The sequence below is a fragment of the Pongo abelii genome, chromosome 10 (assembly GCF_028885655.2).
Source record: "Pongo abelii isolate AG06213 chromosome 10, NHGRI_mPonAbe1-v2.0_pri, whole genome shotgun sequence".
NCBI classification, from domain to species: domain Eukaryota; kingdom Metazoa; phylum Chordata; class Mammalia; order Primates; family Hominidae; genus Pongo; species Pongo abelii.
The window spans coordinates 115,881,178-115,983,340 of record NC_071995.2 but is presented as its reverse complement, the minus strand read 5'-3'; the positions used below and the strand labels follow the sequence as shown (position 1 = coordinate 115,983,340).

General features: G+C 50.0%; 1 protein-coding gene and 2 long non-coding RNA genes across 13 annotated transcripts; 1 reads left to right on the top strand and 2 right to left on the bottom strand.

The window, feature by feature from the left end:
* Positions 1 to 699: 699 nt before the first annotated feature.
* Positions 700 to 12,341, bottom strand: LOC103892141 (uncharacterized). Of its 2 annotated transcripts, XR_010135835.1 has the most exons (4): positions 11,920 to 12,341; positions 2,319 to 3,080; positions 1,235 to 1,369; positions 700 to 1,014 (listed from the first exon to the last, which is right to left on the bottom strand). It is a non-coding gene; the product is annotated as an uncharacterized LOC103892141 (long non-coding RNA). The 2 variants fall into 2 exon arrangements; XR_008512176.1 differs by having other exon boundaries at positions 700 to 1,369.
* A 27,694-nt stretch (positions 12,342 to 40,035) lies between these two features.
* TESC (tescalcin) lies at positions 40,036 to 100,538 on the top strand. Of its 10 annotated transcripts, none has more exons than XM_002823824.4 (8): positions 40,144 to 40,407; positions 63,772 to 63,841; positions 82,523 to 82,603; positions 90,339 to 90,478; positions 92,633 to 92,694; positions 92,803 to 92,910; positions 97,443 to 97,490; positions 100,248 to 100,538. In XM_002823824.4, the coding sequence occupies exons 1-8, from the start codon at positions 40,350 to 40,352 to the stop codon at positions 100,323 to 100,325; spliced, it is 645 nt and encodes a 214-aa protein (XP_002823870.1). In that variant the 5' UTR covers positions 40,144 to 40,349; the 3' UTR covers positions 100,326 to 100,538. The 10 variants fall into 10 exon arrangements, with proteins under 10 accessions (XP_002823871.1, XP_002823870.1, XP_054383644.1 ...); XM_054527668.1 differs by lacking the exon at positions 40,144 to 40,407 and adding an exon at positions 48,024 to 48,189; XM_054527670.1 differs by lacking the exon at positions 40,144 to 40,407 and adding an exon at positions 59,473 to 59,627.
* LOC129049243 (uncharacterized) lies at positions 41,901 to 46,111 on the bottom strand. The gene is made up of 4 exons (XR_008512177.1): positions 45,957 to 46,111; positions 45,605 to 45,787; positions 44,967 to 45,132; positions 41,901 to 43,326 (listed from the first exon to the last, which is right to left on the bottom strand). It is a non-coding gene; the product is annotated as an uncharacterized LOC129049243 (long non-coding RNA).
* Positions 100,539 to 102,163: the final 1,625 nt, after the last annotated feature.

The following is a 102,163-nucleotide window of genomic DNA, read 5'->3' as shown; positions in this document are numbered from 1 at the left end:
CGAAAAGTGTCTGTACCATGATGATCAAGATGCAGCTCTTCATGTTTTTATTTTGTCTTTTTTTTTTTTTTTTGGAGGGAAGGAGAGACATCAACTAGACAAAATGCAAAATTTGGATGTGGGACAATTGCTTTTTGGAGACGTGAATAGCTGTACTGTATGTATTATTTTGTGTGGCATGCTAACTTTGAGCCAGGCACTGGCCTAATAAAGTCTTTGTAATCCTCCCAGCAATCCTATAAGGCAGACGCAGATAGTAAAGAGTTTAGGCTTTACAGGCCGCGTACAGACTGTCACATGTTCTCTGTTTTTAAAAGTGTCAACAACATTCTTAGCTCAAGGGCTGTACAAAAACAGGCTGCAGGCGGGATGATGCCCACAGGCCATAGTTGGCTGACCCCAGCTAGGGTGTAGGCACTTAGCATTCCACTGGATAAAGGGGAAACCCAGGTCATACTGTGTGTGCATGGGTGGGAGGCCGGATGTGGAATACAGGTGGTCCCTGAGTCGCCAGGAACCACTGAGCTCCAGCTGTTCACACCCACACTCTCCGGCGCAAGCAACTACCTCGCCATGGTTTAGCCTTGGTCTAGCAGCAACTTTAACCTTGAATGTTGCATTTCTGAAAAATTCAGAATCTTGAAAGTAAAGGACATCCCTTCGGTGAATAAAATTATGTGCAATTATAGAATACATGTATTATGGCCACGTAGCAATGACTGTATTAGGGCTATGCTAGTTCTGTAATAAATAGACCCGAGCAACAATGGCTCAAACACCATAGAACGTTTTTGCTTCCATAATATTGGGCAGGGGAATGGGCTGGCAGGGCAGCCCTCATGCAGGCATCAGAGACAGAGCACCCTGAGCCGTCCGTCTCCATCCAGCCTGAAGTAGCGGGGAGCATGGAGGGCCGAGACCATCTGGGAGCTTCCATGAGCTAGGTGTGGAAGTGGCACCCCTGATGTCCACTCTCATTTTGCACGGAGGTGGGAAACGTCGTCCAGTTGTGTTCTAGGAAAGGAGATAGAACACAGTGTGGGTGGAAGCTCTGGTCCACTGCACGGGCCACTCCAGTGTGCTCCTCCACGGCAGGAGGCAGCCACGGACAGCTAAGCCAGGCTGTCCGTGAAGACGGACACATTTCTCCAGTCTCCGGCTCAGTCGCCCCTGCCTCAGTAGCACATAGAGGCAGCGGAGTTCCCTTCAGATGGCACTGCCTGTGTACACTCACGGTCTCCATCGCAGATGGCTGCAGCAGCGGGGAGCAGACCTCACTGCGTGGGTCACGTGCACTACCTCTGCCTCAACAGCCAGATCTCAAGTGCCCCGCCATGCCTTCGTTCCAGAGGAGGTGCCAAATGGTTTCCTGTGGGCCCGAAAGGAAGAGAAAAGGTTTGGTGGCCACCGACTTGTGTGTGCCTCACCCCCAGAGCCCTCCGCGGTCCCTGCATCCTACTCAGCCCAGTTTCCCTGGGTCGTGCAAGTTCCCTCCATCAGCCCAGCGTGGCGCCTCCGGGATCCCCCACCCCCAATTCCCATTAAGAGGTGAAGCAGGGACGGCAGCTGCAATAAGAACTCCCATTTAGGAAAAAGAAAGAATGAAACAGAAGTTGCCAGTCTCTAGCAGGGATGAAATCCCACTCGCGGGGGACCTTATTAAGACCCCTGCCTTTGTCATGGCCGGGGGTGACGTTTCTTGCATAAGCCCTGACTCTGCTGTCCGGGAGGAACTCCCTGCCCTCTGGGAAGTTCTTCCTCAAATCCCATCCTCTGGTCTCCTCAGAAGTGGGTGTCGGGTGCATCCTGCCGGGGTGCTGGCCAACTTTCTCACTCTACTTCCTGCCGGGTGCAGCTTTAGGGGCCTGTCCAAGACTTTTATTTACTTATTTGTACAACAAGCTTGCAATTCCTCTGGCAATGATTCCCTCTAAAGCTTAGCAGGCCATTAACCTATTGGTGCCAGTAATCGTAGCCAGCTTTATCACCTCTTGGCTCTCCCTTCCCCCGACTTAACGTGGCTTAATGTGGCTGCCTTCATCTGATATTAACCAAAGGTGAGGCTCGCTGCTTAAGTGAAAAATTTTTGTTGTTATTTTTTGGGACAGAGTTTCGCTCTTGCTTGCCCAGGCTGGAGTGTAGTGGCGCAATCTCAGCCCACTGCAACCTCTGTCTCCTGGGTTCAAGCGATTCTCCTGCCTCAGCCACCCAAGGAGCTGGGATTACAGGCACGTGCCACCACCATCGGCTAATTTTGTATTTTTAGTGGAGATGGGGTTTCACCATGTCAATCATCAGGCTGGTCTCAATCTCCTTACCTCAAGTGATCCACCTGCCTCACCTTCCCAAAGTGCTGATTACAGGCATTTAACGGGCCTTTGTTGTTCGGTGATTTTCTTTGAGACGGAGTCTCGCTCTGTCACCCAGGCTGGAGTGCAGCGGCACAACCTTGGACTCCCAGGTTCGATCGATTCTCCTGCCTCAGCCTCCCGAAAAGCTGGGATTATAGGCATGTGCCACCACGCCCAGCTAATTTTAGTAGAGACGGGGTTTCATCATATTGTCCAGGATGGTCTCGATCTCATGACCTTGTGATCCACCATAGCCTCCCAAAGTGCTAGGATTACAGGTGTGAGCCACGCACCTGGCTTTTTTTTTTTTTTAGACGGAGTCTTGCTCTGTCGCCCAAGCTGGAGTGCAGTGACGTGATCTCGGTTCACTGCAACCTCCGCCTCCTGGCTTCAATTGATTCTTGTGCCTCAGCCTCCCGAGTGGCTGGGATTACAGGAGTGCACCACCACTCCCAGCTAATTTTTGTATATTTAGTAAAGACGGGGTTTCGCCATGTTGGCCAGGCTGGTCTCAAACTCCTGGCCTCAAGTGATTCACCTGCTTCGGCCTCCCAAAATGCTAGGATTACAGGCGTGAGCTACCGGCGTGGCCAATTTTCATTCTCCTCTCTTGTTGGTGTGTAGAAGCAGTGGCCTTTTCCACATAGGACACCTGGGATTTCAGTCTCTTTTCCATTTTAGTTCTCAAACCAGGAGATTTTTGCTTCACTCCTGTTTTTCTTGTCTTCCCTGGTGATAAACAACAAAGAGCAATCTACACACTGTATTCCTTGTCTCTTTTGGCTACTTTCTCTAGACTGGCTGCAGGGCCAGTGGTTCCACCTTGCAAACCGAAAGCAACAATTCTACCAAGTGTGACCCCCAAACAGCTCTCCAGCCTTCCGGCCTCCCCGGGAGATGTTTCCTTGCCACTTGACTGCTAGGCTAACACCATAGAGTTTAGGGGTTTTATACAGTGGTGCCCCTCTCAATGGTTTTGTTTGTTATTATCATTAAGTTTAAAGTGGGCTAATATTTCCATAGGAAGTTCTACTTCCTATTTGGCTGTGCAATTAAGAAAAAAAAAAAACTGAGAACAATGATTCAAGTCTTTGGGAGTGGGAAGAGCTACACGTCGTTTAGTAAATGGAGGGAAGGAAGTTGCAAAGAATACAGAAAGGAGAAATTTTGGGAGAATGAACTAGGTAGTCTCATTGTAGAATCCTTGCATGGTTAGAATTTCCAGCTGGGCACAGTGGCTTGTATAATCCCAACACTTTGGGAGGCCAAGGTGGGAGGATCGCTTGAGGCTAGGAGTTTGAGATCAGCCTGAGCAATATAGCAAGACCCCCATCTCTGCAAAAAATTTAGAAATTAGCCGGGCGTGATAGCTTGCGCCTATAGTCCCAGCTACCCGGGAGGCTGAGGCAGGAAGATTGTTTGAGGTCGAGGCTGCAGTGAGCTGTGATGGTGCCACTGCACTCCAGCCTGGGTGACAGAGCAAGACTATCTCAAAAGAGAAAAAAGAAAAAGAGAAAAAAAGAATTTCCACCTACTTTTTTTTTTTTTTCTTGGATACAGAGTCTCACTCTGTCACCCAGTCTGGAATGCAGTGGTACAATCTTGGCTCACTACAGCCTCCGCCTCCTGGTCTCTTGTGTCTCAGCCTCCCGAGTAGCTGGGGCTACAGGCATGTAGCGCCACACCTGACTAATTTTTGTATTTTTAGTAGAGACACGGTTTCGTCATGTTGCCCAGGCTGGTCTCGAACTCCTGACCCCAAGTGATCTGCCTGCCTCGGCCTCCCAAAGTGCTGGGATTACAGGCCTGAGCCACCGTGCCCGGCTCTCCACCTACTTTTTAAATGAAAGAATTCTTATAGAAATGTTCATATTCAAGTTACTGAATTTGGGAGAAAGTCATACTTTGAATGAAAGTTATGGTTTTCCTGTTTCTAAACCATTATAATCTCGCCAACCTAGAATTCTTTAACAATCTACCAGTTTTTGTAGGACGATTTTGTCAGTTGTGTCTGTTACTATGCAGAGGGCTCTGTGCCCAATATCTGTGCTGTCCTTCACCCCAAGGTTTCTCAACCTTTTTTCCAGTATTGCCTGCTCCAGGAGCCTTTTTAGGCTATTTTTTTCCTAATCCCCCCCCGCCCTGAAATTGTTTTGACTTTTTTTAATGGAGATGACATTCATCTAATATGAAATTAACCATATCACTGGTATTTACTTCATGCACAGTGTTGTCAGCCTCCACCTCTAGTTCCAAAACATTTTCATCACCCTAAAGTAAAACCCCCATGCCCATTAGGCAGTCACTCCCCATTCTTTCCTTCCCCAGCCCGTGGCACCCACCAGTCTGCTTTCTGTCTCTGGATTTGCTTGTTCTGTGCATTTCATATACATGGAATCACACACGAGGTGGCCTTCTGTGCCTGGTTTCTTTCACTCAGCATCACGCTTTCAAGGTTCATCCTCTTGGTAAGATGTATTGGCGCTTCATTCCTTTTAATGGCTAAATATTTATGGACACACCACATTGTTTTGTTTTTATTCTTTTTATTTATTTATTTATTTATTTTGGAGACAGAGCCTTGCTCTGTCGCCCAGACTGGAGTGCAGTGGTGCGATCTCGGCTCACTGCAACCACTGCCTCCTGGGCTCAGGTGATTCTTCTGCCTCAGCCTCCCGAATAGCGGGGACTACAGTCACACACCACCATGCCCAGCTAATTTTTTGAATTTTTAGTAGAGACGGGGTTTCACTATGTTGCCCAGGGTGATCTAGAACTCCTGAGCTCAGGTGATCTGCCTGCCTTGGCCTCCCAAAGTGCTGGGATTACAAGTGTGAGCCACCACACCCGGTCTATTTTATTTTTTGAAATAAAAATTGTGGCCCAGGCTGGAGTGCAGTGGCACGGTCATGGCTGACTGCAGCCTCTGCCTCACTTCAACCTCCGCCTCCCGGGCTCAGGTGATCTCCCACGTCAGCCTCCCAAGTAGCTGGGACCACTGGTGTGCACCACCATGCCCGGCTAATTTTGTTTTGGTGTTTTATTTGTTTGTTTGTTGGCTTGTTTTGTAGAGATGGGGTTTCTTTATGTTGCCTGGGCTGATCTGGAACTCCTGGGCCCAAGCAATCTGCCTGCCTCAGCCCACATTTTGTTTATCCATTAAGTTACTGATGGACATTAGAGCTATTTCCACTTTTTAGCTATTGTGAATAGTGCTGCTGTGAGTCCTCCATGAAATGATTTTTTAAAATTTATTTTATTTTATTATTTTTTTCAGATGGATTCTCGCACTGTTGCCCAGGCTAGAGTGCCGTGGCACAGTCTTGGCTCACTGCAGCCTCCGTTTTCTGGGTTCATTTGACTCTCTTACCTCAGCCTCCTGAGTAGCTGGGATTACAGGTGTGCACCACCACGCCTAACTAATTTTTCTTTTCCTTTTTTTTTTTTTGAGATGGAGTCTTGCTCTGTCGCCCAGGCTGGAGTGCAGTGGCACGATCTTGGCTCATTGCAACCTCCGCCTCCTGGGTTCAAGCGATTCTCCTGTCTCAGCTTCCTGAGTAGCTGGGATTACAGGCACACACCACTACACCTGGCTAATTTTTGTATTTGTAGTAGAGACGGGGTTTCGCCATGTTGGCCAGACTGGTCTCGAACTCCTGACCTCAGGTGATCCACCCGACTCGGCCTCCCAAAGTGTGCTAGGTTACAGGCGTGAGCCACGCGCCTGGCCTAATTTTTCTACTTTTAGTAAAGACGGGGTTTCGCTATGTTGGCCGAGCTGGTCTCGAACTCCTGACCTCAAGTGATCCACCCACCTCGGCCCAAAGTGCTGGGATTACAGGCTTGAGCCACTGTGCACAGCTCCATGAAACGTTAATGCCAAAGATAAACTACAACTGCTTATGTTCTATATATGTGTGTGTATATATATATATGCTTTAGACATTAAAAGCATAAATACACATACTTTTTTTCACTCCCCCAAGAACAAATTTTTGTCCCTTGGGGGCGATATTGCCCCTTTGAAAACGCAGGCGCCACCTGGGCGGTAGTATTGGGAACAGCTGCTCTCTGTTCTTGCTCACTGGTTGACCATTGGTATCTTATCTTTGAGTGCCTTTTAATGTACCCAACTTTCTTGGTGCCAGGAGCTGTAGTAAATGCAGAAGTACATTTCTGTCGCTTATAAGGGCTAAAATGTATGTTCCAAAGACTTTTTTTGATATGTAATCTTTACTTATTATATTGACTTGACCCACCCCAGATCTCCTAAAATCTGTTACTAAAAATAAGGCCGGGTACGGTTGCTCACGCCTGTAATCTCAGCACTTTGGGAAGCCGAGGCGGGCAGATCGCCTGAGGTCAGGAGTTCGAGACCAGCCTGGCCAACATGGTGAAACCCCCGTCTCTAGTAAAAATACAAAAAATTAGCCAGGCGTGGTGGCAGGTGCCTGTAATCCCAGCTACTGGGGAGGGTGAGGCAAGAAGAATCGCTTGAACCCAGGAGGCAGAGGTTGCAGTGAGCCAAGATCGTGCCATTGCACTCCAGCCTGGGAGACAAAGTGAGACTCCATCTCAAAAAAAAAAAAAAAAAAAAAAAAAAGTGCAGTTACAAGACATCCTAGGTAATGACTACTTTTTTTGTTTCTTTGTTTCTTTGTTTGTTTTGAGACACAGTCTCGCCCTGTCACCCAGGCTGGAGTGCAGTGACATGATCTCGGCTAACTGCAACCTCCACCTCCCGGGTTCAAGTGATACTCCTGCCTCAGCCTCCCGAGTAGCTGGGATTACAGGCGTGTGCCACCATGCCAGGCTAATTTTTGCATTTTTAGTAGAGATGTGGTTTCACCATGTTGGCCAGGCTGGTCTTGAAGTCCTCACCTCATGTGATTCACCTGCCTCAGCCTCCCAAAGTGCTGGGATTATAGGCGTGAGCCACCGCGCCCGGCAGTAATGACTACCTTTGTATGGAACTATTTACTCAATAGTTGCCACAAAATTAGAGAATTGGGCCAGGCATGGTGGCTCACACCTGTAGCTCCAGTGCTGTGGGAGGCTGAGGCGAGTGGTTCACTTGAGGCCAGGAGTTTGAGACCAGCGTGGGCAATATAGTGAGACCCCCATCTCTACAAAAAAAAATTTAAAAATTAGGCAGGTGTGGTGGCGGCTGCCTGTAATCCCAGCTATTCAGGAGCAGAGGCAGGAGGGAGGATCGCTCGAGCCCAGGAGTTTGAGGCACAGTGAGCCATGGTCATACCACTGCACTCCAGCCTAGGTGGCAGAGCGAGACAAAAGATTAGAGAATTTGAAAGCCCCTTAACAATCAACTGCTAGAGCATCCATTCCTGATATGTTACATATACAAGTAAGAAGGCCCAGAGAGGTTAAGTGACTTGATTGGCCAATGTCTGAGACCTGGGTCCCAGCCTGGGCCTTTGGCTTTGACCACAGGGGTGTTTCTGTTGCCCCAGATTGCTTTCTCTGTAGGGTTTTCTTGTCCTACAGAAAATGTCTTGCTGACAATATCATCCTTTAATGATTCAAAACCTGTTCTTTTATTATTTATTTCATTTTATTTTTATTTTTATTTATTTATTTATTATTTTCAGACAGGGTGTTGCTCTGTCACACCGGCAGGAGTGCAGTGGCACCGTCAAGGCTCACTGAAGCCTCAAACTCCTGGGTTGAAGTGATCCTCCTGCCTCATCCTCCTGAGGAGCTGGGACCACAGGCATGTGCCACCATGCCCAGCTACTTTAAAAATTTTTTTTGTAAACGTGGGGTTTCGCCATGTTTCCCAGGCTGGTCTCAAACTCCTGGGCTCACGTGATTCACCGGCCTCAGCCTCCCAAAGTGCTAGGATTACAGACGTGAGCCACCATGCCCTGCCAAGCCTTGTTACTTCTTTCTCACTAACTGCACATGGCAGTCTCCTGGCCAGTTACAGCCTCTCTCTCGTCACTCACATTTACTTTGTAGAAGGAAAACGAGGAAGTGTTATCCTTCACCATCTCAGTAACGTGTGCTCTTGAAGTTTGGGGAAAACCTATTCTAAGCCTACAAAGACTTCTAAAGGAAGTTGCTTCTGAAAATACGATTTCCTCTGAAGCCGGGGTTGGCACACTTTTTCTGTAAAGGGCCAGACAGTGCGTATTTTGGGCTTTGCGGGCCATATGGTTTCTGTTGCAGTGACTCAGCTCTGCCATTGTAGCTGGAAAGCAGCCACAGGCAATACGAGTGAGTTTGGCCTTGTTCCTTAAACCTTTATGTCCAGAGCCAGGCCGTGGACTGGGTTAGGCTCTCAGGCTGTAGTGTCCTCAAAGTTCATTTAAACAGTGCTCTTTGAATAGACGTCTAAGCAACACCAAAACATTGAAAAAAAAAATAGTGTAATGGAAACCAAGATACCCACCAAGACTCAGCAGTTGTTCTGTTTTATCTCCCTCTTAACTGTATGTGTGCTTTTTCCCTGAACCATTCGAAAGTGTCTCAAGCAGCTTGAAACTTCTTCCTAAATATTTCAGCATTCATCTCCTAAGAACAGGGGCACTTCCCTACCTAAGCACAGTATCAATCATACCTAAGAAAATAGTGATGCAAAAAGTGCATCCTAAATAAGACGAAATTGGATGTTGAGGATCAACTAGTTTTATCATAGAAACTTACAGCACTTCAATTTTCTGAATACCCCCCTGTTCATAGCTGAAATCAATAGGGTAGAAGCTGTCAAAGAAAGAGGCAGGTAAGGCCGGGCGCAGTGGCTCATGCCTGTAATCCCAGCACTTTGGGAGACCGATGCAGGTGGATCACCTGAGGTCAGGAGTTCGACACCAGCCTGACTGACATGGTGAAACCCCGCCTCTACTAAAAATACAAAATTAGCCAGGTGTGGTGCCGCATGCCTGTAATCCCCAGCTACTTGGGAGGTTGAGGCAGGAGAATCACTTGAACCCGGGAGGCAGAGGTTGCAGTGAACCGAGATTGTACCATTGCACTCCAGCCTGGGCAACGAGCAAAACTCTGTCTCAAAAAAAAAAAAAAAAAAGAAAGAAAGAAAAGAAAAGAAAAGAAAAAAGGAAAAGACAGCTAAAAATCACTCAACACTAAATCCATTTGCCCAAGGCAAACCCTGCAACTGCCTGACAAAATATCTGCTGTGGCAGGTAAGCTGGGGTTCCAAAATGTTCTCTTGCTACAGATACAAAATTCGGTAGAAACAATTTTTTGTTTGTTTGTTTAATTTGAGATAGGGTCTTGTTCTCTTGCCCAGGTTGGAGTGTGGTGATGCAATCTCAGCTCATTGCAGCCTTGACTTCCCTGAGCTCAGGTGATTCTCCCATCTCAGCCTCCCAAGTAGCTGAGACTACTGGCGCGCACCACCATGCCCGCTAATTTTTTGTATTTTTAGTAGAGATGGAGTTTCGCCATGTTGCCCAGGCTAGTCTCAAACTCCTGGGCTCAAGCGGTCCTCCTGCCTTGGCCTCCCAAAGTGCTGGGATTACAGGCGTGAGCCCCTGCGCCCAGCTGGAAACAATGTCTTTAAATCCTTTGCTTTAACAGGGAGTGGCATCATCCTTTTTAATCAAAGTTCAGTGGGAGCCCGCGGAATCAGCGTTTCTTCCCTGTCTTCCTTAGGGTCAGTACTGGCTCCTTTATCCTCTACCCTCACAGAGTTGGGCAGACTAGGGGGATGGCAGAGTACACTTATAAAGGCCTATACACAATCTTGCGGTTTCCTTACTTTATTTTTCTTTAAGAGACAGAGTCGGCCGGGCGCAGTGGCTCATGCCTGTAATCCCAGCACTCTGGGAGGCGGAGGCGGGCAGATCACGAGGTCAGGAGATCGAGACCATCCTGGCTAACATGGTGAAACCCCATCTCTACTAAAAAATACAAAAAAAAAAAAAAAAATTAGCTGGGCGTGGTGGCGGGCACCTGTAGTCCCAGCTACTCGGGAGGCTGAAGCAGGAGAATGGCGTGAACCCGGGAGGCGGAGCTTGCAGTGAGCCGAGATCGCGCCACTTGACTCCAGCCTGGGAGACAGAGCAAGACTCCGTCTCAAAAAAAAAAAAAAAAAAAAAAAAAAAAAAAAGACACAGAGAGACAGAGTCTCACTCTGTTGCCCAGGCTGGTGGCATGATCATAGCTCATTACAACCTTGAACTCCGGGGCTGCAGTGATCCTTCCGCTTCAGCCTGCCAAGTACCTGGGACTACAGGTGCCTGCCACCTCGCTTAAGCTAATTTTTATTTATTTATTATAGAGACAAGATCTTTCTATGTTGCCCAGGCTGGTCTCAAATTCCTGGGCTCAAGCAATCCTCTCACCTTAGCCTCCCAAAATGCTGGGATTACAGGCATGAGCCAGCATGCTGGGGCTTACTTTTTAAATTAGTGGTATCTAAGACCTTGACTCAACGTACTGCAATGGCTAAGAGAAATGATTTGGGCTGAGGTATAAAAGTAGTCCATCGGCTGGGTGTGGTGGCTCACACCTGTAATCCCAGCACTTTGGGAAGTCGAGGCAGGCGGGTCACCTGAGGTCAGGAGTTCAAGACCAGCTTGGCCAACATGGTGAAACCCCATCTCTACTAAAAAAAATACAAAAATTAGCCGGGTGTGGTAGCACGCGCCTGTAATCTCAGCTACCCAGGAGGCTGAGGCAGGAGAATCGCTGGAACCTGGGAGGCAGAGGCTGCAGTGAGCTGAGATCGCACCTCTGCACTCCAGCCTGAGCGACAGTGAGACTCTGTCTCAAAAAAAAAAAAAAAGAAAAGAAAAAAGGAAAAAAAAAAGCCCCTCTAAGTTTGCTCTGGGGGCTGTGATTTATTTCTGTATGGGACAGGATTGTACTCAGCAACATCATCTGCAAAGAACATAACGGTCTCTCTTCTGCGCCTGCCTCATGGTGTGAATGAGCCAGTGCTGTACTAATGCATTGAAATGTCCATGCTCTCACCCCTAAGCCTCCTTTAAGCTTCTGCCCCTCTCAGCCCACTGAGGATGTGTAGCCATTGGTATGAGTGCCAACAGCTATTTCTTATAAGGAGCAAGCCAAGGCCAGGTGCGGTGGCTCATGCCTGTAATCCACCCACTTTGAGTGGATCTTTTTGAGCTCAGGAGTTTAAGACCAGCCTAGGCAACATGGCAAAACCCCATCTCTACAAAAAAATCCAAAAATTAGCTGGGTGTGGTGGCAGGCGCCTTGTGGTCCCAGCTACTCGGGAGGCTGAGGCTGGATAATCGCTTGAACCCAGGAAGTGGAGGTTGTAGTGAGCCGAGATCGTGCCACTGCCCTCCAGCCTGAGTGACAGAGTGAGACTCTGTCTCGGAAAAAAAAAAAAAGAGAGAAAAGAAAGCCAGCCAGCTATGTCTCTTGTAATGCCCTGTTGAATGCTGTTGAACACCCACTTCTGGACTCAAGGAGCTTTGTTTTTTCTGAGCACTGGATAACAGAAACAGAGACATCACACTCCTCCAAGAGCCTCCAGATTATAGAGACTTTAAGGCATCTGTCTTGAGAGATCAGAGTCTTATAAGGGCTGGAGATACTGTGTGCTGGGGCTTACCTGAGACTGTTCCTGAAAACTTCAGCTTAGCTCATTCGCATTTGACTCCAGTTGGGCCAGTGGTCTCTCGGCTTGTGTGGCTGGCTCAGCTTGGGGCCACAGGTCTCTACAATGGTGTGTCTGCCCTGCCTTCAGGACCCGTATCCCAAAATGTGGAAAACACCATCGGCAGCTTCAGAACCAAATGTAACTCTCCTCTCAAGTGTGAAATAATCCCATTCAGGTGGTGGGTGACTTGGAATCTAGGTGGCAAAGTTGTCATGGAGTAGCCATTTAGACCACAGCAGCTCGGGGGAACAAGGAGCTCATCCAACCCCATTTGCTTGGGTCTGTCATTCCAATGAGGCTTCTGCTGTAGGGAAGGCCTTGCTCTTCTTTCCCACAGACCTCAGAGACATGTCAGTCACCACCTCCCAAGGTCAGCATTCATACCCTGCTCCTGCCTGAGCTGGAGCCGCTAACATAATCGGCATAAACCCTTCTGGAATGTTAGATGAAGTCACCTTTACCTTCCTGTGACAGGACACCCTTTGCCAAGAAGCACAAACATTCCACTCTGTGTAAAGCTCATGCTGTTCTGACCCCTTCTTTTGTGCCAGCCGCATATACCTGGAATTCTCCACTTTACAGCTGAGGAAACCAGGGCCCAGAGAAGTTGAGTAACTTGCCCAAGGCAGCACAGCTTAACATGATGAAACCCCATCTCTACTAAAAATACAAAAATTAGCCAGGCGTGGTGGTGTGTACCTGTAATCCCAGCTACTCAGGAGGCTAAGGCAGGAGAATTGCTTGGACCCAGGAGGCGGAGGTTGCAGTGAGCTGAGATTGTGCCCTGCACTCAAGCCTGGGCAACACAGCGAGACTCCATCTCAAAAACAAAACAAAAGACAGCACAGCTACTGAATAACAAGGCCCAGATCACAACTCAGCTCAGCCTGACTCCAAAACCCAAGCTGCTTTTTGCAACTCCCCTGGTTGAGTTTGCTTTAATCCTCATCTCCCTGGAAACAGCTAGAAGAAGGCAGTCCTCCCCTGTAGAGATGTCTATGGTTTTCAGTGATCTTGCTTATGACAGAGTTGCAGCAGGAAGAGTTTGGTTGAGTTGTGAAACTCAGAGGGGTAAGCTCAGGGCAAACTTTGTGCCATTGTGTGAGCATGGTTTATTCGTGTGAATACTATCATTTTGCCTTTGAAGGAATTAGAAGCTGACAGGCAAAAATCTTCAGAGGATCACCTGTTGAATTCTTGGTTTCTAAGATGGTGACTCATATATATATGTGTGTTTATATTTATCAACAGCTAACATAGATGTGTGACACATAACATTTATATGTAACATATATCATGTATATATTATATATATGTATATACATATACATGTGTAACAATAGAATGTATATGTTGTGTAACATACATGTTATGCACGTGACATGTTGTACATGCAATGTGTAAAATATAGCATTATATATGTTGTACATAGCATGTATATATAACATTGTACATATATAAAATGTGCATGTAACATCACACATTACATATATGTTGTAACATTAAACATGTGTCATCCATATGTTACATATGTTGTGTGTCACATTACAGAAATGTGCACATAGCATTTATATTACATACGTATGATATGTCACATGTTCTACACACATTACATATTGCATGTCATAACAAACATACATGTATTATGTTCTGCATATACACTGCACATGTTCTGTGTAATATGTATCTAACACATGTATGTAACATGTATATTACAAATGTTCTGCATGTAACATCACATATATTATATATATGTTGTGCATGTACCATATAGCCTATGTTGTGCATATGACATGTGTGTATGCATATGATTCTGAAAGGCATAACATGCATATGACATGCAGCATGTCATCTTGACACATTGTTCATGTCACTTCTGCAACATGACATGTTTGTGATATAGGTGCTCTGTGACATGTTTATGACATGCATGTTGTGCTTTATGACCCACATGTGACTTTCAACGTGATGTGAGATACATGACCTACATGACATGCTTGCAACATGTGACATGCAAAATGCATGCAACATATATGACACACTTGCAATATACTAGTGACGTCCATGTGCCATTTAATACTTATGACATGCTAATGATGTGACGTGCCAGTGACATGCTTAGTACAGGAGGCATTCTTGTGCATTGTGCCAAGCTAACATGCTAGCTACATGTAGCATTCTTGCAAAATGTGACAGGACAGAACAGGTGACAGATTAGACAGGTGACGTGAGAGTGATGGGTAACAACAGGTGACATGTCACAGGTGACAGGTTGACAATGACAGGTGACATTGACATGTAACAGGTGACAATGACAGGTGGCATGAGTCAGGTGACAGGTTGACAGTGACAGATGAGTGACATGATGTGACAGGTGACAGGTGACTAACTTGACAGGTGATGACATGACTGACAGGTGACAGTGACATGGCAGGTGATGTGACAGCAGGTGATGTGACAGGTGATATGTGACAGAAATGTGACAGGTGATGTGACAGGTGACATGTGACAGTGAAATATGACATGTAACAGTGACATGTGATGTGACAGTGACATAAGTGACATGGCAGTGACAGGTGGCAGGTGATGTGACAGGTGATGGGTGATATGTAACAGGTGATGGGGACAGTGGTGATGTGGCAGGTGATGTGACAGTGGCATGTGATGTGACATGACAGTGACAGTGATGTGACTGGTGACAGTGACAGGTAACATAACCATAACGTGAATGGTGACAGGTAACACATGACAGTGGTGGCAGTGACAGGTGACAGTGTGTGACTGGTGACAGGTCCAGTGACAGGTGACAGTAACAGGTAACGTGACATGCTAAGATGTGTGCCACATGTCCATTACATGCCATAGTCATTCCTATTACATGTCACTGACATACAGAGAAATGACTTGTATGCCCATCACATGCTATGGCCATGCCTGTTACATGCCACTGACCTGCAAAGATATTGTATACCTATTACATGCTATGTTTCATGCATGTTACATACCACTGACATGCCTATTGCATGCTAATAACATGAAGGTATAACTATTGGCATGCCTATGTCTTTTATATGCCACTAACATGCTAATGTATGGCTATTAGTGCCATGCTCATGCCTTTTACATACCAGGGATATGTGAAGACATGCCTATTACATGCGATTATCATGCATATTTACGTGCCACTGACGTGATGATATGCCTATCACGTGCCAGTGACAGGCTATCATTTATGTTACCGCTGCTGACAGAAAATATATATGTCACATGCTTATCACACACTATGGCCATGCCTGTTTTCTTATCACACACTATGGCCATGCCTGTTTTATGTGATGATCATACCCACTACATGCTAAAGACAGGCTTGTTGCATGCTACTGACATGCCAGGACATGCTGATTACATACCCATTGCATCCTATGGTCATGCCTATTACATGTCACTGACATGGCTATTGCATGCTAGCTACATTTGAAGATATGCCTTGTATGCTAGGGACATTTGAAGACATGTCTACTGCATGCTATGGTCATGCCTATTACATGTCAAGGATGTGGCACCACTGTGCTAAGGCATGCTTCACAATGCCACAGGCATGCTTTTTACATGCCAGTTACATACCAAGGACATGTGAGAGCGCACTTATTGCATGTTATGGTCACGCTTATTTACATGACGCTAGCATGCACATTACATGCCACTCACGTTAAGGCATGCCTATCATGTGGCAATTACATGCCCTTGTCATGCATATTACATGGTAGTAGCATTCTCATACATGTGTGTTACATGCTTTTATATAGTATTGTCAGGCTTATTTTTACTATGATCGTACCTATTACATACTAAGGGCATGCTTGTTATGTGCTACTGACATGATAGGACATGCCAATTACATGCCCATTGCATCCTATGGTCATGCCTACACACCACTGACATGCTACATTTTTATTATGTGCTTATAACATTGTCATGCCTGTTACATATTTATTATACACCAAGCACATGTGTGACATACTAAGGATTTCTGACGTGTGCATGCCAAGTACATGTGACATGAATGTGCCTATTTGAACATGCCTGTGATGTGATGTGCAAAGGACATGCCTATTACATGCTGATATGCTTATTGCATGCTGAAAATATGATAAGGAAATGCTAAGGATATGGCAGAGTGATAGGTGACAGTGACATGTGACAGTTACAGATGACAGTGATAGGAGACAGTGACAGACGATAGCAACATTACATGTGACAGTGACTGGTGACCATATGACAGGTCACATGTGACATTTAACAGGTGACTTGTGACAGTGACATGTGACAGTGCAGGAGACAGTTACATGTGACAGTGACATTACATGTGACAGTGACTCTGGACAGTGCTATGTGACAGTGACAAGTCACATGTGACATTTGACAGGTGACTGACATGACAGTAACATGACAGTGCCATTACATGTGACAGGTGACATAGGTGACAGTGCCATTTGACAGGTGACATCCTAAAACATGTTAAGGACATGCTTACTGCATGCCAAGGACAGAACGTTGCAAGAACATACACATTACATGCTAAGGGCATGTACATCACATGCTAAGGACATACCCCTTACATAGTAAGGATGTCTCTTACATGTCAGGAACATGTGGCATGCTTATGTGTTGAAGCCATGGCAATGGCATGCTGATGGCCTGCTTTTTACATGTTAAAGATGTGCTTACTACATGGCCATGCCAATGACGTGACATACCAATGACATGACATGCTTGTTGCATGCCAATGACATGCAAATGACCTGTGACGTTAGTGATGTGACAGGTGACAGGTGTCAGGACAGATGAGTGATGTGACATGATAGGCGACATGACAGTGACTTGACAACAGGTGATGATTCAGGTAATAGGTGACATGCAACAGGTGGCAGTGACAGGCAACAGGTGACAGTGACACGTGACATGACAATGACAGGTGACATGTGACAGGTGACAGTGATGTGACAGTTTATAACAATGTCATATATCAGTACCTAATATTTCCTCTGCAGCTAGGTCTCCCATCTTCTGTCTCTTAATTACTCATTGAAATCGTTGAGCACCATTTACCATTTGTTAATCACTTTTAATTCGCGCCCCAGCTTGGAGCTGGGGGTGGACATGTTGCTGCTGAACAGAAGGGCTGGTTCCGGGTCTTAGATGTGTAGGTTTGTAATGTGTGGAGTGGCAGCCCTGAAGTGAGCCATGACAGTACTGTGTACCCAGTAATAGAGACAAACAGATGGCCCAGGGTGAGGGACAGCAAGGGAACAACATTTTGTAGTTTAGTAGTGAGAGATGCTGCGAATTGTCACTGTCTAGGCAGGATATATTCGGCATGAGTCACCCTCAGTCTAGGCTGCACAGCAACCCCAGGCGAATAGCATCTCTAATCTTAAAAGCTCATTAAGCTCTGGCTGTCTGCGCCCTGCCTGGAAAAGCCTCTGTTGAACAGGGAGCACCAAGAGAGCGAGGAAGGAGCCAGTGGCTGCACGAGATGGCCCAGGTATCCCGCCAGCAGGTCGCACACCCAGGCTCTTCCCCACCAAGGAAGAGCACCTGTTCCTATTTGGGGAAGAGAGAGAGGAGAGTGGTAATTTTCCATTTTCCTTTCCTAAGTGAGTCATACGAAAGCAAAATGTGTTCCCAGCTTGTGTTACTACTTCTGTCATTGCTGGGCTGCACAGATCAAAGGCTGGGGGAGATGTGTCTCCCCTCCCAACCCCTTGATCTATTCTTTTCAAGATTCACTTCCCTCTCCCCACTTCAGAAGCCTCTATCTGTCTGGAGCCCACTGGTTTGCCTGGAGATTGTCTGCTGTCCTTTCATTTTAAATTAGAATGCTCCTGCCTCTTGGTGGCCCAGTGAGGTGTGGGGGTTCAGGATGGGATATGCGGTGTTTGGCCATGTCTTACTGCCTTGGTGGAATGTGCCAGCAATCCACAAGAACACAGCAGGCTGGGAGAGGGGCCATGGCTTCAGAAATACTGCCTTGGGGCTATTGTTTGTAGACCAAACCTGGACTCTCCTCCTGCTGCCCATGGATCAGGACCAGCTATGCCCACGTAGGCCTAGAACCATCCAGGTTGCGAACAACTTGCCATTTCTACATTGGTAGCTGTTTCTAACACCCGAGGAGGTTGACTCACTGAGTAGACTGGCAGGGTCTTAGGAAGGAAATCAGTTATTTGGCCTCATACTCTGGCAAATGCCCTAAGGGAGTCCGTTGAGTTCCTGAATGCAGATAAAACTCTTTCTCGTTCATCAAAATGAGCCCTGGGTCTCACCCCTTCTCTCACCCTTCAAGGTTCATCCATCACCTTGTCCTGCTCTAGGGACCACACTGGACCTCTGTGCCTCCCCGCCGCCGCCACCATCCTGGTCCAAGCCACCACTGTCTCTTACCTTGGCAAGTTCACCTGCCTCCTACCTGGTTTTTCTAAAATCTGTATCTCTTGGAATGACTCCCTTGCTTGATGGCTTCCTGTTGCCCTTAGAACAAAGCCCAAACTTTTAAGCACAGTGTATTACCCTCCTGCACACAGACTCTGCCTCTGCCACAAGTTAGAGGCTCCCTGACTTCCCTACACCCTCCTGCCTCTGGGCCATTGCACAGGCTGTTTCCTTTGCCTGGAACTCACTCTACCTACATTCATATTTTTTGAGCTCCTACCATGTGCATAGCAGTATGCTAGGTGCATGGAACATATAAAAGACACCCAGGCTATGTAGCCATGTTGGGCATGTAACAGTAATGGAGTCATATTATATTAGTCCATTTCATGCTGCTAATAAAGACATACCTGAGACTGGGTAACTTGGAAAGAGGTTTAATGGACTCACAGTTCCATATGGCTGGGGAGGCCTCACAATCATGGCGGAAGACAAAGGAAGAGCAAAGGGACGTCTTACATGGCAGCAGGAAAGAGAGCTTGTACAGGGGAACTCCCATTTATAAAACCATCAGATCTCATGAGACTTATTCACTATCACGACAGCAGTATGGGGGAACTGCCTTCATGATTCAATTATCTCCACCCAGCCCTGCACTCGACACAAGGATTATTACAATTCAAGGTGAGATTTCGGTGGGGACACAGCCAAACCATATCACATATTTACCACATACAGTGAGCCCAGCACGTGCCAGGCACTTCACATACATATCTCTCATCCTCCCAGCAGCCCTACAGGGTAAGTGCTACTATGTTATTCTCACGTTAGAGATAGGGGAATTAAGGCCCAAAGAAAGGCAGCTCAGATAACGGAGAATGGTGGTGGAAACACATGACCTCTCTGCGTTTAGCACAGTGCTTCTCAAAGTCTCTTCCTAGACCAACTGCAATCACCTGAGAACTTGTCAGGAGTGCAGATTTCTGAAGCCAGCCCCACGGGATCAGAAGCTCCGGTGCTGGAGCTCAGTGACATGTATTTTAATAAGTCCTCCAAGGGCTTCTGAGAGACACACTCAAGTCTGGGGAACCACTCAGTCATGAGGTATTTTATATACAAATGGTTTGATTTGTCAGCATGGGGTACTGGTGGCCTTAACGGCTTTCCATTAAAAAAAAATTTTTTTTAAACCAACTATAGTGCTGATGAGATTATAGTGAGATCGTAAACCCTAATTATAGTGAGATTTCAAGGCCCCTTTCCCCTCCACGTAGGGTGGTATTCTCAAAGCCCAGATTCCCTGGGTCTGATGACAGGGACACTGTGTTGCCCAGGGTGGCCTCCTGGGCTCAGATGATCCTCCTGCCTCAGTCTCAGGAGTAGCTGGGACTACAGGCGAGCACCACCACACTTGGCTGTCAAAGCCTTTTGTGAAAGATTATTCAGAGAATACCTCATAGTTTTTAAAAAATTATTTATTTATTTGTTTTTTATTTTATTTTTGAGATGGAGTCTCACTCTGTCGCCCAGGCTGGAATGCAGTGGTGTGATCTCGGCTCACTGCAACCTCCACCTCCTGGGTTCAAGCAGTTCTCCTGCCTCAGCCTCCTGAGTAGCTGGGACTACAGGCATCCACCACCAGGCCCAGCTAATTTTTGTATTTTTAGTAGAGACGGGGTTTCACCATATTGGACAGGCTGGTCTCGAACTCCTGACCTCAGGTGATCCACCCACCTCGGCCTCCCAAAGTGCTGGGATTACAGGCGTGAGCCACTGCGCCTGGCCTTTTTTTAAAAAAAATTATTTTTAAATTAATATTCTATTTGTTACAAATATAAATTCGAAACACCAATTCTTCCCTAATACTTTGTGCTGAATTTATGAATATCCCTATTTTCTTTATAAATAGACTGTAGTTTACAATCATTTTAAAGGGTTTTTTAAAGCCACTTCAATAAATTCCCTTAAATACTTTAAGTACACTAATGAATTTAATATATTTGATTTCTTCTTAAGCACTTTTCAGAACCTTCCTAAGTACTTCATTATGAATTTTTATACATCTAATAAATTGAACTTTAAATATGCAAATTTTAAGTTCTCTTAAAGAGTAGCGTTCTGTTTACAAACTTAATATTAAGTTCTCATATAACTTCCAGCTTAAAATCTGGCTGACACAACAATGTGAATATACTTAGTACCACCGAACTGCACACTTGAAAATGGTTAAGATGGTCAATTTTATGTTATGTATATTTTACCACAATTTACAAAAATATCTGGCCATAACTGATTACTCAATTCATTTGAAATTGGAATCACAAGGCCTTTCTGTTAGATGATGCCAAATTCTCTTAAACATTTCAAACCCTTAAAATAGAAAGTATGCCAATATACACAGATTACTTTTCAATATAATACAGGACCAAAAAAAAAAAAAAAAGGAAGCTATGACTTTGCATTACTTCATCCTTTCTGCACTTAATGCTAAACCTTCTGGATTTAAAAGATTCTGACTAAGGAAAACACAGTACCATCCTGAGAAACTTGGTGTGCCCACCAAGTACACAACGCTGCAAATCGCTACTTGGCCAAGGAAGGAAGAATGGATTTTTTTTCAAGGACCTCAGCTGAGCCCTAATTATAGTCACTGTGCTGATGGCAGATATCAAGGCCCTTTCTCCCTCCATGTGGGGCAGTACTCTCAAAGTCCAGATTCCCTGGGTCTGATGACAGAAATCCTAATGCTTCCCCATTGTGAATCTCAGGCCTCCCTTTTCCTCTTAGCCTTACCAGTGAATGTGCCAGCTGCCTTTACTGCTTCCTTCTCTCCTGAATTCTTCCCCCACCACCTCCGCCAAGGACATGACCCATAGATACATTGTTCCATAGCACCCGCTGATCCTGCAGCCCGCAGCTTCCTGTTACTCTTACTCTTGTAGCATTTCAGAGAAGGAAAAGGCTGCTGTGAGTTGAGGACACTGGGAGATTTCCAAAAACGAGAACTTAAAAACTGGCCTTTGCAGGATGCGCCAACAGGAGAGGGGGGGAAAAGTGAGGTGAAGGGAATTCATTCTAGTCTGATGAGTAAATTACTAGCCGAGGCATACTGTTTGCTTTCCCCTGCCTTTTCCCCCACTTTTTGAGACGGAGTCTTGGTCTGTCCCCCAGGCTGGAGTGCAGTGGCGCTATCTTGGTTCACTGCAAACTCCGCCTCCCGGGTTCAAGCCATTCTCCTGTCTCAGCCTTTCGAGTAGGTGGGATTACAAGTGCCCACCACCATGCCTGGCAAGTTTTTATATTTTTAGTAGAGACGGGGTTTCACCATGTTAGCCAGGCTGGTCTCGAACTCCTGACCTCAAGTGATCCACCTGCCTTGGTCTCCCGAAGTGCTGGGATTATAGGCGTGAGCCACCGCGCCCAGCCTCCCCTGCCTTCTGAGCAGGCTGCACCCCTCTGTTGATTGCATCACATTGGAGCGCCTCCTCTTACATTGTGTGGTAGGGGCCTGGCAAGGAAGTGTTAACACGAGAAAGGGAGATCTCCTATTCCTGACTCCCTCCTGGAACCAGCACGTCACTCCAGGCCCCCAGAGGCATTGGCCCTCCTGTGAATTCAACCAAGCGTGGTGTCCCATAGCAAATATGGAAAATGCCTGGAAAAAGCCACCAGATGGTGCTTCTCCATGCCAAGTGAGTGGCTCCACAATGACTAGGGGTGGGTGGGTGGTGAGGGGGAGGAGGAGAAACATCAGGTTCGGCAGTCACCCTACTGGAACACCTGCTTGGGGGAGGACATCAGAAGAACCCTAACATCCATCAGTGGGGTAAGGGGACATTTATGCACATAAACAACCAGCTCAAGTCACCAGAGAATCTGTGCCAAAGATGAAGTTTTGAGAAGTCCCCAAGGTGACCTGGAGGGAGATGTGAGCGACCCCAGCCCTGGCACATCTTGGAGAGATCAGCTGGTCTTGGAGGGGGCCTGCCTTATCCAGGAAGCTGATGGGACTCACCCCAATGTGGCCAGAGAAAAAATGGGAGAGGGTGCCTTTATAAAAGCTCACGTCCTTTTTTTTTTTTTTTTTTTTTTTTGAGACAGAGTCTCGCTGTGTGGCCCAGGCTGGAGTGCAGTGGTGCGATCTCAGCTCACTGCAGCCTCTGCCTCTCGGGTTCAGCTATTCTCATGCCCCAGCCTCCTGAATAGCTGGGATTACAGGCACATGCTACCACACCCAGCTACATTTTGTATTTTTAGTAGAGATAGGGTCTCTATGTTGCCTAGGCTGGTCTTGAACTCCTGGCCTCAAGTGATCCACTTGCGTCTGCCTCCCAAAGTCTGGGATTACAGGCGTGAGCCACTGCGGCCAACCTAAAAGCTCATGTCCTTTAATTGTCATACTACTCTGCAGGGTAGATGCCGTTACTATAAACCCATTTTATTGATGAAGAAACTGAGGCTCAGTGAGGGGGCACTGAGCTGCCCAAGGTCTCAAGATGTTGGAGGAGGATGGTGGAGGAGGGTGGCTCCCCCAGCAGGGTCCAGGGAGTGATTTTCCTGCTGGTCACAGGTTCCCACAGGTGAGAAGCCCCGCTAGTCTTGATTGTGCCTGATCCCTCCTCATGCTCTAGGGGGCAGCAGAGTTTTATAATTTACCGTGCGATTCCCAGCGGAGTAGACTAGGGTTCAAGTCTGGCTTTGGCTACTAACAGGGCGGGTGAATGAGGCCAGTCATTTAACGTGGGGGCAGGAGTCTCTGTTTCCTGTGGATAAAATGGAGATAAAGGTCTCTCCTGGACTGGAGATAAAGGTCTCTCCTGGACGAGTGCTTCCTAAGGACATCAGTAGCAACAGTAAGATAGTGGCAGACATCCAGACGGCTGCTGGCTTGTGCTGTTCTAAGCACTTTGTGTGTTTCAGTTCTTTTCTTCTTTGCCACAGCCCAGGGCTGTCGCAACTCTCACTGCCCTGGTTTTGTAGATGCAGTCAAAGAGGCAAAGAGAAGCAAAGCGACTTTCCCAAGCTCACATGGTTAGGAAGTGGCAGAGCCAGGATTTGAATCCAGGTCGTCCAGCTGCTCTGGAACTGCCTGTGAAACTGCTTGGTGCTTAGTTAGCGCACAGCTGGGCCAGCAGCACCCATGGATGGAAGGGTCCGTTCCTGAGATCATTACATTTACAGGGCTCCCCGGGAGGGAGGTGTGCCCACCACTGAGGCCCTTGGAACATCTTGCATAAAAGAAAGAAGTTCTTAGCAAGCAGCCCTGCACACTATCAGTTTCTAAGTTATTTATAAAGAGCCTGTTGAAGTCGAGAGACTTCTAACAGGCGGAGGTGTGTTCTTGAGACTAAGAATAGTGGCTGAGGCCTGACAGGAGGCGCTTTCTGGTGACATCAGAGCATCCCAGCCTTGCTTCCAGCCAGCAGCAGCAGCTTGGAGGGACTGTGAGTTTTCTCCCGGCTCAGCCACAGCTGCCGGTTCACCCCGGTTCACCAAGGTGGCCCACCCTGGTTCCTCCAGAGAGGGCGGCACTCAGCCTGGGCGCTGAGGCAGGTGTGGGACAGGGATGGGTGACCCCCAATGAGCAGGCTTTAGCTGGAGTCTAGAGGTCTCTCATCTGCCACTTCCCTCTCCCACTATTTGCTGAAGGGTGGCCATCTGGCCTTAACAATAGGATGGGGACAAAGAGCAGAGGCCCACAGGGGAGGGGCTGCGAAGTCCTTGGGCGGCCCTTGGATTTAGATCCCTTTCCCAGCAGTGGGGGGCAGAGTATTTTGCCATCCTGCTCACCCCAACCTCACCATCACCTGGGGGTTTCTAACAGGTACTGACCCCAAAGTCCCCAACCCTTCCTGCGACACCAGAGGCCCCAAGGGAATGTTATGCACATCACAGTTTTAGAACTCTAGAACTCTTTGTTTTTTTTTTTTTTTTTTTAGATGAAGTTTCACTCTTGACGCCCAGGCTAGAGTGCAGTAGTGCGATCTCGGCTCATTGCAACCTCCTCCTCCTGGGTTCAAGTGATTCCCCTGCCTCAGCCTACTGAGTAGCTGGGATTACAGGCATGTGCCACCACATCCAGCTAATTGTATTTTTAGCAGAGACGGGGTTTCACCATGTTGGCCAGGCTGGTCTCAAACTCCTGACCTCAGGTGATCCACGCGCCTTGGCCTCCCAAAGTGCTGGGATTACAGGCGTGGGCCTCCGCGCCCGGCCTAGAACTCTTGTAATCTACAAGAAGGAGAATTTCAACCCAGAACTTGCCCAAAACCCCAACAGGTTACCATTGGCTTTCTTCTGGATTGGAAATAAATTATGGGGATAGAGTGCAAAGATTAAGTCAAGCCAAGGTTAAATCGTGGTCCCTACCAGGAGCTGTGAGCTTTTAGTGGCGATATTAGAGAGATGTGGGGTGGGGGGTGAGGGAAGAAGGAAAGGGTAACAGTTTAAATGGGTAACTTAAAATGCTGTTTCAAATTTGTATAGCCATTGCGGAAAACAATGTGGAGGTTCCTCAAAAAATTAAAAATAGTACCATCATAGGATCCAGCAATTCCACTTCTGGGTATCTACCCAAAGGAAATGAAATCAGTTTCTTGAATGGATATCTACACTTCCATGTTGATTGCAACATCATTCATAGTAGCCAAGATAAACAACCTAAGTGTCCATCGACAGATGAATAGATAAAGAAAATGTGAAACACACACACGGGAATATCATTCAGCCTTCAAAAAGAGGGAGATCCTTGGCCAGGTACAGTGGACACGCCTGTAATCCCAGCACTTTGGGAGGCTGAGGCAGGTGGATCACCTGTGGTCAGGAGTTGGAGACCAGCCTGGCCAACAGGGCAAAACCCCGTCCCTACTAAAAATACAAAAATTAGCTGGGCATGGTGGCACATGCCTGTAGTCCCAGCTACTCGGGAGGCTGAGGCAGGAGAATTGCTTGAACCTGGGAGGCAGAGGTGGCAGTGAGCCGAGACTGTGCTACTGCACTCCAGCCTGGGGGATAGAGTGAGACTCTGTCTCAAAAAAAAGAGGGAGATCCTGCCATTTTCAAAACCGTGGCTGAACCTGGAGGATATTGTTCTAACTGAAATCAGGCAGACATAGAAACACAAATACTGCATGACCTCACTTATGTGTGGAATCTAAGAAAGTCCAACTCATGGACGCAGAGAGTAGAATGTTGGTTACCAGGGGCTGGGGCAGGGGGAGAGGAGAGATATTGGTCAAAGGATACAAACCTTCAGCATAATATTAATAAGTACTGGAGACCTAGTGACCACAGTAGCATGGCGGAAGTGTGTTCTTGAGACTAAGAATAGTGGCTGAGGCCTGTATTAGTGACTGTAATTAGTAATAATGTACACCTGAAATATGCTAAGAGAATAGAGCTCAAGTGTTCTTACCACACACACAAATAGCATATAAGGGAATAGATATGTTAATTATCTTGAAATGGATATACTAATGGATATGTTAATTATCATAGAAATAATTATCTATTATAATCATTTCACTTACAGACATATATTTAAATATCAAAATATACGCCCTAAATATATGCAATTTTTGTCAATTATAAATCAATAAAACTGGAAAAATAAATGTCATATAAAGTCAATAAAAAATACGGGTTTAGGCCAGGCCTGGTTGCTCATGCCTGTAATCCCAATGTTTTGGGAGGCCAAGGCAGGAGGATTGCTTGAGGCCTGGAGTTTGAGACCAGCCTGGGCAATATGGCTAGACCCCATCTCTACAAAACATTAAAAAAAAAAAAAAACTGGGCAATGTGGTGCGGGCCTGTAGTCCCAGCTATTCAGGAGGCTGAGGTGGGAAGATCACTTGAACCTGGGAGGTGGAGACTGCATTGAGACACGATGGCACCACTGCACTCCAGCCTGGGCAACAGAGGGAGACCCTGTCTCTTAAAAAACCACAAAAATACTGTTTCAGATTATTACTTGCCATAGGCAGGCTCTTATGCACAGTACATTCCTGGGCATTTGACCACCCATAGTACACATAATTTCCTGTACCTGGTTAGGCACATAAAGCTCTGAGTGCCATACTCTGTGGTCACCATAGGAGATTTTCAAGGGGTGTCATGGCTGCCCATGATTTTGACATTGCACCCTGGCTCCACTAACCTTTGCTCCATAAGCCTCAATTTCCCTCTTTCTGCAGTGGGGTTTTGCCTTCTTACACCACATAGAAGCTTGATAAGACATTTTGTATTCTTTAGACAGGGTCTTGCTCCAGGCTGGAGTGCAGTGGCACCATCACGGCTTACTGCAGCCTTGACCTCCCAGGTTAAGCGATCCTCCCACCTCAGCCTCTTGAATAGCTGGGACTACAGGCCCACATCACCTTGCCCAGCTGATTTTTTTTTTTTGGTATACATGGAGGTCTTGCTATGTTACCCAGGCTGGTCTCGAACTCCTGGCCTCAAGCAGTCCTCCCAAAGTGCTGGGATTCCAGGTGTGAGCACCGCATCTGTGGATAGGTCATCTTTTAAAAATTCATCACAGCTGACTTTCAGAGAGCCCAGTACGCTTACTCACATGCATTGTGACAAGAGGACAAGAGGAGATTCGTCTTTTTTCTTCTTTAAAGAAAGGAAGCACAGGCCAGGCATGGTAGCTCACATCTGTAATCCCAGCACTTTGGGAGGCTGAGGCAGGCAGATCACTTGAGGTCAGGAGTTCGAGACCAGCCTGGCCAACATGCTGAAACCCCATCTCTACTAAAAATACAAAAAATTAGCCGGACGTGGTGGCACACGCCTGTAGTCCAAGCTACTCGGGAGGCTGAGGCAGGAGGATCACTTGAGCCCGGGGAGGCAGAGGTTGCAGTGAGCTGAGGTTACACCATTGCACTCCTGCCTGGGTGAGAGAGTGAGACTCCATCTCAAAAAATAATAATAAAATAAAAATAAATGGCTGGGCACAGTGGCTAACACCTGTAATCCCAGCACTTTGGGAGGCTGAGGCAGGTGGGTCACCTGAGGTCAGGAGTTCGAGACCAGCCTGGATAACATGGTGAAACCCTGTCTCTACTAAAAATACAAAAAATTAGCCAGGCGTGGTGGCGTGTGCCTGTAATCCCAGCTATTTGGGAGGCTGAGGCAGGAGAATCGCTTGAACCCGGGAGGCAGAGGTTGCAGTGAGCCGAGATTGTGCCACTGCACTCCAGCCTGGGCAACAAGAGTGAAACTACATCTAAAATAATAAAATAAATAAATAAATAAATAAATAAATAAATAAATGAAGTGCTACAGAGAAGTGACTTGCCCAGGGCCACGCTACATTCACTCAAATTCCTAAGGTTTCCTTTACCAGTATTGTCCCCAAAGAGCAGCTGCAGACTGATTTACTGAGAAAAGGAAACGTTTCTTCCCTGTGAGGCTCTAAATGCGACCTGAGTTGAAAGAGGCAGAGATGGGCAAGTGACAGGCAGCCTCGGAGGAGCCGTTGCGCAGGTGCCACCTGTGAGCCGCTCCTGGCTAATGCGCCACTCTCGTCCCTGGGTTATGGGGGTTAATGAGCTACGGCTTCAGCACAGCTGCCAAGTGCCTGATCTCAGCCCAAGGTCACACACCAGGACTCTCCGAGAACACACTGTCGCACATACACACTCAGACACACACCATGCCAGGTGGTGCAGAATCACACCACTGGGTTGATTCGATTTGTGATTCTCTATATCCTGTACATACCCTTTAAAGACACCACCACCTGGGCCCCTTCTACCCACCTCCCCAAAGATTCTAATTTCATCTGCCTGGGATTAGAGCTCTCCAGGTTGGTCTCTTTTGCAGCTGGGGTAGAGACAATGGTCTGTCGTCAAATTTGACAGCATTTTGGAATCACCTGGGGGATTTAAAAACAGCACTGGCCAGGCGTGGTGGCTCCCACCTGTAATCCCAGCACTTTGGGAGGCCGAGGCAGGTGGATCACTTAAGGTCAGGAGTTTGAGACCAGCCTGGCCAACATGGTGAAACCCCACCTCTATTAAAAATACAACAACAACAAAAAAAAGCTGGGCATGGTGGCACACACCTGTAATCCCAGCTGCTTAGGAGGCTGAGGCAGGAGAATCACTTGAGCCCAGGAGACAGAGGTTGCAGTGAGCCAAGATCATGCCACTACACTCCAGCCTGGGCGACAGAGTAAAACTCCATCTCAAAAAAAAAAAAAATTAAAAACATTAAAAAATAATAACAATAAAAACAAAAACAGCACTGATGCTGCCCTTCCCACCCCTCAGCCTTCATTCACATGGGGTCTGGGTGTGGCCTGAGCATCAGGCGTTCTACATACTCCCGAGGTGGTTCTAATGTGAGGCCAGGCTCAAGAACAGCCGCTCTGGTTCATTCTGCACCTGGGCTCTCTCCATACCGCAGCAGACAGAGGGCTCTCACTTCCTGAGTTCTCCAGAAAGAGACTTTAGCCTCATGTTGCTGCTTCTAAACATATATGCATCTCAAAAAAATTCTATTCTCCTTGACTTCTGAAGGTCAAGGCTGATCCAAAGCCATGGGCCTTCTGTCTGCGTCCTCCTGGATAGGAAATGAAGCCTCAGTGTGAGTGGCGTGAAGGTATCCCCCGTTCCGCCATGCTCTGTGGACAGAGACAGAGGGAAGGAGAACTTTGCAGTAATCCCATCTGTCCTCAGTTCTGCCCCTGCACCTCTGACTGAGGTCCTGGGAAGGATGCCTCCTGCAGGCGCCCCTGCTCCTGGGACCCTCCCCACCTCCTGCTGACCTACCCACAGGGGTGCCTAAGTGCTGAGTTCATGCCTATCCACACCCACCTTCCTCCACCTAGAAATGGACAGGCCCGCTCTTCACCCTGTGGTATCTGTGGCTGGGGTTGAGCCCCAGGCTTCATAAATATTCAGGCCTGTCTATGCTTCTTCCTTCTGAGGAGCTGGGACCTGCCCCCAGGGGACAGGCACCAAATTGTCCTCCTCATCTCCTGCAGCACACAAGCTGAGAACAACTTATCTCTGCGGACCCTCTGCCCCATGCACGTCAGCTTGTGCAGGGAGCCTCCTGAGAGGCCATTGTTCCCCACTGAGTCCCGGCCAGGCCCAGCAACTGCACCTGGAGCAGTAGGCCCTGAGCCGGCCGATGATCAGGGTCACACCTGTCTGTTACTGAGCACCTTCCATTTGGCAGCACTTCATGTAAAATCTGTGTGCCCATTTCACAGGCCGCAGACGGGAACCAAGGATTGGAGGGGTGAAGTCACTTGCCTAAGTCCAAAGACAGGACTTGACCCCAGATCTGTCTAGGTCTCTAGAGCAGAGGCTCTCAGATTTGAATGTACAGAGGAGCCAGCTCAGTAGTTCTCTCAATAGGTTCCAGGAACCTCCCTTTTTTTTTTTTTTTTTTTTTGAGATGGAGTTTTGCTCTTCGCCCAGGCTGGAATGCAGTGGCGTGATCTCGGCTCGCTGCAACCTCTGCCTCCTGGGTTCAGGCGATTCTCCTGCCTCAGCCTCCCAAGTAGCTGAGATTACAGGTGCCCACCACCATGCCCAACTAATTTTTGTATTTTTAATAGAGACGGGGGTTTCACCATGTTCCCCAGGCTGGTCTTGAACTCCTGACCTCAGGTAATCTGCCTGCCTCAGCCTCCTAAAGTGCTGGGATTAAAGGCGTGAGCCACCACGCCCAGCCAGGAACTTGCCTTTTCATACCAGAATGCTGGAGAACCTGACCGAATCCACCCTTGCAGAGTCCCCCTGTGCCCCTGTCTGAGTCTCAGGACCTGATCTAGATCCAGCCAATTATATCCTTGCTGGATGACCATATGAGCTTCTGTTTCTTCCTCTGTGAAAATGAGAGTATGTGCCAGGCATGATGGCTCACGTCTGTAATCCCAGTGCTTTGCCAAGGTGGGTGGATCCCCTGAGGTCAGGAGTTTGAGACCTGCATGGCTAACATGGTGAAACCCCATCTCTACTAAAAATACAAAAATTAGCCAGGCATGGTGGTGCACGTCTGCAATCCCAGCTACTTGGGAGGCTGAAGCCAGAGAATTGCTTGAACCTGGGAGGCGGAGGTTGCCGTGAGCTGAGATCCCACCACTGCAGTCCAGTCTGGGTGACACAGTGAGACTCTGTCAAAAAAAAAAAAAAAAAAAAAAGGAAGGGAAACGAGAGGGTAGAACTAGCCAATTCCGAGGGGCTTGTCAGCCCTGCCTTGAGCTCCCCAACTTCAGTAGAAGTTCAGCTGTTCAGCTCCTACGGAAAGGAGGGAGGGAGAGAGAACTCTCCAGGTTTTCTCCCCCGGAAGGGTCCTATATCAGGTCAGAACAATGAACCTGGTGCAGGACTTTCACCTGCCTGTGCAGGCAGCTGGGACCCAGAAACCCTCAAAGCATTTTTCTCCCCTACCCACGAACCACATGGTCTCCTTGGCACAGGTGAAGCTTCTACTTAAAGGGCAGCTGGGAAGCCCCCCGCCTTTTGTTCACATCCCACTCCTTGTTTTCCTGCATGAAGGTAAGAAGCCAGGTGTGATTCCCGCATCTGCTCTCCGCAGCCCTCCTGGGAGGGTTTGAAGAGATAGCTGAGAGCGGCCAGCTGGGAAGAGCACGCTTGCCTTGTCAGCGGAGAGTGTGTTCTGAGCTCTGCTGAGTCAGTGTGGCCAGGCAGGGCTGGGGGGCCTCAGGGCTCCGGGCCCCACCTCTTACCTCTACAGTCTCCCACCCTGGCTGCCTGCTCCAGCTGGTCAAAATGGTAGGTGCCTGCTGCCTGCTTTCCCAAGTAAGCCCCAAATTATCAACTGCACCAACTGTGAACCCCAACATATATTTATCATCCCTGCCTCCCAGGCACTCAGCCGGGTCTCATTGGTAATTGCAGTCATCTCAGGAGGAAAGTGGGGGAGGGAGGAGATGGCTGGGCCTGGGCCTTCCTGGCTGGGGAGGTGCCAGGGTGAATGAGGTGCTGAGATTGGCTTGCAGCTCCACAGCCAGCTGCATCGCCCCGTGGGGCAGCTCATGGTCCCCAAAGGCGGCCAACTCAGCATTGAGTTCCAGCCCTGTCACTTACTAGCACACTGGAGGTGTGGGCCTGCCTGGAGGCCAGACAGCCAAGGGGACAACTAAGTCATAGCTTTTCCTCCTGGCCTGTGCCCTTTTGTGATCACAGAGGTGGCCCTTTGGGAAGGATCCCCCTCCTTGCACCTGAGTGTGGAGTCTGTTCCTGCAGGTGTCCAGGGACAGTGAGGCCATGAGAAGCTAGCGTCTTAGTCCGAGGAGGCTCTTAAACATCCCTTTCCCAGTGCAGTCCTTGTTTGTTTTTTGAGACAGAGTCTCACTCTGTCGCCCAGGCTGGAGTGCAGTGTCGTGACCTTGGTTCACTGCAACCTCTGCCTCCTGGGTTGGACCAATTCTCCTGCTTCAGCCTCCCAAGTAGCTGGGATTACAGGTGTGCACCACCACGCCCAGCTAATTTTTGTATTTTTAGTAGAGATAGGGTTTCACCATGTTGGCCAGGCTGGTCTTGAACTCCTGACCTCAGGTGATCCACCCACCTCAGCCTCCCAGAGTGCTGGGATTACAGGCGTGAGCCGCCGCGCCCGGCCAATCCTTGTTAAAACGCAGGTTCCTACACAAGGAATCCTACGGCACAAAACCATTTGAGAACCAATGTGGCAGCCTGGGGTCGCTTTGCCAAGCCTCAGTTCCTTGTGCTCATAACAGAGATGTGAAGAATGCACATTCTGTAGTGTTGTCTTAGGAGGCAGCAAGGTTCATAGAATCTAGAAAGTGCTTAGTACTCCGCAAAGGGGAATTCCTCGGTCATTACTCGGAGCTAAATTGTGGCCATCTGATTCAGCAGACGGAAGAAATGGATTTTGCACTTTCTTCCTGTTTTGCCAGCCAGGTAACCCCCAGTGGAGACAGGCACCTGTGAGAAGTATCACTGCTTTGTGGGTCAGGGGCTTGGACCCACCAGGGCTGTGTCATCTGCGGACCATGTGAACTCAAGTAAGTGATTTGAGCTTCCATGAGTCTCTGTTTCCACATTGGCAACACAGTGTGATTAATTGCCCAAGCCTCTATCTTTGGCCATGACAGTTACAATGCAGTTACATGAGATACTTTGAAGTTAGCTGTACGTATAGACCCTCCTCATCCAGTGATTCCCTGTACTCACTCCCCTTGTGCCTGCTCTGGAAGTGATGCATTACAGAAAGGAGAATGACTCCCCAGCCACTGTGTCCATGGGTGTCAAAATGAGGTTGTCACAGGGACTCAAACAGACCCTTGTACTCTAGTGTTCACAGCAGTGCTATTTATAAGAGCCAAAAGGTGGAATCAACCCAAGTGTTCATCAACCCGTGAATGGATAAACAAAATGTGGTTTATCTGTGGAATATTACTTAGTCATGAAAAGGAATGAAGCATTGACAGGTGCTACAACGTGGATGAACCTTGAAGACCTTATGCTGAGTGAAAGAAGCCAGACACAGACAGCCACATATCGTATTATTCCGTTTATATGTAATGTCCAGAATAGGCAAATCCTCAGAGACAGAAGAGATTAGTGGTTGCCAGAACCCGGAGAGGATGGGGGAATTGAGGGGTGACAGGGAGTATGGGGTTTCTTTTGGGGCTGACAAAAATGTTCTAAAATTGATTTTAGTGATGGCTGCACAACTCCGAAGATACGAAAAATCATTGAATTGTGCACTTTAAATGGCGGCGGCGTATGTGGATAATACCTCAAAGCCATTACAACACACACAAGACCATCTCCATCAAAATCACCTGGAGTTCTCATTTAAAATGCACTCCTAGCTGGGCACAGTGACTCACACCTGTAATCCTAACACTTTGGGAGGCCAAGGCAGGAGGATTGCTTGAGCCCAGGAGTTCAAGCAGCCCGGGCAGCATAGTGAGCTTTCGTCTCTACACATAATTACAAAACTAGCCAGGCGTGGTGGTGTGCTTCTAGTGCTAGTTGTTCAGGAGGTTGGGGTTGCAGTGAGCCATGTTTGTGCCACTGCACTCCAGCCTGGGCAACAGAGTGAGATCGCATCTAAAAAAAAAAAAAAAAAAAGCCGGGCTCGGTGGCTCACGCCTGTAATACTAGCACTTTGAAATGAGAGGCCGCGGCAGGCGGATCACCTGAGGTCAGGGGTTTGAATCCAGCCTGGCAAACATGGAGAAACCCTGTCTCTACTAAAAATACAGACACATGGTGGCACGCGCCTGTAATCCCAGCTACTCAGGAGGCTGAGGCGGGAGAATCGTTTGAACCCGGGAGGTGGAGGTTGCTGTGAGCCGAGATCACACGAGCATGGGCAACAGAGTGAGACTCTGTCTCAAAAAAAATAAAAGCATTCCTGTAATGGGTCCAGAATTACAGTTAGATAGAAGCAATAAGTTCTAGTATTTGATAGTAGGGAATCTGATAGTAAGTAGGGAATTATAATTACAGTTAACAGTAATTTATATTTCAAAATAGCTAGAAGAGAAAAATTGTTCCCAGTACAAAGAAAAAATGAGGTGACGCATATCCCAATTAACTTCATTGATCATGACACATTGTATACATATATCAAAATATCACATGCCCCCAAAATATTTGCTACTATGATATATCAATAAAAATACAAGAAGTAAAAAATGCATTGCTGGGCCTCCTGAGATAGAACACCTGGACCTCAGAATCTGAATTTAAATAAGAACCAAGGTGATTGTATGCACACAGAACTTAAATCATCCTTTTAGGGCTGGGCCAATGGCTCATGCCTGTAATCCCAGCACTTTGGGAGGCTGAGGCAGACTGCTTGAGACCAGGAGTTCAAAACCAGCCTGGGCAACATAGCGAGGCCCTGTCTCTACAAAATATTTAAAACTTAGCCAGGCTTGGTGGTGTGTGCCTGTAATCCCAGCTACTCAGGAGGCTGGGGCAGGAGGATCGCTTGAGCCCAGGAGTTTGAGGCTGCAGGGAGCTATGATCATGCCACTGCACTCCAGCCAGGGCAACAGAGCGAGACCCTGTCTCAAGAAAAAAAAAAAAATCATCCCTGTAGGAAGACAGTCTGGTCAACGCTGTCTCCTTGGCACTGTATTTTTCCAAGTGCAAACCCAGTGTGTGTATTCATTTCCTGTTGCTGCTGCAACAAATTATTATACCAACTCAGTGGCTTATATAAACAAAAGCTCACGCCTGTAATCTCAGCACTTTGGGAGGCCGAGGCGGGTGGATCACCTGAGGTCAGGAGTTCAAGACCAGCCTGGGCAACATGGTGAAACCCTGTCTCTACTAAAAATACAAAAATTAGCTGGGCACGGTGGCACCTGCCTGTAATCCCGCTACTCGGGAGGCTGAGGCAGGAGAATCGCTTGAGCCTGGGAGGCAGAGGTTGCAGCGAGCCAAGATTGTACCATTGCGCTCCAGCCTGGGGGACAACGAGATTCCGTCTCAAAAAAAAAAAATGGGTCCAAATGGTCCTTGTGCATCGAGTCCACTTCTGGGCGGGGTCCCCAGGACTGGCTGAGCCAAGAGTTGAAGGTCTGGGTGGGGCCATCCGGCCATCAGAAATGCAGGTAAAGACATCTCAAAAGGCCAATCTTAGGTTCCACAATAGTGAATTGGGACAGTTGCAAATCTTGTATCCTCTGGAATAATGACTGGTTGTCATTTAACTATGACTGCGTCTTAGTGAAATTTAGGCCCCTCTCGTCCTCCTAACCTGGTGGTCTTTCTTTTCTTTTCATTTTTTTTTAAGAGACAGGTTCTTACTCTGTCCCCCAGGCAGGAATGCAGTGGTGTGATCGTGGCTCACTGCAGCTTAAAACTCCTGGGCTCAAGTGATCCTCCCACTTCAGCCTCCTGAGTAGCTGGGACCAAAGGCACATGCCATCATGCACTGCTAATTTTTTTTTTTTTTTTTTTTTTTAAATAGAGGCAGGGTCTCACTAAGTTACCCAGGCTAGTCTTGAACTCCTGGCTCAAACGATCCTCCCACCCCAGTCTCTCAAAGTGTTGGGATTACAAGCTTAAGCCACTGTGCCCGGCCACCTGGTAGCCTTTCATTAGTTTTATGAAGGCGGCTTAGTTTTGGGGAAGGGCTATTCTCCTTTAAACTATAAATTAAATTTCTCCCAAAGTTAGCTTGGCTCAAGCCCAGGAATGACCAAGGGCATTTTGAAAGTTAGAGGCAAGATGAAGGTTGGTGAGATCAGATCGCTCTCGGTGTCATAACTTTCTGTTATAATTTTTGCAAAGGCGGTCTCAATGGTACTTGGAGTCCCCATAAATCTCTTGGTCAGTGGCCCAAATGCTAAGAAAAATGTCGTGTTACTCCTAGAACATTACCATGCCTTGGGAGTTACCCCAAGCTAAACCATTAGAAGGGGCAGGTGAATTACAGAAACTGCTATTCAGACACCTTCAAGTCTATGCTCTGATTCTGGTTTACAGTCCTTTGGGAATATCTTGGTTTTTCTATCAATAAAATGCGGATGTGCTGGGTGCCTCTCCTCCAGGCCCCTGCAGTGACTGGTACGGGCTAGCATACCATGGTGTTCTGTTCACATCTCTTTCCTTGCAGACTTTGGGATCCCTGAGGTCAGGGACTGTCTCCTTCACTGTAGTGTCCAAACTCCTGGCACTCAATAGTGAATGCATGAACAAATAAACGAACATATGACAGTCAACTGGGTAGTCGTTTCCTGGTATTGACTGGCTTGCAAGAGCAAATGGTTAAATATTCAGGGATTTTAAGCCAGGCATGGTGGCGCATGCCTGTATTCGCAGCTACCTGGAAAGCTGAGGCAGGAGGATCCTCTGAGCCCAGGAGTTCGATGCTAGCCTGAGCAACATAGTGAGATCCCATATCTAAAAAACAAAATTCAGGGATTTTGCAAGCCTATTGTTAAATTATCAGTAACTTGAAATTGACTATGGTAGGAGTATTTACACACAGAAATTGGCAACTGCTACAGATTAGGACTTCTGCCCCTCCTGCCCTTTTCAGAGAACTTGTTTACCAGCTCACCACTGGCTAGCACTTACGGTGTCAGGCAGTTTTAAGCACCTTCTGTATATGAATCTGCATTTAACCCTTACAATGTTACATATATGAATCTGCATTTAACCTTCACAATCACCTTACATGTATGAATCACCTTACATATATGAATCTGCATTTAACCCTCACAATGTTATTGGCACTTTGCAGATGGGGAAACTGAGGATGAGAGAGGTTAACTTGCCCAAGTATGGTTTCATAGCCCTCCATGACGGGAAGGTGGGAGAGCCAAGTGAAGACCGTCCTGGCCATCTCTGGGCTCAGCTGCTCTTTGTGGCTTCACAGGGACCAGCTATATGAATTGCGGCCACCACTTTTAATCAGCTCCTCCGGGAGGAGGTCCTCTGGGAGAAAAGACGCAGTTGCCTGGTGACTAAAGTGTTTCCCAGTCCTCCAAAAGTCATGCTGTGTTATTGGGGGGGGATAAAGCTTGCCCCCCAACGGGGTGCCCCTCTTCCAGGGCTCTAGACAAAAAAATCCAATGAGCCCTGGCCAGACCCCATGCAAAGCTGCAGACCTCATTCTTGCTTCTTGCTTTGTTGACGCCTGCAGAGCCATTGGTAGGTTTGAATGAAAGCCATGACGTCCCGGAACAGGCAGCGGCTGGCTTTGCGTGGAGGGTGCCCTGAGGTGTGTGCATCATTGCCAGAGGAGGGCAGAGTCCGGGCAGATGGTGGGTGCCACTGCAGGGGCCCACACAGAGACATCTGTCCACCAAGAATTTGGCTTTGCTGTATCCCTTCGGGACCACAGTTGGGGACAGTCCTGGACTTCCTGAAGCTCAGCTTTAGGGATGACAGAGTCTCTCCAGGGGCCCATTCTGGTTTGAACGTTCCATCTCTCTGTCGGCTCCATCACATCAGCCCTTGTTTACCCATCTGCTTTGTCACTGCCCGTGTGTCTGTCTCCTCACTCCACCAGGAGTTCCTCAGGAGTGAAGGTGGCATCTTATTCCTGGCTGTGGCTCCAGGACCCAGCAAGAGCCCTGAACATAGTAGGTGCTCAATAAATGTGCAATGAATAAATGATTGAACGGATGCATAAATTGTGCCTTGGTTTTTTCTGCCTTCGTGCTGCTCCAAGGATCTCCTGATTACTTCTCCAAGCCCTGCAATTAGGAATAAATCCTCCTCTGTCATCCTACACAAGACTTCCTCCCTCCCAGCTCCCTGCTGACTGGTGGTGGTGGCTTGTTTGGCTGTGGACCCAGGAGAGGGGATGAGGACTCTGAGAAGGCCTCCCTGAGGATGTGAGTTCCCACTGAGGTCTGAAGAGGAAGCGGGAGTGGAAGAGAGTTTCAGGCAAAAGGAACAAGTACAAGTGCTTGTCTAGTAGCTAACAGCGGTCAGTGGGTCAGGGTAGACAGGTGATTGGGTAGGACAGACTCCCTTCATCCTAGATACCAGGGGCTTCCTCGAGATCGCCAAAGGACAGTGTGAAGCCATGTGCCCTTCTCCTTGTCCCAGGGCTTTTGTCCCCACCGGAGCAACGGTGCCAAGCAGGAGGGGCTGATGTCCAGAGAATGCCACTTCCTATCCCCCACAGCAGACAGCTCCATCATTTAATCCTTGACTAGTTTAATATAATAAAATTCCAGGAACTGACATTTTAAGTTGGAATAAAATTGCTCCCAGCAGCTGTATGTAATGGGCTGGCTCAGAGGCTCAGAACTTCCAGGGGTAGTGGGGATCCTTTTCCTGATCCCAGAGGCCTGCCTGTTTCCAGAATCCTTCTAACCCGAAATGCAGTCCCTAGGTCAGCTGTCCTGCCGGCTCAGACCAGCTGATGACCCACAGCCAACATCTTTCCACCTTGATCAGGTCTTGCACTGCCCTCTGGAGAGTGCTTTAAAATGCAGATTGCAAGTGCTGCCTTAGCTCTACGAGTGCAGACAGGCAGTGTAAGAGGAAGCTGGATTTTCCATTTTAGAGACAGGGTCTTGCTCTGTCGCCTGGGCTGGAGTTCGGTGGTGTAATCATAGCTCACTGTAGCCTCTAACTCCTGGGCTCAAGCAATCCTCCTGCCTCATCCTCCCAAGTAGCTGGGACTTCAGGCACACACCATTGTGCCTAGCTCATTTTTTAAAAGTTTTAATTTTTGGTGGAGCTGGGGTCTTGCTATGTTGCCCAGGCTGGTTTCAAACTCCTGGGCTCAATCCTCCTGTCTCAGCCTCCCAAAGTGGTGAGATTACAGACATGAGTCACTGCACCTGGCCAAAAGCTGGATTTGCAACCAGGAAGGGTCTGATTCTGCTGCTCTAGGAGGTTTTAGGACCAACTCCCACCCTCTACATCGGGCTCTGAAAGTCACCTCCTGCCCCTGGAAAGGGCTGTGACCCTTGGCTTGAGCCTGTAGTCTGCAGGAATGAATAGCAGTTCTCAGCAGCCCCCTTCCCAGCAGCCTGTGAAACTGATGGAGGTAGGTCCACCCAAGTCCCCTCTGTGGGCACCGAAAAACTCCTGCCCCCTACCCTGTCCCCTTTTCCCCCCCAACATTTATCATCGAGTCTAACGTTCAGAACAGACCTGATACCTGACGGTCATTGATAGCGGTGTCACTAAGCACTGCAGAGCCCTCAGGAGAGGCTTGACCTTGATGTTCTGCCCTGGCTGTGTGCCTCTCCAGGGGACAAGATTCCATAGTGCCCACCAGCCTCTGTGGCCATGTGCTGTGTCCATGCCAGGCCCTCTGGTGGACATCTCATTAACTTATCCTTATTTTAAGGAGGAGGAATCACATTACACAGGCAACAGCATCGGCCCCAGTCACCCCAGCTGGATGGAGAGCCAACCCCTTAAGCCATCTTAAACCAGAACTTCCCTAATGGGCATGGGGACCACCGGCATTGCCTTCTCTCCAGCAGTTTGTCCCAAATGCAGCCTCCTGGGCCCGCTTCTGCAGTTGTTTTTTGTTTGTTTTTTGAGACAAAGTCTTGCTCTGTCACCCAGGCTGGAGTGCAGTGGCAAGATCTCAGCTCACTGCAACCTCTGCCTCCCAGGTGCAAGTGATTCTCCTGCCTCAGCCTCCGGAGTAGCTGGGATTACAGGCATGTGCCACCGCGCACAGCTAATTTTTGTGTTTTTAGTAGAGACGGGGTTTCACCATGTTGGCCAGGCTGGTCTCGAACTCATGAGCTCAAGTGATCCGCCCGCCTTGGCCTCCCAAAGTGCTGGGATTACAGGCGTGAGCCACCGCGCCCAGCCCGCTCCTGCAGTTTGAGGTGCCCCTCAGCCACCGGGCTGTGCAGGGCCCACACGGGCCGCCACGTGGGTGTGTTCACCTCAGAAGGTGCTGGGCTTTCCTGGAATAAACTAAAGCGCATGGTGCATTTTCAAATAGGATTATTATTACTGTTGTTCTCCATAGAGCTAATTCATGCTCGCTGACTTCCTTGACTATCTCAGTGGAGTTTCTCTTCTAAGATCTGGAGGATGTGAGGTGGGATGGGTTGGGAGTGGGCATAGCACCTCCCAAAGGTCCCACCCCTCCTACCCACGCCCCCAAATTTGCTCACACCTGCTTCCTTCCAGATCCAGCAGGGGTGCGGAAGGGACGAGGTACGTGGCCACTGCTGCACGGACTGGGAACCCAGAGCGGTGGGCTCCGGGATCCCTTTCCCGGCGGTTTCCGGGCCGGGGCGGGGCGCTACCCCAGCCGCGCAGTGCGCGAAACCGGCGTGCGCTAGGACCGCGGCGCGCCGCCCTCCGCCGTTATATGAGGCCCCGCTCCGGCCCCACGCGGAACCCGCGGCTGCGAGCTTTCGCTGGCGCCCGACCCGAGGCCGGACTCGAGGCCAGCCCCGAGGCCAGTCCCGCCGCTGCGCAGCCGAAGCCAGTGCGGGGCCTGAGAGGGACGCGCGCCCCGGGGCCCCCGCCGCGGGCACCATGGGCGCTGCCCACTCCGCGTCTGAGGAGGTGCGGGAGCTCGAGGGCAAGACCGGCTGTGAGTACCCGCGGGGGGCGGCGCGGGGACCGGGGCGGGACCTCCGAACGGCCACTGTTGGGGGCCTCGGCCCGCCGCCGCGCTGTGTGACCTTGGGCCAGTGGCGGGCCCTCTCTGCGCCTCAGTCTCCTCCTCTTTCAAATGGGTCCCCGCCGGCCACCTCGCGGGCTGCGGCGAGGAGCTCCGCGGCGATGCTCAGTGCGGCAGCCGCTCAGCCTCAGACTGGCCTGGGAACTCCCTGGCCGGGGGACTGCGGACCGGGGAGGGAGCGGGGCCCAGGCTTCCCAAGCGCAGGGCAGGTGCCTCGGGCCGGGCGGGCAAGTCCCTCAGGCAGCCCCGCTGGCGCGCGCGCCCCGCACCTGAGAGTCGTTTGCATTCGTGAGCGCAAGAGCGGAAAGTTTTGAAGTCGGCGGACCTGAGTGGGAACCGGTCTCCGACGCTCCCCGGCCGGGTGACCTTAGTCGGGAGAGCCGGCGCCCCGCGCCTGCTTTCGTCCTCGCATCTGTAAAATGGGTTCAGGCAGCCTCATCCCCGCGGGTGGCTGGGAGACTTTAGCGAGGCAGCGGCCGCAGAGCACTTTGTCCGGAGCCCAGCGTCCTGCCCTGAGTTCGCTTAGTCTCCCGGGACCAGCAAAGGCTGCGCGTTCCTCATCGGCCCGGAGGCGGGGCACCCTGGGAGGCCGGGCGCCTTGGGAGGCCGGGCCAAGCTGCCCGCAGGGAAATGGCGGAGAAAGCACTTGTCTGCCCGAGTTCAGCCGGGCTGGGGACTTGGCCCTGGGTCCTAAACTCGGCATGGCCAGTTCTGCCTCCGGCTGTGGACCAGGGTGCGGACTGGAGACCGCGGGGGCCGGGTGTGTGGGCAAACCAGCTTTGGCGAGGGACAGACCGGCTGTGAACCCTGCCAGTTCCACTTCCTGGCTGTGTGACCTTGGTCTAGTCACTTTACCTCTCTGATTCTCAGCTTTCCTTCTCTGTTGTAAGAGTTCTGCTACTACCTGGTAGACGCTCAGGAAATGGGAGCTGCAGATATTTTGGGAAAGAGCTAGCTCCTGGCACCTGCTTCAAGTGCAGAGAACCAGCGTCCAGTATTGATCACCAAGAGAGGGTGGCCCAGCTGTTTGTGTGTCAGCTGAAAAGCAACCCCTCTTGACCCCCAATCTAAATACCCCTTTCCAGGAGAACTGGATGAAAATTGCAGAAAACCATTAATAACTGGTGTGTGTATGCACGCACTTATACATCTATATCTGTATCTCTGTGTGTGTGGAGATATAGAATTATATTCAACTAGAGAAGTAAAAGGTGTGGCTCAGCATATATAATATGGTACCCTTTTTTCTGTTTTTTAAAAAAGGATCCTTTGAGCTGGAGCTGCAAAGTAAAAAGAAATAGAAAATGTAAAAGGAGGGGAAAATAAGAGTATACATTTGTAATTGCTATATTTGCAGACTGGAAGAATCCACCAGAAAGTACGAATGGATGCTTGGTGGCGGTTGTGGGGGGAGTGGAAGGAATGAAGGGAGAGTGAGCTTTTTCTCTGTAAACGTTTTTATATGTTCATTTTGAACTATGTTGAATATTTTACTTGCTCAAAAAGTTTCATGCACTTCAATCTGAAGACTAATATGAGAGAGAAAGGAGGGATTCCTCTAGCTCTTACTTGCTTGGGTCTCCCCTGGTTTTGTTATTTCTCACGTGCCCTCTCCTCGCCTCCCACTGCTTTGAATCTGGATGAGTGTCGATGGGCATTCTCTGTGGCTGGGATCCCCGCTGGAAGGGTGGGCTCTCCGGAATTCCTCCTGGTTGTCGGTTTGACAGGGAGGAGGGGCTGCAGAGCATGCTGGGAGTCTTGTCAGTTTCCTGGGTCCAGCCTCCCACGGGGATGACAGATGCTGTGTTCCTGCTCTGTAACCTTCCTAGATGTAGCTGCAGCGGCTTCCCTTCTTGCTTCCCAGAGCTCAGATTTCATAATCCAAGGGAGATGGAGAGGGTTGGAGAGGAGGTTCTGAGGTTAGACCGGAGTAGGCAGGTGGAACTTCAGGTAGGTGGAAAGTTGCCCCCAGTCCTCCGAAAGGGACTGCGTAATTTGGTCACTTTTACCCACTTAGCAAATATTTATAGACCAGGGACTGGGGATTTATAGATGGCTCGGAGAGGCTGCTCTTCCTGGAGGGGGACACACAGTAAACAAAACGCCCCATAGGTGTTAAACTGTGAACGAGGCATAGCAGGGTGGCATGAGAATGGAGCTTTAGGATGGATCCGGAGGGCCTCCCTGAAGAGGTGATAATGGAACAGAAATCCAAGTAAGAATGAGCCAGGGGTGTGCAAATCAGTGGAAAGGGCATCTCAGGCCGAGGGGACGTCGAATGCAGAGGCCCTGTGGCAGGGACAAGCCAGCAACAGTAAATGAGAATGCATGAGATGAGGACACAGCTGTCGTCAGGGCTCAGGCTGTGGCAGGAGCCTGGCTTCAGGGGCCTTGCCAGGTACCTTGGGCAAGTCACTTATGCTCTCTGAGCATCAGTTTTATCTACTAGAGAATGGGCACACTCATAGTACCTCCCTTGAAGTTGTTGCAAAGGATTGAGTTAATATACATGAAGTAGTTAGACCAGACACATATACATGTTTGTTGTTGACCATGCTTTAAACACTCTTGTATGTCCTGGTCACTCCGAGCCACAGCTGAGAGTTGAGTCTTGGTCCCACCTCTCTGAGCTGCATGACCTTGGGCAAGTCATCTTACCTCTCTGAGCCTCAGTACCCCCACCTGGATCCTGAAGTCATTGTGTGGATTCAATAAGGTTACATACATATGTATGCGAGGCGATTGGCTTGGCATGGGAACGGCAGCTCCCAGAGACCCAGTGGGTCAGGCAGGGCCCTTCCTCCAAGGCCATTCCCTTGAGAATCTTCCCTGAGAAAAAGGGAGAAGAGCCTCAGGGTAAGGTGGCCAGAGGACAGACTGAGCCCACAGGGCTGCTGACTCCCCCGCCTCCCTGAGGACCAAGATGACCCCTGACTTCCTGGGGAGGAATCAGCTTGGTCCCTTTCTGAGAACACCATCCAGAAAGGACCAGAAGGTCAGGCTGAGGCTGGTGATAATGAACATAATTCCCCAAGCACCTGCTGAGCATCAGGCTCCATGCTGCTGCTCTCTGCATAACACTCTTTTTATAGTAATGATCCCCCAGGAGGGCAGTGTTAGGGCCATTTTACAGGTGAGGAAACTGAGGCTTAGAGAGGTAAACCAGCTTGCCTGCAGTCCCACAGCTGCTAAGTGAGGAATTGGAGATCATAGGATCCCCAAGTCTACTTTCTTTTTTTACAATTTTTTTTAGTTTTTAGTTTTTGAGGCAGGGTCTTGCGCTCTCACCCAGGCTGGAGTGCAAGGGGCATGATCAAGCTCACCGCAACCTCAAACTCCTGGGCTCCAGCAATCCTCCCACCTCAGCCTTCCCAGTAGCTACGACTGCAGGTGTGCGCCACCACACCAGCTAATTTTAAATTTTTTTGTAGAGACAGGGGTCTTGCCATGTTGATCAGACTAGTCTCAAATTCCTGGCCTCAAAGTGATCCTCCCACTTCAGCCTCTTGAAAGCGCTGGAGTTACAGGCATGAGCCACCATGCCTGGCCCCGAGACTGCTTTCTTACTGCCAGCATGCTTTCACTGTGTGTAGCTGCCACATGAATTTCTAGAAACCAAGAAGGGGTAGGAAAAGACTGCCTGTATTTTTTCTCACCTTCAGGCCTTTGCACAAAAGCTGTTCCTGTGCCTGGAGCACTGTTTTCATTTGAGGTGCACAATTAGGTGTTTACTTATGGGAGCCTTTCTCTGTCTCCACCCAGGGTAAGGTCTAGGCCAGGCGCGGTGGCTCACGCCTATAATCCCAGCACTTTGGGAGGCCGAGGCAGGTGGATCATGAGGTAAGGAGTTCAAGACCAGCCTGGTCAAGATAGTGAAACCCTGTCTCTATTAAAACTACAAAAATTAGCTGTGCGCGGTGGCAGACGCCTGTAATCCCAGCTACTCGGGAGGCTGAGGTAGGAGAATCGCTTGAACCTGGGTGGCGGAGGTTGCGGTGAGCTGAGATCATGCCACTGTACTCCAGCCTGGGCAACAGAGTGAACTCCGTCTCACAAAAAACAAAAACAAGAAAAAACAAACTCAAACCTTTCCTCTTAACCTGTCTCTCTCTCCCTCTCTCTCTTTTTTTTTTTGAGGTGAAGTTTCACTCTTGTTGCCCAAGCTGGAGTGCAGTGGTGCGATCTCAGCTCACTGAAACCTCTGCCTCCTGGGTTCAAGTAATTCTCCTGCCTCAGCCTCGTGAGTAGCTGGGATTACAGGTGCCCGCCACCATGCCTGGCTAATTTTTGTATTTTTAATAGAGACAGGGTTTCACCATGTTGGCCAGGCCGGTCTGAAACTCCTAACCTTAAGTGATCCGCCTGCCTCTGCCTCCCAAAGTGCTGGGATTACAAGTGTGAGCCACCGCACACAGCTTTAACCCTGTCTCTTTATGAAACAAATGCTCATTATTCAGGGGTTGGCTTACCTGCTGCTCCCATCCAGAAAGCCATCTCTCCATCCACCCTTTAATGGTTAAACACCCATCCTCAGGGCTCCTGGAGCTCCTTCCTTCTCTCCCGCAATAGCAGGCATCACACCATGTTATACTTGTCAACTCCGTCACCTGCCACCCCTCCGAAACTTGGAACTCCCTAGAGCAGAAAGAACGTGTCTTGTCCACCTCTGTGTGCACTTGGCGGTTCAGTGAGAACACAAGAGGCTCACCTTAAAGGGGCGCAGTCCCTGGGGACTTTAAACTCACGGTGTATTATTGTTGAGGAACAGGCAGCTACTGGAAAACCCGGTGCCACCCTCACCAGCTGTCCTCGGCTGCCAGCCCTCCCAGCATCTCCAGTTCCCTCCCTTCGCGATGAACTCTTTTGGCATCAGCACTGAGCCAGCCCCACCAAAAATACGCCTGAGCAGCAGCTCGCCACACAGGGCATCGTCAGGTCTGCGTGCCCACCTTCCTTCTCCCTGCCTGTTAGAGTCTCACTGATTGATTTAAACCAGAAACGAGTATTCCCAGGAATCTTTTCTGAGCCAAGAAAGCTCACATCTAGATTGTTAAGATTCATATGAAAAGCCCGAGCGAAGGCGTCCCAGGGGTGTGTTTGAGCTCACCTTCCCCACGCACCCTTGGTGACAGGAGCCGAGTGGTGTCTGGTGTGTGGACCAAGGTACAAAGGGGGCCCTGACCGAGAGAAGGGCTTCTTGGGAATTATTCACCTGAGTCAGTTGTCCTTCACCACCTTGAACTGGCCTGGAGGTGGCCCCACTTCCTGTCCGCCCCATTCGTGTCTGCTCCTGGAGTTGGAAAGGAAATAATAAGACAGAGGATTCTGGGAAAGGTGGAGGGTCTGTTTTTTCCTTCAGGCTCCAAAACAGCTCTTCAGGCATGTCTGTGTTGACGCCAAGAAGCTGCCAGAAGGAAAAGGAAAGAAAAAAAAAAAATCTCCAGACCTAGAGTTCAGACCTCATGATGGTAAGAGCTAATGTTTCTTGGGCGCGTGGCGTCTGCCAAATGTTCAGCTGAGCCAGGCAGCGTATCCGCAGTAGCTGATGGAATCCTCCCAGGAACACAGTTGGTTTCCCATTTTACAGATGCAGACATTGAGGCTCAAGAGAGGAGGTGACTGCCCAAGGCCACAGGCATCATAATGAGAAGTAGAGTCGCAGGCTGGTGCAGTGGCTCATGCTTGTAATCCCAGCACTTTGGGAGGCCAAGGCAGGAGGTTCACCTGAGCCCAGGAGTTGGTGCCACTGCACTCCAGCTTGGGTGACAGTGTGAGACTGTCTCCAAAAAAAAAAAAAGTAGAGTCGGATTCCATTCCTGGTCTAATCTCATTTGGAGAAGGAACTAGAGATGGCAGGGAGGACTGGTGTGGCCAAGTGTGGCTGGTGGAGGTGGCGCTGGTTTTTCCACTGCGTTCTCACCCCTGGGCAATACTTCTTGGTTCTAAAGTCTTTAAGTGGCCCCAGACCGTGGCCTTGGCTCATTCACCATTTGCCATATTCTGCTACCAGGGTGGACCAGATGCTGTCCCTGCCCTCCAGAAGCTCAGGGGTTCGAGGGGGGACAGGGGAGCACCCCAACAACTGTAGCGTAGCGGGAGGAAGGGTCTGATGGGCCAGGGTGGATCAGCCAGCTCCACACTGTTCTGTCGTCCACCAAAGCTTGGTAAGCTGAACAGCCAACCAGCCAAAGTCACCCGTGCCTTTTCTCTTCCTCTGGGCTAGGTTGTGGCTTTTCCCCTGGGATCTTCAGGGAGTCCATGAACCCCATGAAATAGGATATGGAATTGTCTGAGTGCCTCTGGGGAGGGCCCTCTGCCCTTATCAGAGTCTCTAAACAGTGAAGTGTTTTCTACTGTATGCAAATCATGCCTCAGTAAGAAAATGATTCAAACAATTACTTTTATTGATTGTTTAAAATTAATTTGTTTTTGAGATGGCCCTGCTCTGTTGCCCAGGCTGGAGCATAGTGGTGCAATCACAGTTCACTGCGGCCTCTAACTCCCAGGCTCAAGTGATCCTCCCACCTCAGGCTCCCTCCTCAGACAGTGGCTCCTCAGCAGAGCAGGAATGAATGTGTCCGTGAAACCGGGGGTTGGGGGGTGGGGGAGGACCAGTCCTGTATGCTGAGCTCTGGGGCAGGGGCAGTGGGGGGACCCTGGCCCGGAGTCATCCACAGAGTGGTCCAGATCATGGGACCCCCAGCCTCTGGAACCCTTTCTGCCTTGATTGGGTGGGGGCTTCCAGGCCTCCCCTGCCCTCCTCTCTGGGGGCTCACAGGGGAAACTTGCAGGAGAAGGCCCGCTGTGGAAGCTTCTCAAAGGGCTGGGGATCAGCCAAAGGCACCTGCCTGCTCTAGCCCATGCTGGTATTTTTCATTCTGTTCACCTGGGCCCCATCATCTCACCGTTTGCAGCAGCCACAGAGCGGGACCCTGGAGGCTGGCATTCCATGTGCACTGAGCTCGGCGCTGGAGCCGTCCTGTGCCACTTTGCTCAGATGTCTCATCCAGGCTGTGTCCTCTGAGCCACCAGTCTGGCTCCTTAAAAAACGCAGCCAGCTGTGAATGAGGCGACAGCTGCTCTTTCTTGAGCACTTGTCAATCATCTGATCTGCTGAAAAGCCCTTTGAGGGTGGGACTATTGCTGCCAATTTACAGATGGGCAAACTGAGGTTTGGACACAGGAAATGACTGCCCAAGGTCACTTAGTTGCCGAGTAGGGAACCCAGACTCAAAACCAGACCTTCTAGTGGGATTTGCAAGTGCCGGGAGAAACCGCCTCTCCCGCATGCTGGGAACCCCACATGCTCTGGACTGAGACTCTGAGAGTCGGCACATCTGTATGATCTGGGGGAGGCCATGCTGTTACCCCACAACCTCCTCATTAGAGTTCCACACATTGTTTACCGAGTCGGCAAGGGGAGAACTGAACCTTGAGGCAGATAGGATTGGTTCTGGGTGATGTGGAAAGTTCTAGAATCTAGGTGGGCTGCCCCCAGGGAGAACAAGCTCAGTAGTGGGCAGTGGGAGGTGAGTGGGGACCGCGGCTGGGAGGAAGAGGCAGGAGGGTGCCGCCCCCTCTGTTTCCTAGGGTCTCACTGGGTGGCTCAGGTCTGTTTCAGAAGAATTTGTGTTTTCTCTATGCAAGCCACTGGCAGTCCTCTCCAAGACGTCCTCGCTCTGCAGATTGGTGGTAATTAGATCCCCGCTGCATCTTTCTTTCTTGCCTCCCCTGCCGCCACCCTGGCAGGATATTTTTTTGTGAGTTAATGGTCTCCAGAATGCACCGTGGAAATTTAATCAACGCTCAGACACGCCATACGGCCCAGTAATACAAACAGAATAACCTGGGTGCTGATGATGCTTTTCCCTTTGCAAAGCACTTTAGGATCTGTTATCTCAAGCTGGGGGAATGAGGTGTTTTCAGCTCAGAAGGGCCCATGGTTCTGGGAAGAAAAGTCAGGGCCTCTTTTGTTCTTTTGTCCATGCTGGTGTGACTGTACAGGGTGAGGGCCTGGGCACCCCTGGTCCTGCCAGCCTTCCTGTTGCCTGCTCCAGCTTAATTATTAATTTATAAAACCAGAAGGTCGAGTGGGTGATTTCCGCTGGTGGTGGTGGCCACGGAGCACTAGGACAAAAAGGCTCTTTGTCGTCCCAGCGGTGTGACCTTTGCAGACCGGCACTCTGTCAGGAGCAAGCCTTCCGTTCTTGGCACTGCTCCCTGGCAGGTTAGTGGAGGTCTCAGGGCCCAGGTGCCTCCAGGAGGGGAGGGCAGGTGGCCAGACCGGAGACAGCAGTTCCCAAAGGGGGGCTGTAGAGGCCAGCTTGCCCCATGTGCTGAGGTTGGAAGAGGGTTCCCTAAGCCCCTCCTGAGCACCTATGCCAGGATCCCAATGATCAGAGAACCCTGAGCAAATACCCAGCACTTTGCAGGCCTTACCCACCTGGTAGTTCTAAGGTGGTCCCCTGTCTTGCCCTTGCCTGCATTCCCCCAAGGACCTCAGCCAGAGTCCCACTGTGGCACACAGGTGGCTTCTCACCACCTGTCCTTTTCCAGCAGATAGATGTGGGTTTATATCATGGTATTGCCTCTTACTGTCTAGGCAAAGCACTTTGCCTCCCTGAGCCTCAGTTTCCTCATCTGTAAAATGACAGCAAAAATAGAACCTGTGTCACCAAATGTTGCGAGGATTAAGTTAGAATTTGGGCAAAGCTCTTGACCCGTCCTCAGTGCTTGTGAGTTACTGGCAGTTACTAATCATTTCAACTGGGAACATTTCAGGAGCTGGCTATGTATCTCCTTTTAAAGGGTATGCTATAAATTTTTTTAGTAATTCATTTCATTTTTTATATGTCTGCTATCTTGGACATGCCTAAACTTAATCACCATCTCTGCCTTTGTGCTCATAATTGGGGACCTTAATGTACTTTAATTTGTATCACTCCATAGTATTTAAGAACCTACATATTCATTATTATTCAATGCAGACACTATTAATTCTTGCAACCACTCTTCCTTATGGATATAGTTTTCTTATTTAATGCATGTTTCTGTAGATTTTTCAGTGAAGCTCTGTGAGTTGTAAACTTTGAAAATATTGTTATTTTGCAGGCATGGATGAATGAACATTTGGCTGGGTGTAAAATGTAAGGTTGCTGGATATTTTGTTTTCAGCGATTCATTTTTGGTCTTGTTGCTGTTGAGAAATCAGCTGTTAGTCTAATTGACATTTCTTTGTAGAAACCTATTTTCCCTTTTCCTTGTTTTAAAATTTTTGTCATTGGTGTTTTGTACATGCTATGTCTGGGTGTGGATTTATTTTTATTTATCCTGGGAATGGTGTATGTTGTTTGATTCTAAAGAAAGTTCATATCTTCCATTATGAAAATATTGTCTCTCCCCTTTCTCTTTATCTTCTTCATTAGTAATTCCTATTAGAAAAATGTTGGTTCATCTCATTCTGTCTGCATGCCTCTTAATCTTTCTTTCATATTTTCTTTTTATTTCTCTGTGCCATATGCTGGCTCATTTCCTTAGCTCCATCTTCCAGTTCACTAATTCTCTCTTCAGCTATTAATAACCTTGCTGCCTTAACCTATTAAATTTCAAAAAATTGCAATGACTTGTAAAAAAATGTTTATAGGTGCTATATAGTTTTCAAATTCACCTCTTTTTCATAGGGTATGTTTCTTCCGTTGTTTGTAATAATTTAAAGCCTACTATATAGTCTCTTCTGTTTTGCCTTCTTGGAGTGCCATTCCTTTTGTTAATTGTGTCTGCTGATTCTCCCTTATGGTGGTTCATTTGCTTCTATGGTTTGGTTTTTGATTATAAGCTCATCTTTGGGCTTTCTCCCAACTCCCCTTGGCCCTTCCCCCTACCACCCCACAGGATTCCTGTGTGCCCTGGGTTTTAGAAGAGCCTTACACAGTGCATTTGCATTTCTTGTGCTAGGTATCTCAAGGTTTTCACCAGTCTGAAAACACTTTTCACATTAACTCCTTGGTTTGGGTCTCCTGCCCCACAGAGACTTGGATTTTTCACCAGTGTGTGGCTCAGTCTTGGAGTTTGGATTCGTTGCAGAAGCCTGCTCTTTCCCCTGCCATCTCCCTAGCAGAGATGGCTTTCTTTTTATTCTCTGGGCCAGTGGGGAACGTTTTTTCTGACGCACCTGATGTGCAGAGGCAGCCTTTTGTATTTCAGCTTTTTAGAGGGGTTTCAGCTCCAGTTCATGCAGACCCAAGGTCTCTTCTGTCACTCAGTGGACTTGAAGTCCCCACCCTTAGCTGTTGGAGCCTGAAACCATTCTAACACCTGGGCCACCTCAGCAGCATCTGTCACTAACCCTGCTGGTTCCCGGTCTCTTCCTTGCCCCTGGCACTTGGGTATTGCCCTTTCCTTCCATTTAGCTGGACATTACATTTGTTTCTTGTTTTATCCAGTGTTTGTAATGGAAGGCAGAGTCTGTATTAGCTCCGAGTAGCAGGACCTGAAATTCCTGATCTAAGTGTCCTACTGAAGTAAGCCTTGTACTTTTTTTTTTTTTTTTTTTTTTTTTTTTGAGACAGAGTCTCACTCTGTCACCCAGGCTGGGGTACAGTGGCACAATCGCGGCTCACTGCCACCTCCGCCTCCCAAGTTCAAGTGATTCTTGTGTCTCAGCCTCCTGAGTAGCTGGGATTACAGGCATGCGCCACGACGCCCGGCTAAGTTTTGCATTTTTAGTAGAGACAGGGTTTTGCCATGTTGGCCAGGCTGGTCTCAAACTCCTGGCCTCAAGTGATGCACCCGCCTCAGTCTCCCAAAGCGCTGGGATTACAGGCGTGAGCCACTGTGCCCGGCCAACCTTGTACTTTAGATAAGCCTGTTTCTGCTTGATTTGGCCTCAGGATAAATCTGGAACTGAAGATAGTTCTGGAAGGCTGTGAAAACCTGTTTCTTAGATGCTCTGAAAGACACCCACTCACCCACTCTCAAAATCTTTCCTGATTCACTGTTGCTTTTTTCCCCCTTCATCATCTTTAGTCTTTTTATTAAAATGGAGAAATTTTTCTCCAATTACATAAATGATATGTATTTATTGTTCCATCCCTCCTCAGTTTGGGCATACAGCCTAGCCAATGGCTATGCAAATAGAATCTAAAGTCATGGACCTCGGTCTAAATCCCAGTTCTGCTGCTCCTAGCTGTGTGACCTTCAGGGAGTGACTTAGCCTCTCTGAGACTCAGTTTCTTTATCTATAAAATGGGTGTGATTACCACCCTAAAAGGGAGGCACCCTAAAAGCGAGGACTGACTAAGATAATTCCAGGCATTTGGCTGAGTCCTAGCCTCTGGGTAAATGTTAACACATGGTGGTTATTATATTATTATTTATTTATTGAGACAGAGTCTCGCTCTGTCACCCAAGCTGGAGTGCAGTGGTGCGATTTCGGCTCATTGCATCCTCCACCTCCCAGGTTCAAGCGATTCTCCTGCCTCAGCCTCCCAAGTAGCTGGGATGACAGACGTGCACCAGCACGCCCAGCTAAAGCACATAGTGGTTATTATTACTGCTATAAGGCGCATGGTAAAGAACAGAGCATAGCTGTAGGAAGGGAACATAGATGAGCAAAACAGACTGTGATTTTTAAAGTCACGAGCACCCACTCTGACAGCTTTCTCAGTTGCCTTATTGCTCATGAGAGAAGAGTAGATTCTAAAGTCAATTCACTCTGTCCCAGCTTCCCCTTCAATCCTGAGAATTGGAGGATTCATTCAGGGTAGGAAAAAACCCACAGAGATCCTAACAGGACCCTTGGTATCCGAGGTTGAAATAAACACTGCTGACATGGGCCTGCGGCAGCTCTTACCAGAAATTCCTTGGCTTTCACACTTACAAAGTGGGTTGAAGTTGGCGTGAAAAGGGTATTAAGGTGCTGCATAAATGCCAGCAATTAATCTTCGAGCCTCTGCTGCTGCTGCTCTGAAGGACAGAATTGGGTTTGAGAGCTTCCTTCTCAAGGCCAAGTGCACCCAAATGCATCGTTGGTTAATTTTAACAACCGAGCAGCTAAGAGTGATCTGTGATGTATACGAGTTCAGCACATGGCATCCAAGGAAAAGGCAGGTGAAGGAGAGGAGCCGGCATCCAGCATCGCGAAGTGCCCTGCGTGTGCCGGGCATGAGAGGGTAGTCCCCTGTGGAGTGGCTCCTGCAAGGCTAAGGAGGCTGTCCCTCCCTGCCTTCCTCCCAAGGCCCAGGGTTAGTCATTGTTTTGGCTGTAGCCGCAGGAGGCATGCAAGTTGCTGTGTCCCTGGTGAGCCTGGATCCAGCTGAACAGCCATGATGGTATCACGGGATTACTTAGGGAACAATAATAACAGTCCCGGCAACCCCAGCGTCTCCTGCGTCTCCTACGTCTCCTACCAGATCCTGTGCTAAGGGTGTGCATGTTCTTTTTAAAAATTGATGCAAAATTCATGTAACATAAAATTTACCATTTTAGGTTGGGTGCTGTGGCTCACACCTGTAATCTCAGCACTTTGGGAGGCTGAGGTGGAAGGATCACTTGAGGCCAGGAGTTCGAGACCAGCCTGGGCAACATAGCAAGACCCTGTCTCTACAAAAGAAAAATTAAAAAAATTAGCTGGGTGCTATGGTGTGCACCTGTAGTCCCAGCTACTCAGGAGGCTGAGGCAGGAGGATCACTTGAGTCCAGGAGTTTGAGGCTGCTGTGAGCTGTGATCGTGCCATTGCACTCCATCTGCCTGGGTGACAGAGTGAGAGACCCTGTCTCAAAAAAAAAAGTTACATTGTAACCGTTTTATAGTATACAGTTCAGGCTAGGAGCAGTGGCTCATGCTTGTAATCCCAGCACTTTGGGAGGCCGAGGTGGGCAGATCACTTGAGGTCAGGAGTTTGAGACCAGCCTGGCCAACATGGTGAAACCCCATCCCTATTAAAAAAAATATTAAAGTGTATAATTCATTGGCATTAAGTACTTTCACAATGATATGAAAACATCACCATATCTATTTCTAGAGCATTTTCATCGCCCTCCAAAAAACCTCATACCCATTAGCAGTCACTCCCCATTTCCTCCTCTCCCAGCCCCTGGCAACCACTAATCTGCGTTCTGCCTGTGTGGATCTGCCTGTCTGGGGCATTTCATGTAAATGGCATCCTGCAGTAGGCCGGCCTTGTATATCTAGCATTATCCCTTCTTGGAGTGTGACAGGGCTGCCTCCCTTTGTATTGCTTTATAACATCTTATCACCTGGATATACCCATTTTGTTTTTGCACTCACCAGTTGTTGGACGTTGAGTAGTTGCCACATTGGTGGTTGTGATTGTGAATAGCTCGTGGTGGTTTTTCATGGTGTGAACAACCTCATGAGGGAGGACGTCCCGTTGTCACCTCTGTATCACAGAGGAGGAAGCAGCCTCATGAGTTCAGGGTGACAGCTGAGTGGGATGCATAGCAGAGACTCACAGCAGCCTCCCCCAGCAGCGCTGTCAGGAGCTCACCTTTCCATCTGGCCTGGCTCACCTCTGTATTCCGGGATTTCCCCAATGTTTAGGTTGAGTCCTGGCCTCCTGCTCCCATCCCCGTGGCCTAGAACCTCCACTGCAACCCTGGTGCCCGCTGGCCAGCTGAAGCAGCGTTTGCTGTCCTGCATCCTGGCGAGGGGATGTGCGTTTCCAGCGGAATGGGGCCGCGCTTTTTGCATCTGCTTCCCTGGCCTCTAGCAAGCACCTAGCAAACCAGAGGTGCTCAGAGGGCCATGCAAGCACAGGTGGGGCCTTAGGGTGCCCTTCAGGGCCCACACACACTCCCGGGGGCCAGCAGGGGTTGTGGGAAGAGCAGGCAGTGGTGTGCATGCCCCTCATCTGGGTCCTGGGACTACAGGCTCACAGAGTCCTGGTGCCCCAAAATGGATGGGAGCGCGTGGTGACATTCTCTTTCCTCCTGAGTCAGGGGAGGGAGGCCGGACTCCAGGATGGATTTCAGGCCTGCTCCTCTGCCCCTGGGCCCCTCCCATCCTCCCTGTTCTGGACCATTGTCCTTGACCCCCTACCCTGTGTGGCTCTCCTCCCGCTGGTGATGCCTTGCTCAGCACAGCAGGGCCACAAGCAGGTCTCCACAGCCTGATGGGGGAGGCCTGGGCCAGGCAGGCAATGCACTTAACCCAGCATTCAGAACCCTTTGCAGTCGAATGCCAGTATTTTTTAACCCAGCGGATTTCTGCCTCCTCTTAATGAAAGGGGAAAATCTGGCCTCCCATGGCAGCAACTGGCTGGAGGGAACGGTGGCAGCCCCTTCGACAGGGTGGGGCTCCAGTTCATGCCTGCACGGGCGCCTTCTCTCACTTCATGCCTTTCTGACCCTGGAGACACCGAAATTTTCAACCCCACCTTGACAGCATCTGAGGAAGGAATTGGCTTCTATTGCCCCTTCATCCCCACAGTTAAACGGTTTTTACATTGACACCTAATTCACAGCTGATGACATTTAGCATTTAAAAGTGTACAGTTCAGTGGCTTTTAGTATATTCACAAAGTTATACAAACATCACCACTGTCTAATTGTTTTTTGTTTTTGTTTTTTTTTTGAGATGGAGTCTTGCTCTGTCACCCAGGCTGGAGTTCAGTGGTGCTATCTCAGCTCACTGCAACCTCCGCCTCCTGGGTTCAAACGATTCTTCTGCCTCAGCCTCCCCAGAAGCTGGGACTACAGGTGCGTGTCAACACATTTGGCCAATTTTTGTATTTTCAGTAGAGACAGGGTCTCATGTTAGCCTAGCTGGTCTTGAACTCCTGTCCTCAAATGATCTACCCGCCTCAGCCTCCCAAAGTGCTGGGATTACAGGTGTGAGCCACAGTGCCTGGCCACCACTACCTAATTGTAGAAAAACTTATCACCCCCAAAAGGATACCCACTGGCAGTCACTTCTCATTCCCTCAACAACCTCCAGCCCCTGGCAACCATCAATCTACTTTCTTTCTCACTAGATTTGCCTGTTCAGGGCACTTCGTATAAATGGGATCATACACCGTGTGGCCTTGTATGTCTGGCTTCTTTCACATCGTGTGATTATTTCAAGGTTTATCCATGGCGTAGCATTTACCAATGCTTCATTTCTTTTTTTGCTGAATAATATTCTGTCATCTGGATGTGCCACATTTTGTTCACCCATTCCTTTGTTGATGGACGTTTGGATTGTTTCCACCTCTTGGCACTTATGAACAGTGCTGCTTTGAACATTGGTTACAGGTTTCTGGTGTGGACGAACATTTTCTTTTATCTCAGGTATAAATGGAATTGTTGGCCGGGCGCAGTGGCTCACGCCCGTAATTCCAGCACTTTGGGAGGCCGAGGTGGGTGGATCACCTCAGATCAGGAGTTCAAGGCCAGCACAGCTAAAACGGTGAAACCCCATCTCTACTAAAAATACAGAAATTAGCCAAGAGTGGTGGCACATGCCACCCAGTGCAGGGAGGCTGAGGCAGGAGAATCACTTGAACTCAGAAGGCAGAGATTGCAGTGAGCTAAGATTGCACCACTGTACTCCAGCCTGGGCGACATAGCAAGACTCTGTTTCAAAAAAAAAAAAAAAATTGTTTTGGAGTAGAATTGCTGGATTACATGGTAATTCTATATTTAATTGATTGAGGAACTACCAAACTGTTTTCCACGGTGGTTATACCATTTAAATCCTCACTAGTAATGTATGAGAGTTTCAGTTTCTCTATAGCCTCATCAACATCTATTATTTCTTTTATTTATCATTATAGTCATCATGGTTAAAAAAATTTTAACCCAAATACAATTATACAAGTAATCTCCGTAAATTGCAGAAAAGTTAAGGGGCAGATAACCAAATTTAGGATCAAAAGGAGGAGGAGAAAAATGGTCTGTAATTCCACCATCTGAAAACAACTGACTACTATTATTTTGTTGTATACCCTTTTCTATTTTTTCTTGTGCACATGTGTATATCAATATGAACTTTTGCATGTAAATGAGATCTTAGTCTGTTGGATTTTCCACTCAACAACATGCCATATGACATTTTCCGATGTCCCACAATATTTAAAAAATATTTATAAACGCTGTGTAGTATTCCGACTTCAGGATGTACCAGGACTGATCTGTCTCGTTTTCTGTGGCTCAGTATTTCCCCCAATTTCTTTTCTTTTTCCTTTTTTTTTTTATTTTTGAGACAAAGTCTCGCTCTTGTCCCCCAGGCTGGAGTGTGATGGCACGATCTCGGCTCACTGCAACCTCCGCCTCCCAGGTTCAAGCGATTCTCCTGCCTCAGCCCCCTGAATAGCTGGGATTACAGGCACCTGCCACCATGCCCGGCTAATTTTTGTATTTTTAGTAGAGATGCGGTTTTACCACGTTGGCCAGGCTGGTCTAGAACTCCTGACCTCAGGTGATCCACCCACCTCAGGTGATCCACCCGCCTCAGCTTCCCAAAATGTTGGGATTACAGGCTTGAGCCACTGCGCCCAGCCAATTTCTTTTCTTTTTGTTTTGAGACAGCCCCTCGCTCCGCTGCTCATGCTGGAGTGCGATCTTGGCTCACTGCAACCTCAACTTCCTAGGCTTAAGTGATCCTCCCACCTCAACCTCACTAGTCACGCCCAGCTAATTTTTTGAATTTTTTTTTTTTTATATAGATGGAATCTTCCTGTCTTGCCCAGGCTAGTCTTGAACTCTTGGGCGCAAGTGATCCTCCCACTTCAGCTTCCCAGAGTGCTGGGATTACAGCCAGGAGCCACCACACCTGGCCCATTTCCCCTAATTTTTTTCATTTCTTGTTTTTTTTTTTTTTGAGACAGAGTTTTTGCTCTTGTTGCCTAGGCTGGAGTGCAGTGGCACCATCTCAGCTCACTGCAACCTCTGCCTCCCAGGTTCAAGCGATTCTCCTGCCTCAGCCTCCTGAGTAGTTGGGATTATAGGCGTGCACCACCACACCCAGCTAATTTTTGTATTTTTAGTAGAGATGGGGTTTCACCATGTTGGCCAGGCTGGTCTCAAACTCCTGACCTCAGGTGATCCACCAGCCTCGGCCTCCCAAAGAGCTGGGATTAAAGGAGTGAGCCACCACACCCAGCCCCTGATTTCTTACTGTTCTAAACAGGCAACCATGATTACCCTCGTCTGTTCATCTTTATACACCTGTCTTAATTCCTCAGGATTTGTTCCTAGGGATCAAGTTCTGATTCAAAGGGTATATACCAGTGCTGCCCAACACAAATAATAATGTGAGGTGTAATCATGGTAAATTTTTTAGTAGCTGTAATGTAATTACATTATGTAATGTAATTCTAAATTTTCTCATGGCCACATTAAGACAAGTAAAGAAATTAATGGTGTGATGAATTTTAATAGTGTATTTTATTTAGCACATTATATTTAAAATATGATCATTTTTACCATATGATCAATATCAAAAGTTATTGCAGTCGTCTGTGTTCTTTTTTGTACTTAGTCTTGGCAGGCTGGTGTGTGGTTTCCACTTCAGCACATCTCAGTCTGGGCTCACCACCTTCAAGGGCTTAGCAGCCACTTGGACAGGCAGGTGTGTTCCTTCACGTTGAAGTTTTTGATACAAAGTGACAGTTCGCCTTCAACCCCAAAAGATTAGGCCAGTTAAACTCCCACCAGCTCCATGGACTGGTGTGCATTTCCCTCAGGTTGAAATCTAAAACCAGAAATAATGAGGTCCAGCTGCCAGGAACCAAAGCCCATTCTGCCCATCATCCCCATGGCAACTGTGACCTCAGGGCCCTGGAGAAGGGCTCAGAGGTGAGGACCAAGGAAACTGGAAAAGCTTCCAACCCAGGAGCCCTTGAGGAAAAGGCAGGTCTTTCCGTGGGCTTTGGGGCCCTGATGCAGGCAGACGTGCATCAGGTGCTTACGCGAGAGGCCCTGCTGGGGGCCCAGGGTCAGCCTGGGGGTGGGGGTGGGGAAGGGGTGGAGGGGCGCAGTTAGGAGGAAGCAGCTCACCAGACATGTTGGGTTAGACCAGCTCCACCTGCCAGGGCCTGGGGTATTCTGAAAGTCAGTTCCTGAGGCTTCAGAAATCATCCTTTCTCTCAGTTACTGTGCCGGAGGGGTCTTGCCTGAGCTGTGAGCAGAGCCCTTGGCTCCAGGGATTTGGGTGTCAAAAAGAGGGCCCCAGAAGTGGGAGGTTGTCTTCCTAATCCTTTGCTTTCAATCAGGCAGGACAGAGGGAGTATGTGTATGTGAATTTGCACGTGTGTGCATGTTTTTTTTTTTTCCATTACCCAGGCTGGAGTGCAGTGGTGTGATCTCGGCTCACTGCAACCTCTGCCTCCCGGGTTCAAGTGATTCTCCTGCCTCAGCCTCCCAAGTAGCTGGGATTACAGGTGTGCCCCACCACGCCTGGCTGATTTTTGCATTTTTAGTAGAGATGGGGTTTCACCATGTTGGCCGGGCAGGTCTCGAACTCCTGGCCTCCAGTGATCCGCCTACCTCAGCCTCCCAAAGTGCTGGATTACAGGCATGAGCCGCCGCGCCCAGCCTTGCATTCGCTTTGGATGCTGTTAACTGGAAACTCTTCATTAGATAAACTTGATCTAGGATGATTTATATACCTCTTCCTAGCTGTGGGATCTTGGGCACATCCCGGAGTTCTCATCTCTAGAATGGGCGTAGAATCATACCTACCTAACAGAACTAAGGAGAGGGTTGTACCAGCCCAGGCTTATCCAAGTAGTTGAACACAGGGGCCAGGAAACGGTAAATGCTCAGTTAATGTCTGCCCTTGTTGTTATGATTATGCATGTAATTTATTTTTTAAATAGCTTTCACACACCATGAGATTCACCCCCATTTAAATTGAACCCCATAGTTTTAGTATAATCACAGGGTTATGTAACCATCAAAACAATATAATTTTAGAACATTTTTATCTCTCTCCAAAAGAAACTCCAGTGCCCATTAACAGTGTCTCCCTGTTCTCCCTCTCCAGCCCTTCCCCTCCCTGGCCTCAGGCAACCACTGGTGTACTTTCTGTTCCTAAGGATTTGTCCATCTGAGCATTTCATGCAAATGGAATCATCCCATGTGTGTCCTCTCCAGTGGCCTCTTTCACACACCAGGATGCTTTCAAGGTAACGCTTTTTTTTTTTTTTTGAGATGGAGTCTCGCTCTGTCACCCAGGCTGGAGTGCAGTGGCACGATCTTGGCTCACTGCAACCTCCACCTCCCGGGTTCAAGTGATTCTCCTGCCTCAGCCTCCCGAGTAGCTGGGATTACAGGTGCCTGCCACCACTCTCAGCTAATTTTTTTATTTTTAGTAGAGATGGGGTTTCGGCATGTTGGCCAGGCTGGTTTCAAACTCCTGACCTCAAGTGATCCACCCGCCTCAGCCTCCCAAAGTGCTGGGATTACAGGCATGAGCCACCATGCCCAGCCATAACTCATCTTTAATAGTGGTTGTTTAGGTGCACTTGTTTAGCTGTAATTTCTAATCATTATTTATCATCAGATCAGTGTGTTTTGGGGGTTAAGTGATCATACAAAAGGAGACAGACAAATAAAAAAAAGAAAACAAAACACAGAACTCCACGTTTTCTGCCAGACAGACTGAGTTCAAATTGTGGGTCTGCCTCTGTCAAGGTCAGTGACCTTGAGCAAGTTACATCCCTTCTGTGCCTCAGTTTGTTCTTCTATAAAACGGAAACAGTATGTCCCTCATAGGGTCATGGAAGGAACTAAAGAAGATGATGTGTGCCTGGGACACAGTACTCAGCCAGTGAATGACTTATTAATAGTGATATTTATGAGATCTCTCAGCCATCTAGATAGGATCATGTTGTAGGCTGAAAAACTTCATCACAAGACTAATACATATACATTGTACATTAGAGAAAAATTGGAAAATATAGATGAACCAAAAGCAAAACAGTCTTTAATCCAGGTATTGAGATGAGAAATAATAATTATTATTTTGGGGAAAATAACTCTAGGATTTTTAAATTACTTAAACACATTTGTATATTTTTATGTCTTTTCCACAACACAGAGTTGTGCTCTCTCAGTAGCAAGCTGTTTTTAGGCAGTATTATGTGGAATGTATTTCTATGCAAATACACAACTTCACTATTAAAGGCAGTATACCTAAAAACAATTTTTTTTTCTCCATCTTGCACTCTAAAGGTATACTTTAAAAAAAAATTGGCTAAACATACCAAAAAGTGTTTGACCAATCTGTTTTTTTTTTTGGAGCAGAGTCTTGTTCTCTTGCCAAGGCTGGAGTGCAGTGGCGTGATTTTGGCTCACTGCAACCTCCGCCTCCCGGGCTCAAGCGATTCTCCTGCTTCAGTCTCCCAAGTAGCTGGGATTACAGGTACCTACCACCATGCCTGGCTCATCTTTGTATTTTTAGTAGAGACGGGGTTTCATCATGTTGGCCAGGTCTCAGACTCCTGACCTCAGGTGATCTGCCCACCTCAGCCTCCCAAAGTGCTGGGATTCCAGGCGTGAGCCACTGCGCCCAGCCCCAATCTGCTTTTGATGGTCACTTAGGGCAAGTCGAATTTTAAGCTATTTTAAAGAATGCAGAGTTGAACACATTTATGTATTCATGTTTTTGTACCTGTTGCGTCTATTATTTTTAGGATACATTCCTGCCAAGTGGAATTACAATTTTAAAAAATTTTTATTCATTTTTCTTTTTTCTTCCCAGATCTCCTTTAGTCAGGGAGGAATAACACATTTTTTTTTTTTTTTTAGTAAATGTTTTGTCATGATATAGTGCACATCCAGAACAGTGCATCACTCATAAGCATACACACAGCTCTTTGAGGTTTCCGAGAACACGACTATGTAAAGTGTATGGAGATCTAGAAATGGAACATTCCTAGTACCCAGAACTCCCTTTGCACTCCATTCAAATTACTCCTCCTCATCTCATCCTCCAAAAGTCATTTATAATGTTAGCGTCATCTATGATGCTTCCCTTAAGAGCAGCCACTATCTTGACCTCTAACATTGTAGTTGAGTTTTGCCTGTTTTTGAACTTTATGCAAATAGAATCATAAACTATGTACACTTTCCTGTCTGGCTGCTTTTGTCTGTGATTATCTATATTGTTCATTTTCATTGCTGTGTGCTATTCCATTGCTTGACTATACTACACATTAACACTCTACTCTGCCATTGTTGGGCATGTGGGTAGTTTCCAGTTTAGGACGATTCCAATGGCACCGCCATGACATCTTTGTACGCATGCTTGGGTGAACAGAAGTATGCATTATTTGTGTACATACCTAGGAGTGGAATTGCTAGGCCATGAAGTATGCCAGTGTCCCTGCTGACATACCTATGATATAAATGGCCATATTTTCCTGCAGAAAGGTAGAAATTGCACTTTGATGATTCACCTAACCGTCCCAAGTGTCAGTGGCTACATCTGTAACGAGAGGATACAGCCCCCTCCTAGAGTGTTGGGAGGAAGAGATGAGCTAATCATTGGAGCCGTGCCCACAGGAAGTAGGGAGCCCTCAGTCTGGGTTGGCAGCCTTAATGAGCTGCTGGAGATGCTTGAGAATACTGAGCTGTTGATTCTTGAAGAGCCTGAGGCCAAAAAACAATGAGCAGGAAGTGAGGTGACCAGTTGGCCCCAGAAATTAGCTGCCTCTGTAACAGGAGCAAAACAGTGCTTAGGGGTAGGGAATGCTGGGAGGACTGAGGTGGGAGGTCACAGCTCCGCAGCCCAGCCCGTGTTTTGGAAAGGTTTGCGTGAACTCTATATAGTCCCCAGGAACCAGACCTAAAGGCCTTGAGCACCAAAGTACTCTGGGCAGACAGGCGATATTACTTCGTGGTGAAGGCTGGCTTTGGGGTCGGTCGCACAGACTTAGAGTTCAGTCCCAGCTCTGCTTCTCTGTGTTGTGGGATCTTAAGTGCTCTCTGAGCTGCAGTTTTCAAATTATAAAACTGAGATAACGGCCGGGCGTGATGGTTCACACCTGTAATCCCAGCACTTTGGGAGGCTGCGGTGGGCGGATCACTCAAGGTCAGGAGTTCAAGACCAGCCTGGCCAGCATGGCGAAACCCCGTTTCTACTAAACATACAAAAATTAGCTGGGCATGGTGGTGCGTGCCTGTAATCCCAGCTACTTGGGAGGCTGGGGCACGAGAATCACTGGAACACGGAGGCAGAGGTGGCAATGAGCTGAGATTGCACCACTGCGTTCCAGCCTGGGTGACAGTGTGTGACTCTGTCTCAAAACAAACAAAAAACCTGAGATAATATCCACTCACTTATTGAGTTATTTTGATAATGAAGTGAGAAATGCAGATCACTGTTTAATATTGTGCATTTTTTAGAGACAGGGTCTTACCCCGTCACCCAGATTGGAGTCCTTCCATTTCTTTGCTCCACCAGATTCTCCATACATTTCTCAGTATAGGTTTCCCAGATCATGTCCAACACCAGCCTGAACCCTTATTTCCTCTCGCTACTCATCTGACTCTGAGTCTGTGACTATAAAAAGCCCCTTTCTCAGCTAGGATAAAACTCATCTTCTGGAGTGGAAGAGGAAGAGTCAGACAACCAGATGCAATTTTCTCTAGGCTGGGTGTGGTGGCTCATGCCTGCAATCTCAGCACCTTGGGAGGCCGAGGCAGGCAGACTGCTTGAGTCCAGGAGTTTGAGACCAGCCTAGGCAACATGGTGAAACCCTGTATCTCTTAAAAAAAAAAAAAAATATATATATATATATATATATATATATACACACACACACATACACAAAAATTAGCCGGGCATGGTGACACTTGCCTGTAGTTGCAGCTACCCAGGAGGCCGAGGTGGGAGGATCCCTGGAGCCCAGGAGGTGGAGGCTGCAGTGAGCCGGGATGCCAAGGTCATGCCAGTGTACTCCAACCTGAGTGATGGAAGTGAAACCCTGCCACAGAAAACAAAGTTTCTCTTTAGTGGGCTGGGGAAGGTCAGAGGCTGGGAGAATGGGCTGCTTCATGACTGCCCTGTCTCAGGAGTTATTAGTACTAGTTGTATTATTATTACTAAGGCAGTTGGAACTGATCACTGCAGAGCTGTTTCTGGGAAGAATGGGAAATCCTTTCTCTGCTGCTTCACCCAGCACTCGCTTTTGCCATAGTGGGAGATGCTTTGAGAAGGGGTGCGGCAGCCAGTGGGGATGGGGCAGACGAATATCTGCAGCCTCCCTCTGACAGTCAGTGATTTTTTTTCTGTCTTGTTTTTCTCTCTTTCCCCCCACTTCTCAGTCTCATCGGATCAGATCGAGCAGCTCCATCGGAGATTTAAGCAGCTGAGTGGAGACCAGCCTACCATTCGGTAAGATTGGCAGCGGGTTTGGGTGCTGGGTGGGGCCATGCCCTTGCGAATTTCTTGTCCTTTTTCTTTCCTTGAGTGCTGAGTGGCGGGGGTAGTTGTTTTTTATTTATTTATTTATTTTGGAGATGGAGTCTTGCTCTGTCGCCCAGGCTGGAGTGCAGTGGTGCTGTCTCGGCCCACTGCAAGCTCTGCCTCCTGGGTTCACACCATTCTTCTGCCTCAGCCTCCCCAGTAGCTAGGACTACTGGTGCCCTCCACCATGCCCGGCTAAATTTTTGTATTTTTAGTATAGAGACGGGATTTCACTGTGTTAGCCAGGATGGTCTCGATCTCCTGACCTTGTGATCCGCCCGTCTCGGCCTCCCAAAGTGCTGGGATTATAGGCGTGAGCCACCGCGCCGGGCGAACTGTAGTTGTTTTAATGCTTCTGGTCTCTTCTAAGACAAGATGTTCCCAAACAGTAAGGAAAGAACCACTTCTGTTTCTATGAGGATCACACAATTATAAATTATAACTAGCGTGGAAGCAAGGAAGGGCTCTTCAGCCACCCCCTGCCTCACCCTGACTTCCTCGGATGGAATGTGCTTGGAATCTCAGACACATATGGAGGACCTGTTAAATCCCAGGATCCTTCCAACTGCCGGGCACACAAAGATGAATCAGTTGTGGTGCAGCCCAACTTAGGGGCTTGGGCTACCATCAGGACCTCTGTCTTTTGACTCTCCTTCTTTAGGGTTAGTTCTAGCCTCAGGCAAGATGGGGGTGGCCGCCTCAAATTTCTCTTAAGGAAAATCAACCTTCTGCATTATGTTTTGTTAATCTTTTAGATACCTTCAGGTTGCTTTTTAATGAAGAGGAATGCCTTAAACTGTATTCTGGTTGAATTGTTTGTTATTTGGGTATTTTTAATTTTTTTGAGACACGGTCTCGCTCCGTCACCCAGGCTGGAGTGCAGTGTTGCAATCATAGCTCACTGCAGCCTCAACCTCTTGGGCCCAAGCGATCCTCCTGCCTCAGCCTCCCAAGCAGCTGGGACCACAGGCATGTGCCATCACACCCAGCTAATTTTTTTATTTATTTTTATTTTCGTAGAGGCAGGGTCTTGCTATGTTGCTCAGGCTGGTCGTGAACTCCTGGGCTCAGGTGATCCTCCTGCCTTAGCTTCCCAAAGTGCTGGGACTACTGGCATGCACCACCACACCAGCTAATTTTTAAAAGTTTTTGTAGAGATGGGGGTCTCACTATGTTGCCCAGGCTGGTCTCAAACTCCTGGCCTCAAGCAGTCCTCTCATTTCTACCTCCCAAAGTACTGGCACTACAGGTGTGCACCGCTGCACCAGACCTGTTAATTGTTTTGTATTTTTTTTTTTTGAGACGTGGTCTTGCTATGTTACCCAGGGTGGTCTTGAACTCCTGAGCTCAAGCAGTCCCCCCGCCTCAGCCTCCTGAGTGGCTGGGATTACAAGCGAGTGCTGCTTGAGTTACTTACAGCTAGATTAGTGAAAGGTCCTTGCCAGTGACTTGACGGTCACACAGAGTTCATGAGGAAGCTTCAAGTTGAACAAATTTCTACCATAAACTTCTAACAGATGTAGTTTCCTAAAATAAGCTTTCAGAGTCTCAAGGTTACTGCTTGTTGGAACTTTGAAACAAACCTTTTAATACTCCAGGAAAACTTCCTTCTTAGTAAACAGACTTAAATTTCCCCTAGGTTTTATGGAAACTGACATACAAATGTCCACTTTCTCTTGTGTGTCTAAACACAGGCATATTGTTAATCCAGTATATTTCATTCTTAATTTCAAGAGCTCAGATTCTGACGGTCTCATGATTCTTGTGGCCTCTGGTCTCAGTTTGATTGCATCCAAGGCTGACTTAAAGACAATTAAGATTTATACCTTTCATTCTACACATCTTGCCCACCAAGCCCAGTGGAGGAGAGAGAACCTGAGCCCAGTGGAAGAGTCACCTGGCTTCTCATTGGCTCTGATGGGGTCACGGGCCTGAGTCTGAGCCAATCGCCATGGCCAAAGACCAGACATACAAATGTTTTCCCCTAGAGCTATAAGGGCATGGGGCCTGGGGTCAGTTTCCTCCAAGGACAGGGATGGAGGTCAGGTGGTTTCAACCAGGGCAAGGTGAAACCTCCTTGGGTCATAGGCTGAGGAGTGTGTAGCATGACACAAGTCAGCCAGGCACTGAGATCTAACGGGGAGGTGGCATATATGGACACTGGATGTTGGAAAATAGAGTGTCAAGGGCATGCTTTGCTTGTTCCTTCAGAAGTTAATGAGCAGCCTGGGCAACATAGCAAGATGCTTTCTCTACAAAATATTTAAAAATTAGCCAGGTCTGGTGATGCACACATGTAGTTCTGGCTACTTGGGAAGCTGAGGCAGGAGGATCACTTGAACCCAGGGGTTCAAGACTGCAGTGGGCTATGAGTACACCACTGTACTCCAGCCTGGGCAACAGAGTGAGACCCTGTCTCTTAAAAAGTTCATGAGCATCTGCTCTGCGCCAGGTGCTTGGTCCCTACGCTGGTAGATGCAGCCGATATGGAGTTCACAGTGGAGGATGTGGGAAGGCAGAGCCCCTTTGTCCTCAAGACAGTTTTCCCAGCAAGTGGAGCCCCCAGCCCTGTAACAAACTGCCTTGGACTCATTGTTATGCATCTGATGTTAGATCCATCCAACCTTGGGTGGTTAACTTTAGGTTCATATTCTACATTCATAGAGATGCAGAGGCAAAAACCCAGGCTTTGGAGTCCAACTGTATTAGAATCCTTCATGCCATTGGCTGTGTGGCTTTGGGCTGGTCACTTCCTTTCTCTGAGCTGGTCTCCTCATCTGGAAAGTGAGCAGTCACTTGGGATTTGATTTTAGCATTAAAAATGAACAGTGGGCCGAGCACTGTGACTCAGCACACCAAGTCACAGCACTCCCAAATCTCAGCACTTTGGGAGGCCAAGGCTGGAGGATCGCTTGAGCCCAACCTGGGCAACACAGTGAGACCCCATCTCTAGGGAAAAAAAAAGCAAGTGCAAGCAGGGCAATTTAGCTCTAAGCTGGGTTCATAGGCATTTGGCAAATGGGGCTATTCTTCCACCCCTATCCTGAGGGTCTAATCTGAGTGTGGTGGGGGCCCAGGTGCTGTGTGAGGAGGAGGATATGATGCCGTTGGAGGCCCCTCCCACTTTTAGGTTCTAGGCGCTGAGCCCTGACACTGCATTGCCTAGCACCCCATCATAGGCTTACGAGGGGACGTACTAAAATGGCATTCCCTACAACAATTTTTTTCCAACTTGAGTGTGCTCGAATCACCTGGGAATCTTGCTGCCATGCAGGTTTTGCTTCTGCAGTTCTAGGGTGGGGCCTGAGACTCTGCATTTCTAAAAAGTGCCTCCGTTGCCCAGCACCGTGGACAGCACACAGTAGGTCCTCCATGGTTGAGTGGGTGGAGCGTCCTCCTCCTGCGGGAGCTGAGCTGGCGCGGCCTCTCTGTGCTGATGGCGCCAGACTCCTACCTCCCAGGCCTCACCTGCCCAGGCTCAGCTTAGAAATGTGAGCCGTTGGTCCTGCCCTGCCACCCCAAACCCTATTTGCCCCTCTCCTGCACACCCATCCCCAGGACCTCATATGTAGCGCCCTTGCACAAGCCCTCAGTGTGCCTGCCTGGCAGGGTCATTTAAAGGAGCCAGTGGGCAGCATCTGCTCAACAGCCCTCTGTGGCTACCCAGTGCCATCAAGGTCATCTTCGTGTTCTTGATGTGGGGCTCATACAGGTGTGTAGATGCTGGCTTCTGCTTTGCTGAGGCCTCAGTGTGGACCACATCTTCCAAGACATGTCTCCTGCCCCCTGAAGCCCCACAGCCTCCTCCTGGGGGTGCCCCATCCCAACATTCACAGCACAGAATTATAACTGCCTCCACATCCCCTTACCCCAGCAGACTGTGGCTTCTTGGGGGCCAGGAACTGATCGCCTTTTTCCTTGGCCAAAGTGCTGAGTCCAGGGCCTGTAACACAGTGGGTGCTGTGAGAGTGCTCAAATGAACAAGTGAAGGGATGAATGAATAAATGAATGAATGAAAGAACAAAGGAATGAGGAGTGAATATAATGACTAGCAGAGTTCTTTCCAGCACAGGAAGCATGGCCTACCTGAGGCCTGTTGTCATTAATAGTACTTCCTTGTTAGGTTGACATAATCCAGGTGAAAGAATTCAGCAGGGGTCTTGGCACGTAGAAGCAGCTCACAAATGTAAGCTCTTATTATTTGCACGTGTTTTATATGCTACACAGCAGGAGTGTGTTACTTTAATCTTTTTTTTATTTTTTGACAGAGTCTGGCTGTGTTGCTCAGGCTGATGTGCAGTGGTGTGATCTCGGCTCACTGCAGTCTTGACCTCCCAGGCTCAAGTGCTCCTCCTGCTTCAGCCTCCTGAGTAGCTGGGACTACAGGTGTGTGCCACCACACCTGGCTCATTTTTTGTATTTTTGTAGAGATGAGGTCTTACCATGTCGCCCAGGCTGACTTCAGTCCTACAGAACCTCATAGGAAGTAGAGGTAGGGATGCTCACTCTCCCCATTTTACAGGTGGGAAAGTAAGGCTAGAGAGAGAGGCCATGTACCTGGCCCTGGATCACACAGCTCATAAGTGGAGGAGCTGGGGTTTGAACCCAGTGCCAAGATCCTGCTGTAGGAAGCCAGGGACATTGCCTTGATTTGCAAGTGATCTCTGAGGACCTCAGTCTCCCTGCCCTGCTACTGGGGATGGGGGAGGTGTGTTTATAATTCCTGTCACCACCGCCCTGGTCTCAGAGCTTCAGAGTCGGCTTTGAGGTTCGTGTCAGCTGCACATAGTGACAGCCCCAGCCCAGCCTGCAGGAAGGAGGTGACTGACCACAGCTTCTTATGCAAACAGGCCTACAGGAAGGGCCTCCTTCCAGCCTCCCAGAACTGCTTTGCCTAATCCTAATCCACCCTCCAGGGCCTAGAGAAGGGAGATGAGGTAGCTTTTCAAGATTCCCTGGCCTTCTCCTGCCCCTGTTCCCCTGAGCAGCCCTGGCTTGGGAACTGGTCCCCAGTGCTGTCCCCTCTCTGCCAGGGGTTTTCTAAGTGACCCCAGGCCCGGTCTTCAACCTCTCAGATCCCTGGCACATCTTGGAAGCTGTCCAGCAGGCCCTGGGCTGTGCTGGGTTTTCAGAGCATGGACAAAATTTCTTTTCTTTCTGGGGACATTCCCCCACATGAAAATGGCATTGATTGGGGTTCCCTAGTGAAGGCTCCTGGCACCCCACTACAAGCTGCAATGGGGGAGAGGGTGCCACCTCCTTTGCCCCCTCCCGCTCAGACAGCGAAGGACCCACATACTTATGAGGATCCCACAGGAGGCTCGTGAAGACCTTGAATACAAAAGTCCCCTTAAAAATGATCATTCAGAGCCACAGGCTTTAGATGCAGATGAATAAGATTTGTAAGTTGTACTTAAAAATTTAAAGAAGAATTGGATTTCTAAATGTGTGGCTTGACAAATTGAATATAGCTTTACAAACTCTCATGAGGCAATTGATGGACCAAAATTGATTTTATTTTTAAGCCACCATTTCTTATCTGTGTTGGGCCTGGTCCCATCTCTTTCCAGAAGTCATCTCAGGACATCTGGGGGAGGGTTCGTCTTGCGGCATTGAAAGCCCCACTTCAAGGCCTTACTTTTGTGTGGGTCTTTACACAGCCCGGTACCTGATTTTTAGACATTCATATTGTTGGCCGGGCGTGGTGGCTCACTCTGTAATCCCAGCACTTTGAGAGGCTGAGGCTGGCAGATCACTTGAGGTCAGGAGTTTTAGACCAGCCTGGCCAACATGGTGAAACCCTGTCTCTACTAAAAATACAAAAATCAGTTGGGTGTGTTGGTGTGCGCTCGTAATCCCAGCTACTCGGGAGGCTGAGCAGGAGAATCGCTTGAACGTGGGAGGGGGAAGTCGCAATGAGCTGAGATCGTGCCACTGCACCCCAGCCTGGGTGACAGAGTGAGATTCTGTCTCAAAAAAAAATTCATTTTGTTATGTTCCCTTTTTAAAAGAGGGCACCCCCAAATTGTATATGCTTCAGGATCCTCAAGACCTGAATTCATCCAGACCACAAAGCACTGAATTCTGCGGCCTCTCAGCAAAATGCCTGAATAGAAAAAAAAAAAAAAAAAAAGGAATGTTTGTCTAATTCTAACACATTCATTAGCCGCCTACCATGCGGGGGGCTCTTCCCCTGTCCTCGGAAATTTTCCGTCTGGCAGAGGAGATCTCTACAGGTGAACCTGTTAAAAGGTCAGAATTTTAAATAATGAAGAAAATATAGAAATGGCTTCTTGCACTTTTTCTTTCTCTTTTTGGGCCCCTTAACTGGTAAACGTTTTAAACAGCAATTTTTAATTTCCTGATAGCACGCTGGCAGGCTTATAAATGCCAGAAATAGACGCTATGGAATACTTCAGACGTAGTGGTGCAGGCCATTAGGAGGCATGATTAGATAAAGCCACGTTACAAAAAATATTTTTAGATTCATCAAGCCATTGACTGTGGAGTAATTCCGGAGGTAAATGCAACCACAGACGTACACAGGGAAGAGGAAAAAAGGGACTCCACGCTCCATGTCGAATGCCACCAGCATGCAGCCCCATGTTCGGATAGCCCAGACAGCGGGCGCCAGCAAATGTCCTAACTCCAGGTCCTGTTTTTCTTCCTTCAGCAATGTTCCTTTTGTTTTTCTCTTTGAGACAGAGTCTCGCTCTGTCAGCCAGGCTGGAGTGCTGTGGTGCGATCTTGGCTCACTGCAACCTCCCCCTCCCAGGTTCAAGCGATTGTTCTTCCTCAGCCTCCCAGGTAGCTGGGATTATGGCACCCACCTCCACACCTGGCTAATTTTTGTATATTTAGTAGAGACAAGGTTTCACCATGTTGGCCAGGCTGGTCTTGAACTTCTGACCTCAGGTGGTCCACCCGCCTCCGCCTCCCAAAGTGCTGGGATTACAGGTGTGAGCCACCACACCCAGCCCCTCAGCAGTGTTCTTCCCACTGCTCTGTCATTTTTTGAAGTTACCACAGGGTTGGCCCAGTGCGGTAGCTCACACATGTAATCTCAGAACTTTGGGAGGCCGAGGTGGAAGGATTGCTTGAATCCAGGAGTTCGGGACCGGCCTGGGCAACATAGTGAGACTCTGTCTCTACAAAAAAAATTTAAAAATGAGCCAGGCATGGTGGCATGCACCTGTGGTCCTAGCTACTCGGGAGGCTGAGGTGGGAGGATTGTTTGAGCCTGGGAGGTTGAGGCTGCAGTAACTTGTCTCGCCACTGTACTCTAGCCTAGGTGATGAAGCGAGACTGTCTCAAAAAGAAAAAAGAGCACAGGGTTGTGAGCAGAAACGGGAGCCCAGCTGCCATCAGCAGAGTGCTAACGTGTGCCAGGCACTGGGCTCAGCGCTCACATGGTCTCAGGAACCCTCTGAGGTTGACATTATTATCCCCATTTTACAGATTAAGCAACCGAGGCTGAAGAGGTTAAAATTACACAGTAGGGCCTCGGTTCAAAAGCAAAGCTGGCTAATGCAAGAGGTGTAGCCTCAAACCACTGCAGTGATGTTGCTCTTCATCCAGAATTAAATCCCCTTTTAACCCAGTCACTTTGCTTTGTTTTTAACGTGTCTATGATATGACCACTTTTTGAGGGGATGGGAGCAAGATCTCTTTCTGTTGTCCAGACTGGGGTGCAGTGGTGCAATCATGGTTTACTGCAGCCTCCAACTCCTGGGCTCAAGCGATCATCCTGCCTCAGCCTCCTGAGCTGTAGCTGGGACCACAGGTGTGCACCACCACATCCAGCTAATTAAAAAAAATTTTTTTTTTTTTTGTAGAGATGCGAGTCTTGCTAGGTTGCCCGGGCTGGTCTCGGACTCCTGGCTCAAGCAATACTCCTGCCTCAGTCTTCGAAAGTGCTAGGATTACAGGCATGAGACACCATGCCTGGCCTCAACAGCTTTTTTTAGAAATACTATACTCATAAGGAAGTTGCCGAGGCCCTATCTAGCTCAGCAGGCTGTTCCACTATCAGAATTTAGTATATTCCAAGAGGCAGCGAGTCCTCCCTTTAAAAGCCTCAGCTAGGATGATGCACGTTCACTTAAAGAGGAAAACCTGCCACAGTAGCTGTAAAGATGCCCAGAAAAGACAGCGGGCGTGAGGCAGCTGGACTCGCACATCTGCTTAGGTGAGAGTGTTAAGGCAGACGTGAGGAGAGCCACGTGGTTTGGGTACGTGAAGGGGGTAGTTTGGTGTGAAAAGGTGCGGAGGCGTTCCCGAGGCAAAAAGCAGCTTTCTAAACGGTCCTAGTTTTATTAGCAGGTACTCGCATATAAAACTTTTATAGAGATTCTTTTCCCAGGATGGTTGATACTGACATGGTCCTTGCTTACGAGCCTGCAAATGTCCAGGGCCTTCTGTGATGAGTTTTAGAGCTGAGGATCCTACAGGGTTGAGAAGGGGAGGCTCCCCTTCCCCTCCTGGGGCGCTTCTGTTCTGATGCTTATGTGCGTGAGGGGTAGTCAGAGAGAAAGCTAGCACATCAGCCAGTTCATGCTATAACATGAGCAATATACTAAGGTTGGCTGGGCATGGTGGCTCATGCCTGAAATCCCAGCACTTTGGGAGGCCGGGGTGGGCAGATCACTTGCGGTCAGGAGTTCCAGACCAGCCTGATCAGTACAGTGAAATCCCATCTCTATTAAAAATACAAAAGTTAGGCCGGGCACGGTGGCTCATGCCTGTAATCCCAGCACTTTGGGAGGCCGAGGCAGGCGGATCACGAGGTCAGGAGATCGAGACCATCCTGGCTAACATGGTGAATCTCTACTAAAAATACAAAAAATTAGCCGGGTGTGGTGGCGGGCGCCTGTAGTCCCAGTTACTCTGGAGGCTGAGGCAGGAGAATGACGTGAACCTGGGAGGCAGAGCTTGCAGTAAGCCGAGATAGCGCCACTGCACTCCAGCCTGGGCGACACAGCAAGACTCCGTCTCAAAAAAAAAAAAAAAAAAAAAAAATTAGCCATTCGTGGTGGCGGGCGCCTGTAGTCCCAGCTACTTAGAAGGCTGAGGCAAGAACATCTGTTGAACCCTGGAGGTGAAGGCTACAGTGAGCCGAAATCATACCACTGTACTCCAGCCTGGGTGATAGAGTGAAGCCCTGCCACAAAAAAACAAAACAAAACAAAACAAAAAACAATGCTAAAGGAAGGAAACAGGGCAGACAGCCATCCCCTGGAACCCTAGGGAGGAGAGGGTCCTTGGGGTAGGTGGTCACGGAAGGTGCCACTGAGGAGGCCACATCTGGCCTGAGACCAGGAGAGAAGGAGCCGGTGTGTGAAGAGAAGAGGGAGGGGAGCTCTAGGCAGGGGGCCCAGCACATGAGGAGAATCGGAGAGTTGGGGGCGGATCACAGAGGGTTTGCCGTTGCCCTAGTGATGACTTGGGCTTCCTTTTGTCTTTGAAATAAAATGCACAGATGTGGCCTGAAACACCAGCTGTATGTTAGCTCCTACTTTTTTGTTGTTGTTTTGCTCTGTTGCCCAAGCTGAAGTGCGGTGGTTCGATCTTGGCTCGCTGCAGCCTCAACCACCCAGGCTCAAGCGATCCTCCTGCCTCAGCCTCCCAGAACTTACAGGCATGTACCACCATGCCCGGCCAATTTTTGTATTTTTTGTAGAGATGGGGTCTTGCCATGTTGCCGAGGCTGGTCTTGAACTCCTGGGCTCAAGCAGTCCTCTCACCTCAGCCTCCCAAAGTGCTGAAATTATAGGTGTGAGCCACTGTGCCCGGCCAGCTCTTACATCTGTATGTCCTCCCAGGACCTCTCCCCTGAGCTCCTGACTCACGTAGCAACTGCCCATCCACTTATATTCAAAAGGCATGCCACTTAACATGCCCCTTGCAAAGCAAGCACCTCCTCATCCCTCCCAGAGGTCCCCCATTCCTCTGTGGTGAACGGCAGCCTCACAGTTCCCTGCAGTGGTCACCTTTGATTCCTCCCTTTTTCTCAGCCCTGCTTCCAGTTCATCAGCAAACGCTGCCATTTCTACCTCTCAAGGAGCCCGGGATTTGCTACTTCTCTCCCCTTCTTCCTCTGCTCCCCCAACCCCTGCCCTCATCCAGCTGCCATGGTCTCTGGCCTGGGCTACCCCAACAGCCTCCTCCCTGGTCCCCCTGTGTCTGTCTTCACTGCCCATCCACCATCCAGGCTCACAGTACCATGTGGGAGAGTCCTATGAGAATGTCTCTTCTCTGCTGAAGATGTTCTGTCTCACCCATTGGGAGTCAGAGCCACCGCTGAGGCCTCAGTGTCCTTCTGACCCCTGCACGGTTGGGCCCCTGCTACCCCCATCTCCCCAATTATTTTCGCCCAAGTTACATGAACATTCTTTCTGTTCCCCACCCCAGGGCTCTAGCTCATGCTGTTCCTTCTTCCTAAAATGCTTTTCCCCTAGAGCAGTGTTCTTGAGCCTGGGCTCTGGAGCTGGATGATTCTTTGTTGGGGGTTGTCCTGGGCACTGTGGGGTGCTGAGCGGCATCCCTGGCCTCCACCCACTAGATGCTGGTAGCACCCTCCCCACCAGCTGGACACATGGGAGTCGAGAACCTCCCCTCCCTCAGGTCTCTGCTCAAATGTCACTTTTTTCCCTGTGGCCTTTCTGTGGTCAACCTCATTTAAACTTGCACCAGCCTCCTGCGGTCCCCTTCCCTTTCTCTGCTGAAGTTCTCTGCAAAGTACTCATCACTGCCTGAGATACTCTATTTCCCATCTTTTTTGTGCTCTCCTAGATTCCCCATAAGGGATCGTGTCTGTCTTTACCTCTGCAGCCGGCACCTAGAACAGTGCCTGGCTCCTCGAAGGGGCTCGAATGCTTGTTGCTGAGTTGCTTTCACTGTAAGAAGTCAATGCCAGGTGTCGGGGAAAGTGGGGGACTGACATGGGGCAGGGACAGGGATGAGAAGGTGTGTGCCTGGGGGAATGGTCTTGGCGATGTTGTCCAGCTTTTCAAAGAGGCATTTGCCAGGAGCAAAAAGGACCAGGCCTTTCTTGCCAGAATCTTCTGTGCAAAAATGTGGATAGGAGAATTGCCTGGCACATTTGGACAATTCCAGGTGCTTTGAAACATTGAGAGATTAAGAGGCCAGCAGTTCTCACGCATTCATGTGTACGTGAATACCCTGGGGACTGCGTTAAAATGCAGGTTCTGTAATCCCAGCACTTTGGGAGGCCAAGGCGGGAGGATCACTTGAGCCCAGGCATTCAGGACCAGCTTGGGAAATATAGTGAGACCCTGTCTTTACCAAAAATAAATTGGGTGTGGTGGTACACACCTGTAGTCCCAGCTGCTCAGGAGGCTGAGGGGGGAGGATCACTTGAGCCCGGGAGTTCAAGGCTGCAGTGAGCTATGAAGGCACCACCGTATTAATGCAGGTTTTGATTCAGTAGGTCTGGAGTAGGGAGAGATGGTGCATCTCTAATAAGCTCCAGGTGATGCAGATGCTGCTGGCCCAGAAACCACACTTTGAGTATCTTGGCTACTGGGAAGACATGTGCTGAGTGACATGCAGTCTCTGCCTTGAAGAGTCCCCATGGGGCCTCAGCTTCCCCACTGTGGGGGACACCACATGCTGAACAGTGAGTGCAGGAAGGGGAATCAGAGGGGCACTGGGCAGGCAGTGCAGGAAGGGGAACTCAGAGGGACATTGGGCAGGCAGCCCAGCAAAGTGGCCTCCCTCAGTGCGGGGAGTCCTGGAGCAGTGGAAGTTCCGGCCTGAGAATCTGGGGCCTGGCTGCACCCTCACCTTGGAGGTCGGTTAGCCTTGCAGTGGTTGGTGGGGGTTGGGGAGCTCCACGCTCAGTACCCCTAGAGAGAACTTTGCAACTGAGCTGGGCCCCGAAAGCCACCAGAAACCAACTCACACCACGAGCCTTGAGGAAGAGCCCGGTACAGTCCTCGGTGGTTTTTTGAGCCTGGTCCTTCCCTTCTTGTCGGCCTGACGCTTGTCCTGCCCTCTTTCTGGGTCCCAGATGGGGCCTCTTGGGCTGGGGGCTGGGGGCTGGGTGAGAGCAGATGCCTCGCTCTTTCTCTCTTTAAGGTAAAAATGCACAACCGGAAGGAAGGAAGTGGTGAGAGTGAGGAAGCGCAAGATGGTTCGAGCCAGCCTGGAGGCAGAGCTGGAGTCCCGTGCCAACTCTAGTCTCTTTGCCTCTCTGGGCCTTGTGTTCTGGTCTGTAAAATAGGATCATCATTGTTGCCACTCATGATTATGTGGGGTGATTAAGTGTTGCAGTGCTTAGCACAGCTTGACGTCACGCGAGCCCTTCATGACTCCAGGGGGACATTCTGAAGCCCCGAGGGCTCAAGCTCTCCCGCAGGAGGCCTGGAAAGTGTGTGGCCCTGGAGTCCTCCTGGGCAATCCCCGCTACCCTGATGGTCACTGGGGCAACACCACTGGCCATGAGAATCAGCTCCAGCTGAGGGCAGTGACCTGCTGTCAGCCCTGGGCTCTGAGGTGAGGCAGAGCCCGTTCCCATGGCTGCAGCCTGGGCTGCGACACCTTTAGCCAAGCCGGTTCATCCAGCCTGGCGGGGACCTGGGGAGGAAGGAAAACAAAACTGACATGAGTATTGTTGGAGCATGAAACTGATGAAATGAAAAGGTTAGCCTGTCCTAAGCGCTGTACTCAAGACCGGCGCTCTCCTTTGTGAAAAGGGACATTGGCAGGTTTTAGGGAAAGTCCCTGAAGGCCAGGCACCACCATGCCACTGCCTGGATCCGCCAGTATCATTCTTAACAATGAGAAGTGGCTTCATCTCTCTGCCTCAGTTTTTTCATCTTTAAAATAGGCACAGGCTGGGTGCAGTGGCTCACACATGTAATCCCAGCACTTTGGGAGGCTGAGGAGGGTGGATCACCTGAGGTCAGGGGTTCGAGACCAGCCTGGCCAACATGGTGAAACCCCGTCTCTACTAAAAATACAAAAATTAGCTGGGCATGGTGGCGCACACCTGTAATTCCAGCTACTTGGGTGGCTGAGGCACAAGAATCACTTGAACCCAGGAGGCGGGGGTTGCAGTGAGCAGAGATCACGCCACTGTGTTCCAGCCTGGGCGGCAGAGTGAGACTCCGTCTCAAAAAATAAAAAAAATTAATAAAATGGGCATAAGTACCTACTTTATAGGGTTGTTGTGAGCCCTGTGTAATAATGTAAAGCTCTTAGAATAGTTCCTTCCATTTTGAGGGTGCGTAGGTTATAGCTGCTGTTACATTATGATTATTACTACTGTTAATACTGCTGCAGCGATGGCTGTTACTGCTGCTGCTGCTGCCGTTATTACTGTTACTATTGTAAATTCAGAGCTCATCCTAGGTTAGCTGCTGTTACATTATGATTATTACTACTGTTAATACTGCTGCAGCGATCACTGTTGCTGCTGCTGCTGCTGCCGTTATTACTGTTACTATTGTAAATTCAGAGCTCATCCTGTGCCAGGCAGTCTGCTCAGCATCTTATGTGGATTTATCTCATTTGTTCATCTCATTAGCCCCATGGTGTTACCTGGATATTCCTATGATCCCCATTTTACATATGAGAAATCACGGCTTGGAGACGTGCTGTGATTACTCAAGACCATGTGCCTGGTAAGGGGCAGAGCCTGGGCCAGCACCCCTCTCCCCACCTTGTGTTTGACCCTGAACCATCCCCTTTGATATGGGAAGGATTAGGTCTGCACCCATCTCACAGATGAGGAAACTGAGGCTCCAAGAGTCAGGCACCAGTGGTGAGGGGGAGGTGAGAATCAGGTGTGGGTGTAGCAAGTGCCTATGGAGAGAGAGAGAGAGCAGAGGCAGTGGGCTTCAGAGCCATTTACACACTCACTGGGTGTTGTGAAGCCAGCACCTGGGGACACTGTGTCCCCAGTTCAATTCCCAGCAGGTCAAGCATGTCTTGTTGCTGCTGGTTGGGGACAGGCCTCTTGTGTTGAGTTAATTTCTTCTCCAGGCACATGGGTCAGGCTCTTCTAGGTGGTTTCTCCCCCACCTCTCCTCCCTCTCTCCTGGGACATTGGGGTCTGCTCTCCTTCCAGGGTCTGGACACCTGGGCCCTGGGGAAGGCACCTGGGGAAGGGCAGTGCCTCAGGATGGACCAGACAAAGAGGGAAGCCCTGCCTGCAGCCACCTTCATTATTCGCTTCATTATTCACTCAGCAAACCATTTATTGATCACCTTGCAGAGCCCAGCTATGCAAGGCATTGAGGACAGGGTGCTGTGGACATCTCAGGGTCCCCATCCTGCAAGCTGCCGTCTGTGGTGCACTCCCAGTTCACCAGACACCGTGCTGAGCATGTTGCGGACTTTATCTCCTCTAAACTGTACAGCAACCCTGTGAGGTTCCTGTTTGCAAAGGAGCAAATGGAGGCTGGGTGAGGCAACGCTGTTTGACCCAGGTAGCAGAGCAGGGTAGAGCCCAAGTGTGATTCCAGAGGCTGTGCCCTTCACCCTCTGTCAGTATCAGTGTGCCCTCCTCACAGACGAGAAAACAGACTCAGGAAGGATTAGCAACAGCCAGTGAAAGCCAGAGAGGGTTTGGCTAGTAGCATAGCAGCCAGCGGCTTTTCTGTTCTCCCATATTCCCTCTGGAGCTCCATGTGGTCCCTTTCTCAGGGATCTGGGCCTTGGAAAATGGATTCTGTTCGGATGGCCAGGGAGAGTCGGACAGCAGGGTATCTAGTGAGAGCATGGCTGTACGCTACCTGGCTTCCAAGCTGACTCTTCCACGCCCCCGCTGGGTGAGCTGGGGCAGGTCGCCGAACCTGTCAGTGCTGAGCCTGAAGCGTCGGGGATAATAGGAGCCCTTGTGGGGTCGCTGGGAAGCGAGATTGCTCCGGCCAAGTCGCTTGCACAGTTGTGAGCTGTAGCTATCATTGTCATCCGATCGTGACTTCGTAGATCATCTCCCTGGTAACCCTGACTCATTCAGGGCTCTGGTCTCTCTATTCTGTCCCCTCCTGTGGTCGCCTCCCACTAATGAGGAAAAAGGGCAAGCCATCGAGCTGTCTGCGAGCAGTGAGGGTGTGACCTGCATACAGAAAAGCGTGTGTCACACACAGAGGGACTTTCACAGACAGAACATGCAACAGAATGTTCCTGGCTCCCAAAAAGCCTCCATATTCCCTCTCGATCACCCCCAACTCTGGGGCGGTTCATCACCCTGACTGTAGAGGTTCGTGTTGTCACTTTCTGTTCTTTACATAAATGGAGTCATAGTGCAGTAGCACAGCAGTTCTTTTTTGTTTTTTTAAAGACTTATTAGAAAATTTTTACAGCTTTATGGAGGTATAATGCACATATTATAAAATTTGCCCATTGAAAATGTACAGTCCATTTTAGAGCACCTCAGAAAGAAGCTCCACACCCGTTAGCCATCACCCCATCCCCAGCCCCTGGAAACCGCATCTCTCCACTTTGTCTCCCTGCATTTGTCTTTTCTGGATGTTTCCTATAAATGACATCGTACACCATTTGTGTCTGACTTCTTCCACTGAGCATCATGTCTTCCAGGTACATCCGTGCTGTGGCATGGATGAGAATCTTATTCCTGGACAGGTGCAATGGCTCACACCTGTAATCCCAGCACTTTGGGAGGCTGAGGTGGGTGGATTACCTGAGGTCAGGAGTTTGAGACCAGCCTGGCCAACTGGTGAAACCACATCTCTACTAAAAATACAAAAGTTAGCTGGGTGTGGTAGCACACGCCTGTAATCCCAGCTACTCGGGAGGCTGAGGCAGCAGAATCGCTTGAACCTGGGAGGCGGAGGTTGCTGCCGAGATCCACCATGGAGCAGGCCCATGGAGATTGAGCCGAGATCGCACCACCATGCTCCAGCCTGGGCAACAGAGTGAAACTCCGTCTCAAAACAAAACAAAACAAAAAACCTTGTTCCTTTTTATGGCCAAAAAATAATCTTATTTTTTTCATGGCCAAATAACATCCCATCTCTCCGGGCCAGCTGTCCCGAGTCTGCCTCCTTCTTTGGAACTGGGTTCCTGGGAATCTAAAACATGAGTCTGCCCTGACACGGCTACCGAGTTTGGCCAGAGGCCATGAGTGAGCCCAGCTGAAAGGCCTGGGTGGGAGGGACAGGAGGCCATGCCAGGGACACAGAGGGACCCAGGAATCAGGGCCAGGTCCTGCTGTGCCTCTCCATGCCTCCATCCCCACGCCTCCAATGCGTACGGTGGGGCAGCACAAGGGCCACGAGGTTGGAAGTTCATGGAATCTTCCAACCCAAACAGCGTAGAATCCCCTGCGTCTGTTTTGCCACCGCCTCTCCAGCATCTGTCTGTCCTAGTGTTGAATCCCACTCCCAGTGACTGTCCCGTCATCACTTCCCACCCGGACGTCCTCATTTTCAGTGGGCTGATACCTCCGCCTTCCCTACCTGGGCCTGACACCTTTTTCCCTAGGATCACCAGCCTATGCGCTGGGTCCTTCCCAAGACACTGCCTGTGGAGGCCCACGGAGCAGAAGGAAAAGGTGAGCAGGAAGCAGATTGAGAGAATCCAGGATGGCCTTCTGTGAAGGGCAGGGGAGGAGGGCAGGCAGGTGAGGGAGTGACTGACGCCCCTGCCTGCAAACCTGCAGCCTCTAGGACTCAGCAATACCTGTGCCAGCTACAGGGTGTCCTCCTGTGAAATTCACCCTCCCGTCCCCAGCCAAGCTTTTTTTGCCTTTTTTTTTTTTTTTTAAAGAGATTGAAGTCTCACTGTATCACCCAGGCTGCAGTGCAGTGGCACCATCATAGCTCACTGTAACCTTGAACTCCTGGGCTCAAACAATCCTCTTTCCTCAGCCTCCTGCATTGATTGCTAGCTGGGACTACAGGTGCATGCCATCACGCCTGGCTGGCTTTTTATTTTTTTCACAGCTTTACTGAAATGTAATTCACATAATACAACTCAGCCATTAAAATGTGCAATTCAGTGACATTCGTTGTATGTACAGAGTTCTGCATCCAGCACTACAGTCAATGTTAGAACATATTCATCACTCCCAAAAGAAAGCTGTACCCTCAGCTGGCACGCCACATTCCCCTCTCCCCAACCCCCTGACAACCACCAATCTGCTTTCTACTGCTGTGTATTTACCTATTCCAGATAGTTCATGTAAATGGAATTATGTAATATGTGGTCATTTGTAATTGGCTTCTTTCACTTAGCATAATGGTTTTTGTTTGTATTTTGAGACGGAGTCTCAAAACTCAAAAGTTTTTTGAGGCTACAGTCTACCAGGCTGTAGTGCAATGGTGAGATCTTGGCTCACGGCAACCTCCACCTCCTGGATTCAAGCAACTCTTGTGCCTGAGGTTTCCAAGTAGCTGGGATTACAGATGTGCGCCACCACACCCGGGTAATTTTTGTATTTTTAGTAGAGACGGGGGTTTCACCATGTTGGCCAGGCTGGTCTTGAACTCCTGACCTCAAGTGATCCGCCTGCCTCGGCCTCCCACAGTGCTGGGATTACAGGTGTGAGCTACGGCGCCCGGCCTCACTTAGCATCATGTTTTTAGATTCATTTGTGTTGTAGCATGTGTCAGTACTTGGTTCCTTTTTATGGCTAAAAAATACTCCATTGTGGTTGCAGTGAGCCGAGATTGCACCATTGCACTCCAGCCTGGGCGGCAGAGCAAGACTCCATCTCAAAAAACAAACAAACAAAAAACTCCATTGCATGGACCACATTTTATTTCTCCAATTATGAGTTGACAGATGTTTGGGTTGTTTCTGCTTTACGGGTGAGCAATGCTGCTGTGAAATTCACGCACAGGTTTTTATTTCTCTTGGGCATATCCCTAGGAGTGGAATTGCTGGGTCATCTATTAACTCTATGTTTAACCTTTGAGGACCTGCCAGACAGTTTTCCAGAGCTCCAAGCCAGCACCCCACTGTTGTAAATACTGACCTAAGGATTTGAGGGTGGGCTTCAGACAGTCTCTGAATCCCCAGAATGGACACAAATCCCATCTCTCTGCATTTGTTTGGAGATGAATGTCCATCCAGTCCACCTCTTGGATTCTCAAAAGTATCTCAAGGCCGGGCCAGTGGCTCACACCTGTAACTCCAGCACTTTGGGAGGCTGAGGCAGGAGGATCACTTGAGCCCAGGAGTTCAAGACCAGCCAGGGCAACATGTCAACACCTTGTCTCTACAAAAAATTTAAAAAATTAGCTAGGTATGGCGGCGTGAACCTATCGTCCCAGCTACTTGGGAGGCTGAGGCAAGGGATTGCTTGAGCCCAGTAGGTCGAGGCAGCAGCGAGCTATGATTGCACCACAGCACTCCAGACTGGGTGACAGTAAGACTCTATCTCAAAAAAGAAAAGTATCTCGAGCTTCCAAATCCTCCCTGCCCTTGCCCAGTCTAAAGGTTAGAGGAAGGGGCAGATAAGTGAAGCGTATTCCAGTTTTGTCTCCTAACTCTGAACTACTCTCGTGGGGGCCTGTTGGGCATCCAAAATACAGCTTGATACAGGATGAAAATGCCAGCTGACATCTGCTGTCTTTCCTTACTCTCTTCCCGGTATCTCTCCTTCTTGGAAACCAGCAAGGAGAACTTCAACAATGTCCCGGACCTGGAGCTCAACCCCATCCGATCCAAAATTGTTCGTGCCTTCTTCGACAACAGGTGGGCGTTTTCCCCTGAACCAGCCCAGTGGCAGGCATCCTTGTCTTGTGTAACATCTTGTGGTACTCATTGCTCAGAATGGCCCTTTGAGCTGATGCCCAGAAGAGGGGGCCGAGCTGGGTAGGGGTTATGAGCACAGGTTTGGGGTTGGACCATTCTGGATTCATAGCTGGGTGACTGGGCAGCTTACTCAAGCTCTGTAGGCCTCTGTATTCATTGTCTCTGGCTGTGTAACAAATTACCCCAAAACTTAGTAGTTTAAAACAATAGCCAGACATGGTGGTGCACACCTATAGTCTCAGCTGCTGGGGAGGCTGAGGTGGGAGGATACTTGAGGCCAGAAGTTCGAGGCTGAGGTGAGCTATGATCGCACCACTGCACTCCAGCCTGGGCAACAGAGTGAGACCCTCTTTCTAAAAAATAATAAAATGAAAAATAACAATTAAAAAAGAATAATTCTCTTAGAAACATTCTAAGACAACTGTTGAGGAAGACTTTTTAAAAAAAGAAGATTCAAGGCTGGGCACAGTGGCTCACGCCTGTAATCCCAGCACTTTGGGAGGCCAAGGTGGGCGGATCACCTGAGGTCAGGAGTTCAAGACCAGCCTGGCCAACATGGTGAAACCCTGTTTCTACTAAAAACAAAAGAATTAGCAGGGCGCAGTGGGTCACACCTGTAATCCCAGCACTTTGGGAGGCTGAAGTGGGCAGATCACTTGAGGTCAGGAGTTCAAGACCAGCCTGGCCAACATGGTGAAACCCTGTCTCTGCTAAAAATACAAAAATTAGCTGGGTGTGGTGGTGCACATCTGTAATCCCAGCTACTCAGGAGGCTGAGGCAGGAGAATCTCTTGAACCCGGGAGGCGGAGTTTGCAGTGAGCCGAGATTGTGCCATTGCCAGCCTGGGCGAGAGTCAGTGAGACTCCATCTCAGAAGAAAAAAAAAAAAAAAGAAAAACTGGAAAGCATTTATTATCTCACCATTTCTTTGGGTCAGGAAAGGAACCTGGGTGCAAATTAGCTGGGGGTCTCAAAGCCTCGTGAGCTTCACCCAAGGCCAAAGCATTAGCTGGGGCTGAAGTCTTGCCTTGTGGCTCAACCAGGGAGGCTCTGTTTCCGGGTTCAGCCTTGTGGCTGCTGGCTGGTGACATCTCCTGGGCCCCTCCACAGAGCTGCCCACAGCATGGTGGCTTGCTTCCTCCAGAGCCAGCCCTGAATGAAACGGTGGGACATATCCCACTATCTTTTTGTAACTGAATCTCGGCAGTGACACCCCATTCCTCCTGCTGTGTCTCTTCATTAGAAGTGAGTCACTAGGTCATCCCCCTCTTGAGGGGACAGCACAGGGACGTGACTACCAGGAGGCAGGGATTTGGGGGGCCATCTGGGAGGATGCTTCAGTTTCACCATCTCTAAAATGGAGATAATCGGTCAGGCGCGGCGGCTAACAACTGTAATCCCAGCACTTTGGGAGGCCGAGGCTGGCAGATGACTTGAAGTCAGGAGTTCGAGACCAGCCAGGTCAACATGGTGAAACACCCGTCTCTACTGAAAATACAAAAATTAGACAGGCATGGTGGCGTACACCTGTAATCCAAGCTACTCGGGAGGCTGAGGCAGGAGAATCGCTTGAACTCGGGAGGTGGAGGTTGCAGTGAGTCAAGATCGCGCCACTGTACTCCAGTCTGGGCAACGGAATGAGACTTTGTCTCAAAATAAAATGAAGTGGAGATAATCATAGCACTTGCCTAGCAGGGTTGCTGTGAGGGGTACTGAGGGGATGTGTGGTGAAGCGAGGTTAGCTATTCATATGTTTATTGCTGTGGCTTACAAAGAGCACCTTGGCCAGTGTCCCAGAGCTGAGGCACAGGCCAGAGCTCATGCCCCAGTGTCCAGTATTGTTTAAGGTGAAAGACCTGGGTGACCGGGATGGAGCCTGGAGGTGTCTGGGACTCTGAGGGGGGATGAAGGGGTGGGTATACCCTCCCCATGCTGCTGGGGCCTGTGGCAGACACACTGAGGCCTGCCAGCCTGTTTGCCCCAATGTCCCCATGTCTGCAAAGATGGCTGGGAAATGGAGGATGGCCAGAAAGAGGAAGGACGGGAATAGGCGTGGTGTGTGGTGATGAGACCGTGGGGGCTTCCCTGATGGGTCTTGAGCTGTGCAGGGATGAACCACTCACCCTGGTTCTGCCAGGGATGTGGGACCCTGGGCGGGGTGCTGAGCCTCCCTGGATCCCACTGGAAACTGGGGGTGCTGCTTATGGGGAAGAGGAGTCCTTCAGCTGCCCCTGGAGTTGCAGGGGCCTTCCTCTGTGGCCCATGGGGTAAGGCCTGGCAAGAGGGTGACCAAGAGTTAAACTGGAAAAGCAGGGAGAGAAGGTTCCAGGAGATGGGAACTGTGTGTGCAAAGGCCCTGTGGCACAGGGAGCTTGGGGAGCTGAGAGGCAGACCTAGCTGGATCACAGAGAGGCCAGTGTGGTGTGAGTAGGGCAGGCTGCATCGGGTGGCATCTGTGGACCAGCAACAGCAGGGGTCTTCAGGAGCCAAGATGGGGGGCGCTGATGGACTTTAAGGTGAGGGTGTGAGGGGGTGGGTGAGCCAGGTTTGCACTTTGCAGAGGTCACTGTGGCTGCTGGTTGGTTGTAGGGGTGGGAATGGGAGGTGGAGGCCAGGGAGGAGTGAATCATGGTCCCGGGCTTGGGTCAGGGGTGCCCTGAGGATCTGGGGAGCAGGGGGCAGCTCTGAGCCGCCTGGGAGGTTATAGATAAGGAGGAAGGGTTGGATCCGGCAGTTGGGGTGAGAGACCTGGTACCGCAGGAATCTTCACAGCCAGTTGTCATGTTTGCCAAAGAGGAGGGGCCTGTGGAGCTTAAGTGACTGTGAAGTGTGTGAAGTTGCACAGTCAGTGGCAAAGACAGAGTGGAATCTGGTGCCCCCACCTCCTTTTAAATCCTGGTTCTCAGAGAAAGGACTCGGAGGTGGGCAGTGCGTCTTAGGCCAGTCCCCAGACGAGCTAGAGTAGGCGTCAGGGTGGGAGTCGTGCGGCCCCTGACAGGGGACCTAGAGTTGGAGGCACTGACAGGAAGATGGTACAGGGGACCTGAGCCCAGGGGGTGCCTGTGTGCGTGTGTGTGTGCGCGTGTGCACGCGAGAGAGAGAGAGGGAGCATGTGTGCACGTGTAGGGGGTGTGTGTAGGCACGAGGCTTGTTTCCAGAAGGCTTGGGTGCAACTTTGGCCAGTTGTAAAGTTGGAAGAGGGAACTTCTAGGGTGAATGAGAGGTGGATTTCACAAGGGCATATGTTCGTCCAAACACCAGATCTGTGCATTTTAGTGTATGCTCTTTTTCCTTAAAAAAAAACTTGACCCAAGGTCACTTGGCTGTCAGCTGTCACTTGTAGGAACTGGGATTCCAACTCGGGTCTGTCTGCCTCACAATCCTGGACAGACCCAGGAGTTGTGTTTTCGGCTCTTGGGGTGGAATTCACGTACCTGCCAGGCTGTTTTCCATGAACAGCCACTCTCCAGGAGACAGGGTGTGGGGAAAGGGCTGGGGCGGACGCCTCTCTGTTTTCAGAAGACAAGAGGGTGCACTGGGCATGCCGCTACCAGATTTAGGGACAGGCAGACGGAGGCAATAGCCTCCTCCTCCTTTGGAGGGTCTGATTTAGGCCAGAGCCGTGGGAGGACTGGCACAGGCGTGGTGCTCCCTGAAGGAAGGGGGCAGGGACCTCAGTCATTGGGGAATATTGAGTGTCCAGAAGGTGGACGTTGAAACAAGTGGCCACATCTCAGGGGGACTCCAGGCGGGACAGGCCTGTGGGGACCCTGAGGAGGGAGCTAGGCAGGAAGGGGCGGTGAGGTCTGGGCTGGTGTGGGTGGTTGAGACCACCCCGCAGGCCTGGGAGACCAGGTGGGATTGGGGATTACCAGGAGAACTGGGGAGGCCCCAGGAGGGTGCTGAGCAGGGGAACGACAGGCTCTAATTTGCATTTTGCAAAGCTCATTCCGGCTGCACTTGGAGTGCACGGGAAGGTGGGGACTGGGCCAGGCAGCTGCAGAGGCCAGGAGAGAAAAGGGAAGGTTCCCAGGGGACTGACTGGAGGTGTGAGCCTGGGGGTGGGTTGGGTGTGGAGGTGTGGGGGGCATCCAGGAGACTCCGGGTCTGGAGCTGAGGGCAGCTGTCATTGTGCCTGCCTGACGGAGCTGTCATTGAAAGATGGCCAGGGATCTCCTGGGCCAAGCCAGATGTGGAGGGCGGTGGCCAGGTATGGGGTGGTGAGAGCCTTCCCTATAGGTCCCTGGACCTCGGCCTCCGCCTGCTCCTTAGAGAAACCTGGTGTGGAGAAAGGGAGGTGCCAGTGACTAAGGCTGGCCCAGAAGTCACCGAGGGAGGGGATGATTTTAAAAAGGGTTTCCTCTGGCCTGCACCCAGAACAACTTCGTGGGCTACAGCTGGGAGCCTGTAACTATTGGAAAAGGGCTTCTCGTCACATCCTGTAAATGCTGAGAAGCTGGAGGAGGATTTCAAAGGAGATGCTGGAAACAGGATTTTCCTTTCAAGAAATACCAGCCTCAGCCTTTGTTCCTAAGACTCTTTGGGAACAGGTCTTGGGGAAGGGGTATTTTGAGTATTTTGAGCAGAGCCCATCCCCACCTCCAGGGCGCCCCATTTCTTACAGGAGAATTGGAAAGTTAAGGGGGCATCTTTGCAAAAAGAGTGAAAATGGCCTGCCCTCATGCTGGGTTGCAGATCTAGATGTAGCCCCTGTTTTCTGTCCACTGATCTTCATCCTGGTGCTCATTTTAGAAATGGGAGTTAGAGGGCTGGGTGTGGTGGCACACACCTGTAATCCCAGCTACTCAGGAGGCTGAGGCAGTAGGATTGCACATGGCCAGGGTTCAAGACCAGTCTGGGCAATATAGCGAGATCTCGTCTCTTAAAAAAAACAAAACAAAACAAAACAAACTTTTATTTAAAAAATGGAGTGGAGAGCAAGTGGGGCTGGTTCCAGGTGCTCTGTCTGGGTTTCCTTGGCGCTGGCTCTCATTGCCTTTGGAGACCATAATGTTGGTCTCTGCAGACCTTCAGGAGCCCTCGGAGGGGAAGGGACCCTCCTTCCTTGAGTTGGGTTCTGAGGCTGAAGCAGTGCAGGTCTCAACATTCCCAGAGAAGGACACACATCCTGCCTTCCCCAGGGGTCTGTCACATTTTCACCCATGCTAATCTTAATCCCTCTTGCTGCGGCCTAAACCACTTGGGAAGGACGTGTGAGCCAGTCGCTGTGGGAAGGGCTTTCAGAGCAGCCGGATAAGTCCGGGGGCTATTTTTATGCTCTGTAAATTTGGTCTGTGCCGCCCACAGTGAGAACTTCGAGGTTATTAAAGCCTGTGGCAGGAGCGGTGGGGAGCTTCATACGATAAAATAGAGAAGAGAGACCTGTGAAAACACATAAAGATGGGGCTTCCTGAGCCCAGGGAAGGACAGATCTCATCCCGCAGATGGGCAGTTTCTTGATCTGCCTTCCCTAATCCAGACTTGGGACCCCACCTCTCCCTGGAAAATCTCCTGGAAGAGAAAAATAAAAAAGCGGGAGTTCCCGGGACACTTAGAGGCTGTTGTATGGGTGTTAGTGTATTTGCTGGGTGCTGAAAAGGAGTAGTAGATGAACCTCTAAAGAGAGAATTGCAAACATATTCCTTTACATGGAGGTGCAGTCATGCCCTGGGTGGGACCCAAGTAACATATCCAAGTACTAACCACTAACTGTTGGCTACCCCGGGCCAGCTAGGCACTGCCCCTTCCAAAGGGCCACAGTGAGAGGCTATGGCAGAACCTTGAGCTTGCCAGCCATATGACAGCCTGCCCCAGCAGCCTCAGGCGCTCACGGTCACAGTCCAATAGAGATAAGGGTTTGACGACAGTGGGTCAGGAGCTTGGGATTGGAGTCATCTCCAGGCTGTTTTGTTTGTTTTGTTTGAGACAGGGTCTCACTTAGTCACCCAGGCTGGAGTGCAGTGGCGTGATCTTGGCTCACTGCAGCCTCGGCCTCCTGGGCTCAAGCGATCCTCCCACCTCAGCCCCCCAAGTAGCTGGGACTACAGGTGCACACCACCGCACCCATCTAATTTTTTGTAGAGATGGGGTTTCTCCCTGTTGCCCAGGGTGGTCTTGAACTCCAGAGCTCAAGCAATTGGCCTGCCTCAGCCTCCCAAAGTGTAGGGGTTACAGGCATGAGCCATTGCGCCTGGCCTCTGAGCTATTTTCTTAACAACTGCCAAGACCCGAGCTGGACCACACATTTCTGAGTCTCTCATCTGGGTATCAGGCACCGTGCCGGGCATGGGGCATGAACTCCCTGTGTCCCCATCCCCCGGAACACCAGCCCTTTCTTGCCTCCTCCGAAAAAGCACATTTATACGGCCAGCCTCAAACCTGCCCTAACTTACCACAAAACTTTCAGTCACTGGCAAACTTTGTATTTGGGTATAAACAGATTACTTAGAGATGCTTGCAGCCAATCACCATCCTAAAATTTTGAACTAGTGAGAGCGAGCAGAGGTTGGCAAACTTTTTCTGTAAAAAGACAAGGAGTAAATATTTTAGGCTTTGCGGGCCACGCAGTCTCTGTTGCAGCTACTCAGCTCTGCAGACAAGCGTAAATGAATAGGCATGGCTGTGCGCCAATAAAATGTTATTTATGGACACTGACATTTGAATTTCATATAATTTTCACTTGTCATGAAATACTATTCTTTCGACTTTTTTTTTTTTTTGGCAAGCATTTTTTCAACTATTTAAAAATGTGGAAACTGGCCAGGCACATGGCTGTCACATATAGTCCCAGCACTTTGGGAGGCCAAGGCAGGAGGATGGCTTGAGCCCAGGAGTTTGAGGCTGCACCACTGAACTCCAGCCTGGGCAATGGAGTGAGGCCCTGACTCTGACAAAATTAAGATAAAAATGTGAGAAGTCTCCTTTTTTTTTTTTTCTTGAGACAGGGTCTCCCACTGTCACCTAGGCTGGAGTGCAGTGGTGTGATCTCAGCTTACTGCAACCTCCACCTCCTGAGTTCAAGTGATTCTCCTGCCTCAGCCTCCCGAGTAGCTGGGACTACAGGTGCACACCACCACGCCTGGCTAATTTTTGTATTTTTAGTAGAGGTGTGGTGTCATCATGTTGGCCAGGCTGGTCTCAAACTCCTGACCTCGGGTGATCTGCCCACCTCGGCCTCCCAGAGTGCTGGGATTAGAGGCATTAGCCACCACGCCTGGCCCAAAAAGTCTTCTTAATTCACGGGCCGTATGAAAATAGATGACAGGCCAGATTGGGCCTATGGGCTGTTTGCCAACGCCTGAGCTAAAGGAAAGGATCGGGAGATGTACTCGGTGAGTTACTGGATTGCTAGGTTTCCTCATAAGTGCTCGCCTGTGTGCACCATCACACACCCACGCATCCCTCTGTCCCCGCCCGAATCAACAGTCATGCAGTTGTCTGTCTTCCACCTCCCTGATGGTGAGCTCTATGAGGGCAGGGCAGGGGCTGAGCTTTCAGCTTCTGGAGCCCCCAGCCCCGCCACGAAGCAGGTGGTTGGGGCACAGACTCAAGGCGAGAGCAGCCATCGTGGGTCCAGTGTGCGCCCTGAGAGCAGAGTTTTTGGGAGCTAATGGTAGCAAGAGGACAAGATCCGGTTCTTCATTTATTTCCAACACCCTCCTTGTTGCTCCCGTAGGAACCTGCGCAAGGGACCCAGTGGCCTGGCTGATGAGATCAATTTCGAGGATTTCCTGACCATCATGTCCTACTTCCGGCCCATCGACACCACCATGGACGAGGAACAGGTGGAGCTGTCCCGGAAGGAGAAGCTGAGATGTGCGTGCCACTGAGTCCCCTTGCTCACACCTGGCCTGGGGTGCAGCCTCCCCTAAGTCCTCAGAACGCAAGGCGCCCTGCAGCAGGAGGCTGGGTGTGCATTGGCTTGGGGGCTTGGAGGGCTTGGGGCCACCAGCCCTCGTCCCCGTGAGGCTGGCATTGCTGTCTCCCGTTCCCGGCGCCCTCATCCTAAACATTCCTCAGCAGCTGTGGCTTCCTGGGACTTAGAAGGGGGTTGTGCGGTGGATGTGAAATAAGGCCCTTGATGCAAAGACCTGGGTTCCTATGTGGCCCCTCTCACCAGCCATGTGACCTTGAACCCTGACCCAGAACGTGGGTGTGCTGATCATGCGTGGTTCTGAGGGCTGGGTAAGATCACACAGTCAGCCTTTGGCACACAGGAAGTGCTCCTAAAGTCAGTTTCCTCCTCTCCCTCCTCTATGGGCTGTGCTATTGCTGGGTTCCTGAGACCAGCCCCATTATGTTCTGGCTCCCTAGTGGGTTCAGTTGTGGTCCCAGCTGGCCAGCCGCACAGGTCCCAGGCAGTGGCCCGAGTCACATCTCCTTGTCCTGTGGCCTTTCCCATGACTCCTGACATCCCTCTGCGCCCCACCCCAGGTCAGCCTCCTCATCAAGAAAATGTAAACATGGGACTTTGCTATATTTAGCACTGGAATGTGTATGTGGGGCTGGTGGGAACAGCCCGGGGGGGGGTCCCTTGTGTGAGCCTGGCTTCCTGTCTGCTCCAAGGGGCGTGGAACAGGACGGACTCAGGTCCAAATCCCTGGTTTCCTGTCCCTTAGTGGTGTGGCCATGGGCAAACGCCTTAACTTCCGTGAGCTTTGACAGTCTGTCTGGGAGGCAGGGCTCAGGCATCCCTGGTCTCTTGGGGTTGGGTGAGAGGGAGACTGAGAGGTTTGTGAAGTGCTTTGCACACCTGGGCATCTGGTCAGTGTTCAATAAATGCCTGCTGGGCTCAGTGGTGCACACCTGTAATCCCAACACTTTAGGAGGCTGAGTGGGGAGGATCACTTGAAGCCACGAGTTCAGGGCTCAGCCTGGGCAACAGAGAAAGACACTTGCCTCTACAAAATAAAAAAATTAGCACAGCATAGTGGTGCTGCGTGCCTGTGGTCCCTGGTACTCGGGAGACTGAGGTGGGAGGGTTGTTTGAGCCCAAGAGATGGAGGCTGCAATGAGCTGCAATTGCACCACTACATTCAGCCTGTGTGACAGAGTGAGACCCCATCTCTGAAAAAAAAAAATAATAATAATAAATAAATGCCGGCTGGGCATGGTGGCTCACACCTGTAATCCCAGCACTTTGGGAGGCTGAGGAGGGCGGATCATTTGAGGTCAGGAGTTTGAGACCAGCCTGGCCAACTGGTGAAACCCCGTCTCTACTAAAAATACAAAAATTACTTGGGCATGGCGGCATGTGCCTGTAATCCCAGCTACTCGGGAGGCTGAAGCAGGAGAATCTCTTGAACCCAGGAGGCAGAGGTTGCAGACAGCCCAGATCGTGCCACTATACTATAGCCTGGGTGACAGAGCGAGACTAAATCTCGAAAAAATAAATACATTTTTTAAAAAATGCCAACACAGAAGACTTGGGAGAGCTCCAGCTCCCAAGGCTGTGCTGGGAACAACATGCAGAGGCCCCCTCCCGGCCAGCGCTTCCCTGATGCCAGGCCTGGGGCTGCCCATGTTAGATCAGTCAGGCCCAGATCAGAAGCACTGTGGATGAGACGATGGTGCCCTCCAGGGGCTGTGGAAACAATATTTTGAACTTGACACCGTTTGACTTGTGTTAATGGGTAACGCTTACTGTTGTCATATTCATGCTGACGGGGCAGTTGCCAGGCCCTAATGCCACAGCATTAGCTCCCAGCCCTCCTAAGGCCACGAGGTAGACACTGTTGTTATTCCCATTTCACAGATGAGGAAACTGAGGCTCAGAGAAGTTAGGTCACGGGCCCAAGTTCACCCAGTGGGAAGTGGTCAGTCTGGTCCCACAGCTCATGCCCTGACCCCTCTGGCTTTGGCACTGAGGTTTGGTTATTGGTGTCTTTTGCTTAGTTTAGTGTACATTTCAGGGGGTGGCAGGGGCCAGGCCCCGCCTGACGGAGTCCCCTCTCTCCCCTGCCACCCCAGTTCTGTTCCACATGTATGACTCGGACAGCGATGGCCGCATCACTCTGGAAGAATATCGAAATGTAAAGTATGCTCCTCTGGCCCGCCCTGGGCTCCTGGTGCCTCCCCTCCGCCCCCCACAACCCTGATGGAGGCCCAAAGTCACCGTTTGTTTCCGCCCCACCCGGCAGGTGGTCGAGGAGCTGCTGTCGGGAAACCCTCACATCGAGAAGGAGTCCGCTCGCTCCATCGCCGACGGGGCCATGATGGAGGCGGCCAGCGTGTGCATGGGACAGATGGTGAGCGCCCCTGCAGCCCTCCCGAGACGCGCAGTGCCTCTCCCGCTTATGGTCTGCGTTTCTGGAAGGCCTCACGGGGCAGGAGCCAGGTGTATTCTGCCACCTGCTCTACCTGTGGCCTGTGGGGCTCAGGAACCTCTCCCAGCCCTTCCCGCAGGAGACTGAAGGTCTCCTCCCCTCCCGCAGGAGACTGAAGGTCCAAGTCCCCAGAGAGCTGCACAAGGCAGGGAAGCAGAGCTCAAGATCCCAGGCTTTGGGGTCCAGGAACCCCCACCTGCATAGCCCCCTGACCCCCCACCCCGGCCTCAGTCAGTGCTCACAGCAGCACTTGGTCCTGGGGCCAGGCCGGGGGAGCACATGGCACAGGCTGGCCTTAATTAGTTTATTTCTTAACAAATGACTCAGAGGCGACTTCTGGCCTCGGAGCAGGGGTCAGCAGGGAGCCCTATTGGGGGCTGACAAGAGCCCGATGGCATGGGGTCAGGTGGAGGAGCCAAGGTGGGGGCTGGTGTGTAAATGACACAGAAGAGAGGGAAGTGGCCTTCCCATGTTCATCGTTTCTTACATCTTGCCTCATTTTGACTGGTGGGAAAACTGAGGCTCAGAGAGCATAGAGAATCCTCTAGACCTTGCCATCTTTCCTGTGCAGGGTGGATTTCCTCTTGTAGGGATAGGTGCAGCCCCACCAGCCCCCAGCCCTGAGGCTTTAAGCCTCTGGGGACCACTCAGGCAGGCAGGTGACCACCTGGGTGTCGTGTGTTCCCTGAGGGGTTTGGATGGCCCCACTGATGCGGTCAGCCCTTTGCCCCTGTGTGTGTAAAGTGGCTGCGTCTCTAAACACCCTGATGGCTTTGTGTTTGCCCAGCCGGAGTGGAGGGGCGTTCATGCTGGATCCTGTCCTCTGTGCCCCAAGCCTGTCCTTGAGGGACATGAGGCCACCAGTCCGGGCCTGCCCCCAGGGGCAGGGGCTGTGATCAGTTGGTTTCCTGACGTGTATTTTATCTGTCTGCCTCTGGAGCCCAGGGGGAAGCTTCTGGCTTGGGTGAAACCTCCACACTCAGCAGATTAACCACCACGGGAGAGGGCTCGTGACCTCGGTGGGGAGAGCAGGGATCCCCCGCTGGGTTGTCGGGCCAAATTCCCATTTGATTTAATTACACTCTCCTTGTTCAAATTGCTCCCTGTCCCACTCCAGTTTCAATTGGTGACAGTTTTCTTAATTTGCTGTAGTGAAATTGCTGGCAGCTGCCAGCTGCTGATCTGCATAAAACCTCCGCAGCCTGGGAAGCAGAGGCATCTCGGGGCGGAGGCCGGGCTCCGGGGCGTACCCGCTGCCCACGGGCCCCCATGAGGTGGAGGTAGCCCCAGAACCAGGAAGGCGGCTGCAAGGCAGAGGACTCATCTCCACCTCTTTCTTCACTCTTGGGTCCTCCAGGCGCTCTTAAAATACCTTCTGGTGTAAACCTCGGCCAGATAAACCCAGATGGAGCTGGGCATGCGGCCTGAGCTGGGGGCAAGGGGCAGCTGCATCGGTTCAATCCCGCCCGGCCTCTGAGGACACTTCCTGTTCTGACCGTGCCATCCGCCGAAGACAAACAATCCATGGTCCCCACTTTAATGGACTTCCAAAGGCAGTTATTGACTGAGGCGGGATCTCTCTCTTTTTTTTTTTTCTAAGACCAAGTCTTACTCTGCCGCCCAGGCTGGAGTGCAGTAGCACCATCTCGGCTCACTGCAACCTCCACCTCCTGAGTTGAAGTGATTCTCCTGCCTCAGCCTCCTGAGTAGCTGGAATTACAGGCGTGTGCCAATACGCCCGGCTAATTTTTGTATTTTTAGCAGAGATGGGGTTTCACCATGTTGGCCAGGCCGGTCTCAAACTCCTGACCTCAAGTGATCCACCCACCTCGGCCTCCCAAAGTGCTGGGATTCCAGGCATGAGCCGCCACACCGGCCCGTGGATCTTTTGAGAGAGCTTTCTCAGGAGGTCACACCCATGGATGCTTGATGGGGGGACTGCTTCCCCCACTCCCCGCCCTCCTTCCTTGCACCGATCACCCCCTTTCCAGCCCTGGACTCTGGCCACGGGGGCCTTTTCTATAATTAGCTCCCCTTTGCCAGCCTGGGAACCTAGGGTGGCCCAGCAGGGAGGGCAGCCACTGTGCCCATGAGTGGGAAGACAGGGAGGAAGGAGCCATTAGGGGGGACAGGGCTGGCTCAGGCTAGCCGAGAACTGCTGGGTTTCTTTTTTTTTAAATTTATTATTTATTTTTTAAGAGACAGGGTCTCGTTCTGTCGCCCAAACTGGAGTGCAGTGGCACAGTGATGTGATCATCGCTCACTACGGCTTCCATCTCCTGGGCTCAAACCATCCTCCTGCCTTGGCCTCCGGAGCAGCTGGGACTACAGGTGGACAACCACACCCAGCTAATTTTTCAAAGTTTTTAAAAAAAGAGATGTTTTACTAAAAAGAGATGTCGTTATGTTGACCAGCCTGGTCTCGAACTCCTGGCCTCCAACAGTCCTCCTGCCTTGGCCTCCCAAAGTGCTGGGATGACAGATGTGAACCACTGTGCCTGGCCAAAAATTTTTAAGTGTAAAGAGGAAACTAAAAAGCCTGCAAAGTCCTGCCAGTAGAAACAGCCCTCAAGGACTTGGAGGCAGCTAGATGCTCCCAGCTGGACAGGCAGCTCCCCTCTGTGCCCCTCATCTGTAATACGGGAGAGAGACCAGAACCCAACTCAGGGCCTGTCGTGAGATTGGCATCTATCATTAAATGCTAACAATAGCATTTGGTCACACCTGTAATCCCAGCACTTTGGGAGTCCCAGGCGGGTGGATTGCTTGAGGTCAGGAGTTCGAGACCAGTCTGGCTAACATGGTGAAACCCCCGTCTCTGCTAAAAAATTTAAAAATTAGTCACGCGTGGTGGCGCATGCCTGTAATAATCCCAGCTATTTGGGAGTCTGAGGCAGGAGAATCACTTGAACCTGGGAGGCAGAGGTCACAGTGAGCCAAGATCACGCCACTGCACTCCAGCCTGGGCGACAGAGCGAGACTGTGTCTCAAAAACAAAACAAAACAAATGAAAACAAAACAATACCATTTGGAAGGCACTTGGGACATACATGCCTAGTGCATAACATGCTTAGAGTGTGCCTCCTGTGTTCTTAAACACACATTGTACAGAATTTCAGAGAGTCACAGAGATTTGAGTCTGTCCTGCTCCCCCACCAGCCCAGGTCCTCTTCCCTAAAGGGACTCCCTCTTGGTGGTTTTTTCCTACATATACCAATGTATACATGCATGTCTTTTATTTTTGATTTATGCAAAACAATCGAACCGATGTGGCTTCCCATTTTCTCCGTGTGACCCCACACACTCTCAGGGCAGATGGTGGGGGTCTGGTTATCAGTCTGAGGAAAGGTTTGCGTGCACAGACCTGCAGACATCTTTCTGCTTGTTGGGTTTTGTTTTTTGTTCTTTATCTGCTGGGTACACATCTCAGAGCCTTTTCCGTAGTGAGACATATAGATCAACCCCTTCTTAACCCATTTTTGCCTGAGGTTGCAGCTTTTTGAATTTTTGCAATCAGACCTTGGCGATGACCTTGACCAGTAGGATATAAGTAACTCCCATAGCTTAGCGTTCCAGTAATGGAACACTAGGCATAAACGGTTAATGGTTGCGTGGGAATCAATAGCGTGGATGACCGAGATTTATGTCCCTCGCCTTCTATTGACGGGCACCTGGGATGTCAGCGGGTTTTCGCTGTCACAAAGCGTGCTGCAGGGTGAGGTTTTTGGAGGCTTGTCGGTGGGATCCTGGAGTATCGGTGAAAGGGGCAGGAGCGCCCCGTGTCATCCCCAGAGTAGGGAGGACGCAGAGACGATGGAGACAGGCATCGCCAAACCCACTCAGCAGGGAGAGGCTCCTTGTGGCCACCCTCTGGCCCTGCCTCCCCGGGTTATCACGGTGACTCACGAGGCATGAGGCGTGGGCCTCACAGGCTGGCCCTGTGTTTCCCTGACCTCTCCCCCAAGGTCTGTGAGCTTAGATTAGCCTGGAATCTTCTTATCAGCACAGCGCAGGCATGAGGAGGCCAGACCTGGGTGGGTACAGGAGGCATCTTGGTGGCCCAGCTGCTGGGGGGCTGGTGGTGAGGTGGGCTGAGTGGGGAAGGGAGAGCCCTGTGCCCCCGTGTCACCCACACCTCAGATTCTCCCTGGGGGGCTGGGGGAGGGGAGGGAGGCTGCTCTGAGCCACGCGTTGCCAGGGCCCTGGTGAGTGACGCTCGGCTCCCATCCCACCCTCAAGCCCATGAATGAGGATATTGGAGGTTCAGGGTAACCGGCTCCATGTTGGAGGCAGACAATCCAGAACGTTCTCCTTTTCTTGTGATTCCTCCCAAACAGCCTCAACAACTTACATTTGGGTGTTGGTGGGGAGGGGAGGCTGGTGGACCATCCCCCGGCAGAAGCTGTGTGGGGACCTGCACCACTCACTGTCCACCCTGTGCTTCCGTTCCCCAGGAGCCTGATCAGGTGTACGAGGGGATCACCTTCGAGGACTTCCTGAAGGTGGGTGGCCTGGGCGTGGGAGCCTCGGGGGACCCTTGAAGACCTCGTGTGGCCCACTGGTCAGGAGGGGACATGGCTCTTTACCTGCAGTAGCAAGGGACAGGCTTCCTGGGTGACCAACATCTCAGTAGGAAGGGGTCAACCTGGGCGTGTTCTTTAAAGCAATTTAAACTGGTTTTTCTTATTTTTATGGAAAAGGTAATATTCACACGTAGTCAAAACAACGTAAGCAGTACAAAAGGGTATATAGTGTAAACCAAATTCTCTCCCACCTGGGGTCCCACTGCCTCTTCTCAGAAGTAACCCCCGTTGTAGGCTGGGCGCGGTGGCTCATGCCTGTAATCCCAGAACTTTGGGAGGCTGAGGTGGGCAGATCACCTGAGGTCAGGAGTTCGAGACCAGCTTGACCAACATGGTGAAACCCCATCTCTACTAAAAATACAAAACAGCCAAGCGTGGTGGCGGGTGCCTGTAATCCCAGCTACTTGGGAGGCTGAGGCGGGAGGATCGCTTGAATCCAGGAGGTAGAGGTTGCAGTAAGCTGAGATCGTGCCACTGTACTCCAGTCTGGGTGATAGAGTGAGACTCCGTCTCAAAACAAAACAAAACAAAAAAACAACAGCCCTGTTGTAGTTGGAACAGGGATTCTGGGAACTTTCCTTGTCTGTAGAAATACTGTTTCTCGGAAGCTCAGTTTGGAGCTGACTGCACACGTTGCACCCGGGCCTTCCTCGCTGTGTCCTAAGATGTCACTTTCGTAAAGCGGCCACCCACTCTGCCCTCCTCCCTGATGGATCCTCCAGCCTCTGCTAGTGGATGGTGGTTAGGCCAGTGCTGGCCTTGCAAATCAAGGCCTGCCCCTGGCCGTTTTGATAATCAGATGCCCTGTGGCAGGGAGAGGACCCCCACCCCCATGCCCCTCCCTGCAGTTCAGCCCTGGGCATCACAACAGTGTTCCCAAGTGCTTTTGGGGTACTTGAGGAATACAAGGAAGTCAGGGGAGCAAGAGACCAAGAGGGGAGAGAGGATTAGGGAAGGAAGGATCACGGCTTCTGGCCAAGGAGCCTAGAGCAGGACTGGGGGACTGGGCCCTCAGGGTCACAGCCCCATGGAGCCGAGGCCAAGCCTGGCAGCCAACGGTGAGACCCGGCAGGAGAGAGGAGAGGCGGGCAGCAGGACCCAGCTGTGATGAAAGGCTGAAAGGAGACTGCGGAGGTCGGCAGGCCCCCCGGACTGCCGTGCAGACGGCCCACCCCGGGGCTGGCAGGGCGGACAGACTGGGAAAAGGCAGAATTTGCACTTGTGCTTCAGACTCACTCTGGCCTATGCTGGGGACCCGGTCACCAGAGAAGGTGATGCCCGCCAGAGCAAGACAACAGAATGAAGAGCTAGAAGGTGGAGGAGGGAGGCAGGGTTGGGGAGGAAGTATCGCTGCTTCAGGCTGAGTAGAATGAATTTCTTTGCCTCTGAAACCAACTTCCTTCTCCTAAAGGCTGGCCTCTGCCAGGCCCCTAGTGCTCCCCAAGCCTGTCCCTGTACCCCTAAGGGATCTTTTGGGACCAGCTGGCCCTTCCCATTCCCTGATTCCTTCCAATGCCCTCAGTGACCATGTTGCCACCTGGCACTTAGCAGAAACCACCATGAGTGTCCATGTGTATTACCCTGGGAACGCCTCGTGCACCCAGCAAGGATGGGGCCGCTCGACTGGAACCAGAGCTGTCTTTGCACACCCCATGACACCTAGAACAGGCTCAGGAAAGCAGGAAGTACCTGGGGGCTACGGCCAGAAATGTCCCAAGGCTTCTCTGTCACCTGGGTGCCCACAGGGGTCTGACTTTCCCCCGTTACCAGCCTTGTGACTGTCCCCGGAGATGCTGAGAGTGACAGCTTGAGAGTTTGAAGTTCTTACATAAGCGGGAAGCAGTGAGAAGTCACCCGCCCACCACGTCCCTCCGTTCCTGTTAGCACCCCCCATCCTACCATCTGTGGCCCCCGTGGGCCCTGACTTGCTAAGGCGCTGGCGGGCATAGCCTTGGGAGCACTGGGGTACATACATAGCCTTGTAGCATGAAGGTCTGCTCCAGGGCCCTGGCCAGGCTGGACTGTAACAGCAGTACCAGCACCAGGAATGGGGCCACGATGTGATCTCTGGGTAGAAATGACCTTTTTGGGCTTGAGTTTGTCTTTCTAGAATGTACGTGATCCCTTATCCCAGGGAGGTTGTAAAGACCACACTGTGGAGATCCTTAAATTGATGACAATGTCCTAGCGAAGCCTTGTGACCGCACAGACCCTAACAGTTTACAAAACGCGTCCATGATGAGGACGGGTCCATTAGAGCCCCCAGCGTTCTGTGAAGTGGGCGGCACAGGTTGGGGGTCCCGCATTGTACTCATGGAAAGGCGACTCAATGGAGTTTTGTAATTTGCATGAAAATCACAGAACCTCAAGTGGTGGGTGAGATTCAAATGACTTGGAGCTAAGAGCTTGGATTCAGTACTTAATAATAACTTACTGTGACAATCTCAGAAAGAATCCAAATGTCAGAGCCAAATTAACCAGCAAAAAAGACAGATGGAAGTTTTTCGTCCTCGCTTAGCTCATAGTCTTGAAACACAGCCCTCTGGTTTTCACCTGCCCGGAACATCACAGCTGGTGGCAGGAGACAGTAGGTGGGAAGGGCCGAGGACCGGGGGGCCTGGTCAGGTGTGAGGTGGCGGCGGGAATGTGCCCTTAACACTGCTCCGTCCCTTCCAGATCTGGCAGGGGATCGACATTGAGACCAAGATGCACGTCCGCTTCCTTAACATGGAAACCATGGCCCTCTGCCACTGACCTGCCGCTGCCGCCTCCGCGGAGAAACTGCACTTTGCAATGGGGCCGCCTCCCCGCTAGCTGGAGCAGCCCAGGCCCGGCAGACAGCCTCTTCCTGCAGCGCCGGTACATAGCCAAGGCTCGTCTGTGCACCTTGTGTCTTGTAGGGTATGGTATGTGGGACTTCGCTGTTTTTAATCTCCAATAAAAAAAAAAAAAAGGTTTGTTAATTAACATGGCCTCTGTCAGTTCCTCACGTCCATTAAAGTGGCCTGGTCACTTGGTAGCATGAGACTGACTATGAGGAACAGGCAACGATGAAATTATTTTATTTTATTTATTTTGGAGACAGGGCCTCACCCTGTCACCTAGGCTGGAGTGCAGGCGGGATCACGGCTCACTGAAGCTTTGACCCCCTGGGCTCAAGCAGTCTTCCTGCCTCAAGCTTCCAAGGAGCTGGGGCTACAGGCACCCCCACACCCGGCTAGTTTTTACATTTTTGTAATGACAGGGTCTTAATATGTTGCCCAGGCTGGTCTCTTACAACTGGGCTCAAGCGATCCTCCTGCCTCAGTCTCCCAAAGTGCTAGGATTACAGGAGTGAGCCACCACACCCAGCCTAAATAATATTAAAAGGTTGGTTTGGCAGAAGGACTGTTCTCTCTCGTTTATTTTGGGTAAAGTATCTGCTGTTCTTCCTATGTAAGTCCTGGGAACCCATCATGTAAGTCCTGGGAACCCATCTGCGTTCTCCATCCTAGGGGGTAAAATAAGGAGAAGCAGCTCCTGCCCTGTGTGGGCTTCTGAGGTGGCCAGGACTCAGGTGGTGGGGCCTCCTCACTGTCACAGCCACATCTGTAGACTGATGGAGAAAACATCTGGAGCCCTGAGCCTGTGCCTGCTGCGGGGATGCACGTGAGCCTGCTCTGTTGGTCAGTGGGTGCGGGGAGTCAGGGCCTGGCTGGCTGACCCGGGATCCCCAGCTCCTCACGGTGATTGGTGGTGGGGGGATGTGGTCTGCCAGCCATGGCTGTGCCCCTGGCTCTTTCTGGCAGTCCCGGACCAGTTGCAGGGCCCAGGGCCCTACAGCCCTCCAGGAAGCAGCGGCAGTGGAAGCTGGGTAGGTAAGGATCCCTGACAACTTCAGTTATCACCTTTCAATTTGGGGACTGGCTAGAGCTGGGGGCAGGGAAACAAAGGTTGTTGGTCATGGTGGCCTGGAGTCAGCAGAGGGCTGGCACCTGTGGGACTTGGAGAGCTGTGTCCTGTAGGCGCTGGAACGGCCCGCAGAGTGCAACTTCCCCATCTCCCTGTGTAGGCAACTTCCCCATCACCCTGGGTGATGTGTTCCCATCGCTGTGCAAGGTGGGCTAGCATTTGCTTTCCAGGCCTCTTTCTGGTGCTGAAGTTCACGAAACGCCCAGTTCCTTTATTGACCCTCCCTGGGTGGCGTCGTTCTAGTATTCCAAGAGAGTTCTCTTGATAACCCGCAATGGGTATTATTTGCATTCTTGGTGTTTTCAGTCATAGTTTTAATATGAAGCGTGCTTTATCTTTACTACAAGCCCACGCCTTGCAGTTCAGAATTTAAAAGGTTCGAAAAGGCGGGCCATGGAACCTGCCCCCACCCCACCCCCATCCCCCATCCCCCATCCCCCCATCCCCCACCCCCGCCCCCACCCCCCATCCCCCATCCCCCATCCCCCCAGCTTCCCTTCTCAAAGGCAGATGTGTTAGCTCCTGCCTTGGGCGTCCTTCCAGAGCCATTGCACGCACGTGGAAGCAACTGTGTACGGCAGGGTTCTTAGTTCACTCCACTTTTTGTAAATGGTGATGTTTATAAGGCTTCAGTGTCCGCC

Bases quoted from the DNA above. Each gene is read 5' to 3' on its own strand.
- TESC (XM_054527669.2), top strand. From the start codon at position 47,958: ATGTGGAAAGTTCTAGAATCTAGGTGGGCTGCCCCCAGGGAGAACAAG. The intron at 82,604-90,338 runs GTGGGCGTTTTC...TTGCTCCCGTAG, and splicing joins CGTGCCTTCTTCGACAACAG to GAACCTGCGCAAGGGACCCA. The intron at 90,479-92,802 runs GTGCGTGCCACT...CCCACCCGGCAG, and splicing joins CCGGAAGGAGAAGCTGAGAT to GTGGTCGAGGAGCTGCTGTC.